The 115,872-nt window shown below is 49.8% G+C and overlaps 2 protein-coding genes across 3 annotated transcripts; one reads left to right on the forward strand and one right to left on the reverse strand.

Moving 5' to 3' along the window:
- Nucleotides 1-964: 964 nt before the first annotated feature.
- Nucleotides 965-64,121, forward strand: ABLIM2 (actin binding LIM protein family member 2). The gene is made up of 21 exons (XM_063309804.1): nucleotides 965-1,348; nucleotides 15,043-15,186; nucleotides 19,071-19,248; nucleotides 22,058-22,167; nucleotides 24,566-24,692; nucleotides 26,845-26,938; nucleotides 28,430-28,517; nucleotides 29,432-29,490; nucleotides 32,324-32,401; nucleotides 35,087-35,233; nucleotides 38,027-38,147; nucleotides 45,088-45,186; nucleotides 49,874-49,975; nucleotides 50,921-50,974; nucleotides 56,180-56,229; nucleotides 57,440-57,584; nucleotides 59,798-59,856; nucleotides 61,986-62,034; nucleotides 62,906-62,913; nucleotides 63,104-63,184; nucleotides 63,492-64,121. Exons 1-21 carry the CDS (start codon nucleotides 1,330-1,332, stop codon nucleotides 63,603-63,605), a joined length of 1,926 nt encoding a protein of 641 aa, XP_063165874.1. The 5' UTR covers nucleotides 965-1,329; the 3' UTR covers nucleotides 63,606-64,121.
- Nucleotides 64,122-71,591: 7,470 nt separating this feature from the next.
- LOC134501986 (solute carrier family 2, facilitated glucose transporter member 3-like) lies at nucleotides 71,592-85,618 on the reverse strand. Of its 2 annotated transcripts, none has more exons than XM_063310050.1 (10): nucleotides 85,535-85,618; nucleotides 82,957-83,052; nucleotides 78,843-79,003; nucleotides 78,145-78,385; nucleotides 77,540-77,702; nucleotides 76,692-76,879; nucleotides 75,787-75,891; nucleotides 74,917-75,018; nucleotides 72,683-72,886; nucleotides 71,592-72,065 (listed from the first exon to the last, which is right to left on the reverse strand). In XM_063310050.1, exons 1-10 carry the CDS (start codon nucleotides 85,547-85,549, stop codon nucleotides 71,844-71,846), a joined length of 1,497 nt encoding a protein of 498 aa, XP_063166120.1. In that variant the 5' UTR covers nucleotides 85,550-85,618; the 3' UTR covers nucleotides 71,592-71,843. The 2 variants fall into 2 exon arrangements, with proteins under 2 accessions (XP_063166120.1, XP_063166119.1); XM_063310049.1 differs by having other exon boundaries at nucleotides 82,957-83,055; nucleotides 85,535-85,572.
- Between the last annotated feature and the right edge of the window lie 30,254 nt (nucleotides 85,619-115,872).

Here is a 115,872-nt window from a genome sequence, read left to right on the forward strand (position 1 = left end):
CCGGGGCGCCGGCCAAGGCTCCGACCGATTCTCCGTTCGGCAGAGAGCCCGTTCGCGGGGGCGGCACGGCGCGCGGGAGGGGGGCCGCGGGGAAAGCCGCCGGGCGGGGCGCTCCTTCCGCAGGAGGTGAAGCCCCGCGCCCCTCTCGCGCGGCTTGCTCAGAGTCGCCGAGGCGGCTTTGGCGCTCGCGGGGTTGCCCGAACTCAGCCGCAGAGCACGCGATATCCCAGCCAATGGCGGCTTACTCACGAAATCATGGTTAAACCGTGGCCAAATGGAACCTGCCAAGAATGCCAGAGACCGCTCGTCGCCTCCCTAGTTCCAGCCCCCGGGGAAGCGCGCGCGCGCACACGCATCGCGGCTCGCCAGGCCCGAGGGCCCGGCGGCTGCCCCGCCGCCGCTCCTGGGCCTCCCGCTTTCTCTCAGCCCTTCCGGGAAGAGCCCCCGCGACCGCTGGCCCTGGGCGCCTCCCCGCGAAGCCCTCCTGGGCCCCGAGGCCGACGGCGCGCCGAGGGGGACAGCGCCGGCCCTGCCCGGGGGCGCCATCTGCCCTCCGCCCGCGCAGGGCAGCCCCCGCGCTGGGCCGAGGCGCGGCGCCACAGGGACGCTCCACCGTCACCCCTTTCCTACACAACTTTCGACGGCTTCTTTGACGCTACTGCAGGAGGCCGCCCCCGCCCCGACCTCCATCCGCGCCGTCCCCCAAAGCCCCCGCGGAGGCCGTGGGACTTGCCGCGCCCAGCGCGAGAGCCGGAGTTCGGCGCAGGTGATTCCCGCAACGCCCCCCCGGTTCGGAGCACCAGTGGCCGCAGGTCAGGCGCCACGACCCGGGCGCCTGGCGTTTCTCCCCGGCCCGGCCGGCCGGCCGGCGCTCCTCCTCAACCCGCGCTGCGGGGGCCAGGCGGAGCGGCCTCAGAGCGGGTCCGGAGGAGGCGCTTCCCGCCCTCCGCTGCGTCTCCGCTGTCTTGCGGCTCGTCCAGCTGGCGCCCAGCCCAGCGGCTCCGCAAAGGCGCCGGTCGCCCGCCGCCGCCTGGCCGCTGGCTGGCTGGCCGGCTGAGGCGCGCGGGCTCGGCGGGCGGCGGCGCAGCCTCCCCTGCCCCGCCGCTCGCCCCACCTTCTGCGCCGGAGATCGACAGGCACGGAGGAGCGCCAGCCGCAGCCGCGCACAAGCGCCGCGGCGCGCCCGGCTCGCCAGCCGCAGGGAGGCGGAGGGAGCCAGCAGGAGCCGCCGCAGAAGAGCCGCCGCCGCCGGGCGGGGAGGCCGCGCAACAGGTGCCCGGGGGATGCGTGCTCCAGCCGCGCCGCGGCACGGGGCCGAAGCCACGCAAAATGAGCTCGAGCACGGCAGGTAGGCGGGCGGCGGCGGGCGGTTCTCGGGCTGCGCCCCTCGCCGGGCAGCCACGTCCAACTGCGGCTCCTGCTGCGGGCTGCCCGCTTCTCCGGGGAGGCCGGAGGGGCGCCATCGCGCCCGCGCTCCCCCGCCGCCCGCAGACGCGCGGCCACCGCCGCCATCGGCCAGGGGAGAGCGGCCAGGGGAGAGCGGGCACCGGCCGGGACGCTGCGCCAAGCCCAGCGGGAAGGCGAAGGGGCCGCAGCGGCCGATTGCGTGCGCGTGGCGGGGGCTCTGCTGGCCCCGAGGCCCCTCCTGGCTGCCGGCCGGGCACCTCCGGCCGGGCAGGGCCACGGTCGCCGGCTGGGCGCTTCGGCTCTTGCCCCCGCGGCTGCCCCCGAATCGCGCGCGGTCGGGAGGATGTGCGGGGAGCGGGGCGGTGGCCGGAGCGCCTCGCCCGGGCAGCGGAGGCTGGCCTTCCGAGCGCCGCCGCCGCCGCCGCCGCCATGCCAGACCCTCCGCCCGGCCCCGCCCCGGCTCTTGATCCACCTGGCCGAGGGCCGCGGCGCTAGGCAGCTCCGGCGGCTGGCCGCTGCGGCCCCGGCGGAAACGGGTTCCTCTCCCCCGGCTGGGCGCCGGGGGCTCGGGGGCTCCCGCGAGGGCCTGGAGTCGGTCTGGCCGCCTCCGCCGGACCTCCCCGGCAGGGCTGTTGGGGCGACGCGGGGAGCAGCGGCAGGAGCGGTGGGAGCAGCGCTGCCCCCTCCCCCCCGCAGCGTTTGGCGGCGTAGTTTGGTTTTTCGTTTTGAACACCGCCGCAGCGCTAATATCTGGTGAAATTATTCTCGAATTCCCACGTTACAGCCTGAGAGATCCTCTAATGCAGACGTGAGGAATCTGTGGCCCTCGGGCTGCTCCCGAACTACGACTCCCGGCATCCCTCAGGATCGACCGGTCTTAGGCCTGTTCGCTGGGAGCATCCCCCGGAGACCAAGATCCCTCTCCCGGGCTTTTCTTGGATGCAGCGAACGGCAGCCCTGGTGATTCCGGCAATGAATGGTGGCGAATTGGTTAATAGCAGCAAAAGGTTGGCCAGACCAGAGCTGCCCGTTCATGAATGACTGATAACACCTATGGTGCTAGGAGGAATGGAAAAGATCGTGGTGCCTGTCAGAAATCTAGCAAAAAAGGGGAAGAGCTTTATCTGCATTGGAACAGGGATATACATTGGGTGGATTAGGTAATTTTAAGCTCTGGAGTGAATTTTCTTGCCTTGTGAACCACGAAACTAATGCTTGTCTTTAGCCCCTTCACCCCCCCCCCCTTTCCCTGCTTTGTAAGTGCTATTTTGGATTTAAAAAGGGGGGGGAAAGCAAGCCAACAGAAATGTTGCTGATCCTTATAAAAGGTATGCTGCACAACTTTGCAGCTTTGCATTTTAAACCCATTTAAATCATGGCACAAAGACTAATGTATTTATCTATTTATACCAGTCCCTGTGGGTGAGGGAAGGAATGAACGGTATTTGCACCTGCTGTCCTGTGTAGTGACTTGGGAGGAGGCATCCTTCTGTTGTGGACAAAGAGAATATATTTTATCAGCAACAGAAATAATAGCAAAGTCTCTTGTGGCTCTTAAAGATTTGACGTGTTTGTTATGACATCACATTGCTTGAATCTCTGTCAAATGCCACAAAACTCTTTGTTGCTTTGCTGGAAACCATAGAAAAATCCTCTAACCGTCTTGCACCTCCTTGGCTATGAAATATTTTGAGAGAAAGAAAAACTTGGTGGATCACGGGGGTCCTGACACCAGGTGCCTCCTGCCCCTTGGAGGGTCCTTGGCTGTGGGATCGGGGACTTCTGCGGCCTCGCTGAGTACTCTGGGCTCAGTGTTGGAAGAGAGACCTCTGACAGGAGCAGCCGGCTTCTCCTCAAGCGTTCTGGGGAGAGCGGGAGAGAAGAGAGGCCGTGCGGGTGGCCCGTGTTTTGGAGGACCACCACCGGAAACGAAGGAAAGGTTAGCTCGCCCCTCCTACCTGAAAGGAGGAACCTTCTGAAGGGTTCCTTCTGCCCCTTGGAGGACACCCCCCTTCAGACTCACACTCTGCCTTCTGGCAGGAGCAGCAGCTTCCATCGCTCTTCCGTGGCAGCCAAGAGAGAAGAAGGCCACCAGCACTTCCTCCGCTGTGTGAACACCCCTCTTGGCACTGTGTGCCGGGGGATTAATGCACCATGGGGAGGCTGCATCTGAAAGGGCATCCACGGAGTGGAAGGGACAGAGGGGGTGGTGTCCTCAGGAGGGGGTGGCAGCATTGGCTTCAGGTCAGTCTGCAAGGCAGCAGGAGAGATGGCTCCTGACTTCAGTGGGCCAAAGACGGGGAAAGTAGCATGGCAGCGCCCAACCTCCCAAGGCTGCAGTAGGAGCAAGCCCACTAGATCTCCCTTTACTCCACCCATAGGATGGGAGCAGGAGATCCGGAAGATGCTGGATGAGGAGAGGCAGTCTCGAGGGAAGGATGAGAGAGGCCTTTGGATGCCCAGCATGGTGACTCACGGGGAAGAGAGACGCAATAAGATTCAGTAGCCCAGTTACCATGCCAAGTCCAGGAGCTCCTGTCAGAAGGGTAGAGTTACACCAAACTTTGTTTGTGGGGAATCACCTGCTCCTGAATTCAGTGAGTCTTGTTCACCCCCATCATTTGCCTCTCTGTAGGGAGGGAGAGGGGACAAGACAGGGGGGGCTAGGCTGCCACCTCCCATTCAAGATGCTACCTTATTACGCCCTATGCATTCCAGAGGGTCAGCCGCCAAGTAAGATTTCCCCCCAGCCCCACCAGAGACCAACTTGAATAGATCAGCTCAGGGACAGTCTGGATCTGGGCCTTCTTCCCCAACAGCCATTACCTCTGCAGGATCCCAAGGGCCAGCAGGGGTCACAGATGCCGTTCCTGGATGCCTTTGCAAAAGAGCTAAGGGGGAGGTACAGAACTGGCAGGAGCAATAAACGAGGGGCTGTGGTGAAGCCCTCTCCATGAAGAGAGTAGCCAACTACACTGTAGGGTGCTGCATCTGGGGCTGCCTTGAAGATGGTGCAGAAGCTGCAGCTGGTCCAGAGGGCAGGGCCTGTTAGCTGGCCCTGCTAGGTACAGTCTGCCTGCACTGTGGACTCTGCACTGGCTCCAAATAAGCTTATGGTTCCAGTTCAAAGTGCTGATTTGGACTTCTTAAAGCCCCAAATGCTTTGGCTCTAGATACCTTCACAATCTCATTCTCCAATCAGAATTAACTTCCCCATTGACTTCCCCAGTGAGAATTCCTCACTGACTTTGCTAGTGGGAAGCCAGCAGGGAACATCAGAAATCGTGACTGCAGGGATGCTGCGATGGCTGGGGACCCATCGTAAGTACCATTCGTTCAGTGCTGTCATAACTTTGAACAGTCACTGAACGAATGGTCGTAACCTGAGGACCACCTGTAATTGCAGCTGGATCCTCTCTATCTATACTCAGTTCAGGGAGATCTGCCACAAGTTGAATATTATTTCAGACATGTCTGTTTTTAACAGAATCTACAGTATTTACTGATACTCTACGTTGATCTGAGAATTAGGGCAATAATTGCAACATAAAGTATTAACTTTTCCTGGTTCAGTATAACTGTAATATAGACTCCATTAAATGATAACAGTAGAACACCCTCTTCCAAAATACTGTTACGTTACTCATAAAGTTTAGGAACAAGTATTTCAGGAAATGTTTTATATCAGTGTTTTTCAAACTTGGCAACTTTAAGTATGCTGGCTGAGGAATTCTGGGAGTTGAAGTCCACACATCTTAAAGTTGCCAAGTTTGAAAAAACACTATTGTATACCATTCCAGAGGAAATCTATCAAGTCCTGGATGCCATTTACTTTGCCATTACTCAAAGTTAAAATCACATTCTTAATACCATCAACAGTCAACGGGACTGGTACTTCTTGCTGCTGTAAAAAACCTAATTGTTGTAACAGAACAGGGAGTTTCCCACTCCACTCCACTTAATGGATGGGTTGGATTGCCCTGCTATTTGCAGTCAGCAAGATGCCACCCCTTCCTGCTTCACAGCAATTTGGGGGTCCATGGCCTTAGCCAAAAGGGTACCATTAATAGGCATTCAGAGGACAGTTCTGGGTGGAGCCACCAACCTTTATAAAATATATAACAGTTAAATGTGCCCCTTTAGGCACAGCTCTTGACCACATTGGGTGACTGGAGGGTATTACTCTGGCCCACTTTGAGAATGTATTCTTTGTCCTGGTCTCCATCTCTGTTGATGGAGAATGGTAGGTAGGTTCCCCATGAAGTGTCCTTCTCCTAATCAGATGAGACACCGAACACTCCTACCTTATTAGGAAAGAGGAAGTACTTGAGCATCCCAAGATAAGAATTACTTTACTACACTCCTTGTTACTTGTTCTTCTGTTCCCATGCGTGTTACTAGCTGCAAGTTGGTGGTTAAGCGGAACATGGTACTCTGTAGAGGAATTGAACAACACCCAGCTGGTGTCAGTCCCTGCACCTGAAGGGAAGAGGTGCCTTCCTGGGACAGGAGGATGTCTCAAGCCCCACGTACTAGCTAGAAAAGGTGGGGCTGACCCTTTCCTTTCCTGTTGGCACTGCAGGAGGAGAGCTGTGTTAATTTTTGGTGGTGAAAAAACAGGAGTCCAGTTGCTCCTTTTGCAACTCACCAATTCTGTTAAAGCACACAAGCTTTGGAGAGCTGCATCTCCATCAGATGCACTGGGTGGCTGAACTGGTCTAGGATTTAAATTGGGGCTTCTTTCTTATTTTCTTTGTTGCTTTTCTAAGATTTGTATTGTTTTTTATCTTGTTAAAATTTCTTCGATAGAATTATATTTTTGGAAAAGGATGTAAATTGGGGTGGAGGTGGGGAGAAGGGAGGGGAAGACAGGACAGCTATGCACACTGGTTTATATGACTAGTTTATTTATATGAATAACAACGTCATTTATATATTTTTTGGGAAAAAGCTTCAGAATATTTTATTAAGCTTCATCCTACAAATGATTATACTACAGTATGATTATATGGAGCTGTGGGCATTTCTTCCCTAAACAACTTTCTTCTTCAACTTACCCTGGAGAAACAGCCAGTAATAATATATAATATGACAATTCTGCCCATCTGATGTGATTTCTTTCTTTAGATTCACTCCCCATCTGCAGGTTTTAGGATGATTTTGAGTGTGATTTCAAATGGTTTGCTTGGAAATAAATCTTAATAACGTACTTGAAAGGAAGCATACCTGTTAAGTAGCTGGCTTTGAATATGGATGTCACTTTTATTTAAACATGTCTTATAATACAGCACTAAAATGCAGATTTAACAGAACAGGAGAAACTTGAAATTCATATGCCAAAATCAGAGCAGCCGTATTTGAAAAAGCCATGTTTAGCTTCCGCCCTTTTGTAAATAGCCTGAATCAGAAGAGATTTTAAGGCCATCAGGAAGTTGCTTGGAAACTTGATCTTGCATCGTCCACCAGCGCTTAGAAGATGTGAATGGCATTGTCCGCTGTAGCAGTTGGGGGATAATCTAAAAACTTTAGACCCTTAATGAAATCTGCCACAGTTTTTTAGTATGTATTTTGGGGTAACTTATTTCCTTCTTCAAATTTTATAGATTAGATTGTCTCTTGTATTATATGGTACTTAGATGTCAGTATGGGTCCAGCTGTAAGACAAGATCAGCCCAGACTTCAGGATGTCCTATTTTACTCTCACATATGCTGGTCATTGGCCGAATAAACTACCTGTCTATCTCTCAATCTCTCTCTCACCTATGGAGAGTCGGATGTGGTGCTCCTCAGGGGAGCCAACAGAAGCTTTGTCTAAGGTGTTTCTCAGATTACTAAAGATTTGAGCAAACGTTATGCAAGCAACCATCTGCAAATTCCCCTATGATCAGTGAAGAGAGCCGCCTCTCCTGTGTGCTGTAACTCTGAGAAGAAGAAAACCTCTGCCCTGAGGTCCGCTGAGATGACAATATCTTGGTTCTAAACTGAAAATCTGTCCGCTGGCTGGAATTCGGCAAGTGCTCCTTTTAGCCTAATACACTTGCTGGAGTGAACTCTAAATTCGTGTTTGGGGAAACGTCACTTTCAGTTCAGGTACTGCAACTGCCAAAGTCCTAGGCCAGACTGCCTTTAGCACCAGAATCAGGCCCATCCCAGAGTGGCTCTTTAATCACAGGGGCTCCTGACCCATAGGTCTTTTCCGGAAAAGCTGGACAAAGCCACATGCCTTAGAAGGTGTGGTTTAAGCAGGCAGTGGAGAGCCCAGGTCAGCGACTTCGATTGTTTTGTCAAAGGGCTTGAGCAAAGTAGTTTGTTATCTATGATCAGTGGAACTTCAAAATGCTGTTAGGCTTTTGTTGTTTAGATTTGTACAGCACATGGATCTCTGCCATGCTGATTAGCAGACTAAGTAAGAGTGGGCTGGATGCATGACAGTTAAGGGGATAGGAAAACCATGCCAAAGAAGTGCTCAGCAGGGGTTCCCTGTTGAACTGGACGGAGGAATGGAATAGGGTGCCACGAAGTTCAGCCCAGTGGTTGGTACACTGAAACATTTTTAATAATGAGTTTGATGGAGGGAGGTAGAGAGGGTGCTTACCAAATTTGCAGATGACATAAATTGAGTGGGGTAGTTACTATTCTAATAGATAGAAATAAACTACAAAAAGGTCTTGGTAGATTAGAGAAATGGATGGACAGAAATGCCGTTACAGAAAACAGAAATAAAATGCCTAGGTTTAAAATGGGGGATATCTGGTACAAACGAAAAGGATATTTGAATTATAGTTGACAGTAGGTTAAATAAGCCTCAGTAGTGTGACATGGCTGTGAAAAAGGGCTGCAGTTTTAGGCTGCGTAGGAATTGTTTCCAAATCACATGTAGCAATCGGTCCACTCTGTTCTGACTGGATAGACCCCACCTCCTGCCCTGAGTACCGGACTCTCAAAATGATTCAGAGAAGTGAGAAGAAGTTTGGAGAAAAGCATCAGAGATGACCAGAGGCCTGGAATATGAGTCCTTGAAGGGAGATTCTTCAGTGGACATGATTAGCCTTGAGAAGACCGAGGGGGATATGACAGCACTCTTCAGATACCTGAAAAAGTGTTGGGCAAGAGAAAGTTACAAGAAATAACCTTGGGTCAAAATCTTTTAGTGTAAGCTCATGATGTATTTGAACAATAGGTTCAACGAAGTCATGCGCCCTCTGAAGCAGGAAAGATGGGAGCATTTTTCTCTTTTAGGCAAGTTTATACTGTGTATTTGATTTATATAGCCACCCATCTCACATAAGCAACTCTTACATGTTCAAAAGCAGGTCACTGTGGACAGTAGAAGACGTGCTGGAGCTCTTTGCTCCTGGTTATCTTTGACCATGAGGAGAAGGGTCTTCTCATGCTGTACCTGGTTGGTTTCTACCTGACCTTTGACTAGTTAAATGTGTCTCTGCGTTTGAGAGACTAGGGAGCTTCTTCTCTTTCTCATGTTTCTGTAATGGGATAAGGTATCATGGTCGGATGTGCAGCTGGCACAAGGGGTACAGGATCCAAGTTATATCCACTGAAAGGATAAAAAAGTGAGTGTAGCTTACTTTGAGGCCGGAGTAGAGCCAGCTGGGAGCAAAGCAGCAGGATCTGACCCCAGCATCCACTAGCAGACAAGACTACCACTGCGGTTCCCTGTCTCTAGTTTCAGGCCAGCATCACAGTCCAAAACTGACTGACGTCCTGACTGAGGTGGTGCAGACAATTACAGAAGCCTCACTCACACACACACACACACACACACACACACACACACGTATGTGTCAGGCTAATGGACAAGATCCAGGACATGGGGAGATACTCAAAAGCTGTCAGCTTGGGAAACTGACAAGTGGAAAGAAGCAGCAAAAGCGAGAGCAGCAACTTGTGCATCGTCATGCCATGAGAAAAGCAGCAGTGGGTCTTCCAGATGAAACACAGTGCGGAAGAGGAGGTCCAGCATTGCCAAGCCGGAGTACTGGCCAACGGATGCTCCTAGGAATACAGAGAAGACTCTGATGAAGCTCTTTCCTCTGTCATGGAAATGGTTCAGCCAGAGGCACGGAAGTTGAACATCTGGACACAGAGACTGCTTTCTTACATGGAAAATTAGAGGAAGTTATTGCCATGGTTTTGTTTATTTATTTATTTAATCAATTTATATCGCCGCCCATCTTAATGATGACTCTGGGCAATGGACAATGATAAAAACAGACAGGTATGCAAAATTCAAAGTACACAGCAGCCAAGAAAACCAACAGTCATCCACATAGCGAGGAGACAGGTTCCTTCATACCCTCAGGGGTCCAAACCTGTGCACATTGTTATGCTGTCCTTATTGTGAGGTCAACCAAAAGAGCAAAGAGACTGGAGGGCTTCTGAACGAAGAAACTGAGGTGAACAACCTCTTAGGATTTTGGAGGACAGATTGAAAGAGATGAGGAGAGAAGTTATCTCCTCGGCTGACAGAGACAATTCGGTCAGATTAGAGTGCGTAGAGGCTCATTCAGTCACCATGCTTATGGAAGCCAACCTTCTAAAGGGAAGAGAGAACAGTGAAGCTGAGAACAGTAAATAGAGAACCACAGTTGGAGAGCTCTTGTATGTGTCAACAAGAACCAGGACAGACATGGCCACAACAGTGAGAATCCAATGCAGAAGAATAAGTGCCAGCCCAAAAGAGGCTTGACTGCAGTCAAGAGGCTGGGCAGAGATCTTGAGGATGAGTTGAATTAAAGTTGGATCTGCCAGCAAGCAGCTACCTTGGACTACCTGGCCACATGGATTCAGACTGAGCTGAAGGTAGTCTACAAGTGGGCACCTGTTCCTCTAAGCGATAGAGCAATCAGGTGGGCCAGCAGGAAGCAACCAACCGTGGCTGAGTAAGTTTTGCCTAGCCAGTTACGAAGCCACATGGATTTACAAATCACTAGAAGGCTGGTCAGAATGAAAGCTACTGCCTTTTAATAAAATGTGTTAGTTGGAAAAGGGGCTGCCAGACTCCTCCTGATCTTTGGCTACCATAAAGTACACAATTCTCCTCTGTCTACAATGAGGTCTTTGGATTGACTGAACTCAAACCGGTACTAATTTTAGAAGACAACAAAGGTGTATTCAGTTCTCACAGAAAGAACAAATTAATTACTGTGGAGAGCAAAGCCACTGATGCCAAACGGCCCTAGTACTGGATTTACAAGAACAAGACATTCTGGTCTGCAGTCCTGACTCACAGGGCCAGGAGCAGCTGGTGCTCTGGCCCGGAGATCAGTTCTAGATGCTTTGAGGGAAGATGGGAGTCACGAGCAGGTCCCAAGACAGTGGGAACGGGTGTGGGCGATTGCGTCTCCTCCTGCAGGCATAGGCTGGGTGGACTACTAAGGCAGATGGTGGGGGATAAAAGGGAGCAGGCACCTTCCTGTGCTGTCCACGTGTCCGTCTTCCACCTGATCTGTTGTTAGCTAAATGACTCACTGTGTTTAAGAAACAAGGGCACTTTCTCTCCATTTCTTTTTCTATCACTCACTTGCTCCTTCCCTCCCTCCCTCCCTCCCTCCCATGCTTCCCTCTCTTCATGATGTCGTTTACTTAGAAGTGAATTTTTCGTAGCCTATATTTTTCTTAATGAGTGCATCTTTTACCTCAAATGAATATCTGCTAGCATTCGTTGAAAGCTGGACTAAGTCCATTGTTTGTCTCGACGATAGCTATCTTATGAGCATTTTATTATTTTTTAAGTGACATTTTTGTTTATTTTTTTTAAGTGACCTTTTAAAGTGACTTTTTAAAATGACTTAATCACCAGCATTATTTTAGCTCAGGAGTACACAAGGGCTCCTGCTGAATCCAAATCTGTGACATCACGCTTATTTGTGGTCACAGAATCTGCGGTCCAGTTAATGGACGGAGAGGTGGGAGAGCTCTAGCTTCAGGTATCAGCCTTGGTTCAGCCATGCCACTGTTAAGGACAGGAAGGCGCCTTACCTGGAGGGTGAGCAAGTTCACAAGCAAACACCCTGATACCTGACCAGTCATCAGAATATGGGACAGGTAGACACTCTCCCTCTTAGCCAAAAGAGAGTGGCCTCCGGCTCATGGTATTGCGAGAGTGTATGAGAAGGAGGCACCACAGCTTGAACCTTGATGTTATCATGAATTGGGCTTGGATTTGATATGTAGCAGCTGCTGGAGTTCTTTCACAATGGCTTCACTAACTTTGCTCCGAGGAATCCATTGACCAGAAGTTGGTTCTCCTTGGAAGTCTATTCTTGTCTAACTAGTTGAGAAAAGTCGGATACTTTTAACTAGGTTTTTGGAGATATGAGTCCCAGTTTGCAGATATAACTGACCCATAGTCTAGAGAAATTATACCCCATTATCTCTCTCTTTAAAAATTAAGCACAGAGTCCACTCAGTGGCCAGCAAACTGGCTCAAGAATGTTAGATCATTCTTCCCTAAGGATCTAGACATGCTTTCAAGCACATCTTTAACCAAGATTGCCAATTTAAATGACAGGCACTTAATTCTTTTTTGAGTGCACTCCTGTAATACTGGTTTCTCTTTTTGCATTTTTATTATTCCATATAATTTTTAAAATACCTTACTTTACAGACCCTGTAGAAAAAGAAAGCTGTCATCAACCTTAATGTCATTAGGTAACAATGTGATGATAATTACAGAAGTGGGAAGTGGGCCTTGTGCAGAGAGATCTATATAGTACTTCTTCATCCCATCTCTTAAAATTTCAGAGCCAGTCTCTGCATTGTTTTCAAGGATCTTTTTATGATCTACCTGAGGTTCTTCCCAAGGACTGAGGTCAGACTGAGTGGTCTGTACTTCCTGAATTCTCTTTTGCCCTATTTTCAAGCAGAGACATATAGTTGAAATTATTCAACCCCCATTGAAATCAGGTTGATTGTCAAAATGTATAGACTTTCAGCTGTTTGCAATGAACAAATCAAACAAAAGCAATTGAAATAGCTCAACACAATGAATGCTTCAAGTGGTGTCCCCAAGGTAAAAGGTAAAGGTTTCCCTTGACGTAAAGTCCAGTCGTGTCCGACTCTAGGGGGCGGTGCTCATCTCCGTTTCTAAGCCTTTAGAGCCGGCGTTGTCCATAGGACACTTCCGGGTCATGTGGCCAGCATGACTCACGGAACGCCGTTACCTTCCCGCCGAAGCGGTACCTATTGATCTACTCACATTTGCATGTTTTCGAACTGCTAGGTGAGCAGGAGCTGGGACTAGCAACGGGAGCTCACCCCGCCGCGCGGTTTCGAACCGCCGACCTTCCGATCGGCAGCTCAGCGGTTTAACCCGCAGCGCCACCGCGTCCCTGGTGTCCCCAAAGTCAACTGAAAATGCAACTTATCATGACTTCTCCAGTCTCAAAATTATTCAACCCCTTCATGGCAAGCATCTTCAGTGCTTAGTAGAGCACCCTTTTGCTGTTATGACCTGCTGCAAACGAGATGCGTAGCCGGACACCAGCTTCTGGCAGCGTTCCTGAGGAATCTTAGCCATTCCCCATGAGCAATGGCCTCCAGTTCAGTAATATGCTTGGGTTTGCATGCTGCAACCGCCTTCTTCAAAACCCACCAGAGATTTTCTGTGAGGTTCAAGTCAGGTGACTGTGATGTCCACTGTAGAATCTTCCAGGACTACTTCTTCATCCAAGCCTTAGTGAAATTTGAGGTATGCTTGGGATCATTGTCCTGTTGGAAGGTCCAAGGACGCCCAAGCTTCAGCTTCCTTACAGACGGCATGACGTTTTCTCCTGGGATTTCCTGATACTTCAATGAATCCATCTTCCCATCCACACACTGCAGGCTTCCAGTGCCAGAGGATGCAAAGCAGCCCCAGAGCATCACCGCGCCACCACCATGCTTAACTGTAGGCAGAGTGTTCTTTTCAGCGTATGCTTCATTATTCTTCCTCCAGACATACTGCTGATCCATCGGGCCGAAAAGTTCCGGTTTTGTTTCATTGCACCACAGAACAGAATCCCCAAACTTCTGTGGCTTGTTTATATGATTTTGAGCATATCGGAGCTGACTTTTCTTGTGCTTTTGGGTCAGCAGTGGTGTACATCTTGGAGTTCTGGCATGGGAACCTTCTGTGTTTAGTGAGCGCCTTGCTGTGCTCACTGAAACCTCAGTGCCTGTTGCCACCAAGTCTTGCTGCAGGTCTTTGCAGTCACTTGAGGGTTCCTCTCCACCTGCCTTCTCAGAAATCTGCTTGCAGCCACTGACAGCTTCCTTCTTCTGCCCCGTCCAGGTAGTGTCACCATGTTCCTGTAACTCTGAACTTGCGAACTACGCTTCCAACGGTGTCTCTAGGAACATCCAGTGCCTTTGCTATATTTTTGTATCCTGTTCCTTGTTTGCGAAGGGCGATGATCTCTTCTCTTACCTTTTTGGACCATCCTTTTGACTTAGCCAGACTGTTATTTCTAACATGCAGTCAAACGTGACACTCAACAAACCCATAGCCAGTTCAGGTATTTCATGTGTTCCTGCTCAAGCCCACCTGGTGCAACTAATGAAGCCCCTGATTAGTTGCATCAGACGTGCTTGAGACAACACCTGTTTTGCATACTGTATGTGTGCTGTTGTGACAGATTCTGTTCAGGAGGTTCACTAATTTTGAGACTGGAGAAGTCATTGTAAGTTGCATTTTCAGTTGACTTTGGGGGCACCACTTGAAGCATTTGTTGTGTTGAGATATTTCAATTGCTTTTGTTTGATTTGTTCACTGCAAACAGCTTAAAGTCTGTACATTTTGACGATCAACCTGATTTGCAATGGGGGTTGAATAATTTTGATTACAACTGTATGTCCTCCTTCCATTGTCTGATGTCCTCCGGGCACTTGGGATCCTTTATGACACATCTGTACATTCTTGTGGATTGAAAGTAGTTATTGATTAAAGTAAGGTACATTACATGATGATGTTTTGAGCTATTAATTTGTTATTATTGGAAATACAGGTCTTTCATTAACTGATTTATTTATTTTATTTTTTTTAAAAATTATTTGAATTTATTAGCCGCCCAACTCCAGTGGATTCTGGGCGGGAAGAGTACTGGACTTTGGGAAGAATAAGGCAGAGATATTTCACAGATGTTGCTCGCCTAGACACCCACTCATGTTTGGACTACTGGGGGCCACGGGCGTTTCTCGTTTCCCTGGCGTTTTTGCTGCACGCCAGCGGAAATTAGTTTCAGGGCCTAATGAGGTAGGTTGGCCAATTACGGTTGAAATAATTCCAGTCTGCTTTTCATGCTAAGAATAAATGGCTATGAACTGGAAGGGAAGGGGAACCACGGAGTGAGCTTGCCCCTGAGAATTGTGGAGGTGATTCTGCTTGCACTGGAGCAAAATGGAGCCCTGTCAGTTTTACATTAAATCATGGCTGATGCCCAATAAAAATCCAAACTGTCCCCTAATAATACATGGATGCTTGGGGCAGAGAGAACTCTCAGGAGTTTGGGTAGGCCTGCATCACCACGAACCTTCAAACGCTGGTAGAATAAGGTCATTTCTGCTGAAGGGTGAAAGCAGGAATGGAAGCAATCTTCTGTTTAACCCTTTGATAACAGTTGTTTTCCTTTCTTGCAGCTTCCCAACTACAGGCTGTGCATAGCCATTTGGAGAAGCCTTCTGGAGCTGCAATCCTGTGCCACAATTGTGGTAGTCCATGCAAAGGAGAAGTGTTGAGAGTGCAGAAGAAGTATTTTCATATTAAATGTTTTGTTTGCAAAGGTATGTGCAGTAAGTTATTTGGTGGGGAAAAGACCGGAATGCATAGCATTTTTGTCATTTTGCCGTGGTGTGGCCAAATATTCCTCCCTAAAAATTGCACTTCTGCATGCTTTGCAGAAATTTATCCATGGGAAAATAGGACAGTAAAATTAGGGTGGGCTATGACTATGCAGATTGAATTTGGGTGACTGCAGGATAAAAGGGACTTAACACCATTAAGAGAGAGGCCTTTCCTCCCTGGCCAAGGGCCAAGACTCCTTGGATTTGCAAGGCAGCATCCATCCTAAATATGGGCAGCCTCCTTCTTTTCCAGCAGCTGTTAACACCCCGGGATGGGGAGAGTGAATGAGGAAGCTGTTCAGCATCTTTAACTGGAGCAGGGTTTCAAAGCAGCCCCACAGGGATACTTAATGCTAGGGAATGTGTGGGTCATGCAAGGCCAAAAAAAGAGGCTTTCTAGACAGTCCTTTGATGTTTGCAGTTTATACTTCAAGTTTCTGCTCAGATAAGCAGGTAGCAGCCAGATTAAAGAAACAAAATGCAAAAAGTTGAAAACATAAATTAATACAGTACTAAAATTAATTAATAGTTGCAAGGCTGATAAAAGGGATTTGCTTGTGCCTATTTTCAGAATGTCAAGAGAGGGGACCATTCCAAACTCCTGAGAAGATGCATCCCAGATCCAAGCATCTTCCACAGGGAACATTTTCAGACAGGTTCGCAAAAGGGGAAACAATCCTTGCAGTTTCCTCTTTTTGGGCCCCAAGCAAAGTCCAAGAACGATATCCTGGGACAGATCTCAGTTTTCTTTTTCACTTGGGTGGGGCTAATTGGCCCCTGGAGGGGGATGTTTAGCCCTCCCCCTGCGATCCCATCTTTGCGCTGAAGTTGGCACTTAGTTGGGAGCGATACGTGGGCCTGCAAGGAAGGCCCTGGGCTCTTCCCGGGGAGGAAGAATCTCGCCTTTGGCTGTTCTTTTCGTGGGAAAGGAAGGCGAGTCCTCTGGGCACCTTAGAAGGCGGCCGAGGCGTGCGGTGGTTGCCACAGATTGGCCAACAGGCCGCTTCAGACTGAGGAGGCTGTAAGGTGAACTTCGTAGTGAACAAAAGGCCGCCCGTGGGGGAGTCAAGAGCAGCGGGTGGCCCAGGGTGGATCCGTTCCGTCGCAGGTCTATAAATAGGCACGTTTCAGAGTCCTGAAGGTCATCTGGGAGAACCGGCAGAAGAACCAGGCCTAAGCGAGGGGGCTTCGGCATTCATAGGACGGGGCCGCTGGCTGGAAACAGTTGATGATGAAAGTTGAAGCACAGTACGACTGCTGAAGCTTTTACTCCCTGCTGCCGGTTTGCCAACCTGAGGGGGTGCAGCAGAGACGCCGCTTCACACATGGCAGCTGCGCCGTTGGCAGAGGCTGGACTGCAAAGCCTTTTGCCTCTTAGAGTCTCTGGCTCTGAAAGAATGCATAGGGTGGGGGCCCTTCATGGCCAGAGGTGTATTATTGGTGCCCTTGCAGTCGCACCCAGAATGAAACGCAATACCAGCTGCTGGATTTGGCTCGGACGCAGGCGCCTTGACTGGAGGATCTGCGGCCCATTGGCTGGAGGTGGTTGCTGCGGAGCAGGCCGCTGACTCGCCCTTCACAGAAGTTAATGCAGCTCTTCAGACAGTCCAAATTGGCTTCTCAGGACTCATTACAGGGCCGGCGCCAGAGTCCCTTAAACTTTGGGTTCTGGGGGGGCTCTGCTTCTCTCAGTGGGGGGGAAGCACTTTGTGAGTTCACGGCCATCACGACCACCCATGGGCTTTGCCTCAGAGGACGACATGGGAGGCCCCAGGCTAGGTCTGTCTTTTTGTCTCGGAGTGGCTGAGACATGATCTGAGGGGGCAATTCCGTGGAGTTAACCGGTACCACAGATCTCTGCAAGGGGGGGGACTTTTTCAGTTGGCCTACCCACAGTGCCAAATAGACCTTGGTGGTTTCCAGTGGCCACATGGGGAAATTCTCAAAGACCCGGCAGGCAGTTCTGCTAAGCGCCTGGTTGACCTCTGGAATAAGGGGTTGGTGGCAGCCCTCAACAGGTTGTTCCTGAGTGGCCTCTCTGTAACCAGTGATCCAGGGGAGATCCTCAGTTTGTTGAGAGGTTCTGGGAGAGGAAGCAGCAGAAAAGATCCCTGGAGTGATGCTGGGGCAACACGATGGGCAAATGTCACTGTGTAAGGGGAAGAGCCCGAATCTGAATCAACACTGTAGTGGTAAGAGTGGCAAATTGAGATTACATCACTGCTCTTACTGCATTTGCAGATAGCGCCCAAGCAGCTTTCTTTAAAGTTATCCGCCCCTGCTAAAGCCAGAAGACTGTCTGCTGGGCGTTGTGAGGTATCTGCACAGCATCTGGAGGATAAAGTTGTTCATTCAAAGTTTTATTCCAGCTGGACAGGTCCAGCTGAGATGACAGAGGCTTGATTTTGCAAGCTTATCTGGGCATTGTTTGAACCTCTGGATTCTGAGGAAATAAATTGGGTCCTCTATGCTGTTAGCTTGGCCCCCAAATTAGATCCCTGCCCTGCCTGGTTGGTGAATGTGGCCAGGGAGGTGACGGGAGGCAACGCAAACGCATCCCTGAGCGAAGGAGTAGTGCCTCCTTCCTTGAAAGAGGCACTGGTGTGTCCCGTCCTTAAATAACCATCTTTCAGTAGGGCTATTTTGGTTAAGTATCGACTGGTCTCCAGTCTTGCACTTTCATTGAGAAGGTGGTTGGTCTGCAGCCACAGGGAATCCAGATTATCTGAAACCCTTTTGGTTGGGATCCAGGACTGCTGCGTTTGATGATTCTTGTTGATGAACTTGGGTGATAGGGAAGTATGGCTCCCCTGGTCCTCTTAGCTGCCTTCAGTACGTCAAACGTGGTATCCTAGAGTGGCTGGGAGGCAGCTCTGTTCTTCCGGGTTCTCCTCCTGGAATGGATGGTTTCAGTCCAGGGGAGGGAGGTTAAAGAGACCCCAATCCTCTGTTCAGTGCAGGATTCCTTGCTAGGCATATGGCTGTTTTCTTTCATTTCTTGTCCAGATAAGTTCACTGGTGAGGTAGGATTCTTCTCTTGGTGTCTGTTGTGTTTTTTTCCCTCAGCAAGGTGGGTGTAGGCACTTTTCTTCCAAGGAGGCAACCTCTTCTGCCTTGAGGTAGCCAAAGTCCTGGGAAGGCCCTGAGTCAGTTGGAGTTTTTACTCCCATCCACGTTCCCTGAAGCCTTGTCCAGCCCGTCCTCCAGGTGGGACAGCCTGGTTGAAGCAAAAGGCTGTCTTGAGCCTCCTCAGGATGCCTCGCTCAGCCCGAGGACTACAGCAGGGGCTGGGCAGAGGAGTCTGTGGGGTGGGACAAATGATGAAAGCAGCACTGTGCTGTCCCATTGCACACTCCGCCTGTTTTGTGCACCCATCGTGATGTCGCACGCGTGAGGAGCAGAGCTTGTGTTGCAACAGCCTAGCCCTGCTTCCTTTGCTTTAAGGAACGCATCAGATCCTGCGAAGGCCTCTGGGGCTAAGCTGGCTCTCTCTCTCGGCTCCCAACACAGCTATGGGGCTTGGGATGTGCTAGAGGAAGACACAAATAGGCTCCTCCCTGGCTGACCTCTGCTAGCAACCATCCTGGCCATCTGAAGACACCCAGCCAAATTGGGAAAGAATTCCCAGCATTTCCTGCAAGGTCAAAGATTTGTGCCATCTGTATAACTCTTCCCTCCTCTTTGAGTTTGGTTCCCAGGTTCTCTGGCAGATGGAGGAGGGAGGGAACAGCCAAAGATCTACCCTGTTCCTCCGTAGCTCACAGCATGGTGTCTGCCTCTCAGAGGCCTTTCGCTGAAACTCCCTCGGTCTGTTTTGATTGCAGCGTGTGGATGCGACTTGGCGCAAGGGGGCTTTTTTGTGAGACAAGGGGACTACATCTGCACGTCGGACTACCAGCAGCTCTACGGCACTCGGTGCTTCAGCTGTGAGGAATTCATTGAGGGAGAGGTGGTCTCGGCCCTGGGGAAGACCTACCACCCAAACTGCTTTGTGTGTGTGCTCTGCCGGTAAGCTCCTGAGTGGTATCTTCCTTCTGAAAATGAGAAAAACCAGAGAGTTATAGGCCACTTCAAAAATAGATTCAGTTCTCCCCATTTTCTTTTGGGACGGCTCCCGAGAGCATCCAGAGCAGCTGACCAAAAACTTTGGGTCCCATCCAAGACACTGCTTTCCTTCAGTTAAGATTTTCTGCTGATGGAAAACCTGAAAGCCAGAAGTCCTCATCCAGTGGCCAGACTTAGCTTCTGAATGCTGTGTGGCTCAGCGGCCTCCCAGCCCCCCGGTTTGTTTGTCCCTGTAGTCCAAAAGCCGTCCCACGAGAACCTCAGGCCTCTTTGTTAAACCCTAAACAGCTGGAGAAGCAGGAATTACCTGGAGTTTCATGAATCACATCTAATGCTGGGAGAAAAAGGGGTTAGGATACAGAACCTTGGAAATGGAATAAGCAAAATGCTGCCCCTTGTTTATTAGTGAATTCATTAAGGCCGGTCTCTGAATTGCTTGGACATCTTTTTCCCAGACTGTGAAACCGAAGGGCTAACTTTCATCTGCGCTTTGTCAGCTTCTGAGATGCTCCCTTTTCGTTCTCCTCCTCTGAAAATTTCTCCACTTGGCTGCGGCCTTTCAGAACGTGTCAGGATTCCCAGAGTCTCAGAGGAGGAGAAACCTTTGGTTGCCTGTCTGTGGCTAATTAAATGGGCATCAATCCTCCAGGCTATGCAGTGGGGGGGCTTCCTTGCATCACTCTCCACCCCTGCTGTTGACAACACGGGGAAGCATTCTGGACAGACCTTGTGCTAACCAAGGGACGTCCTGCCATGGTTTTGGATCCTTGCAGAATGACAGCTTTTAACTTAACATTCCTGCTTGTGCAGTTGTTGCAGAAGAGAGACGACAGACTCTCTTTTGTGCGTTGCATAAAATAGATAGCTTCCGAAAGTGAACATTGTGCCATTCAGTGTGTGCCTGCGCAGAGACCATTAAATGTTGGGCTGAGCTGCAAGGCAGCCAAAGGAGCAGCAGTTTGGGTGACCAAGAAAGAGGGTGAAGGAATGTTTGTGGAGGAAAAGAATCCCTTCTGGAGAGAACGTCCCCGGAAGAAAAGTTTGAGCGTGCAAGGTCAGAGGCAAGAGTGCTCCTGAAGAGAAGGGAGGGCCAGAGGGAAAAGAAACAAGCCTCTGGAGGCTGCAGGACGAGTGTGTTGCTAGCAAGAATGCCAGGATGCCCAGTTCGTTTTGGTTTTGTTTTTTAAATTTTTAATAAGCACTTTATTCTATCTATCTATCTATCTATCTATCTATCTATCTATCTATCTATTTTCTATTTATTTATTTATCCAATTTGTCCCCACCCATCTCCTCCCATCGGGGGACTCTGGGTGGTTTACAATAATCAGTTAAAACAACCATCATACAATGAATAAAATATACAGTATAAATTTACAGTAATAAATAATATAAATAAGAGTAAAAAATAAAAAAGTCCAAGTGGCAAAAGAATCTAAAACAGTCCAAGTGTGGTCTATAGCAGCCATCCCCATGTAGATCTATTCCCCTCTCCGCCCCAAGCAAGGTGGCAGAACCAGGTCTTCAGGCTCCTCCGAAAGGCCAGGAGCCAGGAGGAGCCTTCTATCCCACCTTATTTATTTTTATAAATAACTCAAGGCAGGGAACATGCCTAATACTCCTTCCTCCTCTTATTTTCCCCACAACAGCCACCCTGTGAGGTGGTTTTGGCTGAGAGGGAGGGACTGGCCCAAGGTCACCCTGCCGGCTTTCGGGCCTAAGGCAGGACTAGAACTCTCAGTCTCCTGGTTTCTAGCCCATACATCTATAGCTAAAATACAATATAAAAAATATAGGAAAGCAAGAAAAGTTAGCTAAAGAACAAAGAAAAAACTATAAAAGTGAAGAAAGGAAAGATGGTTTCCCATTTCTTCAATACAGATATAAATACAATCTGAGATATAATCTCTTACCCATAATTAAACCATATTAATATTGTTTCTTTCAAAGAAAACCATTTAGTCACTAAAACCCGCAAGTAAAGCTTCATTTTTTTCCATCACATGCAAATGGTCTAAAAGTGGTTGCCAAGTAGCGATGAATCCAGAGACAGCATTCTCCCTTGTCAAAGCTGGGAGCGCCACCATTTGGGCCACGTCCATTAGTTTAACCATCCAGTCTTCCACTGTGGGGATTTGTGGGTCTTTCCATCGCTGTGCAAGTCCTGCAGCTCTAATCGTACGTGAAAGTAAATTTCCACGTTGCTTCTCTAACTCCTGCTGCAGCAAACCCAAAAGGGACATTTCTGGGTGGTGGTGGTGGTTGTTGTTTTTTGTATGTTCACTTTGAGAATCTTATATTACATATTTATATATTCCACATTTGGTCCCAAAACTTTTTAGCCTTGTTGCAGGTCCATCAGAGATGATAAAAAGTTCCTTCCCCCTGTAAACATTTTGCACAGACATTTGTTACACCATTACACATTTTTGACAACTTATCGGGTTAAATACCAACGATACATCATTTATAAAACATTTCTTTTAGATTATAATTCAGCGTAAATTTCAAACCTTAGCTCCACATATTTTTCCACTGCTCCAGCATAATATATCCAAAGTTCTTAGCCCATTTAATCATACATTCCTTGACATGTTCATCTTCCAGATTCCTCTGTATCAGCATCTTATACATCTTAGTAATAACACGTTCATCATTCGTGCAGAGTTCCATTTCAAATTGAGTTGTTTCGTTAACAAATTTATAGTTCTCTTTATCCGCTTTAATGCCGCTTGCTTATCCTTACCTGCAGGCAGCCGTTTCCTCCTGGGGACCGCGTAACTTTCAATGGCAAGGACTGTGTCTGCCAGAAATGTTCTCTGCCCCCTGCTGGTACCAGTTTTCCAGTCCTCCAAAGTAAGTTACGGCTTGAAAAATGTATTATGAAGCGGTGGTTTTTAATAGCAAAAAGAAAATATTCTCCTCGAATGTCTGCCTTGTGTGCAGCCTCCAGGTTGATGTTATGCAAATGATGCACACAGTAAAAGTTTCACCATTCAGGTGCTGTTTATGGAGGCAACCCAGAAGTCACGGCCGGTACAAAATGCGGCAAGTCACGTTCCTGGCCAAGTAACTTGGTCAGGTGAGAGTAAGATGGATTCTGACTGATTACCAGGAGGCTTCTGTGCCCAGTTCAAAGCACTGGTTATTTTTTTCCCAATAATTTTATTGAAGGTTATGTTGAACAAGTAAAACTAATACAACAACTTGATCCAGAAATACACTTAAAATATATATGTGTATATTTTAATTAATTATTTTTTAAAAGTGCAGGAAAAAACCAAACCAAAACAAAAGGGAAGAGATAGAAGAAGCCTCCCCCTTCATCCCCAGCAAGCATAATCAACATTAACAACTTATCTCTGTTTCTTAAAATACAACCAAATACTTCTTCCTTCTGTGCCTCGCCCCATTTTCTCTAAACCCATCTCTAAATCTTCAGCTCTCGTTAATCAGCAAAAGTCCGGTAAGGGTTATCAGAATTAACAGCTTAAATATTTTTATCTCCATTTCCATTTAAACGAATTCCCCCTGATCCCTCTCAAATAATCGAAGTCCAATCCCTGTTAACACTGAAACATTACCAAGAATTGCCATCCATCATCCAGTCCCAATAAAAAAAGCCATTAAGCATTACCAGAAATAATAACCCCTTATTTATATATAAAAAATGACGGCATGTATTACAAATTAATCCATTTCACCCAATTAAACATTGCCAAAAATAACTATCATCATCCAGTCTTAGTCAAAAGAACCATTAGACATCACCAGAGATGATAGCCCATTATTATGGCCATGATCCAATAAACCACTTTTGTATTTTTTTAATCCTTTTTCCCAACGATCTTTCAGTCCCACGAATAAAATTCCAGCATCTGCTTCCTTGTACTCTCTTTCTCTCTGGTCTCAAAATTCTTGTCATCTTTATCAAAGTCCTTTCCAGCGTAGTAACTCCAGTAGATCCCTTATATTCCAATATAAGAAGATAATCCACGTTGCTCTTTTAATGTATTATTTGTATATATATATTTTTTATTTTTAGGTCTTCATCCAATTCCATTTGTAAATATTTCCATCTCTTTCTTGTGAGTTGTAAGTCCATTTCAGTTTCATTCAGTGGGGCTTGTTCCTCTTCAGTGACGCCTTTGGATTCCAATAGAAATAGCCCGAGAACCCCTCCAGTGTCCAGCCTTCAGAGTCTTGTTATCAGCTCAAAATACAAACGAAAGAACTTCTCACAAGAGAGGATCCTTTTAATTAACTTCAAAGTCTTCCTTTATTTCAAATCCTTCTGAACCCTTAATCTGTTTTAAAACTTTCTGGAACCAGCACTATAATCACCCTTTTGCTGTCTATTACAAAAGTTCAAACATGTATTCTTGCTTTCTAAATGGATTGCAAACTCACCCAGCGAAGACCAGACCTGCGTTTTTTCTACCTTTAACAAACAATAAGAAAAATAAACCCCCAAGTGATTAAAGAAGAGGAGGTTTGGTCAAATTTTGAGTCTATAAAAGGTTACATTAATGGATCAGAGCACGATGGAATCCCATGACTCCCAGCTGATCGCAAGAGACCACAAAAACATCAGTTTCTGCTCTCTATTCAAAAAACAGCTGTCCAGAGTGCATATGGGTAATCTCAAGATCTCTCCTTGGTCCAGAGAGAATTTTTGGCAGTCTGGACCCAGTATCCAGCTGCCGTAATGTCTCCTGCGATTGGTGGAACATCGGTTTGCAATTCCTCACCGGAACTGACTCCCGAAGTGGTGGTCCTTACTCAGTGGTGCAGCCCCGGGACGCAGCCCACTGCCTGTCTGGCCTGAGGGGTCCAGGGGACCCGGGGCACGCAACAGGCCTTCCCAGTAGCGGCCCCTCTTTGGAGCCCTCTTCCCTCGGGGTTCAGATGGCCCCCACCCTGTTGGCGTGTGGCTTCAGCAGCTGTTCAGCTGCTGTTTTAGTCAAGGGGTGCCCCTGAGATTTTTCTTTATTGGCGTTTTGGCCATGCGCACTTGCCCGGTTCCCTTTTTGTTACGAAATGACCACACTGTGCCCTGGGCAGAGCCCTTGTTGAGTGGGCTGTAGCTTTTGCAAACCAATAAATGGATGCTCACTGTCCCTCTGGGGGCTGCCCCTGGCCAGTCTTGGCTGATCCCCAAAGCTAAGCAGGGCCAGGTGTGCCCAGCTGGCAGGTTGCTGGGTCCAGCGGCAGGGGCCGCTTCTGAAGGTTCGTCTTTCTTTTTTCTTTGCAGATTGTGGGAACTGCGGCTCTGAAATCAAGAATGGTCAGTCTCTGATAGCGTTGGACCAACGCTGGCACCTGGCCTGCTTCAAGTGCAAGATTTGCGGCAAACTCCTCAGCGCGGAGTATATCGGCAAGTAAGTTGGGGACTCCCTGCGGGGGACACAGCCGTGAGGGACGCGGGGCCTGTGGCCTGCCAGTGGCTCTTCCTTTCTTCCGGTTTCTGAACGTTGTGTGGCGTCACCTGGGTATAGACAGGGCACCCCTGCGCGACTGATTTTGCGCTCCTTCACATCCATGGCCTCCCAGGGTGTTCCCCATTCTGGAAACTTAGTGGAGGGCGGAGGCTCCCTTGACTGGCAGCTGAGTGGCTTTGGGCCACCTGTAGCCCCCAGACCAAAAGGCAGAGCGGGGGATCTCTCACCCGGTGGCGGGACATGGGAGCTGGCGTGGGGAAAGGAAGGACTAGGGGTGATCCGCCTGTCCTGTGGGTGGAATCAGAACCACCTCGTTGAATGAAATGGCTCATAAGGCTCTGCCTTGCCCAATTGATTCTGCCCATCCAGTTTGGGCACCTCAGGAAGTCTGGCCAAAACTCCCTTCTCTTTGCAAGGTTTGCGGCAGGCCCTGCGCTGCGGAACCCGTTGGCCTGGGGGCTCGGAAGGGCCTTCCGTTCCAGCACCCAGGAAGATTTCCAGGGAGCTTTTGGCTTCAGCCAGCAGGGCACAGATACACTCCCATGGGCGAATGTTTACTATTTTATTAGCTGCCACATCTTTGGTTTGTTTTTATTTTGTCGCCCGATTTAACCAGTGCCCTCAACCAATACAGCAAGGCACGAATCGCAAACCAGAGGAAGCTGGGCTGAGGGCTGGCAGCAGGAGGAGAGCAGTCTGTGGGAATGGGGGGCTTCTGCGCTGCCCTCCCGGGAAGAGAAGCCAGGCGAGCCTGAGGGCTATGCTCAGAGTGGCTCGACGGGCTCTGCTCCCTCCTCCTGGCCCTGGTCAGCTGGGATGTCCACAGGGCATGGCTGGAAAAGTCAAGATGGTGGCCACAATGGTGCAGTGAGGCTGTGCCCATTTTTTGTGGGTGTTGCTTGAGGAGGTCCTCCTCCTTTTGCTGAGAAGAAGCAAAGCTTATTTTTTACCTTTATTTATATTATTTATTATTGTATTTTATTCAGTGTATTTTATGGTTATTGTTTTTAATCGATTGTTGTAAACCACCCAGAATCCCCCGACGGGAGGAGATGGGCGGGGACAAATTAGATAAATAAAATAAAATAAAGCTGTGGGAAACACAGGAGTGGCAAGAGGTGCCAACAGCCCCGGGGAAGGGCTGCTCGGTAGCTGGGACAGCCTCTCCACGATCCCAGCAGCCTGTGGCCCCCTACGCAGATTGAGTGGCCGCAGAGTGCAGCCCGCCTGCCGCCCCCTCCTTGGCCAACAGAGGGCAGCAACAGAGCAGGTTGAATGAGCCGTCCCCATCATGGAGAACTGCAACTGGGCCGCGGGCTTGTGCCAGCTCTGGTATAGGAGCGATCCCTTTTAAAGCCTTCGTGCAGTCTTCCGAATGGGAGCAGGCAAGTGGAAAACAGTTCCAAACAGGCCTCCAGCCTGGGGAGTGCGCTTTGCAATGGCAAATGGCATTTACAAGAAACGGTGAAGATGCCCTGGACTTGGGCTCAGCTCCTGGAGACTCCGTGGCCACAGCCACACCACCCGCACGGCAGCCCCAGAGCTGTCTTTCGGGGCAGCCAGGGAAAACCAGCAATGGAAAAATCCTGATTGCACATGGATCTTGATCGTACCTGCAGAAGAGGTCTGAGCCTCCTGGGGTGGATGGTTTGATAAAAACAGCCACCGCTGCTGCACATCAGGGGATAAGAGTTTGGAATTCATTCAGAAACTTAAATTGCCCCACCGGAAAGGCTTCGTGCAGATGTGAAGTCCACCCTTCTGGGGAATCGCTCTGCCTTCCCGGTGATTGCGCTTCAAAGGCAAGGTGGCATTGCTGGGTAAAAGGACATGTATGCGTGAAAGTAGGACGTGGTTTGGTGTTCTAAGTGTCAGTAAGCTTGGAATCGGTCTTCTGGCTTCTTACAGACTGATTCAGCTTTGCTGGCTGGGGAATTCTGGGAGTTGAAGTGCATGCATCTTAAAGTCGCTAAGGTTGAGGAACACTGCTCTAGAGGACGTGTGCCGCTATTTTTCTCACTTTTCCCCCAGCGGTCAGCTGGTCTTGAGAGCCAGATTTGAGGCCGGGTGTCTTTCCTTTCCTCTCCTCCAGGGACGGAGTTCCATATTGCGAAAGAGACTATCATGCTACCTTTGGGATACAGTGTGACCGTTGTGGGAAGTTCATCACTGGCAGAGTTCTGGAGGTAAGGCAACGGGGGGGCTGGAAGAAACACACAGCAGGGGAAAAAGCTGAGCTGGATTTGTGAAGTGCCAGAATTATTGTTCAATTTGATTTAAAAATAAGGAGATACCCTGTTTCTCAAGGAAGACATCTTTATTCAGGTGTTTTCCTCGCTCTTCCTTCTTCAGTCAGTTTTGCCTCCGCATTCCTTGGATGCTGCAAGATCCCAAGGAAGTCAGACGGGGGAGAAGGGGGTTGCCTTGCCCGAGACTCCATTTATTGCCTCCCCCATCCCCGCATTTTTTCTCACTTTTTGAGTCCAGGATAGAACTTCAAAAACCCAGTTTTCAAAATTGGAGCAGATGTCTTAGCTGAGAACTGGGGACTACCCAAATGTCCCCTCAAGGATGGATTCTGGTCCTCCCCCAGAATGCGCCAGCCCAGCAGTGCCCCTCGCAGGAGCAGGCGCTCCAGCCCTGCCCCTTCACTGCTCCAGATGTTTGGAAGAGCCCCCCCATCTCCCCCACCCCCTCCCTCTCCTCTGGCCAGAAGTGCACCAACCATTCTGTGATTTCTGCCCCCCAAAGGAAAGAAGGGCTGCAGGGAAAGTTGTACTCTTGGGGGGCAGAAGTGCCAGGCAGGTGCCACATCCACTGCCTGGACAGGAGGTGGCGGGGGTCCTGCAGGGGCCCAGTTGGAGCCCAGCGGATCTCACGCCTCCATGGAGACCTTTACCCCACCTCCTCCTGGCACAGCAGGGGCTGGCAACAAAGTGGAGGATGCCCTTGGCAAAAGGTTGGGGGCATCTTCATGCTGCCTTGGGCAAGCAGGAGGATGAGTCCTTGGGATAATTTTTCGCCCTGGTTCTATGGGAGGAAGTGACCGTCAGCCCTCTGGTGGATTTTTCTCCGGTGGATTCATTTGGCCACAGTGAACGCTTGCAGATAGATGGTACTGGCTGCCCACCAAGGCTCAGACTAAATCCGGCGCTCTGTTTAAAGCTGGAAGATAAATCACATGCAGAAGGGTTGTTAGAACTTGTGCACCCTGTTGGAATGAATTGGCCAGGCACCTGCTGAAGTAGGTCATGGATTTTATTAAGTGCTATCAGAAAAGACAGGGGAATGCAGGCTGTGAGGAAGACTGAAACAAACTGAAAATCATTATTTAAAAATACAGTAAAGCATATTTTACATTTTGTCATCTGTTTGATAAATTACTAGTTCTAGCCTTTTTATTTTCATAGTTTGAAAAATAATTCTTTTGTAAAGCAAGACTGCAACTATATCTCTGCTGTGCAGTAAGCCTGGAATATTTTAAATCTTTAACGTATTTTAAGATGTCTTGCATGAAGCCATATTTGAAGCAGTTTTACACATTACTTGTGAGTAAGCCCTTTAATATAATTGAACTTGCATTTCAGGGGACAGGAAAATGATTGCCGTGCAATGATCGAGCCGTCTGTGATCACTTTCATGTTCATTACTCCCCCCCACCCCCTTCCCTCCCACAGGCCGGAGAAAAGCATTACCACCCTACATGTGCCTGCTGTGATAAGTGCAATCAGGTGTTTGCTGAAGGCGAAGAGATGTATCTTCAAGGTGAAAAAACAAACAAACCAGACATGTGAATTATTGGCATTAGGGGTGGGCAAGCATTTCTAATCCAATCCCAAATATTTCAGCCTTGAAATATCCAGTTAAGAGTTTAGGACAGTTGGTTTGGGTTTGACATGGGCTGTTTCAACAGTTCCAGTAGCTCAAAGGAGGCTTCTGTTTTGCTCAAAGCATTTCTGGGGTGGCCAGAGCGGCTGGTCTCCAGCCTGTTCAAAGTGCCTTTTAAACGTGAGGAACATTCAGCTTGAAACATTTCTGCTGAATATGCAATGCAAGAGAGAAATTTTACTTGGATAATTTGCTCAGAGTAAGGGAAATACAGTAAAAAAATAACTGAATAAACAGACTGATTTTTTTCCTCAAATATATGTACAGCGTATATTTCTATAAAGCTGCTGTTGATTGCTTAGTTATACCTGAATAACCTTTGTGTTCTTAGTTATGGTAATGTTAAAAAGATAAATACGTTGTCCCATATGTGGAATCACACAAATAATTAAATCACCCATGGAGGCATCACCTTTCCTTCTGAATCTGATTAAGCATACTGGTTTATTCACCCTGACTCCAACTAAACAAAATAATCCCCATTTAATTCCTAGCTGCCTAGCTAGATGGCAGCATCAATATGATTACTGAAAGGTAAGGCCGGGCAGGAGCTGGAGGGGACCCCCCCCCCCACATGGAAACTGTGGGGAAGATTGGGAAGAAGGCAGAGGTGAACCACCTCCATGTTGCAACCAAGGAAACGCTGTGGGTAAAGGTTGGGCTGGATTTGAAGGAGACTTTAATAATAGCTGGGCACAATCTTCTAATAAAGCCATCATTTACCTTCTATATATAGAACGTTGAAGAAAAAACTCAGACAAAACTAACTGAAATTCTAATTCTGTTTTCAGGGACTTCTATTTGGCATCCAGCCTGTAGACAGGCAGCCAAAGTTGAAGAAAAGGCCAAGGTAAATGTTTCTGAAATTAAAACATGCTTCATTTTATTTTATATCCTCTTAGACGTCTTTGTCACAGCATGCAGCAGCATCTAGCCGGTTCAGCTGGCCTAGTTAGTAACCGGATGCAGGGTTACCGGGAAGTCCCACAGCCATTGACTGGGAAGTTGAAAAAACATCCTCTTAAATGCAACGGCAAACCTTCCCGACCTCTTCCGAGAAAACAGCAGGGAGGAGGTGTCCCTGGCGTCTCCAAGAGTCCAGCTGCACTCCAGGGACTGCCATCACCATAGCTAACGTCTATCAAACTGGGGTGCTTTTTTGTATTCCAAAGCCGTAAAGCAATTCCCCAATTACTGTATGGAGCCCAAGTTGGACTGCATTGCATCTGTGCCTCTTTGGAAACAGTACAGTCTAAATCTCTACAGAAAATATTCAGAGTCCATCACATTGCTCCAAGCGCAGCTCTGTGAAGGCAGCCAAGCCTTCCTCCTGTTTGGTCTAAAAATGTTTTATCTGGTGTTGCCCCTGCGTAAATGCAACCTACCCTGGAGAGTGATGATGAAGAAGGAACTTCATTTGTCAGGGTTATCTTGGGAAGCTTTTCATATGCTACCCTATAATCAGACGGCCAAAACAATACTGTGTTTCTGTACATTAGACTTAGAATGGCAAACTAATTCTGCCTCCCTGCTCAAATATCCCCCTTTAAGCAGCTCTGCTTCTGTGTGGAAACCAGTGGCTATTGGAGGCATTTAGCAATATCCAAAGTTAAAAGATTTTTCATGCTGGTTCGCCACGATGCTCTGCCTACTGCTGTCCTGGAAGGAAAATTCAGAGGAGTCCCTTAAAATGATTGATTGTGCCCCTGCAAGTCAAATGAGTGGGATCCTTAAGTCATGCTGCCCCACCCTGCCTCTTCTGCAGAAATACTAGGAACAGGCATACTCTGCACCTCGTCTAGTGGACTTCCCAGGATGTACAGAGTGTTTTTCTGTCCAGCTGCCCCTGGCTGCTCAGGACAACTCCACACCGCTGGCGGTGGCTAAAGTTTGCTCTGCCACCTTCAGGATCAGCAATCAAATTTTGAACCAGCAAGAGAAAAACACAATTCCTGGAAAGAATTTTAGTTTCCTCCTTTTATCTAGCTTTTAAAACTGTATTTTATCTGGAAGACATACTTTCCCTTTTCTTTCTTTCCTTTTTGCATGTTTTGACCATAAATTGAATAAATTGAGTTAAACACTCAAGGGGGATTTTACTTTTTACAGGGATGGGTCTTGTCCCCATACCTATTTAACTTACGCAGCAAATACATGTTTGGAAGAAATGACAGGTGGAATAAAAACTGGAGGCAACCCCCTTTAACCATTTGGAAAAATGGAAAATGCCCCTCACACCACTTGTTAGGTGGAGTTAAAGAGTGCCTAAAAGAACCCCTGAGGGATGAAAAAAGGGAAGGTGAAAAGGGTGCCCAGTGTTAAATCTTCTTAAGAGGAAGACAGCACCCTGCATGCTTGGTGGACATACAGGTTGGCGTTGAAAAAGGACAGGTGGTTGACCGTGTTCTTTTGTTTTTTCAGCTCAAGAAACAAGGGAGAAAAGCAATAGTATATTTAGACAAGAAAATGAAGGTTAAGGACATTTCTATAATAACAGAGATCCAAGTAGTCAAAATAGTGGTTTTACTAAGGATGGTGTGCAGCTGTAAAAGTCGGAGATCAAGAAATTGTGAGAAAAATACTCCTTTGAATGATGGGTTTGGAGACAGTTACTAAGATTATGGTAGCTCTTATGGTAGCAAAAAAACAGGAGCGTCTGGTAGCACCTTTTCCGACTAGCACAGTTTATTTAAAGGCAGACGTTTTGGCAAGCTGCAGCTTCTCTCTTTGGATAAAAGGTATTAGTTGGAAAAGACATTAGCAGACTCGTCTAGTGGTTAAGGCAACGGGCTAGAGACCAGGAGACGGAGAGTTTTAGTCCCACCTCGGGCATGAAGGCCGGCTGGGTGACCTTGGGCCAGTCCCTCCCTCTCAGCCCAGTCCACCTCACAGGGTGGTTGTTGTGGGGAAAATGATAGGAGGAAGGAGTATTAGGTATGTTCGCCGCCTTGAGTTATTCATAAAAATAAAGGCGGGATAGAAAATAAATAAATACTAGGGACTCACTCTTGGAGCTGATGATCAGCAAACTGAAATTGACATACTTTGGTGTGTGGTGTGAGTGGGTGATGGAAAAAATGATGCACTTGGAAAGGTTGAGAGAAGTAGATCAAAAAGGTCAGATGGGTGGACAAAATCAAAGAGGTTCCAGAATGTCCTTGGAAAAGCTCAGTGTTGTTACAGGAAACCATTCAAGATGGGGAGTGTTCGCCCTAGAAGGCACCTGACCAATGCTTCAGCCAGGAAGTAGCGCCTTTTCCAATTTCTTCTGATTTTTGGCTTCTGTAGGCTGACCCAGCTCTCCTCCTCTGATTTCTATATGATTCTATATGATTTCTGTATGATTTAAGAAATAAAAGCGAAGCTGAAATGGGGCAATAGTTGGTTATAAAACTAGTTAGTTACAAAAATTCCAGTTTTGAGGTAATTTACCTGCTAGTTTTAGGGCAAAGTGTGTCTGTAAGAAAGAGGCTTTTAAAGTATTTTCCAACAATAAATATTTAACAAATTTATTTATTTATTTAACAATCAAATTTTATCACCGCCCATCTCCCACCAAAGGGGGGACTCTGGGCGCTTTACAACGAACCAAGTTTAAAATTCAGTGCCGTTAAATACAATACGTATACATATGATAAACAATAAAATATAAAGCTCATCTATGTATTTGTTTTCAGCTGCAGGAAACCAGAACATCGTCTGAAAGCATAATTTCTGTGCCTCCTTCAAGTGCATCGGGTTCCCCAAGTCGAGTAATTTATGTATGTATTCATGGTAAAATGCTAAAAAATAAATGGAAAGATAGGAATCGTTCAGAATACAATGATGTTGATAGGTTCTTATTTGTAAGAGATTATTACCAAGAGGTCTTTGGAAGTAGCATCTCAGTTTTGTTGGGCAGAGGGTTTATTTATTTAAGAGACTTACCGTATATGGCTGACCAACTCAGACAGCTGTGACTCTGCGTGGCATACACACAGCAAGCAACAAAATAATCAAGAGCACAAACAATTAACAGTTAAAATCAGAGCAACAAGAAGCAGTAGGAGATCAGGAACTCAAATGTGCCTTATACCTTCCCTGGCAAGAATTCCAGGCATCCTGGCCCCAGTGCTCAATGCCTCTTTGAAGGCCAACAAGGTCGGGGCCAACTGTGTATTATGGGGGAGATCATTTCAGAGGGCAGGCAAGGCACACCTTCTAGGTCCCATCAGGTAGCATTGTTTCAGAGAGGGGACCACAAGCATACCCATCCTACTAGGGTGTGTGGGTTGGGAAGATACCATTGGAGAAAGGTAGTCCTGCAAATAATCTAGTCCTGTACCATGTAGCATTTTATAGGTGATAACCAGCACCTTGAATTGTATGCGGAAGCCAATTGGGAGCCAGTGCAATTTTGCAAAGTAGTAGTATTACATGGGCATACTGAAGTGCACCAGCAACTACCCACACTGCTTCATTCTGGACCAATTATGGGTGGCCTTGAAGGGTAGTCCCAAGTACAACACGCTGCAGTAATCCAACATGGAGATGTCTAAGGCAAGCAGGGCCTCTTAATCCAGGAACAGGTGCAATTGATGCACAAGTGAAGTTGTACAAAGGCTATGAATCCAGGAGAACCCCCAGACTGCACCCTGGTTCTGAGCAGCTGCAGAGAACCACAGAGTCGACCTTCAAGAAGGAATGCAAAGATGATTAACAAAACACCAGTTCAGTCTGGGAAGGCACAACGGTGTGAGATAGAAACTTAAAGCAGCTCTGTCTTGACTCTCCTTGGTACAAGAGGGAGGGAAGGGGAAACACTGCCAGGTTTACAAGTTTCTGTTATAGCCTGGAACAGTGAAACAGAGTTCCAGTGCATCCACTGGTATATTGAACTGCACCCCAGGCCAACAGATTATTTCCCCCAGTGGCTTCCCGGGAATACTAAGAAGAGGCAAGGAGAGAGTAGAGCTCGGTAGCACCCCACCGAGCAGCGGACTAGGGCTGGACTGCCCCCCTGCCCGCCAACACCATCTGGACCTGAATCGGGCAGAAGAAATCTCCCTGAGGAGCAGGAGGAAGAGCTGCGACCATGACAAGGGTCAGATAAAAGAAACCGGAGTCCAGGGCAGAAATGTAATTTGAGAAAATGTCTTAGGCTTGACCCTCCCTAGTTCTCATGGAAATAAAGGCCAGGAGGGGGGAGACTCATTCAGACTTACAGGATTCTGTTACTGTAACTTTACAATAAATGTAGAATTAGCATTCATGACTTTGGTTTTCTAGTCTGGTCTACCTCGAAGGGCTGACAGGAACCAGCTCTGGAGGAGGAGGACCATCGTGCCTCCCTCTCCCAACCCCCTGAGTTGGTCAGAAGGATACCGTGGTCATTGGTGTCAAAGGTCAAGTGGGGCCAGGATGAATGCACTACACCCGTCTTGAGCCTGCGAAAGGTCATCAGCAAACGCAACCAAAGCTGTCTTGGCTGCGTATGCCGGTTTGAATCCTGCCCGGAAGGGGCCCAAATAACCAGCTCCCTCCAGTGCACTATGGAGCCGTAGGCTGGCCGCCTTCTCGACAACCTGCCCTGTGAAGGTGCTCCAGATCACAAAACCAACCCCGCAGGAAGTTTAGAGTTTTATCTTACTGAGATGGGCCACTGTAACAGAATCTTGCAAGTCTGACTGTGTTTTCCCTTCCCTCCCTCTTATATCCCAGGGAGGAGCCAGCCTGAGTCTCTTCCTATTGCTTTTCTTTCTCTCGGGGGTCAAGGCATGCTTCTGGACACTTTGTGTTTGTAACCTTTTTTGAATAGTTTCCCCAAGGCCCCCTCCATGTCTCCTGTGGGTTATTATAGCCCGTCTCAGCGAAGGATAGTTCTCGTCTTCCCTGGAGTGGATTTCCTGTGGGGCTGATACCACCACGGAGGTCTCTCCGAGGCTGACTCGCAGAAAGACCTTCAGGACCTGAGCTGCTGCGTTTGCTCAGGAGACTTTATGGAAAAGCCTGCTTGAAAGCCCAAAACAATACAGAGTTACTTGGGTCTTCCCTGTCTACGGATATCTCAGATACTGGAAAAGTTCACACGGTGAATGAAAGAAGATTCAGTGTTGGAGAAGTCATGTTGTTTTTTCCAGCAAGGATTGCTCTTCTCTTTTTCGATTCTTTTCCCTTTAATCATATTTTCCACCATTTTTCCTGGAATAGATCTTAAGCAAGCTGGTGATAATTTCCAGAAACCCACCTCAATCCCTTTTTAAAAATGGAAGCTACATTAGCTATTTTCCTGTTCCTAGCAATAGATACTATTTTAAGAAAAAGTTTCGTTCTTTTCTTTTGCTAGGTCAGCAATTTCACATTTAAGTTCTCTGAAATCCCTGGGGGATGCTTTATATGGTCTCAGGATTTTTTTTTTTAATCGTACTTTGTCAAGGAAGCTGATGCCTTCTTTCTTTGATTTTTAGGCAAAACTTGGAGAGGAAATTCTTGACTACCGAGACTTGGCTGCTCTCCCCAAGAACAAGGCCATCTACAACATTGACCGCCCAGATATGATCTCCTACTCTCCCTACATCAGCTACTTGACCGACGACCGGCACAGCCATGGGGAGGTACTGACTGCTGGGCATCTCCGGGCGCCGTGCATGCGAGGCATCGGGGGCAGCAGTCGCGCACCGAGGTTCCGGGTTTGGCCAACTCTCCGGCTCGGGTACCGATGCTCTTCCATCAAAAATGTGGCGGGTGGATGCTCTGCTTCAGTGCAAAACCCCATTTCTTGCGTCACAGTTGGGCCTACCTACATGTTTGTTTCTTATCAGAATTTATTTATGGAATGTGGGCCCCACTTTTCCTTGTGTTTTGAGGAGAAGTTTGGAGGAGGCTGGAAAAGGGATGGAGGAGAGAGCAGAACAATCAGGAGGCAGGAGCTGAGTCAGTTGGGGCTTATCCAGGTCAGCTGCATGGAGCTGATATTTTCCCCAGCTCTAATTTCCAACTGTGGTCCAGGATTGCAGATTGGCGAGCAGACAGCCTGATAACTAGAACCGTCCCTTCCAACCTGTAAATAAAGTAATGAATATCTTGCTTTGTATATTCAGTTAGTGGCAATGTTCTCTATGTAAAATATTTTTTTTTTATTGTGAACCGCCCAGAGTCCCCCGTATGAGGGAGATGGGTGGTGATAAAAATATGATAAATAAAATAAATAAATAAAATAAAAATAGTAACTCAGACGGGGCAAGAAGCCTGGGAAGAAGGCATCACGTTATGCAGAAAGACTGTGCCTGAATGAACTGGCTCTAAAAGAGGACAGGAAACTCCTTCCAGCTTCCTAGATTCTGTGTTTACTAGCATTACAAAGATCTTCCTGAAACCTGTGTAGTTCTTGTTCCCTTGCCCAGCTGAGTGGGCTAACTATGGGGAAACCAAGGTAGCATTCAGATACACATCTCCTGTTTGGCACCAACTAGACTGACACTCGTTGAGCTTCGGCTTTACCTACCTGCCTACCTAAGAGGAGCATCAGTGCTTTGGAACAGCAGCACCGGCCTGGCTTCATTTGGTGGGGTCCACAGCCAGTGAGTCTCACGTCACTTGCTGATCTTGACCTCCAGGACTTGCTTGTCTCTCTCTTTCAGTCCGTGTGTTTGGGCCCTCCTTGGAATGGATGGGAGACGGTTCAGTGTGTGCAATCTCTTGATTATTTTGTACCATGTTATTTTATGCTTGATGGTGGATAGCTGAACATGTGAACTGAGCCTACAAGAAAGTTCTCTCTCTGAGATGGTCTAAATGTTTTGCCTCCCCGTGTGCAAAGTTCTATTTCATTTTCTTCCTTTCCCTCCCTCCCCCATCCCTTAACCTCCCCATGTGGTGGGCTTAGGGGGACTTGCCCTAAAGCCCTCTGTGGGGTTTATGAGTGGGTTGGAAACTATTCCACTGACAGATGACAACAAAACTGAACAATCAGGAGCCATAGCCTCCACATAAGGAAGCCCCAAGCCCAGAATTAGAGAAGCAATTGGCATCTTCTCCAGAAGAAGGAATCATCCAACCCTGGGAAGAATGCCCAGGAAAACTTGCTTTGTGCTGTGACGGTCCTTGCTTGGCTTCAAGATGGAACTTGTAGAAAGACCCGGGAGATTACGGAAGCTGGCCTTGGAGAGCTCTCTTTGAGAACCAGGACCTGGAGGCCTTGAGGTTAAGACCCAACATCTTCATTGACCCAGAAGCATATTGGCAGCCCATGCAGTTGGAACTCAGTGGGCTGAATATCTTTTACTTCCTAAGGAGGGAGATGCAGGGTAGCCTTTTTTGCTAAGCCTAAAATCACAAAATTTTGGAGCTGGACCATCATTGTGGCCATGGAGTCCAACCTCCCACTCAATGCAAGAATCTGTATTAAAGCATCCTCAGCACTTGACCATCTAACCTCTGCTTGAACACATAAGGAAGATTGGCTTTGTCTAAGAAACAGGTTTGGATCAAAGAAACTCACAAATCTGTTGCAGTGAAGAAATGATAATCCCGTGATCCAAAAACCTGTCCTGTTGAATGCAAGAATCTTCCAGTGTTCCGTTTGCCTGCGTTTCATTTCATTTCTCCTCCATCTCACTTCTACCTCCAGATTGTTTGGGCAGCTGAAATATAGAGCTGGTTGTCCTCATCGTGCTGATGGCATTTTGCTCTCCAACTTTGGATTGCTTTTCCCTGGGGCCTCATATAAAAAGACTGCTGTCAACACTGATCCTGCATTCAGTTTGAAAAAGGGAGTCATTCAGGATTCTGAGTTCAGTATTTTGGCAGCAGCAGAAGGTGCCTGGATGAGGCTGTGCAAATTTGGCCCTGTACATTTGGAGGCGGTTCCATCATGAGCTTGTTTTCTTAATGGGGTCAGAAAACAGGAGACTCTAAACTCCAGCATTTGAGAGTCGTCTCTCAGCCTCTTCTGCATAATCCAGTTTGTCGGACTCTAATTCTGATGATACCCAAGTGTCTGAGTCCTGTGGTGTCACTTTCTGCACCCATAAGATTGTGTGTAAATCTGCCATTGTTGGATCCTCTCAGTCTGTGTAGATGGCAGAAGCATTCCCAATTATTTTGGAGTGTTGGTGGATGAGGCCAGCCTTGGCTGCTCTGCTTGGCACAGATGATTTAGAAAGAAGGCCTTCTCTTCTCTTCTCTTCTCTTCTCTTCTCGGTTCGTGGGTAGATACCCTGCAGCAGATATTTCATAATGGCTATTAGGAATGATGTCCCTGTAGCTTGCATAAACAAAATAAATGCCTGGGGAACAGTCCCAAGAAAGGAATATCACATATATCAGAGCTGCTGACTGCAGGTGTCTTGTGTCCTTTTTCTCCCCGATGACATAAAAAAGGTCCGCCTTCCCTGTCCTCTTTGCAGGGTGACCAAGATGACCAGTCCTTCAAGCCGTGCCGGATTTCAAGCCCCAGTTCCACCAGCTCGCTGGGCTACGGACGTACCACTCCTCTTTGCCATTCACCTCCGAATTTCAGCAGAGCAGGTAAGGGCCAGGCAGGGCCGTCGCCCATCTTCCCTTGGCCTCTAGGAGGGAAGCCTTCCTCTCTTTCTGGGTATGTGGCCAAGACATCCTGGACTCTGTGAAAGATGTAGCCCAGGAGGCTTTGAACATTATCAGGTCTGGGCACCTTCAGGGAGCTGGTGGGACATCTGCTGGGAGAACTCTTTCTGAAGAGCAATCAAAAGCCCAGTGGCCAAGCCCTCCCCACAGAAGGGGGAAAGCAGTTTAGCAATGGGGAACGTGAAGCCGTTCTTCTGCCGCGGCACCTGCTTTTCCCACGGGATGGGGGATCCCAATGACCACTTTCTTCTGCAAGTTCCTCCTCATCCAGTTTAAACAGGTGGTCCTGTGGTGGTGGAAAGGGCTGTGGAGGGGCACACCTGAGTTTACTGGGCAATTTCTTGTTTTGTATTTGTTTGGAACTGGTGTTATTACCCTCTATGATATTTTTTAGGGGACAGGCAGAACGTAGATATTTTTTACCAAATATATATTTTTTGCAACACTTTCCCCCCTTGTGGTGTATGTGCGTATGAGTATATGCTTGTGGCTAGAAAGCAGTGTAAGAATACTCTTGGAGCGAAAAGTGCTTTATAAATGTTTCAACGGTTGTGAGCAAGATGAGAGTATGAGAGACAATTGTCCCTTTAGGACAGTTCCCTCGACCTTTTCTTCTTTGTAGGGCAAAATTGAGGGACGCGGTGGCGCTGCGGGTTAAACCGCTGAGCTGTCGATCGGAAGGTCGGTGGTTCGAAACCGCGCGGCGGGGTGAGCTCCCGTTGCTCGTCCCAGCTCCTGCTCACCTAGCAGTTCGAAAACATGCCAATGTGAGCAGATCAATAGGTACCGCTTCGGCGGGAAGGTAACGGCGTTCCGAGTCGTCATGCTGGCCACATGACCCGGAAGTGTCTGCGGACAACGCCGGCTCTAAGGCTTAGAAACGGAGATGAGCACCGCCCCCTAGAGTCGGATTCGACTGGACTTTACGTCAGGGGAAAATTATGGATGCTTGTAGTAAGACGAATGTTTTCCAGGACATGTACTTCTGCCATTCTGACTCTTGGTTTGTTTGTTTCATGTTATTTTGTGGAAATGTCTTGTTTGGGTTGAATGTAAAGCACCGATCACATTCCCAGTGCTCATAATTCTTGAGGGAGCCCTGGATAAATATGAAGGCTGGGAAGGGCCGGTGGGCCGAGCAAACAGGCGGGGGGGTTCTGAGCAGCAACAGCCCTCGGCAAGAACGCTTGCGGGAGAGGGGAAGTTAAAGCTAAGCAGTGAGTCTGTTCTGAAGCTCTGTGGGATGAAGATGCAAAGCCCTCAACCTGCGCTGTCGATTCCTGCGTTCTTGCTCTAACAGTTGTGAGATGTACACCAGATCCCTTAGTGCGAGGTGCTGCCTAAGATGACCAGAATATACAGAGAGTGGTGTGATCCTGGGAAGTGTAGTGATCTTGCACGATTGGGGGTAATGGTTACTTTCACTTACTGGAGAGGAGTTGCAGGGCCTTGGAGGGGCAGAGGGTGCCCTGCCAATGAGAGTGGCCCTCTGGCCAGTCTTGTCTTTCCACAGGAGGATCTGTCTTCAGGGCCCCCAGACCGGCACTTCCTTTTATTCCACAATCTTACTGAAAGGCTTTGAGAATGTGGCTTTTTCCTAATGTTTGACTCCTTTTCTGTATTTCAAAAAACTGAAAGGAGTTTGGCAACACCTCTTCCAACTAACAAATTTTATTAAAAAGCCTAAGCCGGAGAGAAGAGAAAGGCCTGGTGGTCCTAGGTGTTCGTGGGGTCAGCTTCCCAGCCAGGCACCCCCCCACCCGAGAGAATGGACCGGCTCTCCTCATCGTCTGCAATAGCCACACGTCCTGAGAGCAGAATCCACACCTCTGCAGGCTGCCCGGGTTGGGGGAAGCCCTGGAGGGGGGAGGCTAGCTTTGGCCTTGGGGCTCTGATCGCACCAGCAGCATGGCTGCATTGTTTGAACCTGCAGGGCTGGTCTGCAGAGTCAGCTTCCCCCAGAGCGTGCACAGAACAGTCGCCATTTCCCGAGGGCAGGGATGCATGAGGTCGTCCTTTCCTGCCCCAGCCCACTGGGAAGGGCAACTTTCACCCATTTTTTCTGCTGTGCAGCAAAATTCGTGTTTTCTGGCTTGGGTCACTCAACCCCAGTTGTCTGGATTGATTGATTGATTGATGATATTTCTAAGGCTGCCCACCTCACCAATTGCAAATTTCCTTGTAGGCAAACACTTTCACTCTATGCTGTGTCAGAAATGCTCTCTGGTTACCTCCACGGCCATCATTTCTATATTTAACAAATTCCGCCATGGAGTGGTGACAAGCTAGGCTTTTTTTTTTCTCTTTAAGAATTTCACAGATGGAAGAGTGAAAGGAAGGACCAGTCTTTTTTTGTTTTGTTTTTGCTTTTGTTGGTGAGATTGGCAAGAGTCCTGCCAATTTTCCCCTCCTGCCCAAATGTCAGAAAAAATGATGGAAAAGATTTTTCCCCCTATCTTTTTAGCAGTCCAAGAGGGGCAGCGAGGAGAGGAAACCACTGTCAGGGGCCGAGGTAAACACAGTCAGATTAAGGAAAAGGTTTCCTAAGCTGACTTCATCTGCAGCTGGACTGCACACACCAGTAGCGGAAGGCTGCCACACAGAAAGCCCTTGGGCTGGAAGAAAAGCGTCCCCACGGTCGGACATCGTAGCTGAGAGGCTGGGATCCAGTCAGGAGCAACGAGGCGAAGTGCATCTTCCTGCTGAGCCGGGAAGTTCCCGGAAGATATCCTCTCAGCCACCATCCCAGAAATGTAGGGTCAAAGCAGGAAGGGGGCAAAACGTGGATTCCATTTGGAAAAGGCAAGAGACAGGGTAGACCTTGGTTAAATAGAGAAATAAAGAAGTGAAGTAAGCCTCCTTGTGGCACGGTCTCCCCAAAGGAAACCAGGCCCCGCTCCCCGGCTGTACCCTGCAGCAGGAGGAAGAGGGATTCCCTCAGCCCCTGCGCTGAGCCTTGGCAAAGGGCTGCCGTAATGTTCAGCCTCGTCCTGGAGGTCTTAATTGCAGTGAAATCCCTGTAAATTGGAGCCTGCTTGGACAGACAGGTTCCCAAAGCCTGCTCAGGGATTTAACCCTCCCCTGTCTGAGGTTAAGGGTGCGGGCACAAACGTACCCCAGGAAGGGGTCGGGGGGGGGGAAATGAGAGAAAACAATGTATTTACTGGATAAGAAGGAGGTCTCTCTTTTCAGTAATTGCCTACAAATAATTGGAAAGGGAAAATCATTGTAGGATGTAAATCTTACAATTCACACTTTGTGCTGGAAGGAGAAGGGGGGAACGTTCTGTTGTGTATGCATTTATTTTATTTACCATATTCATATGCTGCCTGTCTCACAAAATGTGACTCTGGGTGGCGTACAATAAAATTACATAATTACATTAAAATTACAGTAATCACAAAAAGCACTCTACAACTGAAACATTAATATTGGTATTATAAAAGACTGAAGGGCTGGAGGAGAGCATTAGATGTTAGACTCAATGTGTGAGCTGGAAGATCCCCTGTGCCAGCACCGAGTCACGTCTGGCCCTTTAGGGGGACGCCGCTTTCGCAATGTTTTCTTGGCAGACTATAGAGTGGGGTGGTTTGCCATTGCCTTCCCCAGTCGTCCCCTTCCCCAGCAAGCTGGGTGCTCCTTTTACCAACCTCGGAAGGATGGAGGGCTGAGTCGACCTGAGCCGGCCACCCGAGAGAGAATCCAGCTTCCGCTGGGACCGAACTTGGGTCATGGGAGGAGTTTCGGGTGCAATGCTGCCACCTGCCACTCTGTGCCACACGAGGCTCTTACACTCAATGTAGCCACCTCATTAAATCCCCATTTCCGTGAGACCCCCAAGCCTTTGACGCATCTAAGCTCTGAGAGACTTCTGGAAGGACATCCAAGGTGAGGCCGGTCTTACCTCAGGGGGATGATGTGGGTGGGGCCATGGCAGAACAGGCCCGTCTCCTGGCTCTGGCTAGATGTAGCTCCTTAGCAGACAGGACCTGGAGCGTACCTCTCCTGCCGGATCTGATGGGACAGGCAGTGGTCATTGGAAAGAGACGGTCCCTCGGTATACATGCTGGGTATACATACCTCTCTGTCTCTGTGTGTCAGAGAAGAATGGCTGCTGCATGCAGTTGGAGGATCAATTTTATAGGCGGATACGTTATTTTACAGAAGATCACAATAAGTTTTGAGCTCAGTTCCTACCTTCCTGGAATGTGGATTCCGGAGGTACATAGACACAGGGCATTTCTTACGGTGAGGGAGAATCTTCAGAATCCGTTTCAACTGGACGCAGAGGATCCAGTGCCTGGGTGAAACAGATGAAATCAGTATCGTGATGTCATGATGCAAGCGCCATCCCTTTCATAAGCGCCGTATGTGCCGTGTCACGGAGCACCTACCAGAAAGGCAGTGCTGCATTCCTGGCTTGCCCTCCCCCTGTGGACAGCTCTGCCTGGACTCTGGATGGTCACGATGCACTCAGCTTGTTCCTGGGTTTTCCCTGGATCTTAAGAGTAAGGTAGACTTCCTCGTGGGTAGATACAGTGACGTGCCGTTGGAGCTTTGAGATTAGCGATGCTAAGTGGGATAACAGTCCCGTGGCTTACATTTCCCTCCCTCCTTGCTTGTTGCTTGACACAGCATCAGCATCTCACGTCCCCATTGCCCCCTACGTGGTACGACAAGGCCTCACCTTTGGCACTTAGTTTGGGCTTTTGTGATACTGTCTGTAGACCATTCTTGGAGCTTTCACGTCAACTCCCCCGCCCACTTCTACCTCCTGGGTTGTTTGGCTGATGTTTAGGAAAAACGGTTAGTGTTTTCTTGTAGTTCGAAAACAACCTTTGGTCTCTTTTTCAAATTCAAGTCAGAATGTACTGATAGGTATTAAGAAGACTTAAGAAGATTAAGAAGCGCTCTGTATGTATTACTCCCTGCCATATTAGTGTTCAGATTTTTTACATCTGGATTTTTCCTTTCATCCACTAAATAAGGTTGATTTTATATATTGTGTGAAACGTTAATGCAGTGTGGATTTTCGTTGCCCTTTTATTTGGTTTGTTGGTTAGAGCAATGTATCAGCGTAGGCACCGAGATGGTAAGACACGGTTTACGGCTAGTAGGGCATTCCGGTTGCAGACCTCAGGTGAGCAGGAGCTCTGCTCCTTGTTAAAGGAGCCCCTCTTTTCAGCCTGGAAAAAAAGGTGGTGCTGCTTTAAGACTTGCATTAGTTTAAGGAGACTCCTCCTTAAAGCAGCCACATGTTTTTTCAAGGCTCATTTGAAAGCCTGGGAAAAAATTGTTTAATGACTTTTTATGACTAGCAGAGAGGTGCTGTGTGCACATGAGGTCCACGGGACTACTTCCAAACCACTTTCAAAGTGCATACTTTGTTCAGCTAACCATTGCTTACTGTGACCTGAGCCAATGCATTGTTGAATAATTTACATTCATTATGTTCCTATTCCTCAACATATATGTCATTGTTTGCTGAAAACCATATTGGAAATATTGTGTTAAAATAATTGGCAGCCATGATTACCCCCTTGGATGTTGTTAGGACCCTTTGAACAAGGGCTCGGGGTCCTTAAGGCTTAACAGGTCTTTAAGGGCTGATGTTGCAGGCCCACACAACTTTTGATCTATTAGAGCAGATGCAGCTCGCCAGCAATGTAAGTTTCTCCCCGCCCCTCCCAAAAAAACACTTCTGGGCACCTGGTAGATAAAAATATTTGGACAGTGGCTGTGTTTGGCCTGCTAGTGACAGGTTGTGCAAGCAAGTACTGCACTGATCGCAGTCGTAGCATCCTGACCCTCCTGCTCAGGACGGCCCCTCCTTTTCAGCCTCCCTGAGAACTTCCGGTTCACCCTTAGCAGAAAAAGAGCCACGGAGAGCACGGGGGAACCCGCTCTGCCAGGAGCCAGCCATGGTGGCAGATTTGTGCACTCATGTCGGGACCAGCAGTTCCTACCCAAATCTTGTCTGCACCTCATCCAAGAGACCCTGCTTGCTTTGGGCAGTGGCACTGGCATAATGATAATCCCTGGACTGGACAGGAAAAGGGCTCCCCCTCGAGAAGTCCTTTGGAGTGGCCTGCCAAGAAGCGGGCGGACTGTGGCCAGACTGGGAAATGGATGGCAGGATGCAGACCAACCCTTGTCTTCGGGGCACAGTCCTACTGAAATGAAGAGGACTTAGTGCCATAAGTTAGAGCAGAAGGGCTTCCTCAGGGATGATAAGAATGATAACGGATGAGAATGTTTTCTAGCTGCGCTTGGCTCTATTCCCATCCCATGCCTAGCTGGATCCAAGAGGGAGTTAACATGTCAGGGGAACACTGTGTGTGTGTGTGTGTGTGTGTGTGTGTGTGTGTGTGTGCGTGGCCCAAACAGATTCAGACATACACAGAATTAAACAAACCTCCCCTAGTCAGCTCCCCTGGTGGGACACCGATGTCCAGTCATGTGGTTAATTTTGCCCAGCTGGTCCTCCAAGAAAAAGAGCTGGAAAGAAAGAACTGATGGAAGAGCCAACTCGAGCAACTCTTGCTCTGCCTGCCTAGCCAGTGGGGAAGAGCCAGGGGTGGCACAAGCCACGCCGTCCTCTTTGGGGCAAGAGCGCCTGGGGTCCTTGGCCCAAGGGGTGAACCTGGGAGCTTCTTTGTGGCATTGCCTCCTGCCAGAATTGCCAGTGTGCAGATCTGACGGGGATGGTGGGAATTGTCAAAGCTGCTAGCCAGACCCAATGCAAACACATTTTGCATTTGTAATAGGACTTTTTGTGAATTAAAAGGTGGTGTTGTTGTGAGAACATTCTGGCAAGCGAGTGAGCGAGTTTATTTTCACTTAACCTTTTGTTGCCCCCCAGCTGGTACCGAGACTCCTGGTACCAGCAGCTGCATCTCCCTGCCCAACCACCCCAGCCTTACCTCTGCATTCAGACATCATTACATCCCCTTCTTCAAAGGTAAGGCTGAGGAATGCCTTTTGTGACGTGCCCGCAGACATCTCCAAGTGTGTGCTTCATGTTGTGTGTGCATGTGCCTGTGTGGGATGTTTTTTCTTCTAACATTTGTGAGTGCTTTCTCAGTGTAAATTCTAGCCCACTCCCTCCATGAGAATGGAATGATTACAGGAGGCAAACTTCTTTAGCTTTGTAAATAATACTGCATTATTTCAAACCTGTTTTTTCAGTATTTTGATAAATCCAAGGAGTGAAGCTCTCAGAAATAAAAAGTGGTTGCAGGATCAGCTTTCTACCCAGAATTTGTATTGTTTTTTGGAAAACTTGCTAGAACATTGATGAAGCAGAGATCTTTTTCACTCAATCAGTGTAGCATCACAGATGCTGTTTCAGCTGCAGCGGATCTCCTGGGCTGGACCTGATATTAGGGGGAGGGGGTCTTTAAAGCAGCTGCATCCTTTGCCAGGACCTCTCCAGAGCACCTGTTTGCCTTTGGATCTGCAGTGTTGCACAGCTCCTTATGCGCATATGCTGCAAACCCTGGGGAAGCACCAATGGGATCTCATGAGAATGCCTTTTCCCCTCTTGTGAAAGGTGAAAGGTCCCCTGTGCCAGCACTGAGTCATGTCTGACCCTTTGGAGGGACGCCACTTTCTTGGCAGACTGTAGAGCGGGGAGGTTTGCCACTGCCTTCCCCAGCCGTACCCTTCCCCAGCAAGCCGGGTGCTCCTTTTACCGACCTCGGAAGGATGGAGGGCTGAGTCGACCTGAGCCAGCCACCCAAGAGAGAATCCAGCTTCCGCTGGGATCGAGCTCGGGTCGCGGGGAGAGTTTTGGGTGCAATGCTGCCGCCTGCCACTCTGCACCCCACGAGGCTGTTTTTCCCCTCTTAGGACCAGGATAACTTAAAATCTAAATCCATTTAATGAAATATGTTAATTTCCAAGGAGTGCCAGTTTTATTAATGCAAAGGAAAGTGGGAGAACAGTAACAAAAATAGCAAAATAAGTATTTCCTGGATAAAATGTAGCTCCTTTTAGGGATCGCTGTTAAAGTGGATAAATTCCCCGACTTATGTGGATCATGTAACTAATCTGTACCTGAGGATCAGCTGCTGGGTTTGCTGGACGTAGGACGCTAATTATTTACTCTTGGTTGAAAATTAGTGTCTCTGATGTGCTCAGGGCGTCTGCAGGCAATGGTCAAAAGAGTCAAGATGGCAGCTACAACAGCGTGGTCTGCCTGTTTTTGGTGCGTGACGTGCTGCATCCCATTCTCTTGTGCATCTTCTGGATCCAGGTGCCCTTCAAATGGTGGGGCTCCAGGTTGCAGGATGTCTACTCAAAACAGCCAGTGGTGGCACATCCTCAGAGTTCCAGAGTTGGGAAGTCACATGTAGGCCATCTTCTCAAAGAGATCCCTGTTTTTGGGGGTGGGGGAGCTACTTTGAAAAAGTTCTACACCCCTGTGGTCACTGTGGGCAGAACTGTGTTTCCTCAGTTTGTTTAGAGAGTAAATCCCCTGGAAGACAGATTTCAGTGTTCAGATCCAAACACAGTGGAAGGGATTTGGGTGCATATTTTGAAACCCTAGATGAGGGCGCAGTCTTTGTTCCAGAGCTGAATGCACAAGGTACCCTAGAGCGGGGTGGGTGATCTTCCCCATGACACGCTCAACCTGTAAAAGAGCAAAGCCACATAAGACACCAGGGGTCCCAGGACCAAAGCAGGTCCCAGAAGCCACTCCCACGATCCTCTGCATCCGCTAAGCCAGAGACTTTCTCCTGCCGAGAGGTCTCCCTCCCATGATGATAGCTACCCTGTGCTCCTTTCTCGTGCACGCTCCATTGATGCCCACCCAAATACATACCCTTCACCCATCATCTATTCCCTGGGTGTGCCTCTTTCAGTGCACCTTCTTACTGCTAATGTGCCTGTGGACATGAAAACAGTGTAGTGAGTGTGCATGCAGGTATGCGTCCATATATATTCACACACATGTGCATACTCAGTACACTGTTTCCATTCAGGGTCAGCAGCATTACCAGAGTGCAGGAATAGAGTGAGCAATATAGGCAGTGGATCAGAGAAGGAAAAGAAACAGCTGAAACTAGTTTATACCAACCCCCTTCACTAGTCCTCACTGTCCCTTCACCCACCACATTCTTACCCTGCTTCACACATTCATGTGTGGTTGGCTCCTTGGTGGTTTGAGTTGCAGTGAAAGTGCAGAGGACAAAGATAAACTGACAATTAATTGCAATTCGCTCACTTCTTATCAAAAATAACAAGATATTTTTGAGTAATGCTGCTCTGTGGCTGTCATGGTGCTGCCCATCTTGCTTTTGTGCCATGCCTGCAGACGCTCTCAAGTCCATCCAGTGTGTTTACTGGGACAAGCAGGTGAGGGCTTCACAGACCCCCTGGTCCCTTTTAAGCCACCGTTCAAAAAAACTAGGAGGTGTTCCTTAGGTCATTGCTTGCCCCATTAGAGTGGTTGTGTTCAGTTGTGCACCTTAGCGATGTGTCAGGATGCATGGAGACCCACTCTGGCCAGAAGAGCAGGTTGAGGCTCGCTGGCTCAGTGACTGGGGATGGGGCTTCGTTGTGGGAGGGGAGGGAGACTTCTGGCCAGTCTCCAGAGGCCTGAAATGCATGGTGGCTTCTCGGCTCCAGATTTTTCCTGGTGAAACAGGACCGAGGGTGAAGCACATTCATATCCCAGAATGATGGGTTCATTTCAGATGTTCATGGTAAAACAAGCAGAAACTAATTAGTAGCACATTCTACAAGGTGGTATTTTGGCTATGGCGTTGTAAATCCATGACTTGATAATCCAACATCTTCATTAATTGTTATGGAGGTCAATAAAACGGGAGGACGTATGGATGAAGTAGAACACAAAACGGTTGTTGTCATCCCAAGTAGGTCTCTCTCCCAGCCTTCAGAACTTGAGCCTGAAGCTAAATGTATTTAATTGCATGATAACTTCTTTTTTTTTATGAGCCAGATTTCTCATGTTAACTATAGTTCTGCAGCAAAGTGTGATGGGGTGAGAATGCCACTCCATAAACAAACACTTTTGGGGCATTGCTATTGTTAGTCCTCTTTTACGTTAGTGCAAGAATTGGTTACATCAGTCATACAAAGAAGGAGATACAATATATCATGGCCTTATTGCTAAAATAGAAAGGTTAGATTGCTACGATATATTGGGGAGAAAAAGTTCTTTTACTTAATCCAGAAAATTCAAAGGGGGAAAAACTGTGCAGAACATATAAGTTGCAGGGATCTCAGAAGCCGCCCAGACCAGCTCCTGCTCATGGCAGGAGTCTATGAAACCGTCTCCAGCAAAGGGCTTTCCAGCCCCTGTGGGAGAACCCCTAGCGAGGGGCTTTGAGTGCCACTCCAAGCAGCTCCCCAATTGACGGTTCTTAAGCTGCTCGGCCCAGTTACCCCTTTTGCCAGTCCTGAATAATGATGTTCCCCCACAAAAACAAAACGGAACAGGACAAAAAACCCGTGGTTGTTTTGCACAAGTATCTTGGCCACGTCAGTCCCAGACTGACTCACAAGCAAGCAAGGGCAGATTGTTCCGGGATAACTCTAGTTCAAGAACCGCTGCCCTCTGTACGTATGAAGTCCAGCATCAGCTGTCCATATAACCCTAATCTAATTCAGCCCCTTTTCGCTTACGGGACTGCTGCTGGATTGGGGCCTGAGGACATATTTGGAATTTGGGGAGACCTCTTCGGCACTCTCACGAAACGGCTGTGGATGCCCAGGTCTGAAACACTTGCCTGCTCGAAGGCAAACTCAGTCTAAAGAAGAACGAAAGCAGACTGCTGACTGGTCATCCCCAGTTTTGCTTGGCTCCACGAGCTGTGCCAGACGGCCCCAGCTGCTGCTCTAGGGCACAACCGCCACCTGGCACCTTCCGCACTGCTTCCCTCCACAGTTCCAGGGCAATCCAAATGCTGCCTAATCTTTTAGGACCCCAAAGAGGGAGGGCGTTACGCCCAGACCTGCATGCGGTGGCCCCGACCTAGCCTGCCACCCTCTTCAGCAGGTGCCTTGTGGGGTAGAAGCAAGTTTGGAGAGAACCACAGAAGACATCCATCCGGCAGAAAGACAGCGCAAGGGCCTGCTCTGGGTCTGCCCTCGGGGGAGGCCTGTGGGAAAGGCGGAGAGCCCCCGCTCGCAAGGGAGTGGGGTTCGGAGGCCTCCAGGCAGATCCTGACCGTGGGCACCTGAGAGAGCTGCTGCCAGTTGGACAGACGGGTCTGGGGTCAGGTATCTCAGGCGCCTGAATCGGGCCGCTTTGGAGAGTTGTGTGAAGGTATACGCCGAACGTCCTCTCTACCTCCCATGCAGTATTTCAGATCTAAGTTTCAGGGGAGGGAGCAGCTGAAATCGGCAAGTGACGTAGGCGCTGGCCTCGTATTTTAAATCTTTCTATAAGACATAATCCTGAGATCGATTCAAGCCTTTTGGCCACGATGCCTACAGAATCAAAGCCAGTGCTGAAATACGATTCCTAAACTATTTTAAATATTTGTTGGGTTAACAAGTTATTTGAAAAAAGCTTTTTTCCCATTGAATTTTACCTATTTTGCTTGCCATTTTTCGTTTTATATGCTTTTTCTGTTTCTTTCCTTTTCTTTCTCACTTTTGTGCTCTTCCCTTTGGAGGCAGTGAAAGTGGCCGGAGCACCCCAAGTTTATCCCTCTGTTCAGACAACAAATCTGCATCCTCTCTCTATCAGCAGGCGCCCAAACATTTTCATGTTCCAGGTAGGATTCATTGCTTAGTCTTAATCTTCCCTTGGTGCCATCTACAATGTTTTAGAGGTTTATACATGTACTGTTGAGTAGCGTGAGGTAGAATGAACGAAACTATGTATATGGAAAGATCTAAAATAGATTTTTTAAAATAGCAGAATAAATGGCATATTTCTGTGGAACCATCTGTTCAGTGACCATCCCTGGTGAAGAGCCATCCTAGAAGGTGCAAGATCAGCAGAAACAATTCTCCAGCATCTGTGCATTGCTAGCAAGGAGCAAAGAGCGGATGAGGCCTGGAGTTTCTGAGCCCCCCAGTTGAAATCCCACATGTCCCGAGCCGTCTCTGGCCAGGGACGAGAATTTCATCTCCGTCTTTTTCCACCGCTGAGCATCTCTGGTCACTTACAGGGAAAGGGTGATGTTGGGGAATGCTCTGGGTGGAGGTCGGGGGGTTGCAGGGGAACTAATCATAGACTTCTTCTCGCATCAGTTATAGCTTGATCCATAACTGAGATTTCAGTAACCTGGTAACGATCGCATATTTCAAACATCTCAGCCAGTTTGAACTTAATTCTTCTAGGAACAAGGGAAACTTCAGGAGCCAAGCCCACAGTTTTAAGAACTGGTTTTCATGGTAAAAGACACTATTATTAATCGGAGAAATCCATGCTTAGCAAGCTGCTTTAATATAAATGTCTGTAAAGAAATGTGAAGTTAACATTGGCTTGGATCCCAACTTTTTGCTCTGCGAATCAAAGATGAAGGACTCACAAGAAAGTTGGTCCTTCTGTTAGAAAGAACTGGTATTGTTTCAAAAGCAAAACGTAGAATCCAAGTTAATAACCTTGCTCAGGTTTTGTGGGGAGCGGGGTTGGAGGCCTTCAAAATAGAGAAATCCTGTTTCCATTGCGTGTTTTTTCTTTTTCTTTTTTCTTTCTCTTTCCTTTTCCTCAGACACTGGAATAAAAGATAACATCTATAGGAAACCCCCTATCTACAGACAGCATGGTACAGTCTGCTTTGCTTAGCTGCATCGTGTGCAAGCCAGGTCCTTTCCCCTCCCCGGCGCATTTCCGTCCCTCGGCATGTGGGCTGCGGCTTCCTTCTCACTGGGTCAGATTGCACAGTCATACCAGAGCTGGGCTGCAAAACATTGGATGGCCATGGGGGCATGGTCCTCTGGGGTTTTGCAGGCCACTTATGATCTGCCTGCATACTGCTGTTCTGCTTTCCAGGGAGTGTATGCAGAGGAGAGTTTCCTCTTGTGCATGGGCCCCTTGACAAAAGCTTCCTGCAGTCTCTGGGGTGCATAAAGAACTGCATGTTTGGGTGGGCATTCATCCAGATGGTAGGCTTGTGTCTCCATCCTTTCCTTTCTAGAGTCCATTACAGGAGAAGCCTTCGCAAGGCAGCTGGGCACTTGAGGGCAATTCAGGCACCTCCACGAGGATCAGTGCCTGCCCTTGCGGTCCTGTGCCCTGTGCCCTGCGCGGCTGAGCAGGCTGGCTTCTGGTTCAGCTGCTGTACAGCAGACACCAAGGAGGTCTCGTTCCAGAGCTCCATGCCCTTGGGAACAGGATGCTTTCCCTTCTGGTTCGTGGGAGAATGAGTGCTTCCCCGTGGACACCGTGTCACTGGTCCATCAGTGTGTGTGTGTGTGTGTGTGTGTCCTGGCACCATCTTAGTCATCATCCCTCAGGCGTGAGAGCCAAGGAGCATTGGGGTGCTGTGTTTTGCCCTCTGCAACTGGCTGGAGGAGGCACTGGGGAAGTTCGATGGTTGAGGCTGGCTCTGGTTGAGACACTGGCAGATGCTCTCGCAGCATCTCCCAGGACCGTTGGGGGAAATGGTGGTGGGGTAAGAGCATCCTGAGTGCCGGATGAAGAAGGCTGGTTTTGCCACAGAGCATCAGTTAACTCAGTCATTCTCTGCTGCACAACATGATGCCCTTCGTTGCTTGAACATGTTCCCCCGAAATTTAATCGGTGTGAGAAATCACGTACCACAGGTGCAGAAGAACAAAGTGTTACTGACAGAACAGTGGAAGCACCTGGAATGAGGTGAAAAAGACAGTATCAAGCCAGCAAGGTTGTCCTTTTTCAGATCATAGTGGCCAGAGAAATACCTGCATCAAAACGTGGCAATAAAGGGGTTCAGTGAGTGCAGGCCACGGAAGGACTTCCCACCGTCATGTGAATTTTCTTCTCCATTAACTTCTGGAACAGGCTAGCATGACTTCGTAGGACTGCTGGAAGTGGAAGTAGGGTTGGGACCCGAAGCAAGGTCTTCCAGTGGCTGCAGGGAGGGTAAGGCCTGGTGCCTGTCGAGCAAAAAGGAGAAGCAGGACTCCAGGGCTTCCATCAGGCTTGGCCAGTCTAGAGGCCAGCGAACCCAGGAGGGAATGAGAGAGAGGATGCCACGCTGCCTCACCATCTCAAGTCATGGTTTGCAGTTAGATCAGCTGCACTTGGCTGGGTTCACCCTCTCCCTGCAAACAGTCCCAGGTGCTGTAACTCGGGGGGGTGAGGCCTCACTCTGATCTGAGCCATGGCTTTGGGCAATAGAGTCCTGGCCAGGGAAGTTGGAGCAAGTCTTTCAGTTCTTGCATTCTGGGGGACAAGCTCGCCTTCCCTCATTTCTGTAGGTCAAACATTCTAAGAGTTATAGTGCAGAAACTTTTCAGAACTGGTAACTTTGACCAGAGGTGAAGAGGTGAATTTTCAGGCATTAGCAACTTTCAGGAATAAACAAACAAATAGCAAAGTCCTGTAGTGTTCCCCGATTGGAGCTGCTAGGAACAGTCAGCTGGGTGAAGACAGCGAGAGCACCAGCATCTCCAGTCGAAGTTCAGGACGGTCCTGCAGCACCCTCTCGGTGGAATCCAGACAGGTGAGCATGTAGGCCCTGGGTCACAGTGGGGTTGCAGAGCGGGATCCCCATGTCCCTGCAGTGAGGACAGAAAGAGGAGCAGGCATTTAAATCAGGATCTCAAATCCACGGCTGTCTTCTCTGACACTTGTTTCTGCTAGAACTTAAATGCAGTTTTGTGTGACGTGAGTAAAGGTCTCACATGAGTTGGGGGTTCCTCGGAGGGGCCAGGCTGCAGGTCCGCCGTCCTGTTGGAGTTGTGAATAGAAATTACAGGGTGGCTCTGCCAGAATATGATTACTCTTTCTCTCTCTCGGATTATGATGTAGATGTTTTGAAGGACCCCTTGCCAACCCATCAGGCATCCGGGGGAGAGCTGCTGAGAATGTTAAAGCTTTTGCTCAGACAGTTGGCACAAAAATAAACTAACTCAGAAGGCAAATTATTTCATACTAAATAGTGAGGTATTATGAGCAAAATAAAACATTTTCATTGAGGGTTCAGAGAACAGCGCCCATAAAACCTTGGTATTTGGGCTGGTGGCAGCACCTTTCTTGATTTATATAATTCGTTGAAACGTTTATTTCCAGGAGATTAATGTGGAGTTCACCTATGGTTGAAATGGTGCAGCACCCGTTAGTCACAGGAAAGGATATTGAAAGCATTCAAAGCAATCGTTAGATTTAGCTGCTGTTAGATTAGCAAAGCAAATAAGTCTTTTGAAAATGACTTTGAAAAAAGAACATTTAACGTCTCATCTTGGGAGGGGAGAAACTCTGTAAGGTGTGGCACTTGCGTGTTGTCGGTGCTTTCGGTAGATACTTCAAATAATACTCCGATTTCTGCTGTGCTTGCAAAGGCAGCACAGGCTCTCGGTAAAGAGAAGCGTTTGAGAGAGTTGCTTTGCTGAGGTCACGGGCTTTCTGGAGGTGGGTCATCCCAGGGTCTTCAGCGCACTCGTGCCAGGAGCCCGTAGTGGGGCGCCCACAAGGTATGCTCAGAAAAGTGAGGATGGCAACCGCAGCGGTGCCCTCCAAGCTACGTGGGTCTTAAATCGCGCCATGGCGGCAGCCACCTTCACCCTTTTTCAGCACCCTGTGGGTGCCCCGATCCCATCACTTCCTTGGACACCTCTGGAAGTTATGCAAAGGAGCGGTTTCCTGCTGACATACTGCGAAAGGACAGTATTTACCGGAGGCTGGTGGTCTGTCTTCAACATCTGGAGAGATGCTAGGACGGGTTGTAGCAGGTACCAAGGCTAACGTCTGGAAGGCCAGCTCCACCGTGCCTTTCAACTGCCCTGTCCAAGAAAACAAAGATTGTGTGTAAATAAACCTGTGTTCTGAAGAAGAGGCCTAGGCGAGTCGCACGACACTCACTCCTTCAAAAGGAGCGTGTAGTTGCTGTGCAGCCTTTGGAGTGTTTCTCCCTATTTGTGTGCAGGGATGTACAAGTGAGAAAACATCAAAGGCATTTGGCTCGCACAAGACGGTGCACTGACGTTTTAAGTGAACAGAAGTGAGCACCGTAGGTTCGTATCACTTCCGTGGCCTGCTTGATACGGCAAAACCACGCACGTTTTGTCTGCAGAGAGTTGGAAGGTTCCGGCTGGCCCTCAGGTGACCTGGCCGGCTTGTTCTCCTCCTCCTGCTTCAGTGTCTTGATCAAAATGCCTCTGAGGCCCCAGAACAGATACCGCCTGTCAAGCTGAAATTGGTGGGGAGAGACCATTTCTTCTGAGGTGAAAGTTTACTTTCTTCTGTCTAACCGAGAGAACCAATAAGCCATGTCGGTCTTATGGTGCTTAAAAACCGACCCTGTGATTAAGCCATAGAAGCTTTTTAGGAACATCTTGCTGTTAACTGCTGTGGTGGAATTTCGTTGCCGCTTGGGTCTCTCTCCGGATGTACTGTGCGCCTGATAAATTCAGCATGCCGCTCCCGATCCAGCCACTTGCAGACTGTATCTTCCAGCCAAGTGCAAGAAAGTGCATTTCAGAAAATCAGATAGGAGGTTTCCAGTGTGCAGATTAGGATGTCTAGGACGTGACACTGTGGCCGCTTGGTAATGACGGACTTCTGGCCACAAGATGACTTGAGCATCTAGCGACCATAAGAGTTCTATTACCTCCCCCAAATCTCTCCCTTCTGAAGTGCACACTCACCAACTCCCACGCCCAGGAGCGTTTGCTCCCGGAGCAGCTCTTTGTCAAAGGTCCCTTGTTCAACCCAGCAGTGCATCCAGACACTGGTCCAGAGTTTGTGCAGCCTATTTTAATCTAGACAGTGTGGAGCAATGGAGCGGGTTGTCATCACTGGACCCCGGCTTCATCCCCACACTCTTCAAGACCATGCCCTGTGACAGGAGTGCCCTCTTCAGAGGTGTAGTGAACAGCCCCTGATAGCAAGAGCTGATTGACTCCCTATGAAATCCAATCCCCAACATGCAACCACAGCTGGTGCTGTAAAGCAATGTTGAGAAATCAGGCCAAATCAGAGGGCTGCACTCCTTTGGTCCCCCTCCTGCATAAGGCCATCATCCATCAAGGCAGCCAAGACCAAGACTCCCCAAATCTGGCCTGAACTATGTTTTCTCCGGGAGCGGGAAGGAAGAACTTCACATTCTGCAGTTGCGGTGACTTCTCTGGCTTGAGAAGTGAGAGCTTTAGGAGGCAGCTGGCCCAGTTCTGTCCCTTTGATTTGGTAAATGTTGGGCCTGGGAGGAGGAGGAGGAGGAGGACTGGAGCTGCAGAGAACGTAAACTTGTCGCTAGCTCAGAAATAACCTGAGCTGCATCCCTGCGTTTCTCCTCAGGGCTACCTCCGGACCCCTTGTGCCTCCCCTTCAGGGAAACAAGCATGTGGTTCTCAGTATTGATTGCACCAGCATATCCCAGAGTCCCTCCTGAATTCCATTACCCTCTTTTTTGCCATCTCCTATATATTGGGGGGAGGGACGCGGTGGCGCTGCGGGTTAAACCGCTGAGCTGCTGATCGGAAGGTCGGTGGTTCGAATCCGCATGACGCGGTGAGCTCCCGTTGCTAGTCCCAGCTCCTGCCAACCTAGCAGTTTGAAAACATGCAAATGGGAGTAGATTAGCAGGTACCGCTTTGGCGGGCAGGTAACGGCGTTCCATGTAGTCATGCCGGCCACATGACCATGGAAGTGTCTACGGACAAACGCCGGCTCTTCGGCTTTGAAATGGAGATGAGCACCGCCCCCTAGAGTCAGACACAACTGGACTTAATGTCAAGGGAAACCTTTACCTTTACTATATATTGGGGGAGAGGTATATTTAAAATCATAGCTTTTTTTTTTTTACCTTGGACATTTTTTTATTGTCTAGCATCAAGAAAATCAGACAGTGATGGGGGTTCTGATCAAGACAGCAAGAAGGTAAATTTCAATAACATCCAATGACTATTTTCTGTGGCATAAGATCACGGTTTCACAATACAGTACTGCTTTAAAATAATAGTGTATATGTTTAATTGTGGTTGTGTTCAACGCTTGAATAAAAATAATCCTGCCTCCTCCCCGTGATAACCTTCAGTCATTAAAAAATCCTTTGGGGGAAAGCTTCATATACATGATAAAGTAGATAAGGATCCGTGAAACCTTGCGTGACAATGTATTTGTCAGTCTCCAAAGGGCTATAAGACCCTAATGTTTGAGTGGGAACAGCTGGATCCCAACTCACTCTGGGTAAGAGATTCCAAAAATGTCTGTCTCCAAGCAAAATGGGACCCGTGATCCTTATGATTAACCTGACTGTGAAACGTGCTAGGCGTGGACAAGATGCAGATGGGTGGTTGTAGTTTGTGATGCCTTCAAGTCAGCCTTGGCTCTTTGCAGCCTCATGGATGAGGCCCCGCAGTTTTCCCCACAACGGTTTCAGGAGTGCTTTGCCCTGGCCCGGGAGAGACCAACTGGCCCAGAGTCCGCCTGGACCCGTGGAATCCATGGCCTCCCGGTTTCTGGCCCTGCCTTTAACCTCTGCGCCAAACCGGCTCTCCTTTACATGCTTCCCTGGCTGGTATCCAAGAGGAGCATTCAAGTCAGATTACAGCTTAGTTGCCCTGTCCGCAGTTCCCGCAGGAAGGCTACAGACCTGCTTACAGAGTCCAGGGTTGAAAACCGGCAATGAGCCATTTCTGCCAAGTTATAATTTCCAGCTCACCATGTCATAATAGAGGGATCCAGCTAAAGCAAGAACAGACCAAGCCAAACCGTGACATGATGTGTCAGTCAGTAAAGCTGCAGTGATTCTGCTCAGACTGATCCTTCAGCACAATCTTTTCTGGGAACCGTCAGCTTTCTTTCCTCTCCAGGGCTCAGCCATGTCCTCCCCGAATCTCAATCCAGGTCCTGCCCCTGTTTGACACCCCCACACTCTTTGCAAGAGTCTCTCACGGGTGTCCTTTTCAAGCCACAGTGGGGTCAAACTGAGACACCCATTTCATGACAACATCATGCAAATTATATGATACATATTTATGTCATGAAGCCGTGTGCAGTGACAGTACAACTTGCGTGTTGTCCTCTGCCTTCCTGTGGATCTGCTGAAAAGCACAAGGTATTTAATATTGGAAATTGTTTCTCATAGTTAAAGTCTAGCTGGCTGGCTTTGAAAGGGGACGTGGATTTTAGAACTAACTCTCCTGATTTGGATACTCAGTCACTGCCGCAAAGTCCTGGGACAGACCGACAGCTTCAGCGGCTGCAGAGCAACACAACCTGCACCTACCTGCGTAAGTACCCGGCTCTTCCCAGGTCTGGCCAACGGGTGTGAGGCTGTCGGCCCTTCGAGGTCGTCCAGGCAGGGAACCAAAACCAGGAGTACTAACGCCTTTCTTGTAAGCTTGCAGTAACAGGATCTGGCGAGTCCGAGAGCGCTTCCCCCCTCCCTGCCTTTACACTCCAGGGGACGAGGGAGGGTCCCTTCAGATGCTTCCCCTGCCCCCTTTCTTCCGAGATCTCCCTTGTCTGACTGTTGCCTGGCTGTGGCTCTTCCTCCGGTCTCCCAAGGTCATTCTCACAGCCCATTACAGCGACACAAGGCTGTGGCTGCCGCATCTAGGCCCTGATGAGAGGACTTAAGCATTGGAAAGTCCTCCAAGTCTCTGGATTTTTTTTTTAACCAATATTGTCTTAATCTCAGGGTCAGAATCAGCTTCTTGCCTGCTAGGTGCCGGGCTCCAAGACAGTCTGACATCTTTTTAGGGCGGCCAGCCTCATCCTGGCCTTTTGTGATGAGTTGCCTTTTTAAAGGGCAGCTCTTTTTCATGGCATGGTTTTTTAATACCCTGGAATAGTTTTTCTGTTCTTCACAGCTTCTTCCAATTTGCAGCTGCTTATAAATGCATTCCAAGGAAAAGTCATTAAATAAATTCTAGAGATATGTATTCAGCAAAACCAAAACCAAAATAAACATGAAAATTGCCCATTTAGGATTTTATAAATGTGAGTGAAAATTAATCCAGATTAACAATCCTAAAGGAGTTTTTTCTTTTAGATTTTTCTTCAGGCTACTTAAGGCTACTTAAGAATAGTGATACCCGAGTTTAATGAACTGGTTGGAGAAGGGGTGTCCATTATTCCTGATTGTCCATTAATTTGGAGAGGGTATTACTCCAGCAGTTTTCATCATTTGTGTGGGGGCATTACATGACGTGCAGCAAATATTATTTTAAAAGCAGGCTTTTTCTCTCTCTCATACTCCTGGGAGACTCTTAATTTTAGGTTTACCTTCACTCCATCACTTTCCGGTCCCCCAAAGGGTAGATGAGGAAACTCAGAGACCTTGAACGCTGGTCTCCGATGCTCCCGACATCAGTATCTTCAGCCTCCCACCTAAGGAAACATGAATCAGGGAGTGTGACGGGGGAAGGGAAAACAAACATCTGGAGGGCCATTCACAGACGGGGAAGGGAAGTAGAGAAGCTGCACCCAGACCGTCTCAGAAGAGCTATACTTGTGGGATTTCCAGCTTGGATTAAAATTAAGAATCGTCACACAGCTGGTCCTGGTGATCGGAGGCAAATCCTGGGTGGGTACTGACTGTGCTGCCCATCACCTGGGTGGCCATCCCAGAGCCTGGCACACTGGTGGGCTGGAGAAAGATTTTTAGATACTTAGCAAGGCTGCCTCAGAATGCCAGCATGGAGTGTCCATTGATGTTGTGACCATCCAACAAGGGTTGGTGAACTGATTACGGCTCTAGGCAGTAATACTGTAGGGCGACGTGCAATTGTGTGGGCTCCTGGCATTTTTGCTTTTTTCAGAGTTGTAGTGGGAATGAATATATCATCATTTGTAAAGGGATGGCCCTTATGGCAGTCCGCACATCTGAAAGTTGCTGAGATTGAGGAACACTGCTCCAGAGCAGCCCTTCTCAACCTTTTTACCCTGGAAGAACCCTTGAGATAAATTTCAGGTCTCAGGGAGCCCCTGGTAAGAAATTTTATATCTACAGCTAGCATTGCACAGTGCACAAAGTTCAAAAAACCATGTTTATTTTTTTTAATCATGGCCTCTCAACAGAAGCCCAGTTGAGAAAGGCTGATCTAGAGGACCTGGAATTGTGCCGGCAATTTGTATTGTTGAATGGACTTAAACACAAAGTTACTTTGCGCCTGTTACCCATGTTCTATGTAACTTCTCAAGAAAGCTGGCAATTCAGTTTCAATCGTAGAATCAGGTTAGTGGATGGAATTTCAATAATTGGCTAGTTGATTATATTAGGATGTTGTCGCCACAGAATAACAAACAACACAAACTCAAATAATGTTATCACATTAGAGTGCATGTGATAAATTCTGGCTTAGTTCTGGTGTTTTGATCTGAGGTCTATTCATTGTCTATAATTTCCATCCCTGAGAAAAAGCATCTCATTTGTAACTTGTGCCTACAAAAGATAAGTCATTTAATGAAAAAAACCTCTTCTCTTCTGTGTCTTTTACAGGATTTCCATATTCCAAATCAGCTTCTCTTCCCGATTACGGAAAGAATGGGTTACAGCATGTAGGTAGATGTAAAAACGTATCTACGCAATGCCAGACTTAGATTAACGTTTGAGTCTCTGCTCTTAGCCACAAAACTTGCATGTCCGGACCCGGGACTGTTGGCTGCCATTATCAGTGGCCTTTGGGGATCCTACTGGCTCCTCCCCTGAAACTACTTCCACCTCCACCACCCCACATTCTCCCCCCCCCCCGGCGCAAGTTTTCAACGCTGTCTGGAACGCCCGCAAGGGCAGCTTTGCTTTGGCCATTCCGCATATCTCCTGACTAGGAGACAGACTCAGGGGTTCTCCTGGGAAAAGTCACCTGGGACATGCCTGGCCCTCCAGAATGCTCCTCCCCATGATGGTGTAATTGGGGTGGGTCTTGGATTTCGCCGCCAATGGCACCACCACAATGGCACCACAGGAAAGGGTGATGGGGCCTCTTCAAAAGCAGTTTAACAGCCACTCAAAATCTTCCTAGATCATTCAATATACCAATGAAAAGAATTATTATTATTATTATTATTATTATTTTGACTTCATTAACCATCATAAAGAGGTTTTTCCAATGAGTCAACATTGTACTAATGCTTAAGCACAATTTTATTTATTGCATAACTGCCTCCATCTTCTCCCATAAAAGTCCCACCAAAAGATGGCAGCTCAGGATAATGGGCTGACTGTACTCAGTCTGCCTCAGGAACTTGCAGGTGTTACCTGGAGCCCCTGCCTGGAAACACCTGGGAGCAGCTGAACTTGAAACAGAGATCTGAACTGCTTCAGGGTCAAAATGTTCCACTTGAGGCAGGTTTGGCAGCTTTTGCTTTTCAGATGATAGTTATAAAAACATTGAGAAACTAAAGATACATTCCAGTTCTATATTGTTTCATTGCCTATTATCCCAACATTGTTTCCTACATTTCATTAGAAATGTTCTTCTCCACCTATCAAAGCTTTTAGTTTCTTTGAGCTTTCAGGCCTCATAAAATAGGCTGACTTTAATGTTTTCATGTCAGATAATGTAGTCCAAATGATCCTGCAGACTGGATACTGAGATGAATATGCTAATTTAATTAGTTCTCCTTTTGCATAGGAACGTTTTCCAGAAAACTTCTAACTCTAACTTGAGGTGGCCCATGTCTCCAGAAAGATCTTAGATGTCAACCAAATAGCTCAGCATCTATTCCTAGAAAGGTTTTAGAATAGATGTTTCAACTGTCTGTCAGTATTTGGAGAGGAAATACTAAGATCAGAAATTCATAATCTTACCACTTTTAAAGGAGGGAAGAATTAGAGGAATGCTGGTTTCAAGAAGGTTCTGGTTGGTAAAAGGATGGTTGTTCCTTTGGACCTCTTCACCCTTCCAGTGTCATTTTCCATCTTACTCTTCTGGATAGGCTGCTGGGTTGGAGACGGGGCTCAGCGTACTTGAGTCTGTCTGAAGCCTTTTGGCCTTCGGCTCTCCTTGCTGTGTGCCCCGGGGGTGATCTTGTGATGAAGTGGCCCTCTGCTCTGGTTTTACATCAGATTCTGCAAGGCTTGGGCCATGAATAGCAGGGGGAAGTTAGGACCAGCTAAGAGCTAAGGAGGGAATCCAGGAGGTTAGGGGGTATAGCAAGGCAATATGAAAGACAGAGATGGAGGCAGGATTACGGAACATGCCAGAAGAACAAAGAATGATGACGGACATACAGGAGCATGTGCAAAAAGATCATATTGCTCAAGTATAGTTGAACAGGAAGCCTTACAATTCTTCCACTTGGAAGACACAAGAAGACTGAATTTTGCTGAATTGCTTCTTAAATAAGGAATTTGTTTAAAATAATTGTTGGCCTCCTTTTAGGACCAGGCATCCCCAAAAAGCTTTCTGGCATACTAAAATACACTGTATTTAATTAATAAACTGATACACAGGAGGGGCTGCAGTGAAACCCAGGGGCAATAAAGTAAAGCCTCACAATGAGAGAAAATAGATTAAAATGATTTCTGTCTTAAATCAGCTTTGTGGTATGTTTCACCCCAAAGTGTGCTTGACAAAGTGTGCTTAAACTTGTCATGCTAGCAGCGATGAAGGGCTGGGTGAATTTGTATAGGAATGGAGTTCTAGGTAATTCTTTACCCTCCCAAATCTTTCTTTCTCTTGTAGGCTGCAAACATGGCCCCAGATGACCAGGACACTGCCTGGGGAAAGAGAGGTACGTTGACGCCGTTGTGTCATTCAGTCCACACACAGCTATCCTGTTGGGGGTGGGCAGGACTGGGAATACCAGCGGCTTTTCCTAACTGAATTTATGCCACAGTCCGTAAATCAGGCTGCACAAACCACCATCCAAGCAGACTTGGGCTACTCCAGCTAAGCTGGACGGATCCGAGCCGTAACATGTTTGCGTTAAGGGTCGGTCCGGGCCAGCCCTCTTGCTTCGGATTGGCTCTCTCGCTTGTTCTCGACAGGCTGTCCCTCCTCTTCCACTGCAAGAGTCGGCCCAGTTCTGGAGACCCGTGCCTGCTCCCCACCCTGGAGTGTTTCAGTGGGTCTCCCCCGGCACCCCCGCTGCTGCTTCGGCTTAAGCGCCCCTTTCACTTTCCCCAGCCTGAACCTTTCGGTCTCGCTCCTCGTAGACCTTCCTTAGTTGGCCCCTTCCCCCGTACAGCTTCTCTGCAGCTCTGTAACTTGGGGTGGAAAGGGGAGTGGTGGCCCCCGGCCTTGATCAGTCCTGGGTTCAAGCCGAGGTTGCCAGGCCAGTGGGGAGGGGGAGGGCGGGGCACGCCCGTCCAGCTCGCCTGGAGCACCGCCTGTTGCGGGCAGCGGCCTCCCTGCCCGATGCAAGGCCAGCCCTCAGTCCTGCCCCCCACCCGCCCGGCAAACGAGGACAGCCCTCCGCCCCGGCCGGGTGCCCAGAGCACCTGCCTCCTGGCGGCATTGCTCCGTGCAGCTGCGGGAGGGCCAGAGGGCCGTCCTCGCTCGCCCCCAGGAAGGAGGGAGGCTGCAGAAAGAGCCGCATCCTGTTAGGCTCCAACCGAACTGCCCTGAATGATTTTCATTCTCGCTGACTTTGTCTTTTGCAGAATACAAGGTAAGGAAAGCTGTTAAGAGCGTCCAGAGCGTGCTGAAATCCAGGCTTTCCTTCTGAAAGGCTCGCTCCTTTCTTCTTCTTTGCCTGGTGTAAAAACTGAGCAAGTGCTACTGCAAGTACGTATCTCTCGCTAAAAATGGCCACGGTAGCTGCATTTTCCTGGGGGCTGTACCTCTTTCTTTTCTCGCAGGTCTATCCGTATGAAACACTTACCGTAACCAACAGAGTTCGAGTAAAACTACCGAAGGATGTGGACAGAACCAGGCTCGAGGTGAGAAGAGTTCTGATTGTCTCGTTAGGTTAATTGCAGTGAGCAAACGTGAACCAAGGCGTTTTGCTCTCGCCTTCTTCTGACCATAGAACGGCCCATTTGGGCACGTGGCTTCCTCTCTGGGCTCGCAGGGAGTCTCCCGGTGCAGCCTGGCTTAAGGAGGACTTCTTCAGCTGGAAACGCTGTGCTTGCTCTGTAAACAGAAGGTGTGAATGTGGCCCGGGTCTTAATCTGTTTCCGATGTGCTGCAGGACGTGGAATTTGCTCCTTTTTAAAGTACTTACAATGTCTTTTCTCTGTTTTCAAGCGCCACCTCTCCCCTGAAGAGTTTCAGGAAGTCTTCAAAATGAGCATCGAACAATTTGAACGACTTGCGCTTTGGAAACGCAACGAGCTAAAGAAAAAAGCTTTGCTTTTCTAGCCTTCCCGAGACGAAGAGAGATGTGCTCAACGTGAGCCAGCTCCATGCTTACTTCCACTTCTTGTGTGCACTTGCTATTGACCTCGTAAAGCTTCATTGTATTCAGGCAGAAAAATAGGCACGAAGAGAGAGGCCCAGCTAAATCTCTCCGTACCGCCAGATCTTTAAAAGATATAACCAACCTTGCTTTCAATTACTGCTTTACTTGTTGCTTGCTGCAAAACCAAAACAGAACAAAATCCAGAAACCAGTTATTTCAAATAGGAAAGAAAGAACTGTCATTTTGAACGAAACAAAATACTCGGCTACAATTTGACTACAACATTTCTGGACTTGTGAGCAAAACCTACGTGAAATCAAAGCTGATGAATCGGGAGGGGACTTCCCCATGAGCTAAAAAAAAAACTAAGCCGGTGTGAAAAAAGGTCAAAGAAAAGCATGTCAAAAACCCACTCTTGCCAATGGTTGTGCGTGACATCTTTTTAGAAATACAGTAAAAGCAAACCTACAATGTAACATTTTGAAGTCTGATTTTCTCACTTACATGCCAGCCAGTATTTCAGATGTAAAGTACTGTAGCAAATGAAAAATAGCTATCAAGACTTTTATTTTTTAGTATAACTAGACTGTAATGTAAATGTGTCCAGATTGCCAAAATACAGTTCATCTTAGATGTACTTTAGATGTACTTTATTTAAAATACGTGAAATATTTACATTTGTGGAACAAACTTCTCAAAAATTTCAATCCTGGGGACTATAGAGAAATTCTGCATATACAAAAATAGTGCATTGTAGTATGGAAAGTCATCTGGCTGTGCAATTCTGGCTGTGCCCTCCTATTCTTCTCCACCATTTCACTCTGATAGAAAGAATGTGTAATTTGCCTGCTTTGAGGCACATGTCAGCATCCCCATTAAAAGTCTTGTTTCGTAACCAAACATTATCTGGGCTGTGCTCCCCTCACCTCCGTGGATGCTTGGGGCAGGAAAGGTGCTCCGCGTTTAGTCAAAAGAACCGCCCTAGCCTCGTGAAATGGCTGCTTTCTAACCTCCATCCTCCTGCACAAGGAACTCATGGTAGTTTTGGTGCTTGCCCAGAAGACCTGGTGGGCTAGAGCATTCAGGTATTTCAGGCTTTTAAAACATGATTTAGGCTGCAGTTCTGTGGCTGCCCTCACACCCGTTTTCTGGGTTCCTTCCAAATATTCTGCTAAATGCAGACCAACAGATGTTCCGTTGACCTGGTTAAGCGTGCTGTGTGAACCATAGCGAGAACAGCACATCTAGGAGTAAGTCCTCTTGCACGTGGGTGGGAGGATTTACTCCTGACTGGGTAGGTGGGCTTGAGACTGCACCCTGGCATGGGGTCATATCCCATGGGTGACCAGATTTGTTTCTGTGTATGTGGGTAGGCCATTTTTGTATGCCTCTCAGGACTTCCTTTGGGAGAAAGGGTGCTTTAGATATAAAAGTATTATTATTTATTAATGTTATTAACGGGAGTCTGCTAGGTGTGGTCAAAAGAGTCATGTGGTGGCCACAATAATGCAATTGAAGCTCCAACCATGCAATGGATATAACGAACAGGAGGAGCTTTGATTGCACCATCTTGACTTTTTTGACCATATCCATGATGATGAAGGTGAAGATGAAGATGATCCTGAATCCATCCGCTGCAGGATGAAAGTTACGGACTACAGCCAGTGATAGATGTGTTTTGACTTCCCAGTCTTGGGGGAGAAGATGACTGGCCCAAAGTCGCTCAGCTGGTTTCTGCATCTCAGGGAGGACTAACCTGGGTCTTTCTGCTCCTAATTGAGCATCTTAACCACTACACCATGCTGGATCCCATCAGGTTCCATCTCTGGAGACAGAACAGAAGAATAATGATTAACACTAGAAATAAATTTATATATCAGGTAGTAATACGTAGGAATGCCCTGCTAGAATGGTTCCTTAGTCTGGTTTTAACTCAGCTAAGGCAAATAGCACAAAGTTATCTTAAGTAACTTGATTTAGGACTGGGTTGGCAACAGAGGTGGGCAAAACCTGGAATAATTCTGCGGATAATTCTGTTAACTGTGTTGGAGGCTGAAAAGGGACTGCAGCTGATCCAGACACACACAATGTCCTCCTACCAAGTAAAGTAGCCGCTCAGAGCCCCTCTTTGCGGGGAGATGGGCGGAAGTACAAATTTGAGAAATAAATAAATAAATAAATAAAAATGGTTTTTATTGTCACAGTGCAAGGAGAGGAGACCGTGCTTATGTTCCCAACATACAGTGGTCTCCTCTCAGCCTCGGGTCTCAATTCTTTACTCCATGAATGCTCCCAAGCCGTCTTCTCCAACTCAGCTCCTTTTCTCCGTGTTGTCCAGCCCGTTGGCAGAGCCTTCCTTCCTGGTTCTGCGTGCTCCTCCTGGGGTCATTGGTAGCGCATCCCCAACCACTCCCTCAGGTTTGTTGCCTTCTTTGCTCCTCTTCAGCGCCCTTGCTTGGCTCGCTCCCTTGATCCTCCGGCCAGCACAGAGCACCATGCAACCTTTTGCCTGAGAAAGTTTCCCCCCAAAAGCTTCCCTCCAAGGCAGTGGGGCCTGCTCACAAGCCTTCTCATTACGCTTAGAGCTGTCGACAGGACGCCTCTTGTGCCAGGAGGCAAATCTCCAGCCCTGAGATTAAATCAGCACAGTCATGCAGAGCATCCACAGGGTGCAGCCAAAATACAGGTGAGGAGGAAAGACCTTGGAGTGGGAAGACTCTCAGGTGTCCTGTCTTCACCATCTTTGTCAGACAGTTCTTGGCAGCCCAGGTGAGTCACGGCTGTGAAATGAAAAGGAAGAGGAGCAGATGAGCATCAGCAGTCACACTCCGCAACGCTTGCGGCACAGATGTACGCCTTCCGGAAGATCACCTCGTGTATGTTTGCAGCAGCTGCAAGTTCATAGCACTCCACAAAGGAACAGTTGGAGGGCTAGAGCAGTGCGTGGCCACTGATGAGAGGTTCCTGCAAGAGGAGATGGCAAAGGAGGCGCCTGTCCTTAAGGAAGACAGCCGGATGAGGGTGGCAGCCCAAAGCAGGAGCCGTAGGACTGCTGGAGCTCAGGGGCAGCTTTTAGGCAAGAGCACGGAGCCTTAACGGGATAAGGAGGGACCCTGCACAGCAGGAGGCAGGGGAGTGGGTTCCTGTTGCCGCTGATTTGCTAATTTGGATGGACGTGAACGCCGAGGGAGAGGGGGCAACTAACGATTAGTTCAGTCATCAGCAAAGGAAGGCTAGATATTAATGAGGATTAAGTGTCTAGCAGGCCCTGAGCGCCTGCTAAGACAAAAGCAGGAAATAATTACCTGATTGGGGTTAGAGCTGGAAGTTCGTTATCTCACAACTTGTGTGAGTAAATAGGAAGAGCTCCCTTGTCTGAGAAGCCCCTCTTCTGGGTGTTAATAGGAAGTTAATTGGAAAATGGTCCGTCGCAGGACAGTCCCTCAAGGGATGAAGGGCTACAACTGGGCCTCCCATGGAGACAGAGAGAAGAGTCACGGGGACTGGAGACCCAGAGCTGCAGAGGATTGAAACAGACGTGTGCTGATCTAAGAAGTGGGCGTGCTGACTGGATCTGGGATGCGGCAGAACAACTTCCAAGACTTAACACGTTCCCTGACACTTATTCCTTCCCAGGTAGTTCTTACGGGGGATAGCCAGATCCAGAGCATCAGACTTTGAAGATCTAGGAAAGAAATTCAAGAACGGTAGTTCAGATGGTGGTCTCACCCCTCCTTCCAGTCCATAGAAGAGGATGGGAAGGGAAATCAGTGACGGGCTATGAAAATTGTGTTGATGGGAGAGATTTGGTTTCTGTGACCATGGTCTAAGCTGTCCAGCTAAGGCCTGGTAAAGTGTGTGTGGCTAGAGCATAAGGCTCTCAGCTGAAGCCCTTGGGTGTTGGAGGTGAGGCCCCTGAGGAACCATCTCAAATACAACTTGTTCATTGCAGAGTAAGATGGGAATGTTGCTCTCGTGGGAGCTTACTGAAATACGCAATGAAAAATCTGAACAAACATTGCACAAATGCTCAGAGTACCGTTGTTCAGACAAAATGAGACTGAACTCAGGAAGGCAGATATAATTGAATGCATATAGTGGGAACTTGGTGGGATGATTCACATGATTGGAGCATGGCAGTTGAAAGATAAAATAAAGATAATGTTTGTTGAAGAAGGTCCAGCCTAATATGTGAATTTAGCCATGCTGTACAGCAGTGGCTCTCAACTGGAGAAATGGATGCTATAGGTGGGACTTGGAAACAGCATCTAACTCTGTCCAAACCCAGAGAGAGCGCTGAACACACACACACTGCTCTTTTCTCCCACAGGTGGGCTTTGGGGGAGGGGAGGACACCCGAGTTACGTTTCTTTGCTTCTCAGCAGAATGAAAGAAGCCATGCAAAATACAACAGATGCAGAGATTTTTTTAGCTTGCTTGCTTTCAAAACGTTCTTTTTTTAAAAGCATGTTTAATTTTGTCATTTTGGGATAGATCATTCTAAAGAGAGAATGCAAAGCCAATTTAAGAGAGAGATTTTGGGGCAAAGGGAAGGCTTGATGATGCAGCTAGCTGAATGCGAAGCCAGAAAGCTAACTAACTCTGAGAAGTTGAGGGACAAGTGTAAGGGATGAACATCCTGCTCTTTCTCACAAGATAAAGTGCTTAACAGGTCAGTTTAGGGGAAAAAGACCACAAGAACACTAGAGAGAAGAGATCAGAAATGAAGCAGCACCATGTGGGGCACTGATCCTGTGTTGGATGAGACCAATGGTGGTCTCTTTGCAAGGATCACTCTCATTGGATCTCAGGACTTGGGGTCACCAAAATCTACCAAATCCCTCCTTTACCATAATCAGCAAAGTTCCTTTTTCACCCCAGTTTTTTCAAAGCTGAAGCTCCAGAGAAACTGAAGGTCTTCGTTGAGAACTAGAATCAAACCCAGGTAGGTTCGGACCCTCCTTCTCCAACCAGAAAAAAACCTGTGTGATTCTCTCTCACTTGGATTTGCACCTATTTGTAGGTATTGACCGGCATGCATTGGGCAAGCAATCCGTGCCCAGATATAGTTCTGAGGATGATGGCACTGGACAAGTTGTGTCAGCAAAGGCTGGCAGCTAGGAAGCCAAGTAGCCCTCAGTCCCGTTTTCCTCTAAAGCTTGCAAGGAAGTAGCCTCTCTTTCATTCTCCTACTTGCTCACCTTCATCCTGCCTGCTCAAGAGCAGTTTTGCTGTAGTGGTCAAGGCATTGGGCTAGGAACCAGGGGTCTGTGAGTTCTAGTCCTGCCTCAGGCACGAAAGCCGGCTAGGAGACCTTGGGCCAGTCCCTCTCTCTCAGCCCAAGAGCCAATCAGGTGTGGTTTGAGAGTTCTAGTCCCGCCTTAGGCACGAAAGCCGGCTGGGTGACCTTGGGCCAGTCCCTCCCTCTCAGCCCCACTCGGTGCCACGTAGACCAGCCTCCTCGTGGTGCACCCCGGGCAACGTGACTCGTCACGGCTAAACAGTCCACACATCTGGCTGCTGGACCTCCCAAGGATTTCCCAGCAAGAAAAAGCAGCATGAACACCGAACTGCTATGCCATACGATTAAAAAAAAATCCTGCCTGCTGGGGCTGTTCAGACAACCTGAAAGGCAAAGGCCAAGAGAAGGAGAGATGGCACTGATGTAAAATTTGGATCAGTAAAAACAGGTACAGAGGTCTATTTCCAGCCAAATGTTTTTTATTGTTTTTTTTTAAAAATGACACATTCACAATAACATAAAACTCCTTGGAAATCTTCACCACACAATAAGCCAAAAGCTTACATACGTACTTCAAATCTGGAATACTTTGCACTCGCACAGAAAGGCTGGAGGGTCTCCGTTGGAAGAGAGGAAATAAATGAGTGTTCGATGGGCCAAACAAGGAATTTTTTAAAAAAATTATTCAGAAGAACCAAGCAGATCGTTGAAGGAAGATATTAAGTAAACTCTTTCGGGGGTCAGCTTAGACAGGCAGCCAAGCCCCACACACACACCCAGTAACCGTTCCCCCCGCCCCATCCTTCCCTTTTGCCAGCGGCCCTCCCAATCAAACCACGCACGGATGCATCCAGGAAGACTGCAACTTTTGCACAGCCCCCCTCGTCTACATTCCAGTCTTAACCTCCCTTTTGTGGCTGGCTAGCTGCCTAACATCCCTCGCAGCAGGGAGACCCAGCTGCGGATGGCCAACCTCTCTGACCAGCAGCATCCAAGAGTCCCTCCCCAGAGGAAGACAGGAGGGTCACGCCACAGGACGGTTATTCACCCCAGCCCCGGAGGGGGCTGGCACACCCAGGACTGGGCTGCAAAAGGCCGACCGGGAGGCAAGCAGCCACTCGGCTTCCTTTGGCCTCCTGGATTCCTGCGGCCCGGCTCAGATCTCCCCGATCCATGCAGTGGTTCCTGTTTCTTCCACTGCCACAAGACTTCGACCACTGGCCAATAAGGAACAATTAGCGAAGTCTCTTTGCATTGTATAAACATGTAACATAAAGCTAGACAGAAACTATTCACATTTTTTCCAATCAATAAATCAGATCACCTCAGGAAAAACTATAGGTTTACTTCTTTCTTTGGTAGCTTTGGTCTCTCTGAGTTCCCTCACCTGCAGTCTTAGCTGCCTATTCTTCTTCAAAATTTTCCCTTTGCCTTCATCAAGTAGTAAATGATTGCAAAAATACACTTTCATAGGTAACATCTGATGTTTTTCAGGTAATAGTATTAAAAAGGAGCAAAATAAATCAGTCACCAAAAGCAGTAGGTCCCAAGCATCTGGGGAATTAAAATACCCTGTACCGCCTTCTTTAAAAGACAAATGACTACACCAGGGATGCCTGGGGGGTCAAAAAAGTCAAGATGGCAGCTGCAGCTGCACTGTTAAAGCCCCACCCCTTTTAACATGCCATTTAAATGGGAAAGGTCACCCACTTTGGGAAGAAATTGAATGCAATGGGACCATTGAGAAGAGCCCCCAGGATCAGCCCGGCCACCTTGCCGCCCAGCAGAACAGGAGGCCTTTGGGGCTGGCACCAAAGTGGTGCCCCATCCCTGTGTTCCACTCAATCCCCTTTGTGCCCATTGGGAATTCAGCTATGTTCACAAAGACCCCCACCAGCAACGGTCTGCAGTCTGAGTCCCACAAGCAGGAACAATGATGGTGGCTGCCTGCCTGCCTGCGGCCCCAGAAACCAATGAGCCACGGCCTCTGCCATTCTCTCAGAGCCCGCCAGGGAGCCTCCTGATGCCACAGACAAGTCCCTCTGGGCAGAGAATCTAGACCCTTCCCCTTGCTTCGGGGTCAAGTTGTTACGGAAAGTGGCACAAACCCCACGGCTCCTTCCCTCCACCCAGCAGATCTCAGCCCGACCGGCAGGACTTCAATGCTCTGCTTGCCTTCCTGTCGCTGGTGCCTTTAACATCCCAACGTAATCCTTGACGGCAGTTATCCATCATACCAACTGAATGCAGATTCCGATAAGCACCAAGGCACCCCCTGCGCTCTCTAGGCTCAAGAGAGGCATCATCTACTCACACAGCCCCCTTTTCCTCCTTGGTACCCACCACCTGTCACTACAGTGCGACTACTCTACAGTCACTGCATCGCCCCTTGTTTAAAACGATAATCTTACACCTATCTCTATTCCCTATATACAGAGGAGAGGAGCGTTGCATAAAAATAAATATTTCCAAGCAAAGTGACACAGGAATAAATTAAGTCTAGTAAATAAAAAGCAGTTCTGATCTTAATTTCCCAAACACAGAAGAAAACCCCATTGGATGAAATTGATGAAAGCAAGATGTCTTTTTCCCTTGCTGTAAAGTAAATTTCAGTGTTTTGCACTCTCTTTTCGCCACCTCGTAGAAAACACAGTAAAAGATCAGGAGGAAGGAGTGGTCAACTCACTGGCAGACAAGGGGTTGGACTCAAAGCCATGAGCGATCAGCCACATAAACGGTTCGGCCTCCAGGCAATGATTCAAGGGGCTCAGAGCAGTTCCTCAGTCCTCCAGAGGTACGTGGCAGGAAGAAGCAAGGCAGGAAAAATAACTACCTTTCACTTGTTCTAGTGCAGCACAGAGGTCGTGGCAAAGACCAGAAAGCCACAGGGAACATGAAGAAGCAGCAACAGTTACAAAGGGAGAGCTCCTTTCAGAGACAAGCAAGGATTGGGGTATTAAACATTAGCATCTTTCATAGGCTGAATGCTAGTTAATTCCACCATTGAGCTCTTTTCGCCAGTTGATGGAGCAACACCGTTCACTGTTTGCCTCTCAAAGCCACTGGAGATGTCCTCAAAAGTCCTGCCTTTTGTCTCAGGGACTTTGAAGAAGGTGAAGAAGAAGAAGATGACGAGGAAGGCAACAAAGATCAGGAAAACATAAGACCCTAATTTGCGCTGCAAGGAAGATAAGGAAAAACGTTACTTTTGCTCTAGGACATTAACCCTAGAAGTTCAAACATAGCTCTGGCCTGCAAGGGCCAAAGGGTCAGGGCCCAGTTGTGACCTTTATTCAGAAGCCCATTTTTTCTTAGCAAACTCAAACATCACCTCTGCCATACGTGATGAAATGGCCTGACTAGGTCTGATAGGATCATGCCATGTCCATGAAGAGAAGCACCTCATTCTCAAGGTCACCAAAGGTCATTCCAGGAGCAGGGTGTGCAAGTGTAGGGCCCTCTATGGTTTGATTCTTCATGAGGAGGAAAAATGAGAACTTTGCCCTACAACTCCATTTATGCAACTCCTCTCCTACTTGCCTTTAACTGAGTGATGAACCACAGTGAACTATACCTTTCAAGTTCTCCCTCTCAACAACCATTCTAACAATAGCAAAAATGGGCGTAAAGAGCATTTGCTTTCCTGCACCTCTTGATACCCTTTTAGCCCTTGCCCTTTCCTCCACCTGTTTCCTATTTGTGGAGATATTTTAGACTGCTAACTCCAGGGGAAAGGAGCAGACTTCACTGTGTTCACACCAAGCCAACCAAGAATGTCCAAAGCAGAGTTCTTACCTCTAGATGGGGAAACAGCATGCCCACCAAGAAGTTGGATGCCCAGTTGGAGAAACCAGCTACAGCCACCGCTGCAGGACGAGGACCCTGGCTGAAGAGTTCTGACACAATGAACCATGGGATTGGACCAGGTCCAATTTCAAAGAAAGCCACAAAGGCAAAAGTACCGGTAATATTGATGTAGCTGATCCAAAACGCCATGTTCTGCAAATACAGAGATGCAGAGTTAACCACATGTAGTGTATTATCCCAAAGTAGCACTGACTATCCCAAAACTTTCAGTATCAGCATACCTGGGAATTGATCAGCCAGGAACCTTTCTTGGATAAGATGGTCCAAGAAAGCAGAGACTTTACAACTCAAGATTTCCTTGAATAGCACGGATGAGCAACACCCAGTTCATTCTTACTTCTGGCCTGGTTTTGCCAGCAAAATATTTTAGTTGAACAGATGGCTAAAACTGGAGGATGGCCGGTGGAGAAATACCTTGCACTTTCTACACTTTCTATCTTTCCAAAACATTTATACGAAACTGGGGATTTGATAGCACGCTGCGTTTCAGCAGTTTTGATTCAACCTGTCTGGCTACTTAAAGAGTAGGATACGTGGGGGGTGGGGGCAGTCTGGTGTACCGCTGTTGTCTTTTCCATCAACTTCAATGTCTGCATGAAATAAGAGGGATTATCAGGATCTAGAGTCCACAGTTATCAGAATGTTGGCAACTCTCTCTTTCTCTTTCTACTAAATTAAATGAAGCCACTGTTGGACGGTACTCGGGATACGCAGGAACCACAGGCTGGCTGAACCAGAGGGAATCCATGCTTGAAAGGAAGGTAGCCTCTTTGCAGGCTGGCCCAGCAAATAGCCTTTTCTGGTGATCGTGATGGATGAGCATAATAGCATAAGCTGCATGTGGAGTTTAACAGACTATGTGATGATCTTCATACAGTCCATCTGAATGGGCAGGTGCATGGGAAGGCAGTGGCATGCTAGGGTGGACTAAAACAATGAAGTCTAAAGACCAGGAGAAGATCAAGGTACAGTTGATAGATAAAAGCATCAGGAATCAGATCACGAACTTCCATGACCAAGAACTGCCCAAGAACAGCTAAAGCCTTCCCGGAGCTGTTTTCTAAAATTGTAACAAGATTCCATGTCAAGGCTGATGAAAACCAGCTGGTCAGAATCCAAAACATTTAGGTTACAAAAAGGAGACAAAGGGGAGCTCAGTGTGTGCATTGTCTGCCTGTGTGTGAAATGTGACTCTATGGAACTGAGAAATGTACTGAGCTGATAATGATGTTCATAGACTTAGGCAAACGTTGTACTTTCTACCGCGGGCCTTCTGTGGTGATTGTGCCCACCAGGGACCAAGACCCGGAGAGAGAAGGGGGAAAGCCTGCTAAGTTCCCCCTGCCCCCCTCCCCAAGAACTGTGGTAGGCTAAAGCAGCGCCTCAGATCAGTAAGGACTACAAGACATCGAGTAAGTCAAAACACAGTCCGGATGGGACCAATATTTGTGATAGGCATTCATCCATAGTGGGCATTCCTGGTCATTTTCTTTGGGACAATCATCCCACCTCCTCTGCTCCTCTCTCCTGACTGACAGGGTTCTGAGGGGACACCTGGTCTGAGGATACAGCAACATTTAGTCAAATATCTGCAGTCCGTAATGATTTCAAATGGCAAAGATCTCAAGTACACACAAGCTTGCTGCTATGCCTTTCCTGGACACAGTACTCATGCAGCTTTTAAAACTTCCTATCAGGGCCCCTTCAACGCACCATGGGTGGGGCTGTCCTGAACACGGTTCAGAAACTTAAGCCAGCGCAAAATGCCACAGCTAAATGACCAAGGGCAGAAGAGCGTCTCTTACTTGTCTTCAGACAATTCCAGTTCATGATGTTGATCTTAATTTCTGAATTCCTAAACGCTTGGGAGAAAGACCCCTCAAGGACCCCTGTTCTCACGTGGACCAGGCTGAGAGGAATCTCTGGTCTCTAAGAGGCAGCTGGCCTCGATTATCTTATCCGTCAGCCAGATCATGTGTCCTGCGATTGCAAGGAAACTTTATTATAGATCAGTGGTTTTGTGCACGTGGGTGACCATGGGCAGAACTCTAAGAGACCTAGCTCCAGAGATGAAATGTCTGTTCTGTTTGTTCGTACGTGTCATTCATTTCAGTCCAGAGACACCAGTGGGGCCACTAGGAGCAGAAATGCTGCCCGCTTACCTTTAGTGCCAGGGTAATGGTCATGAGGGTTGCGCAGGCTGCCATGCCACCTAAGCCAACTAAGTGGAGGGTCCGACGTCCTGCCCGCTCCACAAGGAAGAGCTGCACAGTGGGAAGAAGAGAGAGGGAAGATTGCTGTGGGCAGCCGGGCTGCTTTGCTTCAGGGCAACCCGACCACCCCGGGAGACCCGGCTGCCAGAGGACAGTGAAAAAAGTCTCCATGAATTGTGCAATTTGAGCCTGCTGTTGTGGCCGCCATCTCTGACTCTTTTTTACGGTGCCCTGTGGAACCCTTCTCAACACAGAGGTCCAATTTAGCTACCACACTTTAGCGACCTGGTTTAAAGGCAAAACACAAATTCAATGAGCCTCTAGTAGACACTAGAGCATGTAATACCCATCCTTAAGTCCATTCCTTTTTTGCATTTCGGAAATTCCAAGTATCCAAGATGCTGTGAATCCATCTCCCAACTGATCAAAACTCCTTCCCCCATCTCTCTCCCAGACATTTAAGGGTCACCCATAGTGAAGGTGCTACAGAATTTAATCAACAAAGAAAACTGCCAGTCATTTTTTAAAAAGATACCATACTAGAACAAGAACCTGTTCATAATAAAGGCAAATATAATCGTAGGCCTAAACGATGATCTCCCACCTAAAGTTTTAGGGCATTGGCCAATTAGTTTAAGTTTGCAGCCCTCGACTTTAGGTTGGGGTGGCTCAGTGAGGGGCCCCAGAAGGAGGGGGAGCCTTTGTCTCCAGGTAGCCCTGTCCTCCCCTCCTCCCGAGGGAGCAAAAACCCTCGTTTTCCAAGGGCTTCCGCCTCAGCCCCCAAGTAATACATGGCAATCCTGTCTTTTTACTACATACCGACACCACAGTAAAGATGGTATTGACCACGCCGGCCCCAATGGTGGCATACACCGGTTGTGCCACTCCAGCATCTTTGAAAATCTTAGTGGAATAGTAAAATATCTGGAAGCAGACCAAGAGTTTAAAGCAGGGCTTAGAACAAGGAAGAAAATTATGCCCGCTTTGAGCATCACTGGCACAGATACCACCTGCCTGTGGAGGCGAAGACCCCCCACCCCCACCCCACCTGCACCCTTCCCTGCTCTGGGGATGCTTCCAGAAAAGGACCAATCCTAGGCGGGGAGCATGCAGAGAGTGCCCTGCCCTCAATGGGGGACCCCCCATGCCCTGAGGATGGGGGAAGGCAGGGCACCAAAAACGCGGCTGCAAGGGGGCAAAGTCCTGCCCTCCTCCAAGACCAGGACTTGGGAGGAAATACGGGGATTCTGCTCCATTCTAAAGAAATAAGCAGGTGTTAAAGAGTGACTGAAGATAACTTGATCCCCACGAAGCAGCGCGTTGCAGGGGCCTTAAACCAGGAGAACCCGGGCCTCTCTCTTCACGCAGCCACCATGCCATGACCTTCAGCCTCCCAGGATTGTTTGGAGCAAAACTGGAGGTGGAAAGCAGGGATGCTCCCCAGCTTTTGTGGGGAAAGTGGGAGGAAAAGGAATAAGCGGGTAAGACGGCTGGGACCGTGCAACTGAATCTCCGCCCCTTTTCCCATGTGCCACCTGCGCGCGCACCCCATGCGGCAGGGGGCGGGGCTTCTGCTGCAGGGCTGCAACGGTCCTCCGGGCCTTTTGGGGTCCCCTGCTGCCACTGGCGCTCGCCCGCCTTCCCTCCCCTGGCCGGGGAGCTGGCCCAGCCTCCCGCCAGAGACGTTGGCCCCCCTGCCCCGCCACGAGGCCCCGGGGACCCACCGCATTAATGCCCGAGAGCTGCTGCGAGAGCTGCAGGACGATGGCGATGAAGATGGCCTGGCGGTAGCCGGGGGAGCGGAAGAGCTCCAGGATGGTCACCTTCTTCTCCTGGGACATCTTGGCACTCTCCTCTTTCATCTCCTGGATGTCGCTGGAGACGTCCTGGACCCCACGGAGGTTCCGGAGCACTGAGGGAAGGACACGGGCTGCATGAGACACGCGGCCTCATCGCTTTGGAGGGCTCCGGTTAGTTTTCTGCCAAATTTATTTCCAGGAAGGGTTCTTCGTTATGCAGCTACTCATCCTGCTCAGGCAGGCAGGCAAGGAGAAAGACCGACAGAACCCCCATTCGCTCACACGGGAGACGACTGATGGCCAACACGCATCTTCCTTGGGTGGGGTGGGGGGCTTCCACACACACGGGCTTTTGCGTTGTGCAAAATTCCAGAGCCCAGAACCTCAGCCCCAGAACAAACGAAGAATTGTGCTGGCTAGCTGAGAACAGGGGCACGAGAAAAGCCTGAGATCCCCGTTCAGAAACAACAGAGAAACTTCCTGTCGTGATCCATCCAAAATCTGGACTGAGCGGCTGGAACAGCAGCAAAATATATGAATGTTCTGTTGTCATTCTCTGAACGAGAGAGAAAATACAAAGCTAGGGCTTTGAAGTCTGAGGTGCTCTTTCAGGAAACCCTCCTCCTAGTAGGCATTATTTTACCACAGTCTTCATTTTTACTGATATTTAACTAACTGCTAAAATGCTTTTGGGCTAGTACCTCCCTGGCAAGCCTCTTTGCTAAATACACGTGCCACAGCGCAGCTCCACGATGCGGCTACGGAATGAATACCTGCGACGGCCTTCTCTTCCTCCATCTTGTTGATCAGCAGGAAACGGGGGCTCTCAGGGCAAAAGGGGAGGGCCGCACACTGCAGGAGGGCTGGGATGATGGTGAACCCCAGCAAGAGCGGCCAGAGGGTCTTCGTCCCCATGATGACGTCTAGACCAAAGACCTAATTGCAGCATGGGGGCAAGCAGAAGAGAAGCGTGGGCGTCAGGCACCATTCCCCAAAACTCAAAGGAGGGAGAAAGTCATCCAGGCATGGTTTCCTCTTGGCATCTGGAGAGTGGTAACTTCCTTAGGGCTACTGATCCTCTTAATAGACCCTGGCCTTCCACAGACCACAGCATGCCAGAGCAGCCCCAGTAGGACCATGGCTAAGTCCTCTCCCCCAGATCCCATGGCATCAATTTAGCTGAGGAATCCTGTGCTACCCAGTGGAAAACTCCCCACAGCAGTCTGCAGAGCGTCAGTTCCGGCCAGTGGGTGGAGAATCCCTTCCCCAGAAAGCCAGAGGGCCAGGCCACGTTCCATGGATGAGCCCGGGACTCTCTCCCTGCTTGAAGACCAGGCTACACGACTGAGCAACTGCTCCAGGACAATGCCTGGCTTACCTGGGCCACCAGGATGCCCACCACGATGCCCAGCTGGTTCAGGGTGCCAAAAGCCCCACGCAAGGCAGTAGGGGAGACTTCGCTGATATACATGGGCACAAAGCCAGTACAGAGGCCACAAAAGACCCCAATGATGAAGCGCCCAATGATTAGCATCTCCACTGCCCTGGCCATCTTGGAGAAGCCCATCAAGATGCCACCTGCAATGGCCAGAACGTTCACCATCAGCATGGAATTTCGCCTGCACAGGAAAAAAAAAGTTCAGGAGAGGGAGAGAATCGAAAGAAGCATTAGAAAAGGTCAGAAAGGAGACTGGTGCAGCTCGATGGCTCAAGCACAGCATTCTGATGCAGGAAGTACAATGGCTCAGGGCCTCTCCTGCCCGCCTTAACCTCTGGCAGCGATTCCCTGCCGGTCATTGCAAGGAGGTGTCCACAGAAGCAGGCCTTGCTGGACTCAAGTCTCCTTGGCACTGGTGCCTATAGCGAGACCCCCACCTGCTGCCTGAATAACAGCCTTCTTCCATCTCTCAGGAGGCCCCTGTGGGGGATTTTCAGCCAGGCGTTCTGCTGGCAGGGCTCAACCACCAGCCTAACCTCAATGCCCGTTTAGACTGGAACCCCTCCCCCATTTTCTAACAGAGATCATTTTCTCTCATGCCCTTCCGGTGCCTTAGAAAGCTGTCATTCCTCACTGACCTGCCAAATCGGTTGACAAAAAATCCAACTGAGAAAGAGCCAATCATCCCTCCGACTGAGAAGATGGCAACCGAAAGGGACCACAGCCAGGTCAGCAGAGTGTCCGAGATGTTGTCGCCCGTCCGGTATATCCACGTCTCATTGAAAAACTTCTTGATAATCTGCAAGGACAGAAACGGACACCCACTTTGGAATGGAAAGAAGATAACAACATGTGGGAAAGTTGACAAAGAGCGCTAGAACATCATCAGGATGGACAGGAGAAGAGGAAAACAGCCAAACCCAGGAGGATGTTAGCGGTGTCACAAGCTCACATGATCAACACAGACACCCAACAGATCTGGCCAGCCTGCTACACGAACATACCCTGCAGAAGAGCTCTTGCGCCAAGCTGAGGGGCGCCATGCTTCCTGAAGGTGCCACGTGCCAGCCAAGCAAGCGAGTGGGGAAACTGTTGGTCGTTGGGCCTGTGGCTGTGCTCACACAAGCTCCTCGCAGGCTGCTGGCTGCTTGCGGTCCCTTGTCATCCCCACTATTCTTCATCTGAAGTTCACAACACTCCTCCTCCTCCCCAGAGCAGGTGACATCAGGGGCGAGTGGTGGTGGCATGGATGAGCCAAGAAGGCAGACCCCCTTTGCCCTTGGGCACCCTGCTTGTTCTCAGCAGCTACAGCCCACGTAGCAACGGTGATCACTAACTTTGCTGTTGACTAGCAAAGCCTTCCTGAAGGCGTACGGAGTTCTTCCTTTTCCGTGCGACAGGTTAAGGTGGCAGTCCTATATGCGAGGCCCCCATGATGCAGTGGCGCATGCTCTCAAGTACACATGGCTGTGACTGCATGACCACATTACATTTCAATATCGAGTTTGTTATTTCAAATGCATCTATGTGACAAAAAACCCAAAAGCCACATCCATCCTACGATAGATTTGAATCTCCCTGAACAGAAGCGTTCCTTGCCAACCCAATGTCCTCTATTACTTGGACTGAAACAATACACTGGTGGTATTTTTTAGCTAAACTGGGACCAAGTTATCTCTCTCAACGTATCTGGTAAAATAGTCTTTACAAGAAGCTCTTTGTGCTCCTCGTACATTAATTTTGAAGAAAACCTTACTACATTCCATTGTATTAATGGCTTCTCGTTCAGACAAACTGAACAAAAAATACCAACATGATTATAAGGGCCTTCTTGTTCAATCAAAATCATACTTTCTGTAGTTTTGAGGAAAAAACCCCAAACGATAATTTTTGGAGGAGAACAGGTATCAAAGAAAGGATAATCAGATTTTAGATGTTCACAGAATTAAATGAATATGTACAAGTGGAAGACAACAGTAAAAGCACCCAAGATTTGAAAAATCAGGACATCTCTTAACTAGATTCTGGCAGTATAACTTCCACACTGGTATCAGCCAGTATGTTCTCAGTCATAGTGAAAAACTGCTTATTCTCTTGTGTTAAAAGTCTGCCTGTATTTTCATCTGATATCAGATGAACATCAGATGCTTCTCTCATACCATCCAGGTTTATTCCATGAAACATGGGTTTATGTACAGGTTGATAGATTTAAACAGGCACATTTTATTATTCAAAACTCTGTTTAACTATAGCAAAAGTATTAACTGCTAACAGGGACGTGCAATGCTTTCCTCATAGAAAGGGCATTTGGGCTATATGAAAATGAGGAATTCTCATTTCTCATCTGCTCCAGCTGGGTCACTTCCCACAGCTACTTACAAGAACCCCAGGCACGTCTAGGCCCCGCTACCCCTTTCAGGGTGGCAACTGCTGTGTCTGCGCCAAGGAGGGCAGCCAGGGAAAGGCACCCCCTGAGCCTGCACCGGAGGGCAGCAGGAGACCAGCTGGAGACCCACGGGATGCTCACCCCCCCCCCAGGAGGAGCACATTATTCTAGCCATTATTTTGCCTTTCCCGGAGATGGGAGGATGTGGTGGTGAGTCACTCTTAAGAGGAGCAGCACCCACGCATTTCCTCCATCCTTGTCATCTTCGTAATTCAGAGACAAATTATTTTTGTCATTTTCCTTCCCTTGTTTTGACCACAGCGTGGAAAAGATGATAACTGGGAGGAAGGAGGGGCTAGAGGGACTCAACGTGGTGCCTGACTCTGCCCGTCCTTTGCGTCGCCCTTGTTCCTTCCCCTCTTCTGTGACTCAGCAGGCCCCCCTCCTGCCCATGTCACTCCTTTTCTCTCCACTTCTAAATCTGTCTCCAAGAACAATGTGGTTTCTCCCCAGCTGTGAACTGAAGCTGGACTCCACCGGCGATTCTGGGAGTGAGGGTCCGGCCCACCTGGGCAGCCCACAGCTGGGGGAGTGCAGCGGCCTGGGGGAACATCCCTGGGAGAGCTGCAGACAGAACAACCGGTGTGTAAAAGGTGTCTCGGCTGAGAAAAGTGGGGAGCGTGTGGGAAACGATTCAGGGGGGACCCTCCCCAGTTTCCAGAGAGTAAAAAGAGAGGAGGAAAGACTTTCAGCCTTGCAAGATTTGGTTAATGGAACCTTACAAGAAAGGTAGAGTTGGTGTGCCCAGTGGTGCTTCTCACCTGGACTCCCTCGCAGGGCTAGCAGGAGGTCTCTGCAAAGACCAGCAATCCCATGAGATCAATTTCATCCCAGCCTAAGGGGAAGATCCAGAGATCCTCCCCCCCAACTCTCTACAGCACTCGCACTGCTGACACGTCTCCTTTTGGGCGGTTCCCAGTCCCGCCAACCCGTTATCCTTCTGAAGCCGGTTCCTTCATTTTAGATCTCACATAAATAAAGTGGTTTATTTTTTAAAAACGAAGCTACGGTGACCCTAATTAAAAATGCACAAACCATGCAAGTGGCACAAAAATGTCGTGATTTGGCAAAATTCTCTGGAGGGGAAGGCAGCAATCCACGCCATAATAAGCAGGTCGTCAATAAGGCCCCACAACCTCTGGTGCACCCTGAAGAGGACATTCTCTCCCCGGTGGTTGGCCCACAAGGCTGGTCAGCTGAGACAAGCGCAACCGGCCCAAGGCCCCCCAGGAGCCCTGGGGACCTGGAGGTTGCTCTCCCTCCGACCACACTGGCTCTCTGCAGACACGCCTCCCGCTCTGGCATCCCCACGAGATGTGGACAGGCATCACTGGCATGGAGAGAGGAAGCGCTTTGCTGCTGCTTCTCTGGGAGGAGACGCAGATACCAGGCGGGGTGAGCTTCACCCGTGCTGAAACCACAAGATGCTGAAGTGGAATAATGCAGAAGGCCCTCTGGAGGTGGGGGTGGCCAGTGGCCCCTTCTCCCTGCCTCAGGGCCTCCCCAGGCCCGTTTCTGCCCTGGCTCTCTCTGAGCAGAGCATCTGTGGCACGAAAGAAGGGGAGGTACCTGCCGAGAAGCCGCGGGGAGACCCGCGCAGCCACATTCAGGCAGAGCACACTCTGCTCGCAACGTGCACCAGGGGAGGGGAACGTGCCAGGAAATCAGAATTTCGCCAGACACGGGCTGTGGGGAAAGGATTTTCTGGCAGCTCCTCCATCTATGAGGTCAGCCATTCAACAGTTCCACTGGGAAATAGCTCAGGCTATTAGCTATCAGCTCTTAACTCATAGCTGGAGTCTGTCTGGACTTCCAAGGCTGAGAAGGGAAACGCCGCATCCATCACGCGGGCGGCGTAAGAGCAGCATCCCCGCTGCCCACCCCAGGAGGGCTTTCTCCATCTCTGCAGCCCTGCCTGGGCTTCCAAAGCCTTATGGAGGGAGGGAGAGACGGCAGCATCCTTGCCTCGACACCATTTTCCCCACGAGAGGCTCCATTCTGCTTCCTGGATGCGGGTGGCACAAGGGGCTCTACACAGCACCTTTCCAAAATAAAATAGTAGTGATGGACTCTACCTAATGTTCACTGTCTTACAAAATTAAAAGTTCTGTTACCTCCCTGAAGCAAGTTTCTTGATTTGAGATACTGTATACTCATAAATGGGACACTGACCAATTCCATGACTTTCCCCTCTGTCCTCGGTGTCCGCCACGTCTGCCCCAATTTTCCCCATCTTTGCTGCTAACACGAGGCCAGGCAAATTCCCTGTAGCAGGAGAGTCCCCCAGGCCTCCCCCTCCCCCTTACCTCCTCAGGAGCATTGATGACTCCGGTATTGTACCCAAACTGGAGGGATCCGACCGCTGCAACAGATACGGCAGAGAGAAGGGGGGCCGTTATCTTCTGCTGAAAACACAACACAGTTAATTCGTTCACATTTTCCCCAAAGGCAAACTGCCATCACAGCTGTTCATTCACATTCCTTAAGAAGGCAAACTCTATTTATACACCATTCAACTGGGGTGGGGGTGGGGCCTTCAAGCCAGTCTTGACTCCTGGCGACTGCCTGGACCAGTCCCTGCAGTTTTCTTGGCAAGGTTTTTTGGAAGTGGCTTGCCCTGGCCTCCTTCCTAGGGCTGAGAGGGGGGGACTGGGCCAAGGTCCCCCAGCTGGCTTTTTTGTGCCTAAGGCGGGACTAGAGCTCCTGGTCTCCCGGTTTCTAGCCTGGGGCCTTCACCACGCCACCAAACTGGCTCTCCACACACTATTCAATACAGATTTTAAACAAAATCCTATTCCGAGGGTGGCTCAGAGACTTCAGGCCGACTCCACTCTCTGCATCTTGCCAAACATCAGCAGGTACTCAAAAGGACTGAGGCCCGTCCCTTCCCGAGGCTGCGTGATGACATCCAACTCCTAAGGCAAAACCACTTAGGGTGTCTCATCCCTCCTTCCACGTTGCTCTTTCACCACCGAACGTGCTCCCCAAAGCCTTATCCACCCAAGAGCCTGTGTTTCCACAGCAACAAGTAAAATGAAAAGACAGCTGGGAAACCATTCCATTACTGCCTGCAGTGGATCCGATCACGTCCTGCACCACTTTCCCACTTCCTGTGTCCCCTTAGCCCTTTGGGTCACATGGAGACCCACCTCTAAAGGCCACGAAGTGATGCTACCAGGTCTGTCCTGGAGGCGAGAGTTCCAGATCTCTGGCTACCAATGAAAAGAAATGCAGACTGAGTTTCTGCAACAGGTACCTGTCATTCTGCGCTTCCAAAATTAGAGAGTTCTCGACAGAAACTCCGTCTATTTTTGTTTGCATTTTTACTGGCTAACTGGCCTGGTTCGCTTTTTAATTTTTGTAATGCCAAAAGATATCAGAAAGAGGCCAGAGATAGTGGTAGAAATCCTGCTGTCTTAAAACTTTGCATAAATAGATTGTGGTGGTTGAAATACAGAGGGGGCTGTTTTAAGGGGAAGCTGGGGTTGGGAAGGGATTCGGCACCCACTGCTTTCTTGCTTGGTGTTCTGTGCTTTAAATCTCCAACAAATTTTCAGTGAAGGGTTCTTTGCACCCCTCTCAGTAATACCTTAAATACAGTGAAAGTCACCCAACAGCCCAAGGGCAGGTACGTAAGTGACCCAAGGCTGGTGGTGAAGGGTACAAAAACACAGGAGGATTCTGGTGGCACCTCTCGCATTGCACAGTGATCAAAATAATGTCACATCTACAGTGTCTGGAGGACTCGGCAAAATTGCAATGAAATAGGAAGGTGCAGTTTTACCATCCACCTTGCAGGTGCAGAGCTCCAGCTGGGAGTCAGAGGTGACTCAATGGCTGTGAGATCTGAACTGCTTTGCAGCCCAACGTTGCCGCCACGGGGCTACCCAGGTGTACAGCTGCAACATTACGCCAAGTGATGGCGGCAGTCCGGGCTTCCAATTGCCTAATTTCTTTCTACAAACCACACGACTTTTCGTCTTGAAGTCTTGCGGTAGGCGGAAGAGCAGAGGCTTGATGCTGCTCCTCTTTTGCACTGGAAGCCATTTGCTAGAAAACGCTTGTGCTGAAACCCTTCTGTCCGCCCCCCAGCTGAGGGGGGGTACTATTGCATGCCAGCATCCTTTGCACCGTCAGAAAGTACAAATACTGGAGAGGGGCGGGGCGGGGGAGACACTAAACAGGGTGGCAGCAAAGTGGCAGGAAATCTGCAAGAGAGCCGTTCGCATCCCCCTTCTTTGCCCTCTGCAGGCGCAGGGCTTGGGCCGGTCTTGCAACACCCCCCCGCCGGGGGCTCACGGGGGCTTGTTCTCTCCCGGCCTCCAGATGACCTTGACACCTGCTAAGGCTCTGAGACCTCGGCTGGGGAGCGGCCCTGGACCCAGCCCCCCTCTGCCCCCAGCATCCTTCCCGAGCTCCAAGCCAGTCGGTTTCCCACAATTGTCGCCCCCCCGCCCGGAACACACAGCTGGTTCTCCTCCGAACGGACGCTGCCAAATGCGCCCGGGCGCGGAGGCAGCCGGACGTAGCCCAGACGGTTTCCCTTTCCGTTCCTCGTGGGCTTCCCATTCAACGCTTATGGAGACGTCCGGCCCGCCCCCGCCGCCCCCGCCGCCCCCGCCTGGCTTTCCACGCGGGGAGTTCGGAGCCTCCCGGTCTGCCCCGTGGCAGGCGGCCGAGCCGTCCCTTCCTCCGAGCGTCCGGTCGCCTGAAAAGCGCCCTTTGCGACGCCTTCCGGCAACCCGCTCCGCATCCTTGCCGGGCTCCGCCGCTGTCCCTGTCAAGCCAGACCCCCTAACACCCGCGCCCGTTTTCTGCCAACCCGGCGCGAAAGCCGCGCGGCGGCGCGCCCTCAGCCTCCGAGCGAAGCCAGCCGGTTCTGACCTTGTTCTCCGCCATGGCGCTGGGCACCGGCTCCGTCCGTCCGTTCCGTCCGTCTGCTGCAGATGCCGCGGCTCCGCCACGCGAGCAGATCAGGCCCGTCCGCGCCGCCGGCTGGTTCTGCGCTTCAGCGGGCGCCACCGCCTTTAAAGCTTCTGCCCGTCCTCGAAGGCGGGGGGCGGCGAGACCAGCCCCCGCCCAGGGCCCGACGGGAGGGGGCGCGGCTGTGCCTGCCCGCCGATGACGAGCGGCTGGCGCCCCGCTGGGGTTTCACTCCCCCCCCCCCCCGCAGCCACGAGGCCGGCTGGGGAGGCTGCGGCGCTTCGAGGCGGCCGCGAGGGCGAGCCCCCCTCCTTCAACCGGGCGGGCGCGGGCAGTTCAGAAGGGGGGCCGGGCTGGCGGCGGCAGCGCCCGGGCCCGCGAGCCCTTCCTGAGCCGAGCGTGGGGGAAGCCGAGCCCTCGCCCCGAAAGGACGCCCTGGGCTGAGTCGAGCCCCGGGAGCCGCCTCGCGGGGCCGCCGGGAAGAGAGAGCGGGGCCCGCCGCGGGGAGGCGGCGCTGGGGAGGGCCACAACTGGGCGGGGGGGGGGGCAAGCGGGACATGTGCCCCAGGCGCCAGAACGGGCGCGGAATCCATGTTCGCCGCGGGTGACGCAGACCCTAGCTGCGGGCCTGGCGTTGGCTTGGGTCCCCGCCAAGGAGCCGGGCCCGCAAAGGCGCCTGCGGCTCCCCCCGAGGTGCCTGCGCCCGGCCGCCGAGGGGAGAAGCGGGCTGCGGCGGCTGCTCCCCCGCCGAGGGGCCCAGCGGCCCTCTCGACCCCCGCCGCCCCCGGGCTTTGCCCGCCCGAAGCGTCCCTCGGCCTGGAGGGAGCCCCGAGGGCGGAAGCGGAGCTGGCGCGCGGCTTGCCCCGCAGCAGCCTTCGGGGCGCGAGTCCGGTGAGCGTGTCTGTCGAGGCTGCCCGTACCGAGCCCTGCCCGGGAGCGGTGCCTGTGCGGGGAGGCCGAAGCGGCGTCCCTCCGCCCCTGCGCGCGCGCCTGCGTGTGTTTTGATGTGTCGGCTGTTCGTGGGGCTCGCGGGGCTTCTTCCTCCCAGGAAGCAGAAGTCACAGGGCGGCGGCGGCGGCAGCTGCTGAGAAATGTGTTTCCCAGTTGCGGTGCTTCTGGCCGGCCTGCTTACGAGTGAGACGTGCCGCCTCGCCTCGCAAGAATACCCTCCCCTCTTCAGGCCACCTCCCTGCTCTAATGGAGAAAGAGTTCGGCTCAGCGTCATCCCTTAGCAACATCTTCTTGATCAGTGTTGCCATGGGAACTAGGCAGAGCATCCAAAGAGGAGAGCGTGCCAGTGAAAACGTGCGGCCGAGTAACCGTGGCTCCTTGTCACTAGGTGTGACAAGCTAAGATCTTTGGTGGGAGAAGATGCCTGACATTAGGCCAGCACCTCTCCTTGTGACTTCACCGGTGATCTGCCAAAGGTAACTGGCAGGGTGTTGGTGGACACCCAAACAGAGCAATACTCTCTGGTGTGATGTTTGCCCAGCCAACGGTCCAGCTGGAGGAGCACAAGATGACCCCCAGTTCTGACGTCTTCATGCCATGCTGTTGTTGAGCTATAAAAACCACACCTTTAATGCCAAAAGTTGGGCATCTTCTAGACTGGTGCATTTGCCTGCATCCGGTGCATCTTGAACCTTGGAGTTGTGGTAGCTTATCCTGCCAGGTTGGTGGTGGCCTCAGCAGGAGGCTTCCCTTTACCCCAGTGTGCAGACGAAGGTCCAGCAGGTCCCTCCAGAAGGCTCGCAGCTGAGCTTGTGGTTTTGGCCTGCAGATAGCCACGGCCTGGAGGTTTTTGCTTCAGTCTGCCATCTGCGACCCTGACCAGTTTTGCTGTGCAGCCTCAGGTCTTCCTAGTCCCCAGACTCACAGTCTTGGGGCTTTCTGTCTCAATTCTGTCAGAAAAGTACCTGTCTCTGCATGCCCATCCAGCTCGTAGGAGGAGAACCAATGCCTTTCACACACCAGATTTTTTTCCTTTGGTTCACAATATTTTCTGAATGACAGCAGGTGGAAGAGAAAGAAATAGGGTATATGTCCATTTTATTCCAAAATCTGGATCCCAGGGAGAATAAAGCAGATGTATACTATATTTCTCCCTTTTCTATCTGGTTGACAGTGCATGCCTGAATGCCAGCAGGGCCTCAGTGGTCCCAGTTGGGTCTGCATCCATGCTGCATTAGATCTCTAAGCCAGCATCACCTGTGGAGCCAGCAGTCCCACCTTTAGGCTCCTTGTGGACTGTGGGCAGCCAGATAGTGTCACCCTAATTCCTGCTCTCCTCTGGCCCAATTCTTCCTGGCTCCTCAGGCTGCCCAGATCCTGAACGAAGAAGGCAGTTTTACAGGCTGCTCGTCTTCACAGCCTCCAGTGGGCCCAGAGTGATGGGCTTCCTCTCTCCACTCAGCAGGGGCTGCTAGTGGCCAGCCACTTCCTCTTTCTAACTCCTTTGGGAGCTGACAAAAGCCAACTTCTGCTTCCCAGGGGCAGAAAGATGGAACTGAAATGGTAAAAATAAAATAAATTTAGTTCATAATTGAATTGTGTGAAGAATAATTAATTTTAGGGACATCTGCGTGGTCTTTGGCAGCCCTGAGGGGGAGAGTTAGCTCTTCCCTCCCCATCAACAAACCTTGCTCAGGTAGAGTTCCTGCAGGGCTGTGGGAAGGATTCCATTGACCCAAAGGCTTTCTGGGGTGGGGTGGGGTGGGGTGGGGTGGGAGCCCTTGTTTCCAGTCTGCTGCTAATGAGGGATAAGCGTTTTCTCTTTCCAAGCTTGGGGATGTTGGTGGGGGGTGGGGGCTGTGAAGAACCTCATGGCCTGGGCAATATCTGCAACCCAATACTTTCCATATGCAACGTTCAGCATTAAGTGATTGAAGCTGATTCCTGAAAAAAACAACATCCCAGTCGCTGACAATGTAGGAGATGAGCCATGTTAGTCTATTATGGCAAAAAGTCAGTAGTAACACCTTTTCAACTAACAAATGTTAGTAAAAGGCAGAAGCCACAATGACACATGCTCTGGTTATTTATTATTTATTTATAGTCCAAGACCAAATCACAGAATTTAAAAAATACTGTACACCATTTATATATGTATAAGTAACTATATATAGTACATTACATATATAAAAGGAAGAAAGCCTATAAAGTTAACATTTCATAGAAGGGGACAAATGATTTCTGTAAGCTAAAGGCTATATATAAATTTTGCTGCTGCCTTCAAAACACTTGGGTGTTGGTCATTTAACAAGAAAACCTCAATTTCCTCATCATGTGTGGCGTTCATCAGACTCGAGAGCTGGTGTATTAGCTCTAATGGCCAGTGTGAGTACAGTGGGCACTACAAAAGGATGTGTAAAACACTCAGCCTCTTTATTTGAGCAAATACATACTCAGTCTTCACGTGGAGGTTTGGCATACTGACCAGTTGTCACCCTGGTAGGGAGAGCACCCTATCGGGGGTGTACATCATCATACAGAGATAATTGAGTGTCCAGGAGGGGTGGGGAGAGAGCAATTTGTCTATATGAGATATGGGAAAGTTTGGCTCCCCCTGAGCAAATATCCCAGACCCTCTGCTTAAATTCTACCAGGTTTTTTTTCTAGGCCTAAAGCAAGTAGGGCTGGTATTGATCGTCTGCACTGTCTCAGATCCTGGTTGGTTGGTTTCTGTAGAACAGACTGATGTATATCATATAGAATGAGATGTTTCACAAATGATTTATTTTGCCCAGAATCTTAGACAACACCTTCTTGCCCAGGCCTCTAATCACTTCTCAGTGTTTTGGCTAAGATCAAGTGCTCTGATTTAATGGACATTCTTGAAAAATGGTTACTCCATCCCTCCATTAAAACAAAGTTTCGTTGTACTGACAATAATTCAGAAGATTTTGGTGCTCCAAATTGCAAATTCAGATGATGTCTAATTGAATATACTGCCTTTTTCAATTTTGGGCAATCCAAATTCCTCTTACAATAACTCACTTTAAAATGATTAATGATAGGCTGGGTCAAAGTATTAATATCCCTGCCTGCCCATAACTTAGGGGGAAAAAAAGTGTACACTTTTCCCACTGGGATTGTCTGGAATGAAACTTATTATGTTTGTCAAAGGTATACTCAACATCCTCCAGACAAGGCTTGCAGATTTTAAATGCAAGAACTAAAAATGGATCTCAGTTGTTTCTGTAATATCAGACAGGTCATATAATTACCTTCTAACTGTTGCGCCCGTATTTTTTTTTCATTTGGTTAATGGTATTCCGTAGAAAAATTGAAGTGACAGTGAATGCCCAAGGATAAAGTGGAAAGTTTAAAAAGCCCATCATCATATGAAAACCATAATTTTGATTATAAAAATCTAGGTGGTTTTCCTTCCCTGAAAATATTGGTAATAAATATTAGTAAATAAATAAATAAGAGGGCCCATTTAAGCCCTCTGATGCTTTCTAAGCAAAACTTCAATTGTCAGTTATGTTAGGTCAATATTTCATCAATCCAGCCAAAAACACCTCACAAAAGTGGTGATGAGGTGATAGACATCCAGGGAGGTTCCTCAGAAGTAAAGCTGTTATTAGGAGTCTGACATTCAGGATGAATCGGCCGCCGTATGGGTATTATGTAAACACATTCCCTGGGCCAAGTGACACTGCACAGTCTAAACAAGAAGATCCTATAAAGCCAGTGCTAATATTTTCCTCCAGCAACATTTGGCAAATTGTGGTGAAATATTGGTCACACCTGGTACACATGGTGGTACTGCAGGTTGGAAAATGCTGCATTTGGCTTCACTTGTTACTTCACTGGAAAGGGTGCAAGTAATGGTGAATATGGGTCTACCTGCAAGCATTGGAGCAGCTGGAAAAAGACTGCTGACAAGGATTCAGGTCTGAGGCTGCGTAACAGAAATGCCATCCACAAAGACTGTGGCCGCTAGGGAGAATTACAAACACAAAAGGCAAAGAAGACTCAATTTTAGGCCTGAGAGCTGGCTGGGTGACCTTGAGCCAGTCGCTCTCTCTCAGCCCAACCCACCTCACAGGGTTGTTGTTGTGGGGAAAATAGGAGGAGGAAAGAGTATTAGGGATGTTCCCCACCTTGAGTTATTTATAAAAATAATAGATGGGATAGAAAATAAAATAAATAAATAAATATGCAAAAAGTAATACTCATTCAACTAAAGATTAAAATTGTTCTGTAGTCAATTTCCCAAGAAGTCAGAGAAGCTGCTGGTGGTGGTTGTTTTTAATTAATTGCTGATAAAACCAAAGGTACGTATGTAAGCAAAAACAAACTTCTAAGGTCCTTTATTATTGCTAAAGAGGCAATATATCTGAACAATTTGTTGGTTTTCACCTGTGTTGCTTTCAGTGACGCTCACTGACTCTGGTGGCCTAGCCAGAGAAAATAGCAGAGGATTGTGTTGATGAGTGGAGCATCAGATGGTGTGCAAGCACAGCTTCTGAAAAAGATACCGCAGGCTACCTAGGTTCATTGCTACAATCATAGGTTGAATTTGACAGTGTCTGGAGAATCTGGCGGTGTGATTTGTCCTCACACGGATCAAGAGGAAAGGATCATTGCTGGTGGGTTTGAATACTCTTCGTAGCCAGGAATCGGCAGGGAATCACCCACCCCATGAGATGCCCCTCCTTTCTCAGGGTGGCTCCTGAGTTTCTTCACAGTGCCTTCCACCACAAGGCTTGTTCATGAGGCCCAGGATCAGGAGGATTCTGGAACCAGTTCTTGAGCTTCATTGGTATGTGAAGCTACTCTGTGTGGCAGCCAGGTGAAAACCAACCAGGGACCAGACCAGTTTACTCATCCTTGCGGCTCCTACCTTGTTTGACAGACTTGAGGACAAAGAGTGGAAGTTCTGCATCAGGGCCACAGGATGGCCCTTTGGATTTTACTTGTGGCTCATTTGCCTCTCCCACCCCAGGTGTCTATAAAATGGTCAGAAATAACCATACTAAAATAGATCAGAAGCATATCTTCAGGGAAGAAATGCCAGATAAGGACAAGAGTTCTGCCTGGCAAATGCACTGATGTGCAAAACAACCTTACAAAACAAAGCATTAAAAAGATCCAGAGAAGCAAATAGGCACCGACCGGGGAGAGGAAAGAGAGAGCGGCTGTCTTCCCCTCTCCCACCACTCCTCCTTTCCATTCTGATGCCCGACCTTTCCTTGCTGCCTATTAATCCCCGTTCTGCGCCCCCACTCCTGCTTTCCCACAGCTTCTCTCATAATGTTTCACCTCCTTAGTCACTCTCTGCCCCATCACTGCCTCTTTCCTTGTCCATCCTGTGAAGCCTTCTAAAGGTGTGCAGAACAAGATCAGCAGGCAGCTTGGGCGGTGCCAGTGGCCACAGTGAAAGGGGGAAGAAGGCAGACGGGGGCACCCCAGGAGGCCAGAGGCGGCACGCGGCCTCTCACATTCGCAGGGGTGTGTATCTCCAAGGAAGAGGAGCACGTCCGCTCTGCGGTGGGAGCTATGGGCTGGCCGCCGCTCTAGCAGCAGACGGGGAGAAAGCAGGATGGGGAGGGAGATGGCAAAGTGGGCAGTCCAAGTAGCCGCCATGTGCGTGATCTGAGCCTGCGAGGGGGTCTGGTGGGACCAAAAGGCCACCCAGATGGCAGGGAGCACAGTGCTCGGTTGTGAGCATTTGGTTGTCAGCCAGTCCAACCCTTCTCGGCACCTGCCGGGCCACAGATCCAGTCCTCTGACTCCGGGTGATGCACTTCCAGCAGGGGTCAGAGCCGCTCAAGCCTCTTGCAGGGTCTGGACTCCCTCTCCTCTGCCCCAGCGGTGCTCCTCTTGCCGTTCTGCCGGCTCCGTCAGCTCTGACCTTGCTCTCTGCCTAGACCAAGAGCCACGCCACCCATCCCCTGCGAATTCCTAGGCCTTCCTCTTCCAAAAGGTGCATATAATGCAGTAGGAGATAAAAGGAGGAAAGGGTGTGTCAGGTGGAGCAGAGGCAACACGTTACCCAAAGGACTTGGCAGGAGGCCAGGGAGATGTCAGGAAGCCACCAGAGGAAGTGGGGGAGAGAGTGAGAACTCCGCAGGAAGCGTGAGCCAGGGTGTCCAGGAAAGGGTGGTGTCAAACTAAGGTCTTAACTCAGTTTTATGAACTTCCCATTTTGAATGAACATGTGCAAAGATTCATTCAAGGGTTCATCTTCCTTGGGGGTATCCTAAAAATGAACCTTGCTTGACGAACTTTTCAGTAATAGATCATTTCAATTTTAGGCAGTATTTACAACAAATCCAAATAGATTAAACTGGCAACCTTGAAGCGTAGATCCCCTTGCTTTTCTCCTTCCTGCAGGGAGAAGAGGGGGCCCAGCCAGGTCAGGCCCTGGAGGTAGCACCCCAGCACTGAACCTCGGAGCAAGCTTCTCTCCTTCGTATTCCATAAACTGGTCTTTGCAGCTTGCAGGGGAGCATCTTAGCAAGCATCTTCAGTCACCAGTAGGCTCTGATATGGTTCTTTGTTGACGATGGTTGATAATTTGCTTGTACGCCACCCAGAGTCACCATGAGATGGGCAGCCATGCAAGTTGCAAGGCTCACCTCGCAGTATGGCCTGCCCACGCTAATGTTCAGGATGGATCTCACGGGAAGAAGTTTTGAGCTGCCAGGACCAAGACCAATTCTGGACGGTGGTTGCTTTCCATACAGGGAGTCTGGATCCCTGCCTCAAGCCTCCTGCAGAGTCGCTGCTGCGGCTGCTGCTCTGAGCTCAGGGGCACCCAGGTCGGGGTGCGATCCCCGAGGGCTGGGACTTGTTCTGGTCGGGCTCAGGAGAGAGGGAGGGGGGCCTGGCAGGGAAGCAGGTTCGAAAGACACAATGTAGTCCGTGGGGACTTAATTCCAGCTTTCCAAACGTCTCACAGGACAGGTTCTGCCAAACGTACCTGGTAGTGCCCCCTCCCCCATTCTGCTGATCATGGGACAATTCCTAAATTTTCAGGAGATATGGAGGAGGGGAGCCACCAGCAATACAGGTAAAATCACCTCTGCATGACGTTTGTGCATCCTTTCAAGCGGAAAACAATCTTGGTCGCCTGTATGAAGAAGATTAATGGCTGTCCTCAGGCTATGGAGCTGCCCACTCATTTCTTGGCTCAGAAAATCAGAGACAGTTGACCCATGAAGCAGCAACTCTTAAGATGCTCTTCCCCAGGGGTCTGTAGGGTATGGTCAAAAAAATCAAAATGATGGTTGTGACGGTGGGATGGGATGAAGCCCCCCCCCTTTTAAATGTGATGCACATAAAAGCAGGTGGAGCTTTGATCACACCATCATGGCCACCATCTTGACTCTTTTGACCACACTTTGCGGACATCCCTGTCTACACTGTTTGCCTACACAAGTCTTGCAGCTCTAAAAACCATCAGTTCAGTATGGGTTAAAGATAGTTTAAGCACAACTTTATCCCTGAAGATCTTGCCACCCTGGGGGAACCACTGTGAGGACAAGAAAGAAGTCTTTTCTCTGATTCACATAATAAGATGTCCCCCCCCTTTTTTTTGTAGTGGGGTTGTGTTTTGAGTGATCACCGATGTCGATGGCCCCATGTGGGTGTAGGAGAGCCAGACAGGAGGGGTCTTAGCAAGCATGCTCAGGGCAAAGCCCTGCTGTGCTGAGAAGGGGGCCGAGGGACACTCTGCAGAGCCCCACAGCTGAGGGCCCCGTCCACTGCCGGGGAAGGCTGTGGATAGCAGGAAACAAACCTGCAGATCTCCTCAGAAAGGACGTGCAAAAATGGGGTGGGGGGGGGCAGTTTCACGTATCGGTACTTGCTGACGGACCCTGTTTTCCTTTCCCAGCTGTGATCTCCTGCCTTGGGTTCAGGCGTCCTCCGTAGCACTCGCAGCCCCTGAGCCTGCTGCTTCCCAGCAGCCCTTCCCTTCACCGTTAGCACTTTGCTGGCCAAGCTGCTGCCAATTTCCTCTCCCCCAGCAGCAGTACCAGTCCCATCCTCTGGGCGTTAAAGGTTGGGGGGCACAGGTTTGGGCACACCAGCCCCCCCTTCCCCCCCAGGTGGGCGGAGCTTGCATCCTTCCCTCCAGAAAGTGACAGAGCCAGGAGAGCACAGGCAGCAGGCAGGGATAAAACTAACTCCCCCATAACCTTCCAGAAATGGGACATTAATGCCGTCATTATCCATCATAGGGTTGCTTCCAAACCCTGCCAGCTGCGCAGTGGTTAGCTGAAGAGGCTGGAGCAGTTGATGGTGTTGGCAGAGTGCTAGAAAGCCTTTGGCCCAGGAGAGATCAGAAAAGTCACACACCAGGCATTTTCTATAAAAATAATTTACAGAAAACAAACATATGTAAAGGCTGTTTGCTGAGAGGAGAGATTTCAGTCAGCTGCATATTCTCTGCAAGCCTACACGGAAGGGAATCTGAAACTAAACAAGTTCAGGCAAGTTCCTCCCTTAGGCAATGCAACCATTAACACGTGAAAAGGGGACAGTTAAATTCAACCTCTTCACCAGGCCAAAATGATTAGTTACCATAGTAACCTTAATCTGTAGTAGAAAACAATATATTAACAGATGGGCCTGTTTCTGTCTCGCCACAGCCAAGCCACGAGATGCGCCAGGCCAAGCCGTGCCTTGCTTGTTTTGTGCAGATGGTAAAAAAGATCCCAAATATGACAGACATGCCCACTTTCAGTCTGTTTTCTCCTCTCCAGCCATTAAAGGGCCGTGTCTAAGTCTGATGGCGGAAGTGCTTCTCTGTGTCTGCTCACCTCAGTTCGGTTGGCTGGATGAGTTGCACCGCCTCCCAACTCGGCCTGCTGGCCGGGCAACCGGCGCTCTGCCTCAGAGGTCCCGGGTGCCGCGGGGCAGAGGAGCTGCTCTTTGAGCGTGAGCGGCCAAGCCGAGGGTCCAGCTGGGCCGGGGGGAGACCCTCGAGGCCGGGGGAGGCCCGGCTTCCTCTCCATGGAAGCCTTTGGGTGGGGACTGGCTGGTCCTCTCACGGCTACTCTGCCTGGCAGGCTGGTTGTTACAGAGCAGGGTCTGGAGGAGGGGGCTATGCAGATTGTGAAAATCAGGGCACACACCTGACAAATGAATAATATATGTGTGAACCAGCCTTCCTGAGTAGCCTCACCAACGATTTCCTGTTTCCATGTTGCACTGACAACACGGACTTTTAATGTAAAAACTCTTTTACTGCTGCCCACTGACAAAGGACCAGGAAGTGAATCCTAGTGATGTTACTTGCACAGCCGTACTTCACTGCTAAGTGGTCAAGGAGAGCCACTGCTTCGCTTCACTTCACTGGATGCCCGGGGCTTCTGTGCATGCACAGGAGCTCTCGATGCTGAAGCACGGTGGAGAGCTGCTCCTCCAACCGCTTCTACTGCAGGGCCCGGCATGTCAGAGGTTTGCCCCAGAAGCCATAAAATCGCTTCTGGGACTTCTCCTCTGTCGTGGGTTGTAAGAGAGGGGGGGGGGGTTGCTGATTACTGCTTGGGAGACCAGAGGCATCGCTGAGTGACCCAGCGGGCTGGAGCCAGGCTGTTGTGGCTAGCGCCTTACCAGAAAACGGACACCGAAGAACGCAGCTGGAAGTTGCACAGGAAAACCAAAGCGGTTGTAAACATTCAACTTCTAAGAGAGGCAAGAAAGGAGGGAATTGGGGAATCTTATTCACTTGAGTCTTTGCGTGGATAGGGGACTGTATCTTAAAATAAAGGGAATCTTTACTGAAACCTAGAGGGCTTCCAGAGAGATTTCTTGCCATTAGTGTATCTGAACCCACAATCCTCACACAGCAACTCTCCTGTTGCAGCTACTGCCGGAGAACGGCGTGACTAAGCCACCTGGAAGGCCCCCTTAACTACCAACTGCTGGCCGGTTCTTAAGTCCCTCCTGCTTATATCAGAGGGGGGCATCCGGCCCTCCAGCTCCCAGGAAGGCAAAGAAATTGAAGGGAACCAGAAGCCAGGGAGAAGGTATGAAGCTTGGCATGTTTCTTCTGCTTGGAGCCACAGAGATCTCTCTGAAATGCTTCTATTATCAGTGGAAAACTGGGCTGCCCCTGGGCATTCACAGTTGCAGGGATGCAGGGTGGGTGGCTGAAAACAAAACAAAACCAAAAAAGGCAAGGCAAGGCAAGGCAAGGCAAGGCAAGGCAAGGCAAGGCAAGGCAAGGCAAGGCAAGGCAAGGCAAGGCAAGGCAAGGCAAGGCAAGGCAAGGCAAGGCAAGGCAAGGCAAGGCAAGGCAAAACCACCTGAACCAGCAAATCCTGGAGGCAGGCAGGCAGGAAGATAAGGTCTGGCCCCCCGGCTTGCAGCAAGCTTTTTTGCCTCCCTAATCAGGCCGCCTAAAGGAGAAATTCCTGATGCTGCCTCATCCTGCTCCAAGAACCCTGAGCTTTTCCCAAGGGACCACAAGAGCAAGAACATCCTTTGTGCCACAGGGTACAGATGTCTTTGGACACTGCCCAAGGAAGGAGCTGCTGCCTCCTCCCTTGCCTTGCCAGCCAGATGGCGAGAAAGAAGCAGCTTGGCTGGGCAAGGCGGGGAGGGGAATCCCCCACGCTTGCTGGGGAATTCTGGGAATTGGTCCACCCATCTTAAAGTTGTTGAGGGATTGGGGGTTTTGCAGTCTGGGTGGTGTGAAAATTTTACACCAAGGGGCGTGGGGGGCGGGGGCGGAGTATCAGGTTCCAAAAGAGTGTTGGGCACTTTGGAAAGTAGCCGGGTCTGGTTTGGATCATGCAGGAGGCTGACTTTGACACTGGAGTGTGCTACAATAGCAAGCCATGGTATTTTATATTTTATATTGGTTGCCAGCTCACAAAACTTAATATGGTTAACTAATTAAGAATCCTTCAGAATGCAAAATGCCACTTTGACATGGAAGGTTGATCTTTCATATGCAGAATTTCAGTGGTCAGCACCGAGTCTTAAGAATAGTCAGAAGACAAAGGGAGACGGAGGGCACCTGGTTCCCACCCCAAGACCGGCATGCTTCAGAAGACCTGTTTCTTTCCCGCAAAGCATCAGCCAAGAAGCGTGGGCCCATCCCCACCTGTTGCTGCTCCTGCAAAGGGGGATCTGGGCTGAAGGTTGCCTAGCAGCGCTGCTGCCCACCCCCCACCCCCCGAGGACCCTCCTGGGGAGTGCCTGGGCCTCAGGGAGCAGCCAGCCCCTTTGAGACTCTGCTGCCAAGCTGCCGGAGAACAGCGGGGTGCCTGAAGGGTGTGGCTTTGCTCCTAACTGAGGAGGCAGGACTGGAACCCGTTTGCCCCCATAGCCCCCCGCAGTATTTCATCTCAGGAAAGTGTCCTGGAAACTCAGCCGACACACTCCTCTGCCATTTTTCCTTCCTCACTGCACTGATTTATTTGTAACTGACGAATTAATTAATTGGGATTTACCCCCTCCTCGTCTTTCAGTGGGCTCTAGATGGTCTAAGTAACTGCCACTTCCCCCATCATCAGCCAACATGGGGTCCCTTTGGATAGCCAGCGACCATCACCAAGAAGAGCTGCCTGAATAGGGAGGCTATTCTGCTCAGTTGGGGGTCCCAGAGCACACGGCTCCTGACTCCTCTTGACGCATTTCCCCAGAACCTGCTGGTTCTTCTGAGCATGGACAGCGAGGTCTGCATACCTGATCATGCCGCTCTTTAAAAATCCAGTACAAAAAATAGGTTTCCAGCTTCAAGATTTGTGCCATCTCTTGACTCTCCTTGACCTTTCCCGTTCAAAGCAGAAAGGATATTTTTAGAAGAATATTCCCATAAGTGCTGATCCTGAAGAAGAGAAAGATAAATAAGGGAATTAATAGCTTTCTAGCAAGGAAGGGGTGGAAAAAGGGATGTGGCTGAACTACAACTCCCAGAAGCCCTTGCCAGCCTAGTCAATGGGGAGGCCTGCTGGGCATGTTTGTGTCTCCTCTGCCTGACTTTACCAATAAGGAGAAACAGGGTAACTACAGAAAAGACATAAAACATCAGATAAAATTTACATTACAGCTGCCTTCCTTAGTTAGTACAAGAGCACTAGAGAAGGGGCCCTCCTGAGTCAGGGAGTTCTGCAATTTTGGTGGGGCCACCGGGGGGCCCTTCCCCTTATCCCTTCCACCAGATTCCCTGAGCATTGGTGGCCCAGAGAAGGCCCCCTCTGGTCCAGAAGGAGATGTCCTTGGTGTCGGAAGTTTTGGCAAATCCAGCATGCCTCATTAACATGTAAATTAAGTTGCCCCACAATGCAACTCTGAGGAGGCTGTTTGTTGCCACTCCCATTTCCTCTTTCACTCTTTCCCTTTCTTCCACCCAGGGAGAAGCAAGCATGCTCATTCATCAGGGCCATGTGCTTGGGCCTTGATGAAGAATCCTGCCCCTTTCTTCCACACAGCTCTTGGCAGCTGTAGGGCTGAGAGTTTAGGGCAAACTATGTAATTAGAAAGAAAAGAAGAACAAAGGAACTTCATCTTTTCCACCAAGATGGATGTCACAGAACAACGAAGAATAAAGTCAGTAAGCTTCTTTTTACTTATCTTAACCTGATCTGTCTAAGCGTGTGATTCTTTATGCTTGGGAGGGCTGAGTGTATAAGATCAATAACCTGTGTTTCTCTGGCATGCTCATTGAAGCTATCTAAGATCATTTTCTTTTTCTGTGCCAGCTTCTCAGCTGTGTTATAAGCTCTGCTCCATTTCAGTGGTTCTAGCAGGCCACTGAATTGGCTTCACTTGGAGGGATCTTGGACTCCTGCCTCTTGAGGAGCGTGGAAGGCCAGCAACACTTACCGTCTCCCTTCTCCCGCCTGTGTTCTGCATTATTTGCAGATTCTAAAGGCCCCTTTCAGCTGGTCTGAGAAGAAGGAAAGGCAGCCTCCAGCTGGCCCGGCCTTTCTGCCCAGCTGCCTTAAGATTTGCTGCCTTTCTTCGGGGCCACAGGGCAAGCAGGCAGAGAGGGCCCCACAGCATCCGCAGAGGGTCCCCTCCACTTCGCGGCTGCCGGCCCCCACCAGCCCCTTCACCATCCTCCCATCCGCCTGGCCCAAGGGAGAACTTGGAGACCCGCCTGCTGCCCAGCCACGAGGGCTGCCTTAGCCCAGCCCAGTTCACCAGCTCCCAGCTTCTGGGGGTGCCCGAGATCTCCCACCAATGAGGCGGGCGTCACCCAAACCATGCTCACTGTGCACCTGCTGCAGAGACAGCCCCCGGCCTCTTGTGGTGCAGCGATTCTGGTCCTGCCAGCAGGGAACGCACCCAGCAGCACTCGAGGAACGAGGGACGCGGGTCTGCAGCAGCCTGGCTGGACGTCACCCTGGCCAGGAACGTGAGTGTGGCTGAGAAGTCCTGCCTGCGCCTGTCGCTGCTCTGCCTCTCTGCCTGGACCGGGCACACTTAGAGGCCCCCTGGGTGCTCCCCTTCCTTCTCAGTTCGCAGCTGATGCAGAAAAGGCAGCAGGAGGCCCACCGGAGGGTCTGGGGATGTGGTCAAAAAAGGCAAGATGGTGGCCACAACAGTGCAATCCATGCTCCACCCCTAAAAACCAGGCAGAGCTTTGACTCCTCCATCACTTTGATTTTCTTGACCATATCCTGCAGACACCCCAGGGGCCCGCTCCCCCCCCCCGTCCTCTGTTCTGTCCTGTACTTCTGGGCAGTTATTGAAGAGGGGGCTGGGCTTGGGCTGTCCCCAGTAGCCACCATGCAGCAGGCCACAGCACAATTTGTTCTTTCTCTGTTTTTGGCTGCAGTCTGCCCCAAAGCAATAGGCAAAGGCAAGGACAGAGACTTGAACACGTCCTGCCCCATGCAGGCCCGCGAGCAGCCCAGGGTGGCTGGAAGGAGAACACTGCCCATCTGGGCCTCAGGACAGAAGACAGCCGGGCTGCACCTTCCTGGGTGAGGAGAGGACCCTTGGTAATGGGGGGCTGCCACAAAGGAGGCCTGCCTTTGAGCCCCCACCTGGTGAACCTCGCAGATCCTAGATGACTGGGGGGGGGGGCAAGGTGGTGCCTGATCTGCCCCTGGGCTGTGCTGTGCGTGGCTTGACACTCACAGCCCAGGGTCATGCTGACCTGTAAGGTACTTTCGTGCAAAAAGTTTTTGCTGCCAGAGCATCAATCCAGGTCACGTGGCAGCTGCGGCTTTCTGGGGCTTCAATCTCCCCTCTAGAGCTCATGTGCAGATGCGCAGAGTAGCAGCTGGACGGGCTTCTTCCCCCAAACTGGCACCCTGCGATGTCGCACTGGGCTGCCACCCTTCCCATCGTTTGGCGGCTTGCGTGTTATGGCACCTTTGTGCAGGGCACAACTTGCGTGCCTGCTTGCACTATGAACTGAGCCCAGGCATCTGCTGGCAACCAGTTCAACCCACAGCCCCATCACCTGGCTGTAAAAAGAGCTGTGCAGAGGAATTGCACAGGAGGGGGCGAGGTGGAAAGCCGTGGGGAGGTTTGGCAGAGCCCCTGGCACAGTGTCCCTTGGAGGCTGCCTCCCCTCTGACTGACAGCCCAGGCCAGCCAGGGAGACGGCCACTGAGGAAAGGGCACACGGCCGGAGGAAAAGAGACGGCCAGCGGGCAGGGCGGCCGGGCTCCCAAAGGGGCTTCCCCTGCTGGGCCTGCGAGAAGAACCGTGGCCGAAGGACACGCCAAGCACGGAGGGAGAAGGGCCTGCCTGCCTGCCTCCTCCCCTTCTGCCTGGAGGGGTCCAAAAAGTCAAGATGGCGCCACAGTGGTGGGACTGAAGCCCCGCCCTTTTCCTCATGGGGCCGCTTCCAGCTTCAGCTCCCTTTCCTGGGAAGCCAAGCGTCCCCCCACCCCAGCTCCTTGGCAGGGAGAGAATTTGGCCGCCTGTTTGGGCCTGTGCCCCCCGCTTGCCAGCGTTCTCCGAGGCTGCCTTCCTAGCAGTCCCCCAAGCCACCCTCTGGCTAGAAAGGCAGCTGCCCCGAAAGAGACAGCTTTTGCACATCCACCTCCTCCTTTGCCAGGTTTCAGAAGAAAGAGCGGATGGGTGAGGGCCACGCCTCCCTCCAGGCACCCGCAGACTCAGTGGGGCTCTGACAACAAGCCCTCAGCAGGTGCTTCTTCCTTGACTCCACCCAGTCAAAGCACATCCTGTAATGTGTAAAACCACAATATTACTTTGTAAAACCACAAGGAGGAAATTTCTAATGAAAAGTACATTTGCAGGGTATTTCGGGTGAATTGGACACATCTGTGAGCCAGAAAAGGGCATGAACAGATAAGTGACTGCGGGGCTTGAAGGGTCACAGCATTGCTGAATTCTGCTTCCAGTGAGCAGGAAAAAAGGATGCCCTTGGGCCGAAGAGAACGCCTGAGAAGCTTGTCCAAAAGATCTGGGGTCAGTGCTACAAGCAAAACAATTCGGCTCCCGCTAAGAGTATCACGGCTTGTAAACTATTGGAGAATACAGTAGAGGTGGGATAGAAAATAAATAAAATAAATAAAGTAGATTCCTAAGTCAAGTTAAGAACAAAGGAAATATTTAAGAAAGAAAGCAGAATATAGGACGAGTAATTTGCAACCTTGAAGCTAAATGGTTTTTTTTTTAGTTTTTTTATCCTGCTTTTATTATTTTTATAAATAACTCAAGGCGGCAAACATACCTAATGTTCCTTCCTCCTATTATTTTCCCCACAACAACAACCCTGAGAGGTGGGTTGGGCTGAGAGGGAGTGACTGGCCCAAGGTCACCCAGCCGGCTCTCAGGTCTCCTGGTTTCTAGCCCATTGCCTTAACCACTAGACCAAACTGACGTTATAAATGTTATAAATTGCTGGCACATTGCTGAAAAAATCAATAAGCCATGCAGTAAGATTTCAAAATCTTTTATTGCAACAACTAATTGCATACCCAGCATGACTTCAGCATGAAAAAAAGGAACTGGAAGGTGACAGAATAGGAAAGAAACAAGCATGTTTGACCAAATAACAAATCAGGGAGGGGGGATCTGAATGAGGAGGAGGCGGCGGCGGCAGTGCAGAGTCGTTGAGGCCGAGCTATTGAACTTTCTGGCGAAGGTGCAGCCCCAGGTCCCGTGCAGGATGAGCCCATGACTCCATCACTGAGGGCAGCAATCGTAAGACAGGTCAGTATGCTGCAGAAGTGGCCATGGACTGCTGTCTTTTGATGGGGGGGGGGTGTCAGCCAGGACAGAGCAAAAGCACCAAAGTGCAATCTGGAAGGCCGAAGACATTTGCCATCATGTTGAGCACAGAAACATGGAGTGGGGAGTTGCCAATGAGTTCTCGTTTATTCTTGTGAAAACGGGGAAGGGAAGTGTGTTCAGGCACAGACCTTTGTGGTGGGGAGTTTTCTGCAGAGGATGACTCAGTAATTGTGAATCTGGTTATTACTACTGCTGCTACGCTGTAGAAGTCTGGATTGAAAGCGCAAGTCTCATGATTCTTATGATCCAAACTGTCCTTATTGCTCTTCTCGGGGCCAGGAGAGGGGTCCACCTGGTTTTCGGCAGCCTTTCCGTGGCCAAAAACCATCACATCTCTCTCGATTGGAATGTGGAGCGTTGATACAGCAACAGAGAGAACTGGGTCCAGAAGAAAATGTGTCTAATAAGTGATGCCTTTTCCACCCTTGTGGATGAAGGATGAAAGAGCATCACCTGGATTGGATAGTGCAGGGCTGGCAAACCTCCATCCATGTGGGCAACAGAGCAACAGACTGCATTACCATGCCGCGGTGGACCGTTCCTTCAGGTGGCCCACCCTACTGTGGCACATTGGCCAACCCCAAAGCCCAGAAGCCCTGCTTGTCCTGAAGGGGGGATCGGTGGGCCTGTCCCCAAAGCCCCACAGCATCTGATGGAAAAGCACCGCGGTCGCTGAAGCAGCTGGAGAGCCCGCCCAACAAAGGCATGGCCTGCTGCTGGCAACTGTGCAGGATGGCCACTTCCAGGCTTCCAGGCCTTTCTGGGCCGAGGGGCTTGCGGGGCTGATGCTAGAAAGGGGGTCTTCTGGCTGCTTCAGAAGGCTCTGGAAGGCAGGCCTTTGACTGAGGGTCTCCTGCACAGGAGCTTGTAGAAGAGCAGAGATCACTGGGGCAGGACCAGGTGAGGAAGCCTGCCTGGGGCAAGCGATAAAGGCCAGAGGACCCAGAGGCCGGTTGAGGCGGGAAGTCAGGAAAAACAGGATGAAAAGGCTCCCAGCAGCAGACTGCCTGGGGAGAGCTGCTTCTCCAGTGAGCATGCAAAGGCTGCCCCCCACCCCACCCCTCACCCGCAGGGCCCCCTACCTGCAGGAGCCCTGGGGAAGGACCTGTCCCTGGGTGGAGAGCCATCTCCATTCCTTCGCTAGGCTGGACCTGCCTGAGGGGAAGGCCTGATGCCAGATCCCATTTGAAGTCGATCATTATGATTTTACGGAGGTGACTGGAGGTGACCTCTATCTCGCTTCTCTGGAAAACTTCATATCTGGAACCCAGTCAGCACATAAAGGGTGCACTGGGCAGGGACTAAAGCCATGTGGCCTTAGGTTGCCTACTGCAGGAATATGGATTCTCCTTCACTTGCAGAGATTGTTCAAATAAAGCGAATACCGCACCATGATTCCCAGATGATGGTAAACAGCTGATTTGTCAATATTTGGCACCACATGAATGAAGGGAACCAGGCAGAGATAAATGTATGGGTCCTGCTTGATTAAATAATGGAAGAATTTCTAGATCAGACAGATTGATAACAATAAAGGTGTTTGCAGAACAGTCAGCCTGGAATACAGCTGGATAAACAAAAAAAAATTAAAAAAATGATTCTGATTGTATTTCTGGAAGGGAATGTAGAGGAGCTGCTAATGGAAAATGAAAGGCAGCTGAGTTCTGGGGAAGGCATGAGAAAGAAACTCAAAATAGCCTGACTTGATTCAGTTTGGTCTAAGAGGGGGCAGAAGGAAATGCTGGCAGGCTCCCAAGATTCTGCTACTATTCCCCCTAACAGTCCTTGTGGCATCTGTTTCCCCCCCACTTGGAGAGGCTGGCGGTTTCCTACATAAAGACCTTCAGCGTTTGATGAAAACCTGCAGCAGAAAACTCTGATGAGTGAGGTCCAAACCAAAGGGAGCCTGGCCCATCTTCAGGGTCCTCTCAGCCTGAGGTCATTGTATTCGCCATTGTTGCCACCACCACCATCATCATCATCATCCAGCTGAATCTTGACCACCTGGCCTTGCAGAAGTCCGAGACAGCAAGATCAGGTGTCGGTGCTTAAGCCATCCAGAGAGCTTCCCAGAGTAGGTAGAGCTGGCCACATAATGGGTCATGTCTACCTACAAAAGGCCTCAGCTGGCCTTGAAATGAAACCATTTTCTATTACTCTGTTTGGGAGAAATTTCATCTTGCGGGATCCACATAGAGCTGTCCAAGTCTCCGTTCCCTGTTGCAGGATCAGGACTCGGCAGTCTTGATTTCATCAAGATTCATCTATTCATCTGTGTGGATGAATCAATCAATCTTGTCTGCTCAGACATCACAGGTATATTCATTTGGGCATTCAAGCATTTATGTAGCTGCCCATTTCATGAACGTGACTCTGGATGGTATACAACAAAAACCCATAAAATGAACAATATTAAAAAACACCCCACAATTAAAAACATCGATACTATTATGAAAAGGCTACGAGAGAGCATTCGATGCTGCAGGCAGTGTAGGCACCTCATTAGTTTACGCCATTTCTTTGAGATCCCCAACCTGGTGACACAACCACATTTTCAGGGAATCTGGGAGGATATCAAGGAGGGGGCCAGTCTCACCACGAGGGGAACAATGTTCCACCAGGTGGGTGCCATGGCGGAAAAGACCCGTTTCCTGGATCCCGCCAGATGGAACTCTTTAACAGATGGGACCTGCAATGCACCCCTTCTGCCAGACCTGAAGGGACAGGCAGACGTAACCAGGGAGAGGCGGCCCCTCCGATGCTCCGGCCCACTGCCATGGGGGGCTTTAAAGGGCAAAAGCAGCACCTTGAATTGGACCTGGAAGCAGACCGGCAGCCACTGCAGCTCACAGAGCAGAGGTATAATGGGTGCCATTCTAGGGGCACATATAACTGCCCGCGCCACTGCATTTTGTGCCAGCTGAAGCTTCCAAATACTCTTGAAGGGCAGCACACATACAGTAGTCCATCCAGGAGGTGGCCAGGGCATGAGTGACCATGAGCCGAGCCTCCTGATCCAGGAAAGGGCATAACTGGCACAGAACATGAAGTTGAGCAAAGGCCCTCCCGACCACAACTGCCACCTGCTCTTCAAGCAGGAGTCGCGAGTCCAGGAGGACCCCCAGATGGCACACTGGGTCTGTCTGGGGGAGTGCAACCCCATTCAGGACCAAAGATGGCAAAGTCCCAGAAACAAAAGGCCCCCAAACCCAGAGCCACTCAGTCCTGCCAGGCTGAGCTGCAGCCTGTTTTCCCCGTCCAGGACCCCACAGCCTCCAGGCACTGCGACAGGACATCAGCAGCACTGCTGAGTTCGCCAAGGGCAGAGATACATAATTGTACTGAAGATACCTCACCCCATGGAGACGGATGATCTCACCCAGTGGCTTCATGCAGATGTTAAACAGGAGCAGAGAGTACTGAGCCCTGTGGCACCCCACCCAGGAGGGGCCGAGGGTGGGATCTCTCCTTCCCAATCCACACTAAGTGGTATCGACCCTGGAGAAAGGAGGAGAACCAGCACAATACAGTGCTGGTCCAGAAGGATACCATGGTTGATGGTATTGAAGGCTGCTGAGTGGTCAAGTAGAGCAAGGATGGATGCCCCACCCCCATCCTGCTCCCGCCAGAGATCATGTAAAAATGTGACCAATGCCATTTCCATCTCTTACCCATGCCTGGATCCTGACTGAAAGGGGTCCAGATAATCTGCTTCATCCAGGGTCCTCTGAAACTGCTGTGGGACCACATTCTCAACCACCTTCACCAAAGAGGGGTCATTAGGTACTGGACGAAAATTGTCCAGTATGGTGGGATCCAGTGATGGTCTCTTGAGGAGGGAACCAATGACTCCTTAAGAGGGGGAGAAACAATGTCCTTACCCAAGGAGGAATTGACCACTGCTAGAACCCACCCTCATGATACCCCCTGGGGAACTTCAGTTATCCAGGAGGGACACACATCTAAAGAGCAGGTAGTTGAGCCCACAGTCAGAAGGACCTATCCTTATGGACTTTTCCTACCTGGATCAGATATAAGAAGCTGTAGAATCAGACATTTGATTTCTTACAGATACTTTACTTTCTTAAATTTAAAATTACTTTAATTTTATAAATAAGTTAATATATTAAAATATCATCTCACTTTAGCAATAGGGCCTTCAGCTGAATGTGAGTCTGCAGGCCCATCTCAGGCGCGGAACTTCACCAGCACTTTGAGAGCAATGCTAGTCACCAATGTTAACCTGTCAATAGAGCCAGTTTGGTCTCATGGTCAAGGTGCTGGGCTAGAAACAGGAGTCTGTGAGTTCTAGTCCCGCCTTATGCCTGAAAGCCGGCTGGGTGACCTTGGGCCAGTCGGTCTCTCTCAGCCCAACTTGGTGCGATGTAGACCAGCCTCCTCATGGTGCACCCCGGGCAATGTGACTTGTCACGGCTAAATAGTCTACACATCTGGCTGCTGGACCTCACAAGGATTTCCCAGCAAAAAAAAAAGCATGGACACCAAACTGCTATGCCATATGATTAAAAACAAACAAACAACTGTCAGTAAAGAGCACCTGCTGCTTCTTTTCTTTTAAAAAGAATATTACCTGAAACAGTATTTTTTCTGAACTTTGATATCTTGATCCAGAAATGTTTATGCAGATGATGCCATTGGAAATTGCTGCCATTACCTGCAGAACTGATATATTTTACCCTCAAGCCTCAGTGGGCCGAGGCAACATAATTCTACTCCCCTTGGGCAGCTTTCTGGAGGTTGCGCATCATTCCTTCTGGTCTTCTTACAACTACTGTTCCCACTAGTCCAAGATGATAACTTCCCAAAACAATTTCTTATTAATAATTTTCTAAAGTTTGTGAGCAAAGGTCGTCAACAAAATCAAACCATTTCTGCTGCTTGTTTAAGTAAGACTGACCTATGAACTTGCTAACAAGTCCAGTTGGAAACCTGGATTTCTTTTCGAACATTGTACATTTTGGCAACAGGTTTCTTAACCAAAACCAAAGATCGTTTGGAGCTCCCATCTCTCCCAAGAATGTTCTATTTATTTACACACATTCAGAAAGTGTGATATTATTAGTAATTAACATTTGCAGAGTTTGTTTCCTGAAATGCTTTTCCACCATGAGAGCGAGTCCTCCCAAGGACTAGACCATTAGCCCCATCCACAGGCAGTCTGGGCTGTGAAGGGTTGGGTGAGCTGATCTTCCTAACCCACTGCAACCGTTCAGCCTTGGTGGAAAAAATGATGCTTCCCTCACATCCAGCAACCGGCAGGATCCAACTGAACCTCGGGAATGCCCTTCTAGCAGAAGAGCAGCTGTGAAGCACAGGGGCCGGGGGTGTTGTGGGTGGGACATGGCCCTCGACTGAGGCCAGGCTCTGCCTTAAAGAGCTCTGAAACCAGAGTGCACAAACATGCCGTGTGAGCTTTGTTGTTACTCTGTCTGTAAAGTGTTCCCGGTGCTACTTTAAGAAAACAAAGAGGTTCATCTGTTCCAAGTCGAGAGAGCTTAAGGGCAGCAAAGGCCGTCTCCTTGTGAAGGACAGCGATTATGGGGAACTCCGGTCTTCCAGGAAGGGACTGAAACCCAGCCTCTGTTGGCCGTGAGCTCCCTCTGAGCCTTGTGGAGGCGGCGCATGAGCCCATGTTGCCCTCACCACAGTGGTGCACAAGGCACTCCTTCCCTTTCAAGCAGTGCCCCGCAAGACTTTTATCCATTAAAGGAAATGGTTGTTCTAAAAGGTTTCTTTATTTTATTTATGAAATATATCAAATGGGTCTCAGCAGTTTATGTGGAAAAATGCAGTACAAAAGGTGCCCAACAGCAAAAAATAAAAACACAAGGGCACTGCAATAGTGCCAAGTAAATGGGGTAAAAAGACATCAATTGGAGCAAGGCACCCCGAAACAGCCGGATCTTCAAGGGCAAAGGGAGCCGGCCTGACCTCCACGGGAGGCTGTTCCACAGTGTTGGTGGTGCAGGGGAAAGGGGTACTGCAACCTCGCAGCCTGGCCCACAGCCTGGGGATCTCCTGGTGGTCTCTCATTCAGTCCAGCCTTCCTTAGCTCTCTCCAGGTCAGCTGAGGTCAGGTACATGTTGCTACCATTATTCAGAAGAGAAGCCCAAACGATAATTAACTAAGAAACACCTTCATTTCCCTGAATTTATCTTCCTTCCTCAGGTTTTCTTTATAAGGAAAAAAAGTGGATTTATTCACAGAGCCACAACCGCGAGCTGCAGGCGAACCTAAGGCGTTTCCTCGGCCCCGCCGCCCCTCCCTGCAGTCCCGCCGACTGTGGAATGTGGATCGGGTTACTCCGGGCTTGTTTGCCACCGCCTGCTCTTTATCGAAAGGTCCTCAAAGTCAAAGATAACGCTAGAAACAGACAAACACGGGCCGCCGGGCCAACCCGGATGCGACCGGCTCCCGCATCCGGGAGCGCCAGGTCCGCAGGCGCTCCCGAGGGAGGGACCCCGCGCCGCGGGTCTGGGATCTGGGGAAGGGGCCGGGAGGGAGACGCATCTTCCCCGCGCGGCGCAGGGCTGAGAGAGCGGCTCCGTCCGGGTCTGGCGCAGGCCTTCTGAGGGCTTTTTCGGGCGGTGGGCAGGCAGCGGGCTCGGGTGGAAGCGGGAGAGCTGCTGCTTCGCCAAGCGGTTGCCATGGCAGCTGAAGCAGCTGCAGAGCAAGACGCGAGCGGCCAGGAAGCCGGCTCCTCGCCCCCGAAGGCCGCTCAGCGACCAGAGCGGAGCCCGAGGCTCCCTCTTCGGGCCAAGGAGGGCCGGGAAGCCTCCGGGAGCCGAGCGCCCCCCGCCCGGGCCGGGCCGGCCGAGGACGGCCGGAGGGCTCTGCCGCCACCTCCCGGCAGCGGGGCACGTTGCAGCCCCTCGCTCCGCGCCCGGCTGGAACCCCTCTTCGCGCAGGGCGTCGGCCGTCCGTCCGGGGCGGGTGGGCCGCTCGGAGCAGGGGGCTCCCCTCTTCGCTGGAGCCAGCGCCTTGGGGCGCGGGGCCGGGCTGCTTCTAACCCTTCCGGGGATCGGGAAGGACGGGCAGGCGGCTTTTCCTGGGGCGGAAGGCCTGGCGCGGCGCCGGCAGAGGCTGGCGGGGGAGGCGGGGAGGGCGGCGGCCAAAGGCAACTCCGCAGCCAGCGAGCGCGGCGAAGCAAGGCGAGGCCGAGCCAGGCCCCAGAGCAGCCGCTACGCAGGTAGAAGTCAGTGGCGGGGAGAGGGAATCTGCCTCCGGAGAATTCCCACGGTAGAAAATCAGAAAAGACGCAACGCTTTAGCCAAGGGTGTCCGCGGGGTTTGGTCAGAAAAGTCAAGCCGGAGGCCGCAACGTTGTGACGCACATAAAAACCAGGCGGAGCTTCAGTCACACCCTCGCGGCCGGCATCTTGACTTTTTTGACCTCCCGCCTCCAGATTTCTCCCTCCCCCTCTGGGGCAGCTCCCTATAACCGCTATAGGAGGCATAAAGCGGTCTTGAATCTGCCCGGGCCCCTCCGCCTCCCGCCCTTTTGGGGCGTCGGGAGTTTGCCCCTTCCCCGCGTTCTGTCTCAGCCGCAGTTCGGAGATGAGCCGCCCCGTCCTCCGCCTTCGCCACGCGGCGCAGAGAGGAGGGGGGGAGGCGGAGCGGGGAGAGGGAGAAGGGGGGAGAGAGGGGGGAAGAGAGGAAGAGGGAGAGGGGGAAAGAAGGGGGGAGAGGGGGAGGGAGAGAGAGGGGGGAGAGGGAGAGAGGGGCGGAGGTTCAGCGGTCTCCGCGGCTCGTGCGGAGACCGAGCCCTGCGTTTCCCCCGCGGGTTTGCGCCCGGGAGGACCGTGTTCCGCTCGCACCTCCCTCCGGGTCTTGCTTCCGGGCCAAAAAAAAAGAAGGAAAAAGAAGAAAAGTCTCTCGGTGGAGAAAGAGAGCGGCCTTCTGGGGCGAACTCCAGTTAGCTCCATTTGCCCTGGGAAACTGCGCGGACTTTGACCCGCCCGGCTGCAGCCCCAAGACGGGAGCCGCCGCTGGGTGGATTGGTTTTATGGTCCATCCAATAGGTTTTCTAGTCCGTTAGCAGTTCCGGGGGAGGGGAGGAACCCCTTCAAGGTAGGGAGGTACAGCAACCCGGTGAGGCCGGCCGGCACAAAGCCCTCCAGGGAGGCCTGATCACCTGGGCACCCAACCCCAGGTCAACCTGCGTGATCCTGTCTCTGCTCAGGGGAACGTCGGGGTGGCGGAAAGTCTCCTACCAGACAGAGGGTCCCCTTCAGGCTCTGGGCTCCTAGCTCTGGGCTTGCCTCTTTGGCCCTCCCTCCCGTCCACCACATAAAAATGGACTAAAATAGACTATGTACAACAAAGACATAGATACTAGATAAGTAAATACACGGAGAAGCGCCTCTGGGGGAAGCCTGCTCCCTCTTGCGGGGCTGCCCCAGAGTTGGCTCGATGCCTCCTCCGTTGTCCCAGGGACTTCCGCAGATCTCCTCTTGGCACCACTGTGTCTAACATACCCCAGCTGTTCCTCGATCATTCAGCCACTTCGGGCTCTTTGTGACCCAGGGGACGTGTTGCTGGGGTCCTCTGTGAGTGAACCTTCTTCGGTCCTTGTGGGCATGCACAAGCTGCCCTGCACCCCACCACCCCGCCGCACCTTCCCCTTGTACGGCCAGCAGCTGCCTCACAAAGGACCAGACAGGGTGTGCTTTGTCGGCAGCAGGAAAATGGCGAAGGTCAGTTAGGGGCAGCGGGGCATAGCGAAACTCAAGGTGGGGGGCGGCAGGGACAGCAGAGCGGCCAAAAGGGCGGAGATGGGATAGGCGGGTTGGGGGAAGTTGAAGCGCACCCTGCGGTCGTAAATGCAGGTGGGCTACCAACTGCTTAAATTTTGATCACACAACTGTGGAGGCACTTCAACAACCATAACTTCAAGGACCATAACTTTGAACGGTCACTGAACGAATGGTTGTTAAGCAAGGACTACCTGTAACTGGTAGTTTGCGCCTCTTCCTTAGGGCACATCTTGCTGGCATGACCAGATTTCTCACATTTGAAGCACTTAATGGGAGTTGCCTTGCTTAAGGTTCCTTAGTCTCCTTTAGGGACATCCCTTGGTACTACCCCTTTTATAGAAGGAAACGCGGCTCCTCTTTTTGGGGGAAGGGGTTTGCTTCCCCCCCAACCTTCTCCTTCCTCTGGTCATCGGCTGCTACTCCTCTGGCGGGCATCTCTGCTTCGGGGGCTCCTCCTGGTATCTGCTCCTGCACCTGGAAGTGAATAGGTCTAGGAAGGAGATGCGTGAATGGCTCCAACACTATCAGCTGTAATAGGTTATATGCAGTTCTGCATGGGACATCTGCTTGGAGCCAGTGAGCAGCTTCCCAAGGCAAGACGTGCCATGTTGACAGACTCCTACTCCAAAAGACTGAATGCTGTCATGAAGTCAAAAGTGCTTCAACGAAGTATTAGTTTAAGGGTGTGCACACTTAAGCACGTTATTCTAGTTTTTATTTTACTTTTTCGCCCTAAAAGATTTCAGTTTGTTTTTCAATTGAATTGTACAGCTTGTATGCTATATTAAAGGTGGAAAAAATTCTGAAGTCATTTATCTTGGTCTGATTTTTTTACATCTCAAAAACCTGGCATTTTAACAGGGATGTGTAGACTTTCCACTGTACCTTGCCAAGCTGTGATTTTGCATTATAAGTCGTCTTTGCAACACATGGAATCCCTGATCATAATGCATAATGGACCCCAATTTGTGAAAGGTGAAAGGTCTCCTGTGCAAGCACCGAGTCCTGTCTGACCCTTTGGAGGGACGCTGCTTTTGCAACATTTTCTTGGCAGACTATAGCGGGGTGGTTTGCCATTGCCTTCCCCAGTTGTCACCTTCCCCAGCAAGCTGGGTACTCATTTTACTGACCTTGGAAGCATGGAAGGCTGACCTGAGCCAGCCTTCCCAAGAATCCAGCTTCTGCTGGGATCGAACTCGGGTCGTGGGGAGAATTTTGGTTGCAATACTGCCACCTACCACTCTGCACCACACGAGGCTCTGGACCCCAATTTAGTTCAGTGAAATTCAGACAATTTATAAGAGATTGGGACTTTATGCATACAGGTAGTCCTTGACTTACGACAGCAACTGGGACTGGAATTTCCATCACTAAGCAATGTAGTCGTAAAGCAGACCGCATTGCTTAGTGACAACAATCCCTGCAGTCCCAGCTGCAGTCATTAACTGAATCCCACGGCGAGGGAACTTCCTGCTGGTTTCCTACAACCAAAGTCAGTTCCAGGCCCACAGGTGGCTGCTGCTGGGTGGGGAAGGGAGCAAGGAGGGGCACAGGGGTGCAGGGGAGAATTAGGGTGTGCCAGGGTGCACACAAGAGAATGCGTGGGCTGGGGAGGGGGTATATGGGTGCACAATGGTGCAAGAGAGGCATGGGTTGGGGAGGGTATGCAAGGGGGTGCGCAAGAGGTGTGGCATGGGTTGGATGCATGAGGGATGCAGCATGGGGAGGGTGCACAAGAGACACGGTGCAGGTTGGGGAGGGTGTGCAGGGGTGAGAGAGGTGTGGGTCAGAGTGTACAAGAGGTGCCATGTGAGTCAGGAAGGGTGCAAGAGGGTGTAAGCGGATGCATGAGAAGTGTGGCATGGATTGGGGAGGGTACGTGAGGGTGTGCAAGAAGTGCAGGTCAGGGAGTGTGCATGAGGGGCATGGGCTGGGGAGTGTGTGCGGGGCTGTGGCATGGGTTGGGATGGGTGTGTGGGGGTGTGCAAGTGACCAGTGCAACATGGATGCAGAGGGGATAGAGAGGGGGTGTGGGTGGGGGAGACTTAGCAATTTGCGACCTTTCTTGCTGGCTTCCCCATTGACTTTCTGGGAAAGCCAGCAGGGGAGGTTGCAAATGGTGATCATGTGCCTATGGGGGTGCTGGGATGGCCGGAACTCCGAGGACTGGTCATAACCACCACCCTTTCAACGCCATCATAACTTGGAATGGTCACAGGCTGAGGACTACCTGTACAGGTAGACCTCACTTAGTGACTGCCTTGGGCAGCAACCATTTGAAGTTATGATGGTGATGAAAAAGTAACTTTGTGACCAATGCTTGCATTTACAAACTTCGCAGCATCTCTCTCTCATGTGTTCACCATTATAGTCAGTCAGTACGTGTTGTCCTGTGCCTGACCCGTTTTTTCCCTAAACAAGCTATCTCTTCCTTAGTTGCTTTTCTCTGCAGCACAGCACACCCCTAAAAAGTGCAAACCACAAGTTAACAAGCTCAGCTCTGTAATTAATTAGCCCACTTGCAGCTGCTGCCTGTAACTGACAAGACTTTAATCAGTTTCACACCTTCTGCTGTTGTTTGCCTCCTAAGAGATGGAGACTGGAGTAAGCTAGGCAAACAGACATTTCAATGTGTATTCCCCGTTGGGTGCCTGCTTACTCTCTTGTAATCCCTTCCTCTCCAATGCATGTAAATACAAAATTAATTCTCTTCATTATTTTACATTTCAGACTTCAGATCTCATTGTGAGAAGGTACACAAACCATCTAATACGCTTTGAGGATTCTGGCTTCTGTTCCTCTGTGTGAGGAATGCCTAAGCTAAATAAAAGACCCAGACTATGAGCAGAGTTAAGTTCTGGCTTTTATTCAGAATAGAGTGCACACCAGTAGAAAGCTGAGAGTGAGAGAAGCGCGCCAAGAGTAGATTTAAATAGCTTCGCGCCAATTAGCGCTCCACCCCCACGTTACCCGGGTGTGCCCCACGAGGTCCATGGGGTGACCGGCCATCCATGCTTTGCTAGGTGAGAGGTCGTCCACCCCCAATCGCCTCGGGCATTGCTCCGTCTTTCTTTCTGCGGCGTAATGGCTCGTTACCGGGCGATTAGGCTTCGGAATTCCTCGAAAGCATCCGGACGCGCCCTTCCGATCTTCGCCCCGATCTTCTTTGTTAATTGCCGATTACCAGGCGATGAGGGCTTGTAGATCTCCTAGACCCATTACTGTCTTTGTCTTGTTTTATTGCCCATCCTTCTCCAGTCATTAGTACGCCTCCGCGCTTTGTCATGCGAGCCGTTGCGATGTCGCCAACATTGCACCGGCGATCATGACATACTGCCCCCCTGGAGAAAATCAAGCCGAGGGTTTGAAGGGATATGCCACATGGAAGTTGCGGATTAGTTCGGGTGCCTGAATGTCGCGGGCAGTGACCCATTCAGGATGGGGAAAGTGTTTCCAGTGCACTAAGTATTGGAGGGAGCTACGAAGCTTGTGGGAGTCGAGAATCTCCTTGACTTCGAAGTGTTGCTGTCCGTCGATCATGATGGGTGTGTGGGGGGAGTGCGTGGATGCCACCGGGAGGGGTCACCGGCCGGCTTGAGTAGGCTGCAGTGGAACACCGGGTGCAGCCGTTTTAAATTATGAGGCAGATCCAAACGTACTGTGACCGGGTTCACAATTTGTGTAACCTGAAAGGGGCCAATAAATTTGGGGGCCAGTTTCTTGGAAGGTTGGGGCGACTTAATAAATTTCGTGGAGAGGTAAACCATGTTTCCTATTCGAAAAGGCGTCTGTTGGCGTCTGTGCCTGTCAGCTTGAAGTTTGTATGCAGTCTGTGCCTCCTTGAGAGCGTCCTTAATGACGGGCCAGGAGTCTGCGAGTTTAGGACCCCAATCACAGGCCGCTACTACTGGGGATGGGGGTTGTGGAAGCTCGGGAATGGGGACGAAATCCCGACCCGACACCACCCCAAAGGGGGTTCGTCCCGTGCTTTGATACACCGCGTTGTTATATGCCACCTCCGCGAAGGGGAGTAAGTCCACCCAGTTGTCCTGGTGGTAGTTTATGTATGAGCGGAGGAATTGTTTCAGGGTGGCATTAAGGATCTCAGTAGATCCGTCCATCTGGGGATGCCAGGAGGTTGACAGTGCTTGCTGCCAAGAAGTTCTTTCTCCCTGGGATAAACTTCAGCTGAAAGTTGAAACGGCTGAAAAATTGAGCCCAGCGAATCTGCTTAGGGCTGAGGTGCCTGGGCATGCGGAGCGCCTCGAGGTTGCGGTGGTCTGTCCAGACCTCAAAAGGGCAAGTCACTCCCTCTAACAGGTGACGCCACGC

The sequence above is a fragment of the Candoia aspera genome, chromosome 8, assembly GCF_035149785.1.
Source record: "Candoia aspera isolate rCanAsp1 chromosome 8, rCanAsp1.hap2, whole genome shotgun sequence".
Taxonomy (NCBI): Eukaryota; Metazoa; Chordata; class Lepidosauria; order Squamata; family Boidae; genus Candoia; species Candoia aspera.

Excerpts from the sequence above, each read along its gene's own strand:
- ABLIM2 (XM_063309804.1), top strand. Across the intron at positions 19,249-22,057 it reads AACTGCTTTGTGTGTGTGCT|CTGCAGGCAGCCGTTTCCTC; the intron begins CTGCCGGTAAGC and ends GCTTATCCTTAC. Across the intron at positions 29,491-32,323 it reads AAGTTGAAGAAAAGGCCAAG|GAAACCAGAACATCGTCTGA; the intron begins GTAAATGTTTCT and ends TTTCAGCTGCAG.
- LOC134501986 (XM_063310049.1), bottom strand. Across the intron at positions 78,386-78,842 it reads TTTGTCAACCGATTTGGCAG|GCGAAATTCCATGCTGATGG; the intron begins GTCAGTGAGGAA and ends TTTCCTGTGCAG. Across the intron at positions 76,880-77,539 it reads GGAAGAGAAGGCCGTCGCAG|TGCTCCGGAACCTCCGTGGG; the intron begins GTATTCATTCCG and ends TCCTTCCCTCAG.